The 141,944-nt window shown below is 38.8% G+C and overlaps 13 protein-coding genes across 17 annotated transcripts in view; 7 read left to right on the plus strand and 6 right to left on the minus strand.

Moving 5' to 3' along the window:
• The window catches only part of LOC140952965 (kinase suppressor of Ras 1-like), a 23,437-nt gene extending 10,205 nt beyond the window's left edge, over nt 1-13,232 (minus strand). The window contains exons 1-10 of one of the 2 annotated variants that reach the window (XM_073402430.1): nt 13,013-13,232; nt 9,419-9,604; nt 6,635-6,778; nt 5,495-5,639; nt 4,627-4,947; nt 2,993-3,154; nt 2,165-2,243; nt 1,670-1,756; nt 828-922; nt 1-99 (exon numbers count right to left, since the gene is read on the minus strand). The exon at nt 1-99 is cut by the window's left edge and continues 261 nt beyond it. In XM_073402430.1, the coding sequence (XP_073258531.1) occupies nt 1-99; nt 828-922; nt 1,670-1,756; nt 2,165-2,243; nt 2,993-3,154; nt 4,627-4,947; nt 5,495-5,639; nt 6,635-6,778; nt 9,419-9,604; nt 13,013-13,183 (1,489 nt within the window). In that variant the 5' untranslated portion in view covers nt 13,184-13,232. The remainder of the gene's footprint in view (nt 100-827; nt 923-1,669; nt 1,757-2,164; nt 2,244-2,992; nt 3,155-4,626; nt 4,948-5,494; nt 5,640-6,634; nt 6,779-9,418; nt 9,605-13,012) is intronic. The other variant, XM_073402431.1, reaches the window with a different exon arrangement.
• An 8,611-nt stretch (nt 13,233-21,843) lies between these two features.
• Nucleotides 21,844-26,165, plus strand: LOC140953193 (uncharacterized). Its single transcript, XM_073402693.1, has 3 exons — nt 21,844-22,167; nt 24,681-24,827; nt 25,536-26,165. Exons 1-3 carry the CDS (start codon nt 21,898-21,900, stop codon nt 26,163-26,165), a joined length of 1,047 nt encoding a protein of 348 aa, XP_073258794.1. The 5' UTR covers nt 21,844-21,897.
• Nucleotides 26,166-32,057: 5,892 nt separating this feature from the next.
• On the plus strand, nt 32,058-44,009 carry LOC140953194 (uncharacterized). Its single transcript, XM_073402694.1, has 11 exons — nt 32,058-32,096; nt 32,310-32,456; nt 33,509-33,635; nt 34,528-34,754; nt 35,989-36,135; nt 38,349-38,475; nt 38,874-38,909; nt 39,637-39,672; nt 39,900-40,099; nt 42,049-42,198; nt 43,554-44,009. Exons 1-11 carry the CDS (start codon nt 32,058-32,060, stop codon nt 43,782-43,784), a joined length of 1,467 nt encoding a protein of 488 aa, XP_073258795.1. The 3' UTR covers nt 43,785-44,009.
• Nucleotides 44,010-46,558: 2,549 nt separating this feature from the next.
• LOC140952992 (melatonin receptor type 1B-like) lies at nt 46,559-47,907 on the plus strand. The gene has a single exon (XM_073402463.1). It carries the CDS (start codon nt 46,902-46,904, stop codon nt 47,847-47,849), a length of 948 nt encoding a protein of 315 aa, XP_073258564.1. The 5' UTR covers nt 46,559-46,901; the 3' UTR covers nt 47,850-47,907.
• A 6,096-nt stretch (nt 47,908-54,003) lies between these two features.
• LOC140953003 (large ribosomal subunit protein uL23-like) lies at nt 54,004-57,717 on the plus strand. Its single transcript, XM_073402475.1, has 4 exons — nt 54,004-54,090; nt 55,581-55,953; nt 57,142-57,211; nt 57,658-57,717. Exons 1-4 carry the CDS (start codon nt 54,072-54,074, stop codon nt 57,670-57,672), a joined length of 477 nt encoding a protein of 158 aa, XP_073258576.1. The 5' UTR covers nt 54,004-54,071; the 3' UTR covers nt 57,673-57,717.
• Nucleotides 57,718-60,062: 2,345 nt separating this feature from the next.
• LOC140953001 (tropomyosin-2-like) lies at nt 60,063-62,329 on the minus strand. The gene has a single exon (XM_073402473.1). The coding sequence runs from the start codon at nt 62,237-62,239 to the stop codon at nt 61,511-61,513; it is 729 nt and encodes a 242-aa protein (XP_073258574.1). The 5' UTR covers nt 62,240-62,329; the 3' UTR covers nt 60,063-61,510.
• Nucleotides 62,330-62,637: 308 nt separating this feature from the next.
• Nucleotides 62,638-68,642, plus strand: LOC140952977 (uncharacterized). 2 transcript variants are annotated; one of them, XM_073402444.1, is made up of 7 exons: nt 62,638-63,301; nt 64,808-64,933; nt 65,041-65,223; nt 66,194-66,504; nt 67,118-67,271; nt 67,392-67,442; nt 68,307-68,642. In XM_073402444.1, exons 1-7 carry the CDS (start codon nt 62,888-62,890, stop codon nt 68,370-68,372), a joined length of 1,305 nt encoding a protein of 434 aa, XP_073258545.1. In that variant the 5' UTR covers nt 62,638-62,887; the 3' UTR covers nt 68,373-68,642. The 2 variants fall into 2 exon arrangements, with proteins under 2 accessions (XP_073258545.1, XP_073258546.1); XM_073402445.1 differs by having other exon boundaries at nt 67,417-67,442.
• Nucleotides 68,643-69,137: 495 nt separating this feature from the next.
• Nucleotides 69,138-71,153, plus strand: LOC140953196 (putative transferase CAF17 homolog, mitochondrial). The gene is made up of 2 exons (XM_073402695.1): nt 69,138-69,849; nt 70,743-71,153. The coding sequence occupies exons 1-2, from the start codon at nt 69,138-69,140 to the stop codon at nt 71,069-71,071; spliced, it is 1,041 nt and encodes a 346-aa protein (XP_073258796.1). The 3' UTR covers nt 71,072-71,153.
• Nucleotides 71,154-71,278: 125 nt separating this feature from the next.
• LOC140953000 (SKA complex subunit 2-like) lies at nt 71,279-78,053 on the minus strand. The gene is made up of 10 exons (XM_073402472.1): nt 78,006-78,053; nt 77,178-77,267; nt 76,117-76,212; nt 75,491-75,571; nt 75,237-75,297; nt 75,049-75,138; nt 74,794-74,912; nt 74,150-74,193; nt 73,865-73,940; nt 71,279-72,648 (listed from the first exon to the last, which is right to left on the minus strand). The coding sequence occupies exons 1-10, from the start codon at nt 78,045-78,047 to the stop codon at nt 72,589-72,591; spliced, it is 759 nt and encodes a 252-aa protein (XP_073258573.1). The 5' UTR covers nt 78,048-78,053; the 3' UTR covers nt 71,279-72,588.
• A 1,141-nt stretch (nt 78,054-79,194) lies between these two features.
• On the minus strand, nt 79,195-112,294 carry LOC140953002 (uncharacterized). The gene is made up of 6 exons (XM_073402474.1): nt 112,161-112,294; nt 85,990-86,112; nt 82,139-82,279; nt 81,203-81,304; nt 80,764-80,907; nt 79,195-80,362 (listed from the first exon to the last, which is right to left on the minus strand). Exons 2-6 carry the CDS (start codon nt 86,092-86,094, stop codon nt 80,240-80,242), a joined length of 615 nt encoding a protein of 204 aa, XP_073258575.1. The 5' UTR covers nt 86,095-86,112; nt 112,161-112,294; the 3' UTR covers nt 79,195-80,239.
• LOC140953006 (uncharacterized) lies at nt 87,709-115,559 on the plus strand. 3 transcript variants are annotated; one of them, XM_073402479.1, is made up of 4 exons: nt 87,709-87,803; nt 109,238-109,326; nt 110,796-110,939; nt 115,291-115,558. In XM_073402479.1, exons 2-4 carry the CDS (start codon nt 109,240-109,242, stop codon nt 115,405-115,407), a joined length of 348 nt encoding a protein of 115 aa, XP_073258580.1. In that variant the 5' UTR covers nt 87,709-87,803; nt 109,238-109,239; the 3' UTR covers nt 115,408-115,558. The 3 variants fall into 3 exon arrangements, with proteins under 3 accessions (XP_073258580.1, XP_073258579.1, XP_073258578.1); XM_073402478.1 differs by lacking the exon at nt 87,709-87,803 and adding an exon at nt 92,034-92,175; XM_073402477.1 differs by lacking the exon at nt 87,709-87,803 and adding an exon at nt 102,447-102,476 and having other exon boundaries at nt 115,291-115,559.
• Nucleotides 115,560-115,871: 312 nt separating this feature from the next.
• On the minus strand, nt 115,872-121,538 carry LOC140952973 (U6 small nuclear RNA (adenine-(43)-N(6))-methyltransferase-like). The gene is made up of 7 exons (XM_073402440.1): nt 121,160-121,538; nt 120,447-120,587; nt 119,812-120,070; nt 119,040-119,109; nt 118,432-118,521; nt 117,858-118,025; nt 115,872-116,766 (listed from the first exon to the last, which is right to left on the minus strand). The coding sequence occupies exons 1-7, from the start codon at nt 121,488-121,490 to the stop codon at nt 116,227-116,229; spliced, it is 1,599 nt and encodes a 532-aa protein (XP_073258541.1). The 5' UTR covers nt 121,491-121,538; the 3' UTR covers nt 115,872-116,226.
• A 12,128-nt stretch (nt 121,539-133,666) lies between these two features.
• On the minus strand, nt 133,667-139,667 carry LOC140953197 (D-alanine--D-alanine ligase-like). Its single transcript, XM_073402696.1, has 6 exons — nt 139,647-139,667; nt 138,967-139,274; nt 137,081-137,223; nt 135,814-135,970; nt 134,718-134,872; nt 133,667-133,965 (listed from the first exon to the last, which is right to left on the minus strand). Exons 1-6 carry the CDS (start codon nt 139,665-139,667, stop codon nt 133,667-133,669), a joined length of 1,083 nt encoding a protein of 360 aa, XP_073258797.1.
• Between the last annotated feature and the right edge of the window lie 2,277 nt (nt 139,668-141,944).

Here is a 141,944-nt window from a genome sequence, read left to right on the forward strand (position 1 = left end):
TTTGAAGAATTGTGGTTAGGGGTTCTGAGTTTGTTCTTTTCATGGCAGGACGCCTTATTGGTAATGACCGATAGTCAAAGCCTGAACGATAGTCAAAAGCTGCAAAAGAGATTAAGATGGAATCCATCAGAAAATTAAGTAATTTTAATTTTCAGTGGACAAAAATCTTGTACCAGAGTGAACATCTCCTATGGGGCCAGTTAGGCTATCATGAAATCCAGTTCATTAATGTGGAGACCAAGGTGACAAACCATCAAGAGCCTGTCTTATCCAAGTGTAATACAAAGACAACGCTATAAGTCACACACAAGTTTAGTAGTTACAGAACAGTGTATAATATTTTAAAGTTAACTTAAACACAAACTGCATGCAAAACAGATTGTTAAATTTATTTTAGCTTCTCACTGAAAATGCACGTTGACTCCATGTATCAACACAGTTATTTGATGAAGTAGACTGTAAAACAGTCTTTGCTTTCCTTGACAGTGTTAGGGCCTGTTTACATGGAAGTTGGGGACCCACGTAGGTGAGGTAACCAGCTTGGGTGAGGTAACCTGCCTGTCCATACAATAACTCATTTTAATTTGATCAAAGTTTACATGATAGGTGGGGTGACCATTTTGAGAGATTATAGGGACAGGTGGGTGGGTTACCTCACCTACATGTACCTGGGGTCCCCTACCTTCATGTAAACAGACCCTTAGTAAAATAATGAACATGAAGGTTCCTCAACATACCCCTCAAACCAACTACAGTGGCTGCACGTATATGTAAATATCTACAGCTGTACATTATCAACTAATTTGATTAAAACAAATTTTTGGTACCTCGACGGATTTGGTCTTTGAAGAACTCACCACATCCCTTGGGGAGCCCACATGAAGCAGGAGTAAGCTTTGAACATTTTTTGTGAAACTTCATCCTATGAAATAAAGTGTACAAAGAGACAACAATATAGACACATTATATGCGTTTGATTTTGGACTAAAACTTTTTAACCTGGGTTTATTTTCAATAATAATATTTCCTTTGTCTCCTGGGGAGCACTTATATAGATTTAATATGTTTTGTTGTCAAAGATCTGTATCAAAAAACTGTTATCTGGAAAGACCTGACAAATAACAGACTGTTCATGTAAGATAAAGGTGAAAGCACATGCAAGCCAAAGGCCCACACAGCCAGAGCTTATTTCCAGTTTCTGCAGCATGAAGCAAGCCTAGGAGTATTGCTACTCCCCCCTGGATGGGATGCTAGTCCATCGCAGGGTTAACCCCCAGCAGTATGTCGCCGGTACCCATTTATACACCAGGGTGAAGAGAGACAAAGTGGAGTAAAGTTCCTCGTCTACGGAAACATTGTACCGGGCGAGGCTTGAACCCCGGACCTCCTCATCTAGAGTTTGAGGTGTTAACCGCTCAGCCACATAACCCTCCACAAAAAACGGTTCATGTCATCACCACTTAAAATACTATTTTTATCTTCTAATCACAGGTCAATGCAATTCCTGTATTTAGCTGCTAGCCATGCTAACTTTTCAGCCACTGCCTAGCCACCCTCTTCATTTTCTTTGTTTTTCATTATTTTGCTAAAATAATTTTCTTCCTTTTTTTTTGTTTAGTTTCTGTGCCAACTTCTGGGAGCAAAGGATAAATAGGTGAAACAGACTTACTTGCATTCTTTGCACTTGACGCCAACAAGCAGGATTTTATGACAAAAATCACACGACAATTTCACCATGAAGGTTTTCTGGGAAAATCTAAATAAAATTGATTAATTTAGTGGCAAACTGACCTTGTACATTAATTTTGCACTGTTCAAATTTTTAGTCCCTTTTATTATTATTAGAAACAGAAAACAAGCAAGATTAAAACAGATTCTGAAGTTATTAACACAAGTCGAGAGAATTTAGTCTTGTCTAGGCATTTGTGGTGTGATAGAAAACACTATTAATGGTGCTCTTTCTTGGGACACAACAGACTAGTAACAAGTAAATGACTGCTAGGGAAGGGTTTTTGCTAATAGCTCCTCTCCTTGTATGTTATGGCCTGTGGTGATGTAAAAAAGACAACCCACTGAATCTACAGTACTTGTAGTTCTACTACTAAAGTGTACATTGTACATTATCTACATGAAGGAGAAAGTACAGAAAGAATGCAACGCATACCTGTGTTTTATCGTATGTCCCAAACCATAGTGCGCAACAGGAGTAATGGACCTTGCAGGAGATGCTATCCCATGTAGACCTTAGAACCAGAGATTAACAATTTTTTAGACTAGGAAATGCATCCTGCACTTAGACATGATGACTGCACTTATCAAATACCGGACATTATCATTTTAAAGGAGATTGAAACTAAAGGTACCATAAACCCTCTATGAACTCACCCCCTCTCTAATAAGCCCCCTTTTTTCATGAGAACAATGTTCCTCAGCCTCCCCTCTCTTTTAATTCCCCCTCCTCACCCCCATTATTCTTAAATGATAGGCTGCATTAATAATCACAACTGTAACACTTCACGTAGAATGATCTGGCATTAGATCTGGTTTATTCATGTACTGGAAGTTTGGATTTGTTTTGATCTTCGGCTGAATGAACTCCAACTTCATGTGCCCGAGCTTTTTCACTCCGCATACTAGTTCTTTAATGGTGAATTGATACCACCATCTTTACAAAATTCAGTGAGCCCCCTCTTAAAATTAATGTGCTTGAAAAAAATAAGCCCCCTCCCCCTCTTGGAAGGTTTTATAGCGGATTTATGGTATGCCTGACAAGGTTTCTGGTACTGAATAACCTGGTGAGCTGGCCAGACCAAAAAAATACAGTGTAATGTGACCTTTCTAAAAAGGAAACTTCTTTACATTCCTCAAAAAATTAAGGTAGTAGCCTACAATCCATCCTTTATTTTGTAAGTGAAAAGGGATGATTGCAATATATGTTATTTGGTTCCTTTAATTTAATCACTTGCTTGAATGATTTTTTTTTTTTACTTACTTGAATGATGATCGGACTCTGAATCAGACTGGGAGAAGTCACCACTTGTGCTCTTGGGAATTTCTATAGTCATGCCAGGAATTGCTGGTTCTAGCTTTCCTCTTCCTTGCTTCTTCCCAACAGTTGAACTTGCATGTTTACTTGTAATAATTATTCTGTTTCCTGTGAAGAAAATCCCAGAATACTGTATTATCTCATTATTGTATTGCAGCCTTTCAAAAAATCCAGCAGCCAGCCAAAACCACCACTACCTTCTTTGTGTTTTTGGCCATGCCTCCATCTGCTGGGCTATGTCTCTGAGTTTTTAAACGAAGGCAAAATCTAGACTGTGAATAAGGCAGCCCCACATCACTTCCTGATGATGGGGACATTTAGCACAAGAGTTCAAGTCTACATTCAATCTCAAACTTTCCATTAATTTGATGATGTAAATTTCTTTTTACATAGGTAATTTGTTAGTCAAGACGTTCTAGATGTGCAAAAAATGTTGATTTGTTTAAATGCGTTTTCTGTTGGGGGATGATCAAAAAAATTTGAGTTCTGTTTTCAATTGGTGTTAGCAAAACTCAAATGCTTGATTCTTTTAAAGCAAAGATTAATTATTATTTTTTCCCATGAAGAACAAAGGAAGTAATCCTGCAAAAAGGCAGTAAGTGACTGGCCATTGGCTTAAGTGGGAAACGTGGGGGGGTGGGGAGTGAATTTGACATGAGAATGAATTTAAAATCATAGAAGACCTTTTCCCATGCAAACCCGTGGAAAAAATATTATTCCAGGTCAAACCAGCACAATAATATTTATTTATTTCCCATGGCCACTCTTATACATGGGCATGGGTAGGCTGTAGATCAGATGCCAAAATGTTCAAAACTCAAGCGGAACCCCAAGTGAATGGTTTCACATTTTGATGTCATTTTGATGACCTGTTAGAGTACAGACCATGGAAAATTACATCTATGGTCCATTTCCGTTTTTACAATAACATTGACAGAATTTAATGACAATTTCCGGTGAAGTCTCTTGGAAAATAGAATGAGAGAGAAAAGTATAAAAAAAGAATAATCGTACCATCATCAGATGATTTTGGTGGACTACACTCTCATAGACCATAGCTCTCCACCAATCAGCCCAATAAAAAATGCTCTGTTATTGTAAAAAGCTGGAATTTACCAGTATACATGTACCATAAAGTTCTGAAAGTAACTACCCTAACCTCGTTACTTATGGATTGAGCAGCCTTGTTCTATTGCAGCTACTTTCAGGTAGTTAAAACGTGTACCATACATGGGCCATTCAAAGTTACAGTAATATCATATTGTGACAAATGTGAAAACAACCAAAATTTTTATTTGGAGAAACTTATTTGGTGTTATTGTTTTAAATCAGAATAACTCGAAAGACTTGTTTGATTTCGGTATGAGTTTTCAGAGAGTCTTTAGTTGAATAGGAATGTCAAGGATCATCATAACCATTAAAAATAAACCTTGGATCAGTTTGAAATGGCTTGCTTGCTATATCTATCATTTCCTTTCTTTCTTGCAAAAAGGAGAAAACACTCGTGGGGTTGCTAATTTTGGAGAGTTGTTACTTTTGGAACTTAACGGTTTACAAACTAAAACATAACATTGTCATACCTAAATTCACCTCATCAGACACACTTCTCTTGAGTGGCAAGACCAGGCCATCGGAACGGGTAGTGAACAGGAAAGGTAGAGCAATACGCTGCTTAGGACTTACAACAGATTCATTATCACTGGTAGACAGTGTTGAAAGCCTGGATCCCCCAGTGGAGTCACCATCTGGGACTGACAGTACATCATTGTCCAATGTGACAGATGAGCGGGAAGATCGCTCTGATGGAGAGGTGGAGTGGCCCCTCTCTCTTGTCTTACCAGTGTCCCAAGAGGTCCAGTAGATGTCAGAGGTGCTGTCTTTGTGACCCTGTCTTAGACGTTCTATAATGGAATAAGGCCAATGCAGCCGTACAGTTAGCATTAGGTAAATGATAACAATGATTACGATGAGGTTACTTAACAATGCACAGTGGTGGGTATACTTAGAATGTACAAACAGTACAATCACGTATTCATTCACTGGCTGAAACTTAGTTAAAACCTTATCTGCTTTAAAGTACCACCAACAACAATAAAGATTGATGTACTACCATTACAGTTTAAGTACCACAAAATTATAGTAAAAGTACATGCACAGTTCTGTAACATTCAAATCTTTTGTTTTTGTCTTAATTAATTCCAGAGCCAACTTTTATCTACTGGGGGGCTTATATATGGAGAGGCAATTTACTGGATGGGTTTTTGCGTTACAAGTTTACGGGGATTATATTTGGAAGGGCTCATACATGGAGGGGCTTATTTTCGGAATTGTGTGGTAACTTGCTCCTCCCTACTTTACATCATGTTGAAATGTGTAAATTGTACGGGAGATTCCTGCATTGTACTCCACCATTTACACTGTACTCACAAAATTTTGTGTATTATGTACCTGAGTAGACCTTAAGATGTTTCAAAGCTGCAATCAACTTCCTACTTTCTTCCTGGCCATCTTCATAGTTCTCAAGCACTGCCCTTACTTTCTCATCAGGTAGGGTCAAAAGTGCTTCCAGTGTACTACATATTTCTTCTAATTTCTGAAGACAAAAATGAGCAAAAATTAAATAATGGGAAAAATTAAAGCCCTGATGATTGCTTCAAAAAATAAAAAAGTGTAGTTATGCAAACAAAAGAAATACAATTAAATGTGTATTTAGCAGTCACCATCGGGATTTGCCAACTGATTCACTAAGTCTAAGCACTGGTATACACAAAATGTATCTGTAATACTACACACCCCAAATCTGGCCAATTTGAGAAGTGCTGGGCTAACTTTCCCTATCATTTCTGGAAAATTTAATTCATGCATGTGAAAGCAAATGCTTTCGAAGCAAAATTGTGGTCTATTTCAGTGATCTGAAAGATGAAGAAAGCTTAGTGAGATGAACAAGAAAACTCTCAGTGTGATTGTTCCCCATTTTTAACAACAGCCAGAAGAGAAGGCAAGTATCTGGGAGAAGCCCTCTCCAAAAGAGGAAGGGAACTAGCAACAAACACCACTTTCACATGGCTTCAACACCAGGCCCTGGCTGTATAAAGGCTGGATAGCACTATCAGCCAGATAAATCACTACCCATCAGATAAGACAGTGTAAAGAAAACTAATGCATTATCCACAGATAGAGATTATTTTATCCAAAGGATAGTTTTATCCACATTTGAACAGGCGAGAAGACAGTATTCTCACAATATGCCACCTTCAATTTAGCCTGAGAAAACAACTCACATTAAGTGATGCCAGCAGTGGTTTCCCCACGAAATGACCTCTGAGAAACGAGTGCATAAATCTATTACTGATGACGCATAATTACTCAGATCTGGGTAGTGCTTATGACAGGTTGGAAATTTGCCTTATCCCAGAAGTACCACCACGATCTGACTAGTGATGTGTCATCGGTATGAAATTTCTGCACTCGTTTCTCAGATGTCATTTTGTGAGGAACCAACCGGTAGCATTGCAAAATATCGGCATTTTTCTCAGGCTACCTTTACTTATCTCAACAGAACATGTTGAGCATAATAATTTACTGTACCTTAATAGCTTCTTCATTGATCCCTACAACTTGAAGCCATCGCTCCAGTTCAGGGTACTCTCGTAGCTTCGTACACTGTTTCCAGTCTTCACCGCACCTTTGCTTAGCTACCAGTTGCCTTGAAAACAATTTGACAAGCTTCCCCTTAAATCAATATAAACAAAACGAAAAATTAAGCACTTTTATAGATTAATCATACAATGTCACGTAACCACAGGTGAACATGCAACAGGACAAGTACAAAGTAATTTTTGAGCACACAAGGGCACTAAGTAAAGCATGTACACATGTACAGTCTTCATTTGACTGGAAATATATTGGGTGAATGTCAGCTGTAAAATGTGATCTGCAGCTATAATAAATAGGGGTGGCAAATGGTAAAATCCGAGACTCGCAGAGACGCCGAGATCCTAGTTAGAAATCCGAGCCCAAGATCTTTTTGGTGAAAACTCTCGAGACTTAAAAAAGTAAAAACAAACCATGAAAACACGAGACTTCGAGACTTATCAAAAACCCTTCCGAGATTTTGAGATCCTGCCAAAATTTTCTGAGACCCACATTTTTCGAGGTACCATTCGCCACCCCTATAAATCTACATCTAGACAATGCAAGTCAGTGAAGTGAATAAAATGGATGCATGCAGAGAATAAATTGCATAAAACTGAATTCATACACACAGAAAAAATTTAATAATAATTATGCACATACACGTTTACTATGAAATGCATTTTAGTAATAATTGACATTATTATGTATAAAATAGCTGTTTTATATTAATCTTTTGAATGTATTTCATTGTGCTTTTATGTCAATGGACCAGGTAATTTCAAGTGGATTTAAATAAAGGATAGAGAATGCACTCAAATTCCATTTTAAAAGCTAAGTGATCACAAAAAAAGGCAGTGATTTCATACCTAAGTAATTTTGTGTCTGCTACATTCTATTAAAATGCAAATTTTACTCTGAAAAAATAACCTAATTTAACTCATTGGCACAGTTTCAACAGCACTCAAATGTCAACTTTATTTTCACACTGGTTTAAATTTTTCCTTTGTTTCAAATGCATTATCACACATTACCAAAGGACAACAACACACTAAATATCTGGAGGTCAGAATTCTCAGAGAAATTGTCCAAAGACTTTATTGAGTATGCATTATTAATTTGGAAATACCAAGCAATCTATTATTAATTCATTTCTTCTGTAATAAGGTGGCAAGTATGATCGGTTCTTATAAATAAGTACTTAGAACATTTTTCCAATAAAATTTGTTAAGTTGGTAGCAGACAGTAATTTTGAGTATGACTTTTCTTGGACATAGTTGGTTCCTGATTATGACTTTTCTTTCAAATTTTGCAGTTCATGACATCAATATTTTTGTGACTGCTGGTTACATTTTTTCTCCTCTGTGCCTGTGAGACAGACGACTTATTTTCCTCAGAATGCGGAGAACACAAATCGAGATACAGTAATACAGTTGAACCTCTCTACAATGGCCACCTTGGGGACAGAATAAAATGGCTGCCGTAGAGAGGTGGCCATTGTAGAGAGGTGGCAATTGTGGAGAGGTGACCATTAGTAGGGGTTCGACTGTACAGTGGTGAAACTTGCAAAATAAGTCAACTGCAAAACTATTTAATATACATTTTTCAATCATACCAAGTTTGTACATCGTGCTTCTGCTATGCTGAACTTTATTCTTTTATTGAGTTCAACAAAAGCATGGGTAGAAGCAGGACGTCTGAATCAAATTTTTAAATTTGGTTCTACAGATCAATTAAATTTGACAAGGCATGCTTTTCTACACGACTTTGGCACAGCAGAGATTCAAACAACCTGCGTATGCCACGTTGAGCAAAATTCATAAATTCTGGAAATGTGATTTTGGAAATATATACTTTTGTGTTTTATTTACCACTGACTCGATACTCATTGGTGTACATTCACAATAAAGTTTGAATCTGGTACAACATCTGACTTGAAGTTGTGCCCCCATCATGCTTATGTTGAACCCTATTACAATAATTGCAATTATTCCATTTGGCACCCCAAAAGCATGACGTATGAACAGGGTCTTAGGTTGTTAATTCTAAATTAAGATGTAGAACAGGGAAGCCTGGAGGCGGCTTTCCATTATAAATTTTCTAACTTTTAGGTCTTTTCCAAGAATTTAAGACTCTTCCCAACTACCAAGCATACAGCCAATGCATCTATTTCTTGTTGAAGATGTCTCTTATGTGAAAGAATTACCCGTTAATGATATTGATTCAAGGTCTGTAAAGGGAAAGACGGCACGCGAAATGCCAATAAGAAAGTACAACCTCGATCTCGAATCTTTACAAAGTGTAAACAAACTATCTATCAAAGCGAAAAGTATGTTTTTAGGACGAGGTTTTATCAATTTTGGGCTTTCGCTTATGGAAAGCTAAGAATATCGTGTGACGATCCCTTGTTGGTTAACGTAAACATCAATAAAATTTTCAGCATTAACGACAATTGTCAATACTCGGTCACGTCGCAACCGCCAGTTAACAGCACAACACTAATAGCTTTTAAAGTGCGTTTTAAAAATGGGAAGAGCGAAAAATTCTAAGTCAAACTCCGCGACAGACAATCAAAAGCAAAAGGATTTGTATCGAAAGTAGCCAAATTTTGCCAATCTTGCATCAATATATCCCATAGGGGTTAGTAGTCGAGTTGACCGCTGAACAAACCCGGAGGACATCAAGCTCCCAACTGTTCCTAAAGAGTTAAAATTGAGAAGTTTAAGCGATATTATTTACCTCAGAGGTGCGAATTTCTTGCTGTATCAAGTCGTTGTTTCTCGGAAACTGAGTTCGTAAGCTGTTCAAACTCGAGGCAGTTGTATCTATCATGCCTTGCACGAGTTGAATTTGCTGGATGGCTTCCGAAACCGCCAGACCATTCGACGACATCTTCACCGTTCTAAGTCTCTTGATAGCCCGCAGCTTATGTTTGCAAATAGGGAACAAATAAAACACGAAATATTAGTAGGTTACACCGACATCTGCGCGGAAATAGAACCATCTTCCGCTTTGGAAAATTAGTTCTTTTCCAACATAGTAATTCTTCATCGAAAATCTGGATTGCGTTCCATCAAAATCGACCAAGGTCAGTATGAGATTGGGCCCTAGACACGTGATATTTACAAAGATGAGGGAGGGGAGGGTGGCCCCTTTTTTCAAAGCTGTGTAAGACGGAAACTAGAATTAACTTTAATCAAACAGATGCTTAAAAACTTTAATTTATTTCAAGGAAAAGCCCTGAATGCGTTTAAAAGTATCTGGGTGGCCAAAATTCGTTGCATGACGATTATACTCTATCTGGCCTTGTGACGGTGAGCTGAGTTCAAGGCCGAGTTCAAGTGACGAGTTCCGACATGCTTTCGAAACATTTTACACAATGAATGTCCGTCCGGAGGAGATGGGCTAACAGGTAATGTTGTTATAAATAGACATCACAAATCTAAAATTAAATATACATGGTTAGTAAACATACTTCGTGTGACAATATCACCCGGCCTAAGAGAGCATAGTCCCATTTTCTTACATCAGCATACCAAAGAGTGATGCTATAGTAACCTTCGGCCTTCACTCACGAGACTACGGACAACTTCAAAACAATTTTAGATATAAGGGGTGTGAAAAAAATGAGGGATTTTTCATTTTGAAAAACAGGCGATGGCAAAAACAATACTGAACAATATTCTCGTCAGATTCATTAATTATTCCGACCTGTACTTTCATCACGAGGATCTGGGAATGAGATGGGTCACTTATTCTATGTTTTCTTCGCATTCCTCCACGAGACACGTGGTCAAAAAATAGCCAGAATAACTCGCAACCAAATGTTAAATAACATACTTAAACTTAAAGTGCTTCCTGATGAATAGCTTAATTTTTTATAAAGAAAAATTCCAATTAAGTGATGCTTAACCGCTTGTTTCGACCGCTAGATGTGGATAACTCGTCTTGTAAGAATGCAGACTGCGTAGCTAGCGATATTGTTGGCGCGCACGAACAAAAAACAACTGCTACGAGGGAATGGGGCCGAGAGCACTCTGAAAACTCCCAGTGTGCAGCCTAGTATACGTAAGAATTAATGTGACAGGATGATTTTATGCTATGATCCAAGTTATTTCTTCATTTAATTTTTTTTGGTTTAGGTAATTACACAATTTTCATGTGGTGTGGACGGATGATGGAAGGAGCTGATTACCGGCTCCTGACGAACGCCGTGAAGGCATCAGGGGCACCCAACGAGAATATATTTCAAAACCACTTAAACATAGCATTGTTGAACGTAATTTAGTATTTAAACGGTAGATATAGGCATATTTTTATCCCCTAAAAGTTTTTCATCTGTTCGGATTTCCTAGCTAAAAGTCTAGTGATCCGAAAATTTTAGGGATCAAAACTTACCTTTTCGAAAATTTCAGCCAGAAAAAAGGCTCCCGAAAATTCTAGGTGACCTTTCTAGGGTAAAAATCGGTTAAAAATGAGCAGTTATATCATTTTTTAGATGTTCGAAAATCTTAAAAGAGGCAGGCAAGCAAGAAATTTTACAACAAATGTTCCGAAAATTCTAGATCTTAAATCGTCTTCCGAACAGATACTTTCCGAAAATTGACGTTGGGTGCCCCTGAGGCATGGACATGCCTTATTGACCTTGTCATTGCGGTTCAGTTCAAAATGGCGATTACGCGAACAAAAACACTCGCGCACCCAACGAAAATGCCTGCAATGGAGGCTAACAGACGTGCTATCACGCAACAACAGGAACCATAATCGATTATTGCTCCTTAACAAGCAAAATGTTGTTGATCCGGATAGAGCACGGATTTTACTACCCAGGGTGCTCCACGCTCGCTCACAAGCGGAACTTCCGGCTTTATCAAATGGAGTAGACTAGAAAATGAAAAGAGCTATATACCGTTTTTGCGTGCTTTTCTTTAATTGCTTATATTTGAGGCCCTATTTAGAAGCCTTCCCTGTTTTCAATAATCTTGAAACTTCCTAGCTTTATTTGTGGATTGATCTCTGGATTGTCAAGTTTATAAAAAAAATTATCAAGCGTTTTTTTGAATACGACGTGCAAAAATTGTAACAAAAGCAGCTGAATGCAAGTTAATAAAGTTCTTCTTACTCGCGATCGCCCAGAGCAATTCCCCTCATTTTAAGTAGGCAGTTGTTTTCAATGGAATTAAACCTCTATGAGATGAAGCCGCGTTTCCAAAGCTTATCATTTTCTTAAAATATTAGCTAATTGTGTCGATGGCACTGCCATATATTTCACTGTTTTTATGATTCTTAAAACTTCGTTTCAAAATATTTCCAAAACGCTCCCATAGAATTTGTTCAAACTTTGCCATGGCGACTCCGATTGCAATAAAAACCGGATCATAAGAAATTTTCATTTTCATATAATATAGTTGTAGTAACCTTTTCCCTATATCTTTACTCATGCCGATGTAATTAAGACTGAAACTTTGGAGGTATCCTCCCTAAAAAATCCAGTCGAGCCACCTTAAGTTTTCTTTCTTTCTCGGCATGGATGTGTTCACTGCGTATGCATATTATATTTGTATAATTTGAATGTACTATTTGATGTTTCAGCTCCAGCCGCCGGAAACGCTATTAGTTTGATATGCTTGTTTGTCCATTTTATTTGAATTTGTTTAGCTTTTAAAGCGATTAATGGACTGCGGAAGGAGTAATTCTTTTCTGCTTCTATGACAGTTTTTATTTTTTATCGTACGATCCAGAGTTGATGAAAATTCGTCGTTTGTCATTTAACGCCAGTCATATTACTGACAGTTGGTAACAGCTTGCGTGATATCGAAAAACACTCAGCAGATGATCATGACAAAAGAACTACTGAAAAGATAATCATTATTTGTTGCTATTTCTGCATGCGGTCAGCGTAGACGCAGTGGCGTGCAGTTGACCGTTAAGAAGTGCATTTGAGTGCCCATCACGAGACGAATAAGGGTACTCTTAACAACGGAACTGACATTTCCTGTGTTATACTGGACGAAAACTTTCGTAAAATTTTATTTTTAACCCAAACAACTGTTGTGAACGGATTCAAAATAAGCCAATATTTCATAGTAAAAACACGAAACTCGAACATTTTCTGAGACACTAACATCGCTTTTTATAAGTTATACGTAAAATACTTCAACTGAAAATAAATGAACGGGGACAATCGATTCCAACAGAGCAGCTGCCGGTAGAAAGCATCAACCTTTGGATCGTTAAAACCCTGGTTGAACAATATAATACAACAGCAAAATGCACACACACCAACGAAATTTGGTTACAGGTATTACTAATTTTGTATTATCTAGTGCCTACCTCCGATGCTGGGTATGATAATCGGCGTCTCCTTTTTGCTTCCTCGAGATCGTCCAAAATGCTATCCATACTTCGGTTTACACTCTCAGCCGCTTGAGAGGAGCTGAGTCGATACCTACCCCTTTGCCGGCGACCCGGTACAAGTCGATGAAATACACTGAGAGCCTCCATGGTTGAACGTAAGCTCGATCGAACGATCTCGATCTAATTGTCTTCAACACTTAACAGTGTTTGGGTTTTAACGATAGCTCCCTAGTGGTCCTTGCTATTTTCTCTTCACCTCAGTCCCCGCATTGGGATAAATTTGGACATCCTTTGCGTCGTGAAAGATGGACCGATTTCTGCTTTTGCTAACGACGATATCAATGAAAACGTAATGAAAGGTGAGTACAAGTTGACAACTTCTACAGCCCGACTGCACTCATCGCATAAATTTCAGCCAAATGCTCGAATATGAGTATGCACTTCTGCCAATCTCAAAACCAATTAGACTTGAGGGGAGTTAAATTTCAGCACTGAAAAAAACTTGTTAAGCGAACTGAAAATGGAGCCTCACGGTATCAATTGATCAATAAACAGCTAACCTAGGTCCTCTCGCTGCTGACTTTGAGCAATATATTGCTATTAGTAACAGCCACCTAATTTGCACATTGAATTAAGCAACAATCTCGATGGATATAAATACTTTGCGGAAAACGATTGAGTTAGGTCTGCTGGCAGGTGCACGGAAAGCGACAAAGAAACAATGATCGCGGGATAATTTACATGCACAAATAACTGTTTTATGACAGGAAATATACGGAAAAGTCCGCTTAATTATTTTAAGTTTTAATGTTCAAGATTGTTTCGGCAAATAAAATCGAGAAAGCATCATGTAAATGCGATGCAAGAGAGTGCCTTTGCGTAATTATTTAATTTTATGCACGCCCTTGTGTTAAAAGATCAGATCTCATTAACAAATAAGATTCCTTATCACATTCAGTTAGGTAGTAACGCAAATCTCTAATTAGTGACAAAAACAATACAAAAACAAACACGCTTAAAATACGCATGCGCAGAGTTTTTCGCTGATTTTTCCTTTTCGCCGACCGCGACCCCACTATTCTGCCAGGCAGAAGAGAGAAACGGAGGTGAGAATCGATGATAGCCGGAGTGGGCACGTTGGGGACTGACACGAGCTATTGCTTCCCTCGTTTCTTCATGCTCAATTCAGGATAATATCTATTCCGATTTGTTCCCAGCGACGTTGATATTCATGCTAATGTTGTCTTCGTTTCAATTAATGATTTTTCGCCGCTTAATGCTAAAAATAAACACGTTTAACAAATTACTAGCTGAAAGGAATTTGGACAGTCATGTATTATGAAAAGGCGCCCTACGTTGGGCTTTAAACAGTGTCAAAAAGCTTTTCATCTGAATGATAACCAGTTAATAATGATTATATCTCAGTGTCGTATCTAGGGAAGGGGCCCGGGAGGCGCCGGCCCCCTTATCTCAGGGTCTAAATGACCCGCCCCCCGCTTATCTCAAGGTCTGGATCCGGCATTCAGCGTTGGAGGGAGGAAAGGCGAGAAAAATAATCCGCGAACTACTGGAAGACACTAGCGAGAAGAAAGGGACAAGATGAGTGATGCGCGCAAAACAGGAGGACACTCGAAGAAAGAGAAGCAGCCTTCTCTATTCTTGCGCAAGTTTTCTCTTTCTCAATGCGGTACATTTCTACTGAACCGGCTCCGCAAGCTTGTCCACTCTGAAATGTTAACGCGGAAAAGTGCCATATGCCGGTTCATAGGTGGTTTTTTCCCTCTAAATATATACATTAATAAACATTCAAACAAAATGGCAAGATTTGCTGGTTGTCTACGGGAGGACATATCTAATGAGACACATCAGTCTGGTCCGGACTTCGAGAACATGGATGACGCTGTGTCTCTATACCGAAAATTTCAGGGGACACTTTTTCAATAATCGTAATATCTTGGTAATGAAATCTGAAAAAACTCACAACCTCTGAAAATCGTAGTAAAAATAATGGAAATCTCTGTATATCTTGAATGAATAGAATAGTTATCCAGAAAACAGCTTTGGCCGTTGTCGAACTTTAGAAATTTCTAGACAATATTTGCTCTTTCGAACAGTTATTTTATAGCAGTCAAAGGCAGTACCATTATTTCTCGGTCATTTCGAGACCCTGAGTATTAGTCCGGCCCCGAGAATCAAACCCACGACCTCCCACTCTGCAGTCAAGCGCTCCTACCGACTGAGCTAATCCTGCTAAACAAGTGCATTTAATCTGGACATACAGCGACATGGACATCACCAACGAAAGGAACTGTGATATACACTCTAGCAAAGGTTTTAGTTCGCAAAAGGTTGTTGTAGTCCCGGACGAGGGCACTACCACTACCATTAGTGTGACGGTGAACGGAGCCACCTGTCTTCTACAAGCACAGATCACTGGAACTGTTGTTCTAAGAAATTTTTTAACAGCTCATAATCAAAAATACTGCTGTCGAACTTGTATCATGCGGCCACCTTTAATATACCACGCGCTCTTATTACTTGACAAAGTGCTAGAAACGTTTGTCTAAACTCTACGGAGTAGTCTTATAAGCGCTTAGAGTTATAGTATATACTAATAAAAGAGGGTTTAGAGTCGTAGCCCATTCCAGGCGTTCAAATAGAAGAGTGCAGCGTTGAGATGGTGGGGAGCGCGTTCAGAGTCGTACGCGGGGAAAACGAAGGGAGAGAGATTAGGGGAGACTGGAGCTTTTCCCTCCCTACTCGTCTCCCCTCGTTTTTTTCCTAGTTTATACTACTGCATGAGGAATTTCTTCAATTTGATTGGCTAAGAGCAGTGGTATTTCAGCTTAATTTGAAATACCTACACGTGAAAATTAGAAATCCTTCGAGGGTAGTAGTATAAACAAATAATAGCATGATTTGCACGTGATATTAGGCATAAAATACCACTTGATATTCCAAAATTGTCTCAAATATAACTCGTGCTATTTATGCCTAATATCGCTACAAATCATGCTATTACCTATACTAATTTTTCGCCCACGGTCTACTGTCTGAAAGCCCTGGAACAGGCAATTAGGGTCACGATTACGGCAAACCACAAACGTCAGATTCAAATTGAACAATTCTCAAAATACAGCAGATGAAAACAGCTCAAAACAATTCTTTAAGATAAAACTGGCGTTACTCTGCTGATTTTCGTGTAGTTATAGTGATTAATAGACGAGAACTAAAGTGAAAACTGGGTCACGTGAGAGAAATTCACGGGTGTCGATGCCGCAAACATGACCCTAATTTTCTCTCTTTGAATATGGCTGATCCGCCTGGATTAGCGAAAGATGCCCGCAGATCATTTTAATAAAGTAGGAAAGTATGAAGTGTAGGTTCCTTCGGGTTATCATCTCTGTTACTCAACTTCGTGACAAGGCGGCCATGTTTGCGGACAAAACAAGGTTTATTTTCGCGAAATTTGTATGAAAAAAAAGGTTTTTTTCCCAGCGGAGGGAAACGCTTTTGTTTTTGTTCACAAGCATGGCCCCAGCGTGACGTCAGCAATCGTCTGTAACTAACGGTCACTCATGAAGGGATATCACGCCAACTTTATTCCGTTTGAAAAAGGAGGACTGAATATTCTATGAGGTCTTGTGGTGAAAACTTCGCGGAGTAACGGCGATACACCTGGCCTCGGTTGTTCAAAGGCTGGATAGCGCTATCCACCGGATGAATCTCTGAACCAGTGGACAGTGCAATTAGTTTCCCCAACTGACTTATCCACTGGATAGTGATCATTTATCTGGTGGATATAGATAGCGCTATCCAACGTTTGAACAACCGTGGCCTGGCCTTTTCATTTACATGTGTAGTTAGGTATGTCGGAACTGTAAAGAAGGAAGCTTTTCTTATTCAACGAAATATAAACTTGAAGTGGCAGGCTGTATACAACAGATCAGCTAACTTCCATTCTTGTCTACTTTTAGGGTGGTCATGCGTGCATAATTGACGGTCAACGTTTATTAAGCATAGTGCTCCATTCTTTTTTCAAAAGTCACATTCTGGGTACTTTTTTTCCTTGCGTGATCGTGCTCTACTAGCTTTAATGGGCGTTTTTCGCCGAAATATCCAGCCCCCGGGCGATTGAGATAATTGGTAAACTAGCTGTTGTTAGAATGGCCTGCCTTACGCTTTTACACGTCTATCGCTCATTCTGATTGACCTACGCACGCTTACGTGCGCACAGGTTCTATCAGGTTGACGCGCGGAGAAAAGCTGGACTCTTATACGTCAAGCTGGACAAAAATCATCAGCAAAGTAAATAAACTGTAATGGTTATGAATCTCTAAGATTTCTTTCTTGCATGTTTTTGTTATCTTTTTTTGGGACCAGATAGGCTGTTCCAGGCGTTGGTATAGCCTGCGGTCAAGCTCTCTGGGCAGCACTGGGGTCGCGGAGTTGTTGTTTGCCTTCAGAACCTATTAATTTTTTGACGTTTTCGTTGCCATCGCGTCGATGGATCGTAAAGTCCCTAATGACGCGAAATGAAGAGTAGGAGTGGGGAAGACGAGAGCGAGAAAAGAGAGAACACGTCTTATATCTTTCGCCCTCTCTCCTTAACCTCTTGCAGTTGTTCACTCCTCTTTGCGCCTTCCCTATTTCTAAAAAACGCCTGAGACATGCTATGGACTGCAGCACCGTTGATTTTTGCCGGCATTCATAACCAGTCTCTTACTATGTCATCAGGAAGTGCGTTTCTTTAAAAGAGAGTTTTCTCATGACGTCAAGTCCGCCATATTGGTGTTCCAAAACAATGAAACTGCGGCCAATGTTGGTATCTCAAGCCAGTCCTGTGGGAGTTGAACCTTCGAACACGAGAAGAAAATCTGTAACTCACTCATTGTTGTTGTTGTCGTTGTCGCTATAGTAGCAGATATGAGAGTAACTAGTGCAATGCCGCGAGAATCATGCTTTGAAAACACGCGGTTTTGCGCCGTCAAAATTGGAATGATGGGCCAATACAAGGAAAACTGGTACACCTTCCTAAAGAGATATAAAGGAATATGAGTAACCAAAAAGGGCTGCGTGTTCATGTAGGCGTGTGTGTGTGAAGATGAAAGTAGAATAGGAATGTTGGTATCAAATCTTATCCACGTGGACTCTGCTTTAAAATTGACGAGGGAGCGCCTCATACGGTATAGAACGTTTTCACTCACGTTACCAGAATTTATGCTATTCATTGGAACAAAAGGAAGCGTTTGCATAAGAAAAGAATTCAACTCCCACAGGATTGGTTTGGGACACCAACATGGCCAGCGTTTCATTGTTTTGGGACACCAATACGGCCGCCGTGACGTCATGTGAAAACGCTCTATAAATTTGCATAGCTGCTGGCCAAGTGAGTGGAAAGGCCCTTAATTTTCAATAGAATTCTAGCAGCATTTCAACTTACTTAATAAGGCTCGCTCTTGATTTCTATACGCTTTAATACTTGACTAAGGGCACAAGGTGCGAGTTTCTATGGGACGATAAATTTTCCGGCGCCTGTTAAAGCTATCGTGACTGTGCAAAGAAATTAAAATTCGAAGCGATAGTAAGTGAAATTTGCAAGTCTATAATAAAAATTTTCTATTGCATCACCGAATTCGGTTTTTGAGATTAAGACAGCTTTTTCGTTTACCAGGGCATTGAGAAATACTCAAATGCAATGTGTAAACGCATGCGAAATTCAAAATTCAATTTTTGTAATTTTTATTGTTTTAAGGCGAAAGGTTCATCCAAAAAGGTGATTATGTATTTCATGTACAAAAAGGTCACAATTGGCTTCTGGCCAAAAATACTCCTATTCCGCGGCAGGACTTACTTATACTGACTCTCTTTACGTTTACGTCAAAAATAAAGCCGGAAAAGGCTTTTCCTTAATTCGTTGACGAAAAAGTATATTTACACACAATAACTTAGGCACCTTCAACACTTATCCGGACATTTATGAAACTTACATCTAGCCGGATTTTTGAAATCTCCAAAATAGCCATTACAAAAATTAAGAGTGCAAGCATTGCTTTTTTTTCTTTTCTCCTCCTTTCTTTCTCCTCGCTCTTTCTTTTTCTTCTTTCCTTTTCCTTTGTTACTGTAATTTTAGAGCCTTTTGAGGCCTTTTCACGCAATAAATTGTTAGGTTGGGAGAAAATTTGGCGGGGGGGGGGTCTTAAAATGTTTTGAAGGGAAGGGGTGGGGGGGTGGTTAAAAATTTCTGAAGGCAGGAAGGGGGATGCCAATTTTTTTAGGTGCCACTGAGATTAAGTGATTGTAACTTTATTGATAAACCACTACATAAGTCGGAAGTTCCTTATTTTCTAGTTCAATAGTGAAGGATGTTTTTATTATAAATGTACTAAGCTTAAGCTGTCCTTTACTTTGTGCAATAACCAGCTCTATCTACATAATTATTACCAGCTTTACTTTTGTCCTACGTTTATTAATAACGTCACAGATTGTTTCTATTCTCATTACCATCATCATTATTGCCATTATTATCATTATCATCATCATCATCATCATCATCATTATCATTATTAAAATTAACCCACCTTTCTCACTTTCAAAGCTTGTAAAGTTATGTTTAAGTCTTCAGCCTCTATGCTCGCAAGATTTAAATCAGCTTTCAAAGTTCAGAAGGAATGAAATGATTAGTAATATTTGGTATATGTTGGTCTTACACTTGACTTGTAAAAACTCATTTTTCATAGTCCTTACCATTCCCTGGTAATGGAAAATAAACTTGAACCAGTAAGGTAAATTTTGACCCCATGCATGACAAATTTCAAATTCATTTTTTTCTCTTATCGATGGAATGTTCGAACTCGTAATTTGACCTTAATCATTAAAAGTAGTGGATTAACTTCCATCTCCTCTTTAGGAGAGATTTGTATTTCACTGAATGTAAAGTAAAATGGGCCTTCTCTTCAGAGGTAGGCTGATCATGACTTGCAATTTCCTTTTCTTTTCATGCTTAACTGATGAGGTCGTTCCAGTTGTAAGGCTTTTCATCTGCCTTTTCATTGGCTTTTTTTGTTTGTTTTCTTTTTACTTGGGTATGTTCTTTGCTAGTCTAGGTCCCAAATAGACCTTTTTACCGATACGGTTGCTATGTTGAATTAATTGGATTTAAGGAGTATTATGGGATGCCCAGGGAGGTGGGCATAAGCACGATCCGATATACTCGCATCAGTATTTACTCGCGCTTTTCGGGCCAATTTTTCTTTAAATGTTCCTAGAAAAAGATTGTAGTGGGAAAAAAATATCGTTGTGCCGTGTTTGGATGTACTGTCGTAATTTGCAATAACCATCCCACTTTGTAATACCTGTCGCAATTTGTAATAAACCGTGTCGCACTGTGCAATAAAAAAGCTGTCGCAATTTGTAATAACTGTCCATCGCACTTTGTAATAAACTAAGCTGTCGCAAATTGTAATAATTCCATCGCACTTTGTAATAATTTTTTGAGAGTGATTCAACTTACTTCGTCAACATTAATATAATGCCAAAATATGAATGGTACTTCGTAAACAAAGACGATGACGTCTGCAAGCATTCAAACCATTTATGTAAATAACTTTATTCACGGTCCTAAACATTTTTTTAAAAATTAATGTTGATTAGTTATCTGACGTACGAAATTCTGTATTCTTAATCCTTGCTATTATACTAGATGGTTTGCATGCAATGGTTACCTGGGGGGCGTACCCCCTTATATGGCCAATACGGGATGTGCCGCTGGACAGAGCGTTGTCAGAGTGGTGTCAGAGTACAGAATCTAGACACACTAGACACGAACCAGCCATTATTAAAAGGCATTTAATTTCCACAAATCGTAACATCCATCCGACATCATTCAAATAAGGACACCAGAAAAGCTTTCCTTTTTAGATCTTATAACAGGTCGACACAACACCGTTCTTGTCTAAGGCGCAATCTTAAAAGAAGAAATAGTGGCTTCTAGATTTTGGCCAACTTAATCAGACGAGACTTGTAAAAATTCAAAATGTAATTTACTGCAAGTAAACAAAAACGTCACCAGTGGCAAACCGTCGAACCACCACAAAATCCAATAGTCGCTGTCCAATACCTTCGTATGTAACCGTTTTTATAAAACTCACTTGGGCTGATACACTGAGCCGGCTGCTGGCTATTTGGTCCTTTCTTCTCTCTTGATTTGGTCCCATATAGGAACAAAAGGAGTATCACTCCATCTTAAAACAATTTTTTTCTATGGAGCCCTCTAAAGCAAATACCGTGGGGATAGTAAAAAATTCTCCTTCCCTGTGTACAACTCGTAAGACCTTGCAATTCTCCCGAGCGTGTTCAGAATTATTTTTTTCCACAAAATGGAAAGGATAACAAACTAAACCATCCATTATTACTTGAGTTACCCTATCTAAGGATCAAACCAAAGACACAAAGCCAACAAGGTAAAAAACGATACCCTATTTAAGGTTCGAGAAAAATGTAACTATATTGGGGAATAACTACCAGGAAAGTCTCCATTTACAGGTCGCAAAGTGCACGTAAAATTGTTCATTCAGAAGTTATTCACCACTACAGTATACTTAATTCTTGACTGTGAACTAAAGATTTTACGGACAATTCTTATGTTATTACGTGATAATTATTTACATAAAATACATTCGTGATACCACCTGCATTGCATTCAGATTATTTTTTTATTTGAGGAAAAATAGAAACAAAAGAATATTGGTCTTGCGTAATGATTTTGAAACAGAGAGAAAGGAAAAAAACACGGAATAAATGTTAGGTGTATCCTTAAAGTACATAGTCATTCTGTTAACAAGCGACGGCGTGAAGTTGCAATGGCGGTTTTACAAGTTTACCTATTGTCGTTATTTGTTGTTTGTATAACAAGCAGTTATATGTTTTCTAACGCTATCATCATAAACAATGGAGCCTACAATGTTTCTTACCATTTCAATGAATCAGCAGATACTTTAGAATTTTTAGTGGAAGCAAGCGCCACAGGATGGGTCGGGTTTGGCTTTTCTTTAAATGCAAGCGTAACCGGAATGGTGGGCTATGATGTTGCCGTAGGAGGGGTGTTGAGTAATGGAACTGGTTATCTGCGGGTAAGTGAAGAATTTTGCTCTCTTTAAACTACTTGCCAAAGTGAAAATGTCTTAGTTTTGACGATTTCCGTCGATTTTCCCATGATGGACGGCATTTAAAATGTGACGACTTTTGAAAAGTGAGTGAACCGAGGGACTAATATTCAGGTTTTTTCAGAGTTTTTGGCCATTTGGGGAAAACTGCCCAAATTTACATTTCTTGTTTAACGTGTTGCTTATAAGGTATCTTTCTAAATGAATTGAAAACCTTGAAAAGTCGCCTTTATCTCGGAAAAAAAAACATACTTTTCATGATTACTTTTTTTCAGTTTTATAGTGAAATTGCCTGTCATGAAGGAAATGTGTTCATCAACTTCCCGCTGTGGTGCTAACCACAGAGAATATTTTTTGAGGAACTTGTACTTTACCGTTCGATCTGCAACTCTGATAACCATTTTTACAGTTCATATCATAAATTATTCAAAACTGAGCTCACGGCCCGTCGGTGCACGGAAAGTTTCTTTATTACTATTTGCAGTAACCCGGCTCTCAGTCGATAACACACCAATACTCAAACTAAAGAGACATATTTTTGTGAAATGGGAGTGACTAGTTGAGCAACTTGCTTGCTCAGAGAAGAGGTAGCGAGGTTTTCATCACATTTCAGCTTCTTCTTCACTGAAAGTTTTACATACTCTCTCACTGAAGCTTCCCCTCCCTCAACACTTCACAACAGTATCGAGTTTATGAGAGGCATATATTTACACTACAATTGAACATGAAGATATACAACAAATAGTTCCAAAATATGAGAACGCAAAAACGACTACACAATCAGGCAAACAATGAAACAAACTTAATAATATACCACTTTTTTTTTAAACTTGCGTGAGAGTCATTATTTCGTGGTTCATTAACCTGAAACACGAAATCAACGAACGTCGTACAATCATTTCTTCCACTGGAGTAATTTCCATCCTGTTACAGATGACTAATATGAGTATTGAATGCTTTACCACAGCAAGACGGATATTTCACAGTTTCTCAGTGAGCGCGCTTTGAGAAGGTAGATAGCCAACGAGGCTATCTAATAAGCCGAACAGATGACGGTTTCTTCCCGTAGGGCATGATATTTCGGCTCATAAAACATAGCTGCTCTGAAGTTTTAATATCTCTTGGTTTTTAATAATGCCAAGAACATCATAAATGTGCTTATAAATTTCCATTTTCCAATACACTAGCTCTAAAAAATCACTGAAACCAGTAATTCCGTGCATTATTGTTATCACTCAACTCTCGATGCCCAAAAGCATAACTGTTTATAGGTAACCATGGGAACTACGATTGTTTGAACCAAGTCATCGTGAAACGTGCAGCCGGTTAAGACCCTGATTATGAATGCATGGGCTTACGAATTTCCGGACTATAATTAAAATCACTCGCGAATGTGAGAGTATTATCCCTGGATAACACACAGGTGTTCGTGCGTTTAAAAAAAACTATGGGCCCAAAAATATCATATCACGCATAAAATATGTTAAACCTTGCATTGTCAACCATTTTGGCCTTTTTCCTAGACGCACAACCGAGGGTTTATGGCTTAGTGTATGTTAAGCAGACCCGCTGGTTTTTTAGGACAATGTAAAATTTAGTTTGTTTTTAGGCATTTGATCGGCTCGTTAGTTCAACCTTTCAAAGAAAAAGAAAATAAATAAATTATCGCAGTTCTCTTTTGGGACCACGACGCCAATGTCCCAATATCGTGATCGAGACTGTAGTATACTTCAATATCACACAGGTTTTCCTGTTTTTTGTGGCGATTCCGGAAACTTTAAAAAAACAACAACAAACAAAACAAACAAACAAAAAAAACCAGTACGTTTAAAACTACAAAAAAGGTTACTCAAGTGAAATCCCATATAGTGCGACCTCCACATCTTTTTGCTAAGTGTAAAAACACTCAGTCCTTTTTCAAAATTTTAAACTCCACTGATCTGTCGGGTCAATATCTCATGCTACTTCATGGGCTATTTATCACGTGACCATGTTTAGAGACATACACTACTGCATGTATAAGAATTCGAGAACGGTACTGGTATCCGAGTACCAAACCTTCTACTCGGACATTAAGTGAATACTGGTTCTCTGTGTGAACACTTTCTTTGTTAGTTCCGAGGCAATCCATTGCTTTGCATACCGGTACCCAAAACTTCCTGCTACGCACACCTCTCAAAATAGCATCACACAGGAAATAGAGGGACGTTACATGTCCCGAGACCATTTTTTGGCAGTATCCAGGTACTGGTACTCGGGCACCTAATGTGAACTGCACCTTCTTGGGTTTGGCAATTAGACCACGGGTACGAGGCCTCCACCAGCAAATGAGCTAGGACTTTCGCGTATGGATCTCCTTCAATAACTTTCAGTGTGCTGTTTTTTATAGACGTTGCAGTCTCCTTTAACTAACGCGTTACTAAATAACTGTCTGTCTTTACAGGGTCTCTTATAATCCGCATATTTTTGCCTCCAATTAGGATTATTTCACCAATGGCACTGAACAACCTCCGGAGGATTCTCAACAAGATTGGGTGTTGATCAACTCAAATGAACAGAGCGGTGTAACAACGTTAAAATTTTACCGCAAGCGAAATACAAGTGACTCAAACGATATTGCTATTGAGGTAAGATTTACTTTGTAAGAAGCAGCAACGGCTAGAACGCCTGAAATAAGGTGCCAATTCCTGGGTGGATACATTCAAACGTTTTATTCCGCAATACCCTTTGGCGTCTTTCCTTCCCCCTCCCCCGGATAAATAAATATATAAATGAATAAATAAATAAATAACTAAAGCACTTTATTTGAGTACCAATGTATTTAGCACGAAAGTACTAATTCGGGACACTATTTTTACGTCTCCAAGTTGGGGCAGTACCATGCACCATTTTACGTACATGGTCATCCAAGCCACGCAAAGGTCTAGCCGCTTGCAGTACATGCAAAGGAAGCACCTTCATTTCTCAGTCATTTTAAGACCCTGAGTATTGGCCCGCCCCCGAGAATTGACCCGGCGACCTCCCGCTCTGTAGTCAAGCGCTCTACCGACTGAGCTTATCCTGCCGCAGAGAGCGAGAGTGAGTCGATACCTTTCCGGTTTTCAACAGGTTTTTAAAATCATTTCAAATCATTCCCAGCCAATGAGAAATATGCTGAATTTTGTTCTTGCGATGACCAGTTAACGTAGTAATCGAAAAAGATGACAAATTCCTCTTTGTTTCTTTCAATGCGAGGAAACACGCAGAACGGCTGAGAAAGAAGAAAATATCATTCTGCTGACCCATATTATGGACTCAAAGTGTTTACTCTGAGTCATGTTTATTGTGGATTTCAGCAAGGGGTGCAAGTTTACATTGTTTGGGCTTACAAGTCGACCGATGATGTGGATCCGGAGAGTGGGATGTTTAGTCGACACACTGAAAGAGGAGTGGAAGGTCCTGTAACACTCATCCCGACGATCACTTCAACGATGGCTGAAATGCCTACAACAACAATAGCGTCAATGACAACATCAGAAATGCCTAGGATGGCCGCCATGACTACATCAGCAGTGATAGAAGTGGGTCCTCCTACAATGGTGGAAATGACCACTTCTGCAATGGAAGGAATGACAACATCAGTATTGACAGAAGTAAGCACATCTACCTTGGTCGAAATGACTACAACAACAATGGCGTCAATGACAACATCAGAAATGCCTGCCATGGTTACAACAACAGAAACAGAAGTGAGTACACCAGTATTGCCTGCGATGACCACATCAACAATGGCCGCCATGACTACATCAGCAGTGATAGAAGTGGGTCCATCTACAATGGTGGAAATGACCACACCTGCAATGGCAGAAATGACTACATCAACAATGGGGGCGATGTCTGCATCACCGTTGGCTTCATCAAACACTCGTGCCATGAAAATTGATCCAACGACAGCTACAGCTGCCGTAGCAAGTGAGTCATTGTGATGTCATAAAATAAAAGCAATGTTCTATGACGTCTTCTAATGATGATAATAATAACAGAGATTATTATGACCTTTAGAGTTATCCCTGGCCTATTCAGGACCACACTCACATGGACGATTAAGAATAACATAACTATTATATATGTATATTTTAATCTCGATATACTTATATAAGGGTTGACACTACAGCTGCCCCCGCCCTGTATATTAGTCGGTTAATAGTATGCTTGGTCTTTGTGTAGCTCATTGAAGTATACCGATTCATAATGAAGATCATCGCTCACACATATTCCATACAACGGGTGAGATAAAAACAGGAAACGTATGGTTCAATGCACTGATTCAGTTCGATTTACACAGCTTTGATCAAAACATTCTCCGAGAGTTTCGAGAATAGTTTATTCTAAACCATAAGAAGAGATTTCATTAGAAGCTGGAATTTTTCGCTATTTCTCTTTCACTTTTTACACAGAGTTCATTTTATTTGCCGGAAAGAAAGCCTTAGAAATTCAAAGGTTTGATCAATTCACACTCGCGCGATCTAGTCGTTTCTTAAACAATAGAAGGACATCTGTCGATGAATTTCTGTAATTGTCCATCGTTCTGCTAGTGATAAGCTAGCCGTTGATTCACTCGTCTTGCTTCTTTGTGGACTGAGTCTTATTCCCCCAAAGAGAGAGAAAGAGTGTCTGAAAAATGGTTCAATTAAAGATTTGTGAACTCGTGTCTCGCAAACTCTCCAAGTGTTTACATATAATAATAATAATAATAATAATAATAATAATAATAATAATAATAATAATAATAATAATAATAATAATAACTTCATTAATCTCCTTAAAAAGGCTTTTCAGCTTAATTTACAATGTCCAATATCTAAAACTTAGTTTTCCAAAAATACCCTTAAAAAATGCTGTTTTAGACTGAAACTCGTCTGGGAGACTATTCCACAGCCTTTGGCCTCTGAAGGTAAACGCGCGCTGACCTGCAGCCGTCCTACAGAGTGGTATATGTAGGCGGTCCCTATTCCTAGTGTTGCAGTTGTGCACTTCCGATCTGGTTTTAAACTTCTGACAAAGATATGGAGGTGCAAGTCCATTTAAGCATTTAAATACCATGGTAGCATCCCTAACCTCAAGTTGTTTAACAATTGGCAGCCACTGTAACTGCTTAAGAATAGGTGTAACATGATCAAATTTCCTCGTTCCAGAAACTATCCGGGCTGCAAAATTTTGCACTGTCTGTAATAGCTCGATGTTTTTCTTGGTGGTATTAGCCCATACTGATGAACAGTACAATAATTTACTGAATACGAGAGAATTAATTATAGTAATCAACGTACGCCTATCAAACAGGTATTTTACGCGATTTATTTGACAAAGGCTACCTATACATTTCGAAGTTAATTGAGTTATATGTTCGTCGTACGTTAAATTACAGTCCATTGTAACCCCCAGGTTTTTCGCAGACTTAGATGATGTAATCTCCTTGCTGAGTAGTGTAATGCTTAGATCATCTGCTATCTTCATCAGCAAATGCGGAGTCCCCAGAACCAGAAGTTTTGTTTTTTCCGGGTTAATGAGTAGACTGTTTTTACAACACCATGTGGCTATGTTCCTAAGATCTTCTGTCAGCTGAGCTGCGGCTAAGGTGGCATCACGTACAGGAAATGAGAGGTATAACTGTGAGTCATCAACATAGCACTCTAACGACCCTACCTTAGGTACAGATGGTAGATCGTTGATGTAGATATTAAACAATGCGGGGCCCAAAATTGATCCTTGTGGTACACCATACGAGACTAGGCGGGGTTCAGATGTTTCGCAACCGATTCTCACCGACTGTTTTCTTCCGGTCAAGTAGCTTCTAAACCATTCTATTGCTTCTTTAGAGGTACCCATTGTACGTAGCTTCTTTAACAAGGACATGTGATCAATGCTGTCAAATGCCTTGGAAAGATCTAATAACACCAAGGCAGTGACTTGCTTGCGGTCCATTGCCTCCAAGGCTAGATCTGACATCAAAATATTGAGTGTCTCTGTCGAATGTCGTTTCTTATTCCCACTCTGGTGTCCACTGAGACAGTTTCTCCTTATTGCATATTCGGTGAATTGATTTAAGGCTACTCGTTCACATATCTTAGATAGGGCAGGTAACAACGACACAGGTCTATTCCCGTTGGCTACTTCCGGATCTCCACCATCCTTTAGAATTGGAACAATTTCAGATTCTTTCCATGGTGAGGGAAATACAGATGTCAAAAGTGAACTGTTTATGATCTCTGTCAAAATCGGGAGGATGGCCGGTAGAGCATCTTTCACCACTGCCATGTGTACATATGTACAGTTATACGCGCTTGGTCCACAAGTTTCAGAACTTTCAAATATGTCACTGATAACACGTAACGCAAAAGAGTACCGAAGTCTGACTGTACAATAAATGTCACAAAATCTACCTAAGCGGTCCCTTGGGGATTTTCTGTTTTACGTCATCCTAACCATCTTGTACTTGCGGGCATGAACAATAGACACGTCGTCATTACCCAACGATTCCATGCAGCCCTGTTCAAGCAAATCATGATTTTTTCTGGCATACTGACTGTATATTTCAGCTGTAAGTACTTTCCTTAATATACGCGCGAGCTACAAGACTGCCTCCTCGGGATTTCACCTTCTGGGCGAATCCCTGCGAGGGCAATTATTTTTTTTTTACGTTTTTATATGATAAGAAACAAAAGACCCCAGATGAGGGTCAAGAATACCCCAAGAATACCCCAAGCAACACCACAAACTCCGAACAAAACAGCACTAGAGTCAGACATTTAGTCCAGACCAGTTGTCCTTTTTAAAAACTTTTATTTTCTTCACAGCTAGTTCCCCTGTAGCCACAGCTTCACCTGGCCAACCTCAGCATTTTGCAAACTTTCGTTCCTTCAACACTGGCAATTATAATGTTTCCTGGATATTCAACAGCAGCATGGACAGTCTACACGTTATGGCAGAAGTGAGAGCCACAGGCTGGGTTGGATTTGGTGTCGCAACTAAAGCTCCCAACAACATGACCTATTATGATGTAGCTGTTGGTGGAGTCGTCAATGGATCAGGTTATTTAACGGTAAATTAATTGTTTAAACTGACTTTGATGAGAATGTCTAGCCCTTTACTCTCATGCCGCAGGGTTGGTCGGGAGTTGGACGTGTACGAACAGTTAAAAAAATCTGGACTAAGAGAAGTGTAACTGAGTCCAGTGGAATTTCGATATGAAACCCTATATTTACAAGTACGTCCTCGGTATAACGAACGATATTTTTCGCCTCTGCAGTAATAGTAAAATATAGGGAAACCTTTTGACTCCAAATGGAAAAGACCCTCGATATAACGAAAACCCGTTACAAAGAACATATTTTTGGAGTCCCTTGGCCTTAATAGGAATCTTTAGCATCAGTTTTTTGAATGGGAAACCGCAAACTGCGCTTTGCAGTTTTACGTTGCCCAGATCAAAATTTTAGCAAGGCGTTCATTGTTTAGTAGGGGTATAGAATGGTTCCTCGAAAAACGTGGCTCTCTAAAAATTTTCGCCCGATCTTGAAATCTCGGGAAGAGTTTTTGGTGGGTCTCGAAGTCTCGTTTTCAGGTGATTTTGCGTCTCGGAGTCTCGAATTTTGAAACGGGGTCTCGCAGTCTCGCATTTACCATTCTATACCCCTTTTAGTCCCAAAATGTTATTTTTCGTCAAGTCGAAGTGCATAATAATAATAATAATAATAATAATAATAATAATAATAATAATAATAATAATAATAATAATAAAGCCTTTATTTAAAGAGGGTAGCACTTAATAGCCAAAGGCTAATAAACTTGTGGCCCTCATAAAATACACAACTATTTACAATCTAATAAATATAGTAAGCTAAAATATATAAACAATTAAAATAAAACAGGATTCGAATTTTATAAAAATAAGAAATTATTAAATAATAAAATGATGCAAACATTGTTGTTCCTTAAAAATCTTGGCAAACATGTTCTTTTTAAAACATGCTACAGAATCTAGTTTCCTAATTTCAATTGGTGTACTATTCCACAGTCTTGTTGCCGAAACAGCGAAAGAGCGTCCTCCCTCTGTTTCTCTTCGATATTTAGGACAAACAGCATTAATGCTTGAATATCTAGTGTTGCGGGAGTGCCGCTTATTATTCAAAATTAAGTGTTCATTTAGATAATTCGGCAAATACCCATTAATTCGCTTATACATTATTATGCATTTATCTATCTTATGTTGCTCATAAAACGGAATCCAACCTAGCTTGTTAAACAAAGCAACTGATAGTGTCATGCGATCGGCATAAGAAATAACGCGTGCCGCACGTTTTTGCAATCTTAAGACCCTATAAACCGACTCTTTATCACAATTTGCCCAAACAACGTTAGCGTAAGACATAACAGGGCGAATAATGCTATTATATATTGAAGTCGCTGTTTAAGAGGTAGACAGGCTCGAATCTTACGCAGTATTGCGATTCTAGAGGCCAACTTTTTACATACTTTCTCAATATGTTCATCAAATGACAATTTGCTGTCAATTTCTACGCCTAATAAGGTAGCACAATCCACATTACTGAGCTGTTTTCCGTTTACGAAAACATCTATGTCACTTCCATTTATGTTAGCCACACATCTTTTTCCAGTGATCGTGAGTACTTAAGTCTTGTCTTCATTTAGTGGGAGCTTATTCGCTGAAGCCCATCATTGAATTTCAGAGACAGACTTATTTAGTGATGAACTTAAGGTGGCTAAGTTTTTCACATCCGCAAAAGCGGTGACAGTCGTATCGTCTGCGTAAAGGTCCAACTGAGCACTTGTATACAAGGGCAGATCGTTGATAAACAAAATGAAGAATAAAGGACCTAAAATACTGGCCTGAGGGACTCCATGCAACATCAAAGCTTCGCTTGACTCACTCCCATTTACACGGACCACTTGCTTCCTATCCAACAAATAAGAGTGACACCAGGCAAGCTCCCGGTTCAAGGACTATACCGTACAGTTCCAACTTGCGCAACAATAGCTTATGGTCCACCATGTCGAAAGCCTTTCGATAATCAACCAGGACCATGCCGCATACATGATTATTATCTAGGCCGAACAAAAGCTCGTCAACTAACTTGATTAGAGCAGTCTCGGTACTGTACATCCTACGAAACCCAGACTGTCTAGAATACAGCAAGTTATTATCCATAAGGAAAGCATATAGAGAGTTGTGCATATGACGTTCGATTACTTTTGACACCACCGGTAGCACAGAAATTGGGCGATAATTAGAACGATCACTGGCCGCACCTTGTTTGAATAGAGGTGTCACATTAGCAGTTTTCCAACGAGTAGGAAACTTTCCTGTGGAAAACGACATGTTGATAAGCCTTGCTATGCTTGGAGCTAAAATAGGAGCGGCAATACGCAAGAACCTGGCGCTGATTTTATCAATACCTGCAGCCTTATGAGGACTGATCCCCTTTATAATCTGAAGCACCTGAGCATTGGTTATGTCTGGAACAGAGAAAACCACATCCGGATCTTACCGCGCAAAAAACATGAAAAAATTATTGATTTGAGTTAAAAAATCTAACTAGCACATCACAGGCGGATTTAGAAAGCTTCTTCGAGCCTTTAAACGTGATGATTTGGAGGCAAAAACTCTTGCCGTAAGTCACTTATCGCTGGAAGTCCTACCTGTCGTTCAAACGTACTATAAACAAAAGCGACCGCAAGACCGTGGTCACGTGACATTCTCAAATTTGCGGTTTCCAATGAAAAACCTGATGCTAAAGCTCTCTAATATATCTAGGTTCCACTGTAATTGAAACGTCACTGTTGTGGCGGAAGAGGTGGGGGACATGTCTGAACAGTTAAAATGGACCAAGAGACGTAAAAAAGTAACGTATCATAAAGAATACTAGAGTAATACCTCCATGCATGAAAAGGCATACTTTAAAAGAGGTATTCAGTTGGTCTATACCTCTATACCCCCGTTGAATAACTCAGCTGGGAAATAAGATTAAAAATGACTCAACTGGGCAAAACAAAGACTTACAATTGACAGTCTACTAAAGTGAGATACGGTTTGTTCCTTTTGTATTTTCCATTAGGATTATTTAACGCGTGGCGTTGGAGCACCTCCAGAAGATACTAAGCAGGACTGGGTGCTGACTTACTCCGGAGAAGATAATGGTATAACAACCTTACAGTTCTATCGCAAACTAAACACCAGCGATGCAAACGACACAGTTATTCAGGTACCGGCAAATTCTATCTAATTGGTTGCCCTGAACCCAGCAGTCATATCACGAGTAGGTTGAATGTGATTTTACGGGTGAGCGTAGTCTAGCTAGAATACCGGATTTGTGATGACCGAGCGCGGACGTCATAATCAGAGTCAAAGTGAATTGAGTATGGTCGACCAGTTGGTATACACTTATTCGATTGTGGAGATTTTGCTAAAAACGGCGGCCCTTGAAGCTAGACGTGCCGTTTTCTGGTCACTGTCTGGTCAAAACAAATCATAGGTGGCCCAAAACGCTTTTTTCGGATCAACTGCACATGGACGTTTTTGTCTTTGTTCTCAATCGAGTTAGACGAAATTGAGCTCATTGTGGATTGGTTTCAAAGATCTCTTGTCCCTGCACAAGTTAGATTTCAAAGTTGTCTAAGACCGTTAAAACTGATGACGTCATAAGCGGTACAAAAGACGTGGATTCGCACAGGCGGTTTAGAGGTGGATGTGTGAATGTTGTGATTTTAGTAGACTCCTGTTATTGGCCCTGACACTAAACGAGAGTACTCGGGGGTTAACTATCGTAGTAGTAATAGCCCAATTTCTATGGGCTTTTAGGGATAACTCGCCTACCCGGAACAACTTTCCGCCGTCACGCGTGACCAGTAATTGTGCCAATTTGAACGGTATTATCCAATTTCTGAGCTTAATTATAAACATCTGAAAAATTAAAGTTATCTTCGGTCTGCGAATATGATATTTTCGCTTTTTTTCGTGAATTTACGTGTTTTCCATAGAGAACTTGAAGATTATTTCAAATCTTGGACCGTTACAAAGAATGTCACGCATGACCAAACACGTCAGCAACGCTGGTAAAGTATACCCGAATGAGAGGGTAACCTTACCACAAGAGTAGCCCTCTCTCCTTGTAAACAGTCCCTTAGTGTTGCTGTAATGTTAGGTATTTGTTTTATGGTAATATCAAAAGCGCTATTAAGTAAAGGCGAATAACTGCGGGCTTAAATTCTTAACATGCTTACTTCAAAAGTTCTTTGCATTTTTCATTATTTCCAGCAAGGAGAGCCTATATTTCTTATATGGGCTTATCACAGTACGAGTGACGTTCAAACAGGCCAGTTTATGAAGCACAGTTACAGAGGTGTCATGCAAGTTACATTTATTCCCGCTCCTACTACTGCAGGTGAGTTACCTCTAAGTAAAAGCCTGTTCTTTTACTACCACCGCCACCACGCTAGCACATCAACCGCATCATTATGAAAGTGCCAGCATTGCCATCGACATCAGTGAACAATAGGTATTAAACGTGTTGTCACCGTTTGATAAGAATCTAAGTGCTGTTTGACAACAACAAAGGCACCCCAAGCTCGGAATATGAGCGTTGGCACTGGTCCGAAAATTTTCAAAGTACAAAGTTTTGTACGGAGAAAAAAGTTTGTTTAAAAACCTAAAAATATGAATAAATCTTAATGAATCTTTATTTGTAAACAGTCGAATCTCCCGTAAGCGACCACCCAAAATGAAATGACTGAGTGGTCCCTTACGGGAGGTGGTCGTTTACAAGAATCGAACTACAGGGCGCCTCTTCCAAGAAGAGGTCCAGGCACATCTACTTTATGGAAGATAATTTATTGCATCTTATATCTAAGTTACGAAATCTGTAGTTCCGTGTTGTCACTAAAGTTTTTCGTATGTTCTAAGTAGTATAGGGCACAGAGCGAACATAGAGATCAGAGAATGCGTCAAGTGGTCCCTTACTTCAGGTTAAATACAATGGAAAATTATTACCCTTCGGCCCCCAAAAGTGGTCGCGGTCGCTTACAGGAGGTAGTCGTTTACTAGAGGTTCCAACTGTAAGGCTTTGACTGGAAAACTGATGGTATTTTGGATTGACGGTCGTTTATGGGAGGTGGTTGCACGTGGAGGTTCGACTGTATTCCCCTTAAGAATCTTTATGTCTAAAGATTGGCAACAAGCTAACGTTCAAATTTCATGCTTTGGCAAACTGTGTCAATGCAGGTGAGTTTTTAAATGTGTCCTCGACAAAAAAATCTCTCATAATTTCCCAACTTCAGCGCCTACGACGCCTACACCTGTGCAGTTTGTAAACATGGCTTCCTTCGACAATGGCAACTACAACGTCTCTTGGATGTTTAATAGCAGCATGAACACGCTTCACTTTACGGTAGAAGTGAGAGCCACAGGCTGGGTAGGATTTGGTGTCGCAACTCAAGCTCCCAACAACATGACCTATTATGATGTAGCTGTTGGTGGAGTCGTCAATGGATCAGGTTATTTAACGGTAAATTAATTGTTTAAACTGACTTTGATGAGAATGTCTAGCCCTTTACTCTCATGCCGCGGGGTTGGTCGGGAGTTGGACGTGTACGAACAGTTAAAAAAATCTGGACTAAGGGAAGTCTAACTGAGTCCAGTGGAATTTCGATATGAAACCCTATATTTACAAGAACGTCCTCGGTATAACGAACGATATTCTTCGCCTCTGCAGTAATAGTAAAATATAGGGAAACCTTTGGACTACAAATGGAAAACACCCTCGATATAACGAAAACCCGTTACAAAGAACATATTTTTGGAGTCCCTTGGCCTTAATAGGGATCTTTAGCATCAGGTTTTGAATGAGAAACCGCAAACCGCAAACCGCAAACTGCGCTTTGCAGTTTTACGTTGCCCAGATCAAAATTTTAGCAAGGCGTTCATTGTTTAGTAGGGGTATAGAATGGTTTCCCGAAAAACGTGGCTCTCTAAAAATTTTGGCCTGATCTTGAAATCTCGGGAAGAGTTTTTGGTGGGTCTCGAAGTCTCGTTTTCAGGTGATTTTGCGTCTCGGAGTCTCGAATTTTGAAACGGGGTCTCGCAGTCTCGCCTTTACCATTCTATACCCCTTTTAGTCCCGAAATGTTATTTTTCGTCAAGTCGAAGTGCATCAATTTTATCACACAAAAAACATGAAAAAATTATTGATTTGAGTTCAAAAATCTGACTAGTACATCACAGGGGGTTTTAGAAAGCTTTTTAGAGCCTTTAAACGTGATGATTTGGTGGCAGAACCCTTGCCGTAAGTCACTTATCGCTGGAAGCTCTACCTGTCGTTCAAACGTACTATAAACAAAAGCGAGCGCAAGACCGTGGTCACGTGACATTCTCAAGTTTGCGGTTTCCAATGAAAAACCTGATGCTAAAGGTCCGTAATATATCTAGGTTCCACTGTAATTGAAACGTCAGAATAGGCCTTCACTGTTGTGGCGGAAGAGGTGAGGGACATGTATGAACAGTTAAAATGGACCAAGAGACGTGAAAAAGTAATGTATCACATAGAATACTAGAGTAATACCTCCATGCATGAAAAGGTACACTTTAAAAGAGGTATTCAGTTGGTGTATACCTCTATACCCCAGTTGAATAACTCAGCTGGGAAATAAGATTAAAAATGACTCAACTGGGCAAAACAAAGACTTACAGTTGACAGTCTACTAAAGTGAGATACGGTTTGTTCCTTTTGTATTTACCATTAGGATTATTTAACGCGTGGCGTTGGAGCACCTCCAGAAGATACTAAGCAAGACTGGGTGCTGACTTACTCCAGAGAAGATAATGGTATAACAACCTTACAGTTCTATCGCAAACTTAACACAAGCGATGCAAACGACACAGTTATTCAGGTACAAATTCGATCTAATCGGTTGCCCTGAACCCAGTAGTCATATCACGAGTAGGTTGAATGTGATTTTACGGGTGAGTGTAGTCTAGCTAGAATACCGGATTTGTGATGACCGAGCGCGGAAGTTATCATCAGAGTCAAAGGGAATTGAGTTTGGTCGACCAGTTGGTATACACTTAATTCGATTGTGGAGATTTTGTTGAAAACCGCGGCCCTTGAAGCTAGACGTGCCGTTTTCTGGTCACTGTCTGGTCAAAACAAATCAAAGGTGCTCAAAACGCTTTTTTCTTATCAACTTTAAATGGACGGGTTTGTCTTTATTCTCAATCGAGTTAGACGAAATTGAGCTCATTGTGGATTGGTTTCAAAGATCTCTTGCCCCTGCACAAGTTAGATTTCAAAGTTGTCTAAGACCGTTAAAACTGATGTCGTCATAAGTGGTACAAAGGACGTGGATCCGCACAGGCGGTTCAGAGGTGGATGTGTGAATGTTGTGATTTTAGTAGACTGCTATTGGCCCTAACACTAAACGAGAGTACTCAGGGGTTAACTATCGTAGTAGTACACCTTTTGTTGTTCATTACGAGAAAATACGCAATCATTTGCGTGAAATGGCCACCAATAGTGCGAAGATACATTCATTAGCGCGAAAATACGAACATTTGCACATAAATCAGATTCAATTACGAATTTTACATTTTATTCAACATTCAATAACACTTTTGGGCATTCATATGCGTCATTGGGCATACAAAAGAGAGTAATATACTTTCATTAATGCCAACATCAAAGTCATTAACACCATCTTGAAAGTCAATAGGGACAAATAAAGTGCAAACACTATTCATTAAATGACTCTGTTTGTAATTCAATAGCATTCCTGGAGAACCTTAAGATGGATAAGACAAACATTAATGCGCTTGTACAATCAATTGAGTGTTCTTTACATTTAATATACAAAAATCGATTTTCAATTAAACAATAGAAATTCGAACAAATTTGGCCTGAATTTCAGTCCGTTAAATGTTTATCCCTCAAAAACCTCGCTATTTAGGTTTGCATGAAATGGTACCCCTTAGCACATTTAGCTGCCATGTTTCTGCGCAGAGCTTCAAGCACTGCAGTTGTTGTTTCCAAACTCCGCTAGTGGGATTGCTAGGGCATTCCTGTGATACATCTTTAAATTTCCGGACTCGAGATGTCGGCCTTTGGTGTCGCTTTCAGACAACTTAAATCTTTTTCAACGAAGTCGAGGGGGGGGGGGGGGGGGAGGGGAGCATAAGCTGTGTACGTATGGGGCGGATAGCCGAATCTAGGTGGGCTGGCACTCCGTCATACGGAAAGACCACCGACTTATCCAATATCGCGATCCATTTTTTCCTCGCCCGTGCCAGAAAGTCACCGAAATTAAAAAACCGACGCAGTATTCATTGCTCTAGCAGCTGCCGAGGAAAACATTTGATAGGTAATATGTATTGCCAAGGTCATAGTCAAGTTTCGCCCTCGTTGGCCACACACTTGGCGATACGCCCTCCACTCCATGTCGCGCCCCACCATGACTTCTGGCCTTCTAGGGTAAATGTCAGCCTCAGCCGTCGACGAACACACAGTGGCGAAGTACGGCGTGATTCTTTAAACAAATTCAGGCCAATTTTGGGGGGAATTGGTTTTGTTTAATTGAAAATATATTTTTGTATATCAAATGTAAATAACGCTCAATTGATTGTACAAGCGCATTAATGTTTGTCTTATCCATTCTGAAGCTGTCCAGGAATGTTATTGAATTACAAACAGTGTCATAAAAATGTTAATGAATAGCCTTTGCACTTAAATACTTGTCTATTGTCCCTAATGATTTTCAAGATAATGTTAATAACTCGAATGTTGGTGTAAATGAAAGTATATTTTTCTCTTTTGTATGTCGAGTGACGCAAATAAAAAGCCCAAAAATGTTATTGAATGTTGATTACGTAAAATGCAAAAATCGTTATTGAATCTGATTTATGCGCAAATGTTCGCTTTTTCGCGCTAATGAATGTATCTTAGCGCTGTTGGTCGCCGTTTTACGCAAATGAATGCGTATTTTCTCGTAATGAACAGAAAAAGGTGTAATAGCGAAATTTCTATGGGCTTTTAAGTACAACCAAATAACTGCGGGCTTTAAGTCTTAACACACTCACTTTATAATTTCTTGAAATTTTGTATCATTTTCAGCAAGGAGTACCTATTTTTCTTATATGGGCTTATCACAAAACGAGTGACGTTCAAACAGGCCAGTTTATGAAGCACAGTTACAGAGGTGTCATGCAAATTACACTTATTCCCCCTCCTACTACTCCAGGTGAGTTTCCTAAGTAAAGGCCTATTTTTTACCACCACCACCATGATGTTGATAATGATGATGATGACGATGTACATGATGGTGATGATTATGATGGTGGTGGTGGTGGTGATGATGATGATGACCTTTATTGACGCGTCGGTATTATACACAGCTTAGGGGTATTAAAAATCCCATCTGGGACAAAACGCTGCGAAGGAGGGGGTTATCAAGTGGACTTTAGCGAATTGTGACCGCTCAATAAAGGTTTTTCTGTAAATCCTCCTTTAATATTCGCCACCTATCACATATCATCTCTTCTCTGTATGATAATTTTAATCCTCAAACCTTAGTTTTGTTTCGCCGATAACAAGCATTGCATTAAATTCTATGTAATAAAACTTTTTTTTTTAATTCAGGTACGCCCACTAATCCAACGGCCCAACCGACACCAAGTGAGTTCATAAAGTTATTCGTTATGAGACATATAAATATTATTTTCCTTTTCTGTTGATGATAGTGTGGAACCCGGTTAGGAAGTTGGGTTGGGCCATGAAACATTAGTCATATTAGAGGAGTAGCGTGATACTATGATACTACACCTTTCCTCTTCTCTATACTGATTTCATTGTCAAAATAATCCTTTAATACGGTTTTTTTTTTTTCAATCTGTCTTTGCAGCAGTGTTTCTCTTATCCTTTGACAATAATCGATTCCTTGTTCTGACAAATGGAAAGCGCCCTTAGTGACAAAATTTGTTTAGTCACGTAATATTTGGGACACTGGACTGAAAAATTGGCCCAAAACGAAAATGGTGATTATATTGATAATGTCGATGATGATGTTGATGACGATGTACATGATGGTGATGATTATGATGGTGGTGGTGGTGGTGGTGGTGATGATGATGATGACCTTTATTGACGTGTCGGTTTCTACACACCTTAGGAGAAAAATCCCATCTGGGACAAAACCCTGTGAAGGAGAGGTAATCAAGTGGACTTAAGCGAATTATGACCGCCAACAAAGGTTCAACTGTAAATCTTCCATTAATCTTTTCCACCCATCAAGTATCATCTTTTCTCTGTATGATAATTTTATTGCTTAAACTTTAGTTTTGTTTCGCCGATGCCAAGCATTGCATTAAATACCGTGTAATAAAACTTTTTTTTTTAAATTCAGGTACGCCCACTAATCCAACGGCCCAACCGACACCAAGTGAGTTCATGAAGTTATTCGTTATGAGACATATAAATATTATTTTCCTTTTCTGTTGATGATAGTGTGGAACCCAGTTAGGAAGTTGGATCGGGCCATGAAACATTGGTCATATTAGAGGAGTTGGGTGATATTATGATACCACACCTTTCCTCTTCTCTATACTGATTTCATTGTCAAAATAATCCTCTAATACGCTATTTCTATTTTTCCATCTGCCTTTACAGCAATGTTTCCCTTATCCTTTGACGATAATCGATTCCTCGTATTTTGGAGATTTGACGATCAAAAGGACAGTATTTTCTTTCACTTAAGAGTAAAGACAACTGGCTGGATCGGATTTGGATTCGCCGAGACAGAACCAAGAAACATGATGAACTACGACGTAATTGTCGGTGGATATAGCAATGGTCAAGGATACTTGAACGTAAGTTTTACTCACACGTCTTCTGATTACATCTACACTTCACTCGTTCACTTTGAGAAAAAATATTATGGAGGCTAATATCTCTTTTCAAAAACCTTCCTCAACACATCCCCGCGCCTGTGCGAAGGTGGCTTTGTTTCACAAGAAAAAGGGATCCTATAAAGCGGCCTAAAACAAAGGAAATACAAGGTGAGAAAGAGAAGTAAAAAATTCGGGTGCTCCCAACAGGAGTCGAAGCTATGATCTTCTAGTTACTAGTCTAGATGCTCTACCACTCATGAGCTACAGCAGAGTCGAAGGAACTAAGGCCACTGTACATTAGGAGTCCAACCTATGATCTTCTGGTTACTAGTCTAGATGCTCTACCACTCATGAGCTACCTCAGACTCGAAGGAACTAAGGCCACTGTACACAAGGAGTCCAACCTATGATCTTCTGGTTACTAGTCTAGATGCTCTACCACTCATGGGCTACCGGAGACTTGTGGGAGCTAAGACCACTGACCGAAAGGCTTGACTGGCAAAAGGTTGACAGTCAGCGTAAATATCACACAGCAGTCATGGTATAGAAATCAATAAATGGTTTTGCCCCAGACTATTTGAGCAATATGTTTACTAATCGTGACAGTGTCAGCTTTTTCTCCAAGAGACACTCAGGGAGCAAGCTGGCTATTCCTCAGCCCCGTACAAACTACTTTTATCGCTTTGGCTACAGGGGTGCGATGCTGCGGAATATATACCCTCCCAATGTAGTTGCGACAAGCAGATACACTGCACAGTTTTTTAAATGCGGGTTGCATTGACCAATTTTTATCTCATGGTTAAGTTTTTGTTTAATAGGCACCGCTCTCAAGGGAAGAAGACGTATATACATACATATTCATTTCTTCTTTATTAATTACAGAGTCATGCACACAAAATACAAAGTAGCTACATAAAGTTATTAATAAGTTATAGTTATATTAATATTTATTTATCTTACTTTGTAAGTAAATATGTTATCCTACTTTTTAAGTCCTGATGAGATACCGCGGGGAAATAACTAGGTTCTTGTGACAAACATCCTGCATACTATGAAATCAAGCTCAATCGATAGAGCATCGCGTCCGGTCATCCCAAGGGTCATAGTTCGATTCACGGTCAAGCCTGAAATGTTTTGTCAGTTTTTTTTTTCAACCGCTTAGCTTGTCCATTCAACTGCAAGAATCATGTTCACTTTCATCTTTATCGGCAGTTCAAGATATAATTCATTTTGGATCATTATACGTTTCCGGGAAACTGTCCACCTACCCCTCCCCTAAGCCAACATTTTGCTCTAAGTGAGAAGTAAGTGTTAATGTTGGCTTAGGGGAGGGGTATTCGGGGAGTTACAAAGAAACGTATAATCATTTTCATATATTTCAGTTCACCCTGCAAACTGCTAGGAATGGAATGTCGATATGTGCTTATGTCTGTGCGCAATGAGCTAAACTGCTTGCTATAGGTTTGAACCTTAAGATCCCCTTGATCTTGTTAAGAAAAAGAACACAAACAGCGCTGAAAAACATATTCAACTTACTCATTTTTATAAACTTGACGTTTCGTATGCTACTCAACATACATTTTCAAAAATACCGTCACAATTTTGAAAACTATACTTAAATAACAGCGGAAAGGGACTGGGACCGAGATCAAGCACAAAACTTAAAAGTTAATCTTTAAAAAGAAACAGCTAATTAATGAAGCATCAGCGTAGCTTTCTACTGACGTTTACATTGAAAGCTGGCTTCAGTTCTTGTATAAGCAATGTTTCCTAATATCTGACAGCCAAGGACAGCCTAGTCGAGGGTGAGGAGAAACAATCGTTCAAATAACCAACCTCAATTCTTAGCCGGAAAAAAGATACCCATAACAAAAAACTTGAGTTAGATATATATATATCTAAGCTAAGGCAAATGTAAATTTTTTCAGGATTACTTTACAAGGGGGCAAATACAGCCAACCCTTGACGCTAGCCCGGATTACCAACTCCTCAATGCATCTGAAGTTGGTGGATACACTGAACTGATGTTTGAAAGACGACGTGATACAGGTGATAACGACAACGATCTCACTTTTATGGTAAGTAGCTCACCTTTTCTATAGTAATCGTAATTAATAACTCTGGAATGGCGAGACGCGCAGAAAATTATGTCTCTTTTGAAAATGATTCTGCCCTCTTAGAGCCGGAGCGTTTAAAAAAATCAAAGCCTTCCTCCTCTTATTTAGCGTTTACCGAGGGGAATTTGACGAAAGTGAGAGAGTGGATGCAAAATCATATTCCCCTGATTCCGGGTTGTTCAAACCTGGGTCAAAATAACCCAGGGTAAGTGCAAGATTTTTTAATTCAAATATGAAAGAGAAAACAGCTAATTCAGTTTAATTCTATTTGTCTACAATTTGATGATTGAATGGTATAAAAATAATAGAGAAAATTATCTAAAAAAAACTTTGAACAAAAGATGAAGAAACCTGGGTTAAAATTTAACCCTATATTAGCGCTAATATCGGCCTTCGAACAACTGGACCCCACGATTATCATGTTATATCCTGGCCCCGGTTCCTGGAATGCCCTGATTAGTGTTAATTCAGGATTAATCGCTAATCGGAGGATAGCATAATCGGCTTTCCAGGAACTGGGGCCAGGAATCCCTTTTTAAGAAATTTAAACGTGGATTAAACGCTAATCGAAGGATACTTAAATCGGCTTTCCAGGAACCGGGGCCTGGTCACTAGTGGATAGACACAGTTTTAATTTCCCTGCTCCCATCCCCTCACCGCTTGCAAAAGCGAAAAGAGGAAAATTTTGCTTTAGCCCGCGAGCAAGCTCTCCGGGATCAGCGCTCTGGCGGCGGCACGAAAAAGGAGAGCGCCCCAGAGAGCTTCCTCGCAGGTTAACTTTGCATGGTATTTGCTGCCTCGTCCCCAAGTCTCCCTACTTGTTGCTAGGAGACTAGTGATTTGTCTATTATGGGAAAAATGAATTTCCCAAGGTGACACCCTGTGCCGCTCCCTGTTTTCCTTGCCATAGCAAAGCCTGGGATCGAGTTAGTTTTGAAGAAAATCGTCATGGTAAATTCCTAAAAAGAAACGTAACAACTAAGCAATAACCATAAAGAACATATAAGCCACTGTAACATTACTAATTTCTGCCCTTATAGTAAGGGTGAAATCTCCAGCTCTTTCTGTTTCTTTCTCGTTATTTATTTCAAACAAGGAACATGCCCAGCGGTATAACGAGTTAAATTTCTTACAATCCATTCAGTTTCCAAGCGGTTTCGTTACATGATGAACTCGCGACAACTGTTTGGCTGGAAGTCTTTCTCATTTGCACTAACCCGCCAAGAACGAATAGTAAATGATGCCAAACCAAGACTCTCTTTACTCTGAATAACTTAGCTATTTTTAAATACTTCTGTGTTTAAATTAAATTGCAGCCTGGTGGCCAATTTTATTTCGTTTGGGCCTATCACACCGGAGACGTCACCGATATCAGCAATTTTCAAAAACATTCGAGGTCGGGCGTTAGTCCTGAGAAGTATACCGTGGTTTCAGCTCAGCAACCTATTCCGACAGAAGCTGCTGCACCCTCTCTGCAGTATTCAAGCATTTGTGGACTCTTTTCTCTCTTGGTAGCAATGATAAATGCTTTATCTCTGAGCAGCTGAGTGGGAAAGAGAACTAAAATAATTCTTAAAAACAAGATCATCTTTTAATCGAGAACAATAAGATAGTCAATGCTACACACTTAAGGGACATCAAAATTTGCTACCTCCACTTTGTGTTGCGTTTGAAGGCTAGCACCTGTACTAATTAATAGAATCGGTATCTCAAGAAACCTTTCACAACTTTCCCTGCCGACAGACAAACAATAATTACAATTGGCCGTGTCATTAGACAAAAAAACTTAACATATTATAAAGATACTACAACTTGTAAGAAAATCGTCACTGTAATTTTCTTTCTAGTTTAACGGTCTTTCATTTCATTACGTTCCTTAGACATGTATAGTATTTCGAAATAAATTGAACATCACTTCTTCACCTATGTCAAAGAATGAACGTATTGTTTTTAAAAGTACTTCACATTCTACTGGGTTGTCCATCTAGTTCCCAGGGTTCTCTCTTACTCGTCCTTGCGAAGGGAGGGACAAGTTAGAGAGAACCATGGGAACGAGTTTGCAATTGTAATTGCAATTTGTTTACCCACGGAGCACTTAGGAGTTCTTAAGAACACGTTGAAACGTGTCCGTGTGTTCCAGATCGAATTGGAATTTGGACTGTTAGTTTTTAAGGAGAGGGGAAAACCGGAGTACCCGGAGAAAAATGGAGAAAGGAGAGAACCAACAACAAACTCAACCCACAAATGGCGTCGACGTCAGGATTCGAACCCGGACCACATTAGCATTTTGTAACCTGCGAAAACAGCCGTCTCTCCTCACTACTCGCCGCTAGGGACGCTAGCGACAGAAATTTGTTTGATTCTTATGTGTCTCCTGGTCGATTACGATAAAGTTTTGTGTTCTTCTGCGAATGAGCACCAGCAAAACTCAAATGCTTCTTCTAAAGAAATGAATATATTCCACGAATATTGACTGTTTTGTAGTAAATTCATCGCGTTAACATTTGACGTTTGTAACCGTTTGCCTGTCGTTCATAATTAATAGCTAAAACAATATAACTACTACGTCGACTGATCAGAGCTCCTGACCAGATTCCGGACAGATTTTACGTCATAAGTAGAGAATGGCCCTTATGCATGTTTACGTCAGACGAGCAAATTTCACCACCAAGCCACAATCGTCAAGTTGCGAAGTTTTGGATAAATATATTCCCATTAAGGAAGTAGAGGTGAATAGAATAAACCCAGCACATCAAGTGCAAATGCGAAGAATTTTTCCTTCAGACGAGGCGCGGTGGTGAAATTTGCTCCTACGAGGTAATCATGCATAAGGGGCATTTCTGTCACTGAGGCGTAGACGTCCCTCCTGGCGAGAGACCGCTGTAGTGCCGAGCAAGCGTAAACAACCACGCAGACGATTTTGCATGAACAAGCCTAGAAATGCTTTGTTGTTTACCAATTTACCTTCGATCAGTACACAGTCTGGTTTCTTTAAAAATGGTGCGTTTTTCGTTTCGTTTTGCTAACATGCTAAATTATGGTGTACAATTTCCGTATAACCCCATACATTTATTACTATTCGTGTGAAATAGTATGAAATTGCTGCATGCGTAATAATTTATAGCATTACTTTGGTCTTGTGCAATGGGCCCCATTTTCGCTAAAAACTCTTCTTGAAGAAAGCTCTCCTGCACAAGCCAAACAGTTACCGGTTATAGGCTTCTTCGTATTAGAAGATCATGAAAGCAGCGCGAAAGACGCTGGCCTCCAATATTTTTGTGCCCAATCATAAGCCCCATTTACACTACAGAAAAAAATGGGTCCGGACCCATAAAAAAGTTGGTATGAACAAGATATTTTTGCCGTGTAAACCTTACGTACCATGTGTTCATGAAATGGATCCGGACTCGCTTTTTTCTGGTTTTGGGGCCATAGGCGGCTATGACCCCAAAACCGAAAAAAAAAACGAGTCCGGACCCCTTTTGCTGTTCGAAAGCGCCGTGTAAACGCATCTTCGTTTGGTTAAGAGTAGCATCCCAGGAGCTCTCTCGCCCGTTCTTGAAAAGCTTTCGCCGCCGTTTTTCCTGACCGCCCCTGGGCCTCAGAGAATGAAATTTTATGAATGCTATCATAGAGATATTTATGTATCTCAGTCTTAAGCGTTCTATTTTAGACATGTCTATTTCCCTACAAATTTCACGCGTCAAGCCTGAATAACTAACTTTTTTACTTATGTTATATTTTACATTTCCAAGATGTTCGCTATGAAGACTCTGCGATTTTTTAGACAACAGAAGGTGTTGATAGCGATTTCACAAAGCTCAAGAGACGTATTGTGTGTCCAATCCACTGCGTTTAGAAACTATTTAGACCTAACGCTAAAAATGGAAAGAAAAAAAGCAGTTTGGTCATTAATAGCTTTCAGGTCTTACAGTGTCTTGAATAACTACAACGATAACTGAGTGTATCTACGCTCTAAAGCCCTCCTACAGAACAAATCAAGTTGCTGTTCCTTGCCTAGTTAGAAACAAGGGCACCGGGAATTCAAAGGATAGAGTGAAAAATAATCATAGTCGCACCCGCTATTACACAATTGGTGGGAGGTAAATTCGTCTCCTTCATAGTTTTTGAGAAAAAAAATATGACGACATACAAACTTGATTAATTCGAATTACTTCGAAACTAGGTAACGTTTCTTGTCATTGTGGAATTAAGAATTGCATTCATGCAATATGCAGACAAATACTTGATCGCATTGTTTTTCGACTTACAGATGCGTAAGGAAATCTTGTATTACTGTACACTGATGCAGGCTCGACAATGAATTTGTTCCATTAAATATCAACTCGTGAAACAGAGTATAGAAATCATAGCAAAGTAAGAGGTTATTTTTTGGCGTAAACAAGCTTCGCGCAATAGGAGATGGGAGAATGAGACTCTTCGTTCCAGTTACACGCTGTGTAGTCATAGCAATCAATCCCCAGAGCCAATAAGGAGCAGTATTAACCTGCCATGAAATAAGTACACCTGCTGCTAATGCATGTATCACCTGTTAATTGGTTAAATGGCGTAAAACAGTGTTCAAAACTACGTGCAAATTACTGTTTGCTACATTTTAAACGAGTTACGAAGCCAAAGCTAAAAAGGCAGCTCAAATCGCCGAAATGGCGGCCCTGAAATCAACTGGGCCGCTTTATCTCAGCCTTGAGGAGTCGATTCCATTTTTGACTATTCTTACAATTATCGGTGTAACCTCTACTGCAACTAATTTGCTAATTGTCGGTACAATTTGCAAGAACTCACAGCGAAAGAATTACGACTTGTTCACGTTACATGCCAGTCTGGTGGATTTATTGACGACGTTAGTGGTGATCCCGTTTTGGATTCTTTCCGCGATTCATAGTCAAGTTGATTTCGTGGGGGATATCTACTGCAAAATAAGCGCAACCGTAAGTTTGATGGAGTTAGTGGCACCAGTAATGTTCCTGACACTTATCGCGGCTAGTAGGCACTGCTCAATTGTCGACAGGAAAGCGTATCCAAGAATCTTCAGCGATTCTAGAACCAGAATGATGGTTTTGATTGTATGGCTGTTTGCAGTGACTATTTGTATTCCACCTCATTTTACATGGCCAATTTCTCCAGAAGTCCTGTGTCTTCCCGATTTAATCAGCAATTTGTGGTACACAACAGCGGTACTGGCTTTTTGCCTGCTATTACCACTTAGTGCTGCATTCTACTCTCACGTTTACGACATTTTTCTCTTCCAGCCAGAACGCATTAAGAGGAACGAATCTATGAAAAAGCAATGCGAGAGATTCGCACTCCGAGGAGGCGAGAAAACCACTCAAAAAGCATACTTCTGCATTCTCATAGTTCACACCATTTGTTGGGCGCCGTATACGTGCGTGGCAATGGCCCAGGCTCTGAACAGTGGGGTCGTGTTTTATTTAGGTAATATCCCGCTTCACTTTATAGCGATGGTTGTGGGATTAACGGCAACTTCTTTAAAAGGAGTCGTTTCCTGCTTTGAGGTCCCGCATTTAAAAGAAATGATCAAGAGACAATTTGGGTGTTCCGAACGAGAGGAAAATACTTCACGGGAAGTTTAAACAAAACGTTACTCGTTTCCTATGAATTTTCAGTTACATTTAGTAACTTCAAATTTAGTACTAAATGTTTTCCATGAAAGGACACTTCCGGGAAAATTTCTGCCATATTGTGTATACTATATATATCCTTAATTCTTTTCTGATTTGAACAAAAAATCGTTAACAAGTCAGTATTTTATATTCACTGTAAAAAATGGCTTTAGTTCACAGAGTAAAGAAGCGAATTCCTACTTTGATAGACGTGAACGCTCATACAGCTACGGTTTAATGACCAATATGAATATCACTACTATTCTGAATTATACAGATTGGAATGATTATTTCTAATTACAGTTAAGCTAATTAATATTGCAACATTTGCGACAAACCCGCAAAGCAGGTATCGCAAGGCTATGCTTTAATTACCATCATTTCGGTACGATTAATTTGTTGTTTCATTAACTGAAATGTGGGCTGAACCGTTGAGTTTACCCAAAGTTAATTGGTTACCCTAGTAAATCGGAGAATTTAACCCTGAATATGACAGTTTAGGACAGAATTGTCGGTTCTTAAACACTGGACAAATTAAGGCTCAGTTCTCCTGAGATTCAATCACTTCCAAGTGAAAAATATAAACTTCGCATAATTTGGGATATACCAAAAACAAACCACCTACGTAAAAAAATAATTCCCATATGAAGAGCGAATAGTTTGTTTCTTTTTTTTCTTTTTTGATGGACGAAGAAAACCTGTTTTGAACTGCTTGCAAGCTCTAAACTCTACTTGTCTAAAAAGTTAGGAAAACATAAACTGAACTAACGTTTAGAAATAACAATAAGAAAAATAACAAGGGATCGGACTTAGCAAAATTATCCAATGCGACTAAACTAATACCTTATAATTACTTTACCGTACAAAACAAAATGGTCATAATAAGCGGCTGAAAATAACAATGTTACACAGAAGCAAAAGAATGTACAATAAAACAAATGCTTTAATGCGTAGGCCACGTTTTGTTCAAGCGGTTTCCATTGTTAAGAAGCAAATTAACATTTTTCAGAGAAAAGTATTGGACCTGAGTATCCAAATTCGCAGGTTAACGCAGAAAGTTTGCCTCGAAACCCTATTGGAACGTCTTTCGTTGCATTCGCTTGCGTATAGCTGGAGAAAATCGTCAGCGCGCGCATTGAGGCAGAGGTGTTGCGAATCCGCGCGAAGAATGGGGAAGAGACACTTGGATCGGCGCTCGCATTTAGCGGCTAGTTAGCCAAGACTTTCACGGGCGCGGACAAATATATTAAAATTCTAACATGACTCCGAGGCTTGAGGGACAAAACTGCAAAATCTTTCGACTCCACTGTCTCGCAATTCCCAGGAGAGACTTGGGCACAACGAAAACCAAACCAAACATAGAAATATGACCAGAAAGCCTCAGAGTCATGTTAGAATTTTAATATATCAAACGTGGGCAATTCCGCCAGCTACGTAGACTATCGTTACATGCATCGCCATTCTCGTCAGCAAATAAATAATGTATCGAACAACTTATCGGCGTCTTTACCTACGTTTTACCGTCCTGTTGGAGTAGTTTTAACTTGAAACATTAAAAATTCAGCAGAGGTAATCCAACGTGAAAATAGATTAGAATACTAGGATAGTTCAAGGACGGTCAGTCAGATGGACTGAGGGTGTCTGGAGGTATTACATAAAACTGTAGCTAACTAGCCTGACTAATAGCAAGTCAGTGCACCGAAAATTCACTCTTCAAGCTTTTTTCGAAACAACTACTCAATGTTCAGAGTTACAGCCAATGAAAAATGAAAACTGAGAGATATACGAGTCTTCGGTTCCTAAATTGTAGTTACAGAGCTTCTATCTTAACGTTAATGATAACTTATTTCGTCGAAAAAAATTCGTGTTAATGTATAAGACATTGCCAATCGTGTGTGTAAAATGGTTGGGTTTTGATTGCGATATCAAAATGAAGACGAACTAGTTACTTTAATAATCCACACATTAGTAAGAACAGTTGCAACTAATAAGACATTTCTGAGTTGCCTCAGGCCTCTGTTTCAAAGCGAGGCTAAGTGCAAAGCTATTGATATGAACATGATTTTTTAAAAGTAAAATAAAAAAATAAAATAAAACTCATTTTCACAAGAAAGCGTTTGCACTTAGCCTCGTTTTGAAAGAGTAAGATTTGGTAACTCGGAAATGGCCTATCAAAGAAAACGTACCGTTAAAAGACTCAAGGCAGATAATTCACAAAAGCCTTTTATAACGTATAACGTAAATAGAGGATATTACACGGTGGCGAGAAGATATGAATTTTATGTTCGAGTGGCAAGAACAATATCTCACGAGTGAGCGAAGCGAACGAGTGAGATATTGTTCTTGCCACGAGAACATAAAATTCATATCTTCGAGCCAACGTGTAATGTTCTTTTTATTATATGGAGAAACCAATTCAACAAAAGCAAAAGGCGGGAATCGTGACGTCATTGAACGATACGACACTCACAAAGGTGACATACGGAAAATACGCCACTCGGGTCCCGGATGAAGTGGCGTATGGAATCTACGAGTGGTTTAGTTCCCAGTAAAACACTCTCCTCCATATAATAAAAGAATTTATGTCTCTCTTCGTGTGGTCTGATTGGCTTGCTCAGAGGCGCATGCAGACGCCCGGGGCATTTATTTAATTTTAGGGGTCCAAGAGGGGGCGTTTAATAGATAGGAGGCGTTTATTCTGATAACTGTAAAAAGCTCAACAAAACTTAAATGCATCGGTGATAATATCGAGAGAGTTAAAAAATGGCAGAATATCCAGTTTATCAATCTATACGTCTAGGCCGTCTAGAAATCTATACCACTCTTTAATCTTGACATCGATGTCGGGGCCATCGTTTTGTATTCGTTAGTGTGACTTTGAACTTAACATTGAACAAGAAACAACACGCAAACCCTGTTAATCAAGCAAGAAACTAAATAAATTGGATGATTTTGCTCCTTTTTGCTAATTCCTAGTAGTTTGGAGTAGTTGTCATTGAGGCGTGTATTAGAGAGGGGCGTCGAACATAAACTTGAAAATGTAGAGGGGGCATAGTAGATGAGAGGCATTTGTTTGAGAGAGGGCGTCTATTACATCATTTACTGTATATCTAAGTTGGGGCAACAAACAACATTGGATTGGAAGGTTTTGCTTCGAGAACCTTTTTTTCCACCCCTTCATGTCTTGTTTCATGAGCGAAAACTGAAGTTTCTTTCTGCTGACATACGGTAATAACCAAACGATACTTGACGACATTCATTCAGTCCTAGCGGTATGTAGGATGTTTGTCACATGAAACTAGTTTAGTGGCCTTGGCTTGTCTAAATTAGGGCATAAAACAACTTTGTTTTAAGGCCTTTCACGTTTTGTTTAGTGACCGAAAAACTTTAGTTTCTTTTTCCCGACATACGGTAATTAATAACCAAACAAAACTTGGCGACATTCTTTTTATTTCTTATGTCTTCATTCGTGCAATGCCTCACTCAGTGGATTCTGCGATAGCGTTCATTCTCGAAAGCGGTGATTATTTTCTCGTCCGCCTTACATGCAAATGCCAAGTCTTACAAGCAAATGTTGCTACTGGGAAAACGAATGCTCTAAAGACGCTCAGTTGGTCTGTTCATCTTGCCCTTTCGATAAGTTTCCCATTCTATCCAAAGCTCTCAGACCCTAAGCCAATCTACTTTCGATCTCCTTACTATTTCACCGCCTCGGACTCCACCTATTAAAATCAAGACCCACCTTAAGGCTAAACCTTAATTTGGAAGACTGGGAAACTAATTAAAAATGGTACGACCAACAGAGCGAACGAATTGCAAACCTCTGCATCAGTTATTATGCACAGGCAAGTAACGTCAGACGAATACAACAAACACCCTGAATCCCTGGCACCACTGCAAAGATCTTGCCTTGTTCCGGAATGACTTAATTAAGTCTTCTTTGAACAAACCGAGAAAGAATTAACGACTGTCACAGAAGACTTAACTACTACAACACGCAACAAATTACAACAACGATTTGGCAAATTTAAACAACTTATACCGACTACCTTACTTAGTACTATAAAGAAAGAGGAATATTTCTTCAGGTCCATTAGACGAGACTGAAACACATCAAGTACTTTCCTATGGACTTAAACAAGTAAACGATTACTAACTGACACTATTCTCTTTTGAGGTCAGCATTGAGGCAGTTCTGTCTCGTCAAGTTTTCTGTTATCAACAAAAGAAAATTTGAGCCTTGTAAGCGTAAGGTAAAGATTTTACGACAGTTTGAAAATTTCACAGTTTACAGAGATTTGTATTGAAAACTACTCAAACGTGAATGGATGGCAAGAGTTGTTTTTTTTTCTCATATAAATCCTTTTAATTTATTGGCGGCTGTTGGAATCGCCACTTTTGAAATTATACTGTGAAAATTTAGAAGTTTCCTACAGAATTTTTATATCCTCATTTAGTTTTGGCTAAATTATTTTTTTTTTCTTATTCCCATGTCATTAGTTAGACTAGTAGGTGGGGGTGAGAAGGAAGAGTTTTATTTTTGGGGGGAGGGGGGTAGATTTGGAAACCCCTAACTTTACCAAGTACCTTTATTCAGGACTACATTCAACCTGACCTTCACATAACACCTACTTATTAGGGGATTCAACCCATTTACTATATAATTTGATCAATTAATAATGTTAGTTATATAAGACTTTTCATTTGGTATTAATAATTGAGATCCTTTACTCAATTTGTAAAATGTCTTAAGATTTAGTGTATATTATTATGACCTACATTATGTACTTCCAAAGGAATGGTTAAGTTGTCTTATGTAATAAAAAACAGCATTTCATGCACTAAACATTCTGACAAGAGGAGCCCACAATCCTCATTTCCAGGGTGTTATTACGTATGCAAATAAAACACGTATGTGGCCAGCTTCATTTAAACTTCCACTAAGAGTGAATGGAATGCACAAAATGTAATCTGATCAGGCGGGTTTAGACCTCCTATCCCTCATAATTTGATCAAGCGTGTTTTAACCATCTATCCCTTGAAAATAATGCAAAGCACAGCATTGGTGCGAGAACATTTTAGCCTTCAATCGTTCTCACCCCTTCCTTCCCCCCCCCCCCCCCCCCACTGCCCACTGCCCACTCTGTAACCTTTGGTTATTACCTAAGTTATCAAGGTAAGGTATTCTGTAAAACTATTGTAAGTGACAATTTTGGTCCAAAAAGATAAATTGCTCAAAAACTGCTGATATTACATGTAGGTGATTACATGTACCAGAGAATACTACGACAATGAGCATAACGTGTGCATATTATCCAATGACAAAACTCATTTCAGGCTCAATTTCCCTATCTGAGCATAACTTGCAGGCCCTCTTCAGTGCTCAAACTGGCTCAATGTCAAGTTTTTGCTAGTATTGGACACAAGTTTTTCAGTCAATGTTTAGAATCCCCTGCACTTCAAACTTTATCTGCTACGTAAAGAAGAAAGAAACAGCTGGAAAAAATAAACAAATAAAAAAGAACAAATAATACTTTTCTGAAACTGCCTGATTGATAGGGCACGCAAGAGTTTGTCAGAGTGGCCATTTGCTTTTACCATTGCCCTTTATATACTATGATACTTTTTTCTTTCTCCATGTTCGTTAATGGCATGCAAGCCTGCAGTCTGGCTGACAGAAATTGAGGTGAGAAATATTAAAACCCTAAACATGGCTTCTCGAAAGTCCTCATTTTTTATTTTATACACAGTATGGTTCAGATAATGGCTAAATTCTCCAAATTGATTCCTTAGCATTTTTATAAACCATATGTCGGGTTTTCCTAGAGAAAATCACCAACATACCGATTAAATTCGAAAGGGTTCATACAAATAACCTTTAAATTTCCCGCCGGCCATGATGCACTCAAACTCAAACGCGTGAAGGAGTCTATTCTATTCTACAGCTACTCCATTTACAATTAATATAGACATATATCAATCCACATACCGTCTGCATCTTAAATCTTGTCTTGAGTAGATATAGCAGAGGTAGAAATGGTAAAAGCAGGGAGGAAATTTTTGGGAAGAAATTTATAAATATATTACGGTCGAAAATGCCAGGCGCGCATTTTGTGCCAGGACGCACAGCTCAGCCCTGAATTCATAGCGGTCCACCCCGCTCATTATTCTCCCTCTTTACCGAAAATACACATGGCGCCCAAGGATAAGGGTAAGATAAGGGAATGCTTCTAAAAGATTTTTTATTTAATAGTGTGATATCACTAAAAGTTAACACTTAAAAAAGGTTGTTTGATAAATAAAGAATGACTTTCTTGTGTGACTTAGTCAGTAACGTGTTAAAGGCACGCAGTAAAAGCGCGACAATGTTGGTCGTTCTTTTCCACGTGCAAGCTTCCTTGGCAATCTGCTGTCTTTAAAACAGTAGCCAGGAACGTTTCTACTGTGTGTGAAGGATTTCTGTCCGTTGATTGGAACATAATTTTCACAACTGTTAACGGTTGAATCAAAGAGGACTTCATATAGGTTGGTCGTTGAGGTAAAATACCTCTGAGATAATTCCAAGCCCTTATTTTAACTGGACGTCGGTATCTAAGCTTACTTAATTTACTTGCCTTTCTCGGAACATCTTGAATTCCCTCTACCCAGCGTCTTTTTACGTCATTTGGATGTTGTTTGGTACCGTGGAACCTCGATATCATGAAGCGAAGGGCCAAGGGACTGGCAATTTTTTGTGGGTTTAAAAAGGTTTCGATATATATATTGACGTTCTTTTTCATACATTTTACTATTACTTGGGTCAAAAAAAAGGACTTGGTTATACAGAGGTTTGTTATATCAAGGTTCCACTGTAGGACAGTGCAGTGATCAGATGAGAACCCTGAGGCTGCCTACTCAAAATTTTAAGGATTAGCAATACTAGATAAACACTGCACAAATTTAGGCCTTTGCCCCCTTCTTCTCTGGTTATCCTGCTTACTTTTGTTAAACCTTTTTACTGGGGTGATGGAAAAACCAGTGGGCGAGTTTTCTAGGGAAGAAGGGGAGCTGACATAAGGTCGAATTGAATTGATTGTTATTATAATTAATCTTGGTGAAAAAATGAAAGATTGTAAATTTTGAGCTCGGTGAACAATTGTGAAGATGAAATAATCAGCATGCCAAGAGTGTGGGACAAAGAATAAATCTGAGTCCCCAACAGGATTCGAACCTATGACCTCCCAAACACCGAGTGGGCGCTCTATCCACTGAGCTATGAGAACTCATGGAGCATGAGGTTGAAAGTTGTTTTAAGTACCATGATGTGTTTCGTCATTATTGTTTATTGCTCTAATGAATGAATGAATGAATGAACTTTATTTAAGTGTCAGGGTATTTAGCTATGTATTAGCTAATTGTGGACACTAAAAGAACATTCAAAGTACAAATAATAATGATAATAATAATAATAATAATTGATTAATTGAAACAGATCCTACAAGTCTTAAAAATCTATTTTAAGATTTATAATCATTTTAAAAACAGAGAAGGTTCATAATAAAAATCTATTCAAGAAAAATTCTTATTGTTTGTGATACTGGGAATAGCATATGGTGAACTACAGTGGGATTATGTAAATGTAAGTTGCTAAACAAATTGCTGCTACTCAAAGAATCCCTAATCTAGGAATTCTAATAAACCTTGTTTATTTCTTGTCTCTAGGAAAGTCAAAAGCTGGGGCCTCAGGAAAAGCCAGTGAGACTTCTAAAGCCCAAAAGGCTAAGAAGTCTGTCCTGAAGGGTGTTCAGCGTGCACCAAAGAGGAAGGTGCGCACAAATGTTCATTTTTACCGTCCTAAAACTTTGAGCCTTCGAAGAGCTCCCAAGTATCCTCGGCATTCTGCTCCCAGGACCAACAAACTAGATCACTATGCAATTATTAAGCATCCTTTGACAACAGAGTCAGCCATGAAGAAGATTGAAGACAATAACACACTTGTGTTTATTGTTGATGTGAGAGCTAACAAGCCACAGATCAAGGCCTCTGTGAAGAAGTTGTATGATATTGATGCCTCCAAGGTCAACACCCTTATAAGGTACCTAAAATCATGCAACACGTCTTTCTCAATTATTATTTCTCTTATGTTATCAACGTTTATGCTATAAACAAATTGTTTGAAGTTCAGTAGTTCAGTTTTTGTTAACAGCAAGATTTTCTTTCCTCCTTTAAAGCAAAGGTAAAGTTGTTGGAGCATCTGGAGCTTAGCTATCATTGCACAGATAATTTTCTCTAAGAAAGATGTTATTGCAAATTTTTCTCTTTCTGATTGCCACCTAGCCTACAACAAAGCACTCTGTCCACCAGTTAACAGAGTCCCTCCTTTAACCCTTTAAGCCCCAATATCCACATACAAATTCTTCAAACTGATCTCTATATATTTCCTTAAAGAATGTGTTGAGAATTTGATAAAAGATCAGAGCATTTTCTCTTAGATGATCATTTTATTAACTCTCATAACCTAATCTCTTGACAATCTATGGATATTGTTAGGAGAAAATTGATGTTGGTCACCATTGGGACTTAAAGGGTTAATGTCACACAGGCCTAGCAAGACTCCAAAGCCCTTTCACTCCTAACACTACCTTTGTATGATGTGAGTTGACATTGCATGCTCAGTATTAGATCGGTTTTCCTCAAATTTTGCATTGAAAGAATAGTGAATGATCTGCACATCAAAGACGAAGAGTCTTACCCCCCCTTCTACACAAGTCTTCTAGTACGACCCCTACAACTCTATGACCTCTTTGACTGAATGATTTTGTACAACAACCAATACATTAAGCCAAGGGGTATACTAAAAAAAAAATATACATGGCCTCATATATGTAGCCGATTTTTTGAAAACCAAGTACAGTACCTAACAAAATTTTCAGTCATGCGAGTGAAAAGGTGTCAAAGGGCATATTTCTTAAGCCCGAGAAGCTCCAAAATCACAGTAACGAAAGGAAAGGAAAGGAGAAAAAGAAAGAGCGAGGAGAAGGAAAGGAGGAGATGAAAAAAAAAGCAATGGTTGCACTCTTAGTTTTTATAATGGCTACTTTGGAGATAGTTTTTGGCTGAAAAAAACTGTTCGATGCAAAAGGTCCACTTGGTGATAATAATATCCAAAATCTGGCTAGATATACATAGTCTTATTTTGGACATTTCCTACTTTTTTTTGTGTAAGTGCCAAGTATTTGTAGACCTTTGGAATCTCATACTGACTGGCATTTTTTTGCTTTAGACCTGATGGACAGAAGAAAGCTTATGTCAGGCTGGCACCCGATTATGACGCCTTGGATGTTGCAAATAAGGTTTGTGATAAAAGTTTATGTAATTCTTTCCACACAGTTTTGTCATGTTAAAGTGATTTGTCGGTCTTACTTATCATAATTACAGTTTATCACCATGAGTTTTGTAGTTGCATAGAGGCAAAAGGAACTTCAAACAGTATATTTATCTTTCTTCCATCAAATAGGGAATTTTTTGGGCCAAAATCCCTTTCATTATAATTGTGGCTTCTTAAACCAGGGGTCAATTAAATAAAACTTTTACACGTGTAATTTACAAGTGTAGCCATTGTTTTAGAATCTAAGAACAATAACTACACTTGTAAAGTACATGTGTAAAAGTTTTATTAAATTGACCCCAGATCACTAAAGTGTAATGCTCTGTTACTTGTTGTTAAGTACATTAACAGTCAAATAATATAATGATTTAATAACTGTACTTACTCTGTTTATGTTTTTTTAATTCGCAGATTGGGATCATCTAAGCTGGCCAAATGAAAATGAAACAATAAAACTTGATTGTTATTTAATTATTGAAGGTTTTGTGCATTATTAATGATGTTTTAAGCAGACTACCATACAATGATCCACTACAACCACCGCCACAACAACAATATATATACAAGCAAAAGGACAATTAACCTGCAATGAAATTAAATAGCCTAAAGGCTATTGGCTTTGGTAATAACTACCGATAGGAAGCAAATCAAAAAGACTAGGAAGCCAAATTACATGATGTAAATTTCAGTACTAGGGCCAAAAGACATACATGCAAAATGGATATACATTGAACACAAACACACACAACAAAATAGTAGAAACTGCATAAAATTATTGAAAAAATATCCGCCATCTTTACTATCTGACTGCTGACTGCTAACTTTCCATATGATTATTTATGCACCAGTTTTTTGGGGCTGTTGGAAAGCTTCTGTCAGACACTTGTGGTGGCGTGGGGGTGTGGGAGGGGAGGGGTTGTTGATATGTTCATGGTAGGCAGGTATATCACTTTCCTCAACTGTTTTTACCACCCAGTACTTTTAGAGCCAGCCTTGAATGTGCTTGAATCATTGCAGGTCCCATTTTACAGATTGTAAAGTGCCTTCATCAAGTGAAATAATGACCTCCTAGTTTCCATCTCCCAAGTATAAGCAGTTACTGTAAACTGTCTTTACTCGACACTCAAAATAATTTAGTTACTGTAAACTGTCTGTATTTGACACTCAGAATTAGTTCTTACGCAAAAATGGCCACAATCTGTCATCATTGTTGTATTTCAGTCGCACAATAGTGTATTTTCTGGTGTGGATGATTTTCATAGGGAAAGCGTATTTTTTTTGTCACACTCTATGCATTTGGGTGAAGGTTTGCCGAGCAACTGGAACCCTTAGCCTAAATGTGCACAAGGCCATACAGCTTAAAAGCTTCATTTTACAGCCATATTATAAACTATTAAGAAACTAAAAGTCCCTATCCTATACCACACTAATTATTGACCACAAACTCCAGTTACTTATCTGTACTAATCAATTTCTTACCAATTTCTGTCATCTATCCCAGGGTTAACTGTCTCAAAACCATCCCAGGATAGCTTAGGTACAAAGGTAAAGGGGTATTTGCCTAGTCCCTAGGGCTCATTACTGCGCGTAGCCTATGCTTTTCAGGTGACGTGGAGTGAGCAAGTTTTTTATTGTCCTGGTCATTCGTCTTGGGTACATCACCGAAATGCATTGATCAAGAAGGTGTGAGAAGATGCTCTACAGGGATGAGGGAAGAGGGATATGCCCTCTCCCCCATATGAGTATCACTCAAAATGTATCTCTTGGGATCACATCATCTTGCATTAAAACTTAGCTGTATTTAACAAATTTACATTTCAACTGCTCATAACTGCTTGGGTTGAACCACTTTACCTATAAAACCAGTTGTGATGTCATATTTTAATGGTCCTAGCCGGTAGCTAATTTTGACACTGAACAAGTGCTTGGCAAGAGATCTTTCCAGGCAGATCCAACAAATGTGATTCAGTTAGCAGGCCAGAGAAAAATGCAGTCATGTCTACTAGCAGAAAATTCTATTAACAAACTTGTTCTACCACACACTTGTATCCCCTTAAAAAGTAATGATCAAATAATAATATTATTATTTTACAGTCCTCTAGCCTGCATTGCTTGAGATAAAATCTATTGATGTGTTTACTTTAGCAAGCAATGGCACATATTTTCTTGAACATTCTATTCCTCAAGGCTGGGCTCATCGAAAAATTGAGTGGAGCCTTGAGCTGTGAATGTATAAAAACTTGGGTGCCGTAATACTTCCCCGCTGAATATCCTTATAGATAGGGTCTCTTCTAAAAGGTTCTGACCAATCTACTTTTCAGAAGAGTTACGATATGCGTAGTTCCTTGATGCCATTGAAAGTTCTTTGCATACTGTGGATAGTGTAGTACATACACTGAACAAAAAGGTCAGACCATGTATGTGAATGGTCACTTACAAGAGGTTAAAATGGAAAATTATAAAACCAGCACAAAATTTGTTTACAAGAGGTTCTAATAATAGGCCTTTTCTTTGCCAAATTTGGTGCTTTGCACTGGTGGCTGCACTGACTTGGAGGTTCTACTGTATTCCTTTAAATGAGTAGATGTGGGACGTGTTTATAGTAGAGATCACCAGTAGTCAGTATGAACAACCACCAACACAAGGTATTTTTGGTTGTTGCTTATCGATGGTGTGATCGTTTGGTATTTTCCATTTTACTGACATAGGCATGTTGCTAACTAGACAGTATCCCAAAAATATATCCTTCCCTTTAAAAGTTAAGCCTAATGTAAACAGGTGTACTAATGGGTAGTATCAATAACAACACATAAAACTGAAGGATTGAAAATGCCATGACATACTGCCAGTAACATTGTTTATTGAACACTTCCATGCAATTCAAGTAACATCTGAAAACACACTGACAAAGACCATAAATTCTGGAAGGCCAAAACAGTGCTTGGTATTTTATGATAAAGGGTGAAGGGCTGAGGCAATTTGCCTTCTACCTAAATTTTTGAAAAAAAGTAAAAATTAATAAGACATGCAACTGTCCTGGATGAGAGAAATTTGAGAGCTGCTTGTCCTTGGACAAGCCTGGACTCGAGGTTTTTCAAGCCTGGGGTCAATTTAATAAAATGTTTGCTAGTGTAGTTATTGTTTTCAGCCTCCAAAACAATGGGTACACTTGTAAATGTTTTATTAAATTGACCCCTGAGTAAGTATTACCATCTAAAGTAGGTGACTGTTCCAGCCTAAACACCTACCAGGGAGCAAAATAAGGAGAGTGGTGGTTGTCGACTTTTGTTAGAGACATTTGCAAGGGTATGGCTATGCCCACAGTTACCATTTTTTTCTGCTTGATATGAGTGGGAGAAAGGAAGGGAAGCAAAGATTAAAAGATTAATGTGAATACTAAGAACCTATAAGAAACTCTGCTGTACAGTAACTTCATCCTGTAACTTAGTCACAAAGCATCTGTAATAATAATATGAAAATTTGATTGGCAACATTATAAATTTGACCTTGGGTCACTTAAACCTCATATTTCGGAGTGTCATTAATGGCTGAAGATTTCCTGGTGATTAGAGACATAAGCCCAACATGTTTTAGTAAAACACAAAATTAATCCATGAGGAGTTTATCTTAAACCCTCTTAGGTGAAATCACTGGCTACTTTTCCCAGGTGTTTCTTGGTGTTGTTGAAACTATAGTGCTGGTTGGCAGTTATGATGCTGGAATTGTTCATAGTCTTTTCATTCCATCATGTGCATGCCATTTTGGTGGATGCACCATCTGTAACATCAAGAAACTAAACACCTACCCTCCAGCACCTACTTAAAAATATTAATGATGGCTTTGTTTTTTCCACAAAACCTTGCCAACTAATAAAGGAGCCTGAAAGCCGTTTTTGTCTCATCAAGCAAAGCTCCTCCCCAACAAAAAAGGAGCCCAATAGCACCACATAATAAGGCAACCTTGGATGCTTAAAACGAAGACAAAAAACTTGAAAATTTCAGAAGGTTAATGATGAGGTCATTTTTGGAAATTCCGACTGAACATTCATACAGCACTGACTCGCAGGTTTCACCCCACTCAGGGGTGGGAACAGGGTGGTACGTCAGCACTTTGTAAATAAAAATGATACACAAATGTCAAGTAACTTTCTATTTGAAATCATGGCTTACAACCATAAAGTTTTAAGGTGACTGATACTAGACGTGTATTATTCAGTACCTTTGAAAAACGTTCCTCAATAATAATTATTAAGTGTCAGAAATCTTCATTCGAGTTCTTCTATGGCGGCGAACTCATTTTCAAGTTTAAGTTTCTTTTCTTGCCAGTTTTCTATTTCAGCTGTCAACTCATTTATTCGTCGAAGACTACCATTTGCCTTTCTGTCGATCTCCTCACACTCTTTGACCTTCTTGCTCAACTCATCTTCCAACAATTGCAACTTCTGCTCATAGTCTTGTTCTCTCTCGTTCGCCATGGCGTCTTCCATTTGCATCTTGTGAAGATTCTCTCCAGCGGTCTTTATCATCTTTTCTAGCTCAGGTATTCGATGCAGAGCTGTATCCCTACGAATTTCGGTACGAGAAAGCTCGTTCTCCATAACGGTCAGTTTTCTCTGCGCGTCGTTCAAACGCAACTGAGCGTTTTCGGCGGAAGATTGGGCATCTTGTACTTTAGTTTCGATGGTCCTAAGCTGTTCATCCGTTTCTACTTCAGCATAGCTCAGCTCTTTCCCTCTTTCACCTTCAACCTCAGCCTTCTCTTTCAACTCTTTTAAGGTCTTTTCTTTACCTTCTGTTTCAGACAACACCTCCTTAAGTTTTAATTGCAGTAACTGAATTCGTCTCTTGTACCCAGCAGCTTCATTCTCCTTCGCAAAGGCCTCCAGTTTCACCTCTTTTAGCTTGAATGTCGCATCTGACTCCCTCTCTTTCGCTTCCTCTGTCTTGTCCTTCACTGCAAGCATTTTCTGTATCACGTTCTCGACTTGCGACATGATTTACGCTTAGCTGTTTCTTCGTCTTTTCGCCAACAAAACAACCGTAATCACACCCTGTTCACAGCACCAGACAATGCTCCAAAGAGCATGACCCGCACGGGGAGACCACTGACAACTTGCAGTTTCACACCCCTCCCCTTATTCTTTCCAGATTTTTCCAGAAAAAAAAAATATATATATATATAACAATGAATTTGTTTCAAACTCTAACTACTCTAAAGTTATTAAAAATAATTTTATTTTTCCTCTTCTTTTTTTGCATAAGAGAAAGTCTCAATCGAGTTCCAGGGCCCCACTGCCTCTTAGCTGAAGAGCCTGAGACGAGATAATGATCGTGAAATGTGATTGGCTGAAAATTTTGGAGAGACGAAATTCGAACAGTTCGGTGGAAGCGACAGATCATTCGGCAGTCACATCTTTTGTGTTCCTACAACTGTTTTCAGTTCACATAATTCCACCATGAAATCAGTGGAAGTCTGAAATACTATTGTATTTTTTTTAACTGTAACGAGGGCAGGAAAGGGAGCTGTTGTAACTTTTGGGTCCGAAACAAACCTTTGTCTTCTTGTAGTAAACAAGGACCCGTACCGGGCTGAGCCTGCCAAGGCTGTACTCTACATAATTATTGGAAAACTGAGCGTCAGAATGGGAAGAAAAAGAAAACGAGGACAGTCAAAGCATGATTGGGGAATTCCAACGTCAAGGAAACAGAAAAAGAAGAGAAAAATTCGAGGAAAGATTTTTAATCGTGGAGTAAAAGCAGAAAAGCAGGGCGCTTATTTGATAAATTCCATGATGGAAAATATTTCTCTGGAAACATCGACCTTGCCACGTGAAAGACATCAACAAGATTCAACTCCTCCCTGCTGCATCAATATTCCTGCAAAACAAGTTTCGAAGAAACCGAGGCTCTGTGGAGTAAGCAGCTTCTTTATTCGCCTGAAGAGTTTTTCAGGCATTTTTCAGCGTCCAACCCGTTTCAGTTCAGTCCGAAATGTTTTCCTTTTATTGGATTGGTTGAGACAAATCTTTGGGTGTGGATTGCAGACACTAGGAAAGGTTAGTTGAACGTGATCATCGTCACCATTAATTGTTCTCGTCATGTTCTCCTACAAATATGATGTTAAACAAAACAATGTATTAAGTTTAACTGCAGTAGTAAAGATGTTCCCTGCTAGCCGCGGGAGGGGGGGGGGGGGGGGTGGAGAGGCCTCTGCTAGCAGTGAAAGTTGTCTTCTGTCTCCAGGGCCGGGTTCTTCAAAGCGGGGTTAAGATAACCCAGGGTTAGTGCGAAATTTTAATTTAGATATAAAAGCTTGCAAAGCAAATTCCCTTTGGTCTGCAATTTGGTGATTGGATGCTCTTAAAATAATAGGAAAAATTATCGGGGAAAATGCCGTTTAAACGAAAGAAATAAAACCAGGGTTAAAATTCGAACAACTGGGCCCAGCTGTTTGAAGGCTGATTAGCGCTAACCAAGGGTTAAATTTTTTACCCTGGGCCCAGTTGTTCGAACGCCAGTTAGCGCTAACCCAGGCTTCTTTTTCTTTTCATCGAAAGCACTCTTTTGGATAATTTTCTATATTTTTTTAGAGTATCCAATCATCAAATTGTAGGCAAAGAGAATTAAACTGAATTTGTTTTTTAAGCTCTCATATCTGAGTTCAAATTTCCCACTAACCTTGGGTTATCTTAACCCAGCTTCGAACAACCCAGCCCAGGTTCCTTTTTCCTTTGTTCAAAAGAATTTTCCCAGATTATTTTCTCTATTCTTTTTAGGCCAGCCAATCATCAAACTGTAGACAAAAAGAATAAAACTGATTTTGCTTTTTAGGCTTTGAAATCTGAATTTTGCACTAACCCTGGGTTATCTTAACCCTGCTTTGAACAACCTGGCCCTGGGCTCTGGATGACAAAACATGAGAGTTACCTGTACCCTTAGTGGCTGAATATTTTGATCGTCTTCCTTGTCATGTCTCTTAAATGATAGGTGATTTTGAGTAAGAATAATATAAAATGTACCATTCAATTCCAAAACCACTAATCCCCCCGGGAATTTGACTGGAGTTTCCATACAGTGGGGAATTTGACCCAAAATGAGGCCCACCCAGTTGGGCATAATTTGACTTTTATCTCAAAACATTGGTCAGCATGGGAAGAAAAAGGATAATTTAATTAGTAATTCTTTCTTCATTCAGCATGTGCACCAGATTCACGGGTTCATTGCCACTGTATTCACTGTCTTGTAATGAACAAAATGCTGTAAGACAGTTTTCAGAGACTTGAAATAATTGGTTGTGTGTGGGTGGGGAATTCGACCATCTAAACTGCCAACATGATATGAGGGTGTTTAACCAAAATTTTTCGAAAAAGTCAAATGCGCGGGGATTTGCCGGGGGTGGGGGCATGGATGTTTTGGAATTAACTGGTACATAACACTAGGCTGAAAACCCATTCAATATCCCCCACTGCATGAGGAATAAAAGGCCAGAAATGAACATTTTAATGATATGCATGTATTGGTCTAACTAACTGTTGTGTTGTTTGTTATTGTTTATTGTGCAGATTCTTTTATCGAAAAAGAATATAACCATTAAAGATGGTGGAAACAACTCTCAACAAGTTATGAAGAGGATAACTGACCTAGAGGAAGAAGTAACATTTCTCAAATCTGAAATTGCCAAAATTATGGTAGGGTAACCTTTGATTTTTAACTACTACCTGTAACAATGATCACAGTGCTCATTTATCCCATTTAAAATGCAGTCTGATAATGGCATTTTCCTTATTTCTCTTAGAAGACAAGCTGCCCATGTGGAAATAATGCTGTTGAGTGTTCAACAACTAAAGAGGGATACATGGTACATAGTCTTTCCAAAGTGATAGCTCCTCCACCACCCCCTCCTCCTCCTGCTCCTCCTCCTCCTCCTCCTGTTCTGCCTCCACCTGCTCCTCCACTGGCATTTCTCAAGAGAAAACAGGTAATGCAGGTGCATGACTATAACAATAGTGCAGTAAAATTATGGTGGCCTACCATAAACTGCTGCTTTAAAGGCCTTAGCCTGCGAATACAGCTGTTTCTCCTATTCTCCTATTTCTCCTTGCCGCTAAGGACGTTTCACCAAGAGGAATGTCTGCAACTGAGCTCTGATTAGTTGACATAGTAGTCATATTGTTTTACCTATTGTTTATGAATGACAGATGTCAAAGACAAAATACTACAAAGGTCAAATGTAAATGTGGTGAATCTACTACAAAACATTCAATATTCCTGGAATATATTCTTCTTTAGAAAAAGCATCTGAGTTTTGCTGGAACTTGTTTGCAAAAGATCACAAAACGTTGACCATAATCGACCAGGAGAAACATAAAATCAAACAAGTTTACATTATTTGGAACCCCATGACTACAGGATTTATGATGTAAACATTGATTTACATTATCAGTATGAAATTTCTGTCGCTGAGTCACAGACGTTCCTCCTGGCAAAACATCCCTAGTGGCGAGGTGAGGAGAAACAACTGTATTCGCAGGCTAAAAGCCCTGGGCTTAAACATCTTTTGGGAGGGCTTACAAACAGACTGAGGGGTTTATTTCCGAGGGGGGTTTAACCCTTATAACAGAATAGGAAAGGCTCTTCAAAACAAGCTATATCAATGCTTGTCAAAATAAGTACTTTTGTATTAACTGTTTTTTTTTTTTAATGAAGCTTCAAAAAATATAATCGAAGTCATTTCAATACAAGCTAGAGGGGGCAAATATAGGAGGGGGGGGGGGGGGGGTTAATCGGATGTATTTTATCATTTACAGGTAGATGGGCGTACTGCCTATAAGCTTGGGGGACTTTTAAGAAGCAGTTTATGGTAGTCCACTACATGTAATGTATTAAAAAGTAACATCGTAATGATAAATATGTTTAATTTTATCTTAAGTTTATCGTTTTTTTTACAGAGTGGATCAAAGGGTGTGGACTCTAGTGATACTAAGAAGAAGCCAACAACTGCTTTAGTGACTTTGGAAGATTTGAAAAAAGTCAAGTTGAGAAAAGTTTCACCAAAGAAAAACAGATTAAGGGTCAAAGAAAATATTGAATCCAATACTGGGACTGATGTAAGTTTGAAGATTCAGCCCCAGAAACCAGAACTTAGGAAAATTAATCAAAGAAAGGATTTACCACAGTGTGTCATCAGTTTGAGGGAGATAAAGAAGGTCACTTTAAAAAAGAGAACGGCAGAAAGTGAAATTGATAAAGTCAAGTTGCGGTAAGCTTCAATATTGTATCTTGATCAGTGGCACATACATATATAACAGGGTGTAAAAAAGTTACTGGTACAGCTTGTCCTTTGGGCAAGCCGAAGCCAGCATTTACCAGCAATAGTTGCAGTTGTAGTAGCCTTATTACAGTCAAGCCTGGTCAAGCATAATAATAAAAATATTCAAAAGTGAATTTGTTAGTAGTTGTAGATATTTCAGATTCATCTCACCCACAGTAAATTAAATTTCTGCCAGCTCAGTTTTCTTGAATTTGATGTAAATTTCTTCAATAAGCAATTTTGTCCCTTCAAAGATTTTTCAGTCGGACAGAATACAGAGAAATCATCATAAAAAATTCACTGCCCATTATGCATGCAGGAATGCAGATTTGAATTTGATATTGGCTCAGTTTCAACAACTAGCAGATTTGTTTTCTCATTTTCTTATTAGGTGATTCATTAATGACACCTAAGGGGTCATGCGCAACCTGGCAGGACTGTAATAAATTTACATGAAGTCTTATAAAACAGATGTGTCTGTCACATGTTGGTGAGAGACATCCAGCTTGAAACTTATGTCTGTTTTTAGGGATTCTCTGAAGAGTTTCCATTTATTTTACAGAACACCTGAGGAAATGATCATTACAAGAAGTAAGCTACGAAAAGTGAACATTACTCGAAGCCCTGGGGGAACTCCTTTGGTTTCTAATAGAAATAAGGAAAATGGAACTGGTCTAACACCAATGATGACAAAAGCACTGCAGAGGAAATTCCAGGTAAATACGATTCCATTTGAGAATCCATTGATTTATTGGTAATCATCAGGATGATTCAGAGCTTATTTTATTGAGATGATGCACGAATAGTTTTTTAATAGTAATGTTTCTGATTTATAGCAGGCTCATCCTTATTCTTCACCAGATTCACCAACAGCAAGAAGAAGCAAGGTACATACTTGAGTTGTAAAGTGTAAAATGTTACATCTCAATTCACACATATTTACTAACAATAGCAGTGGCGAATCCAGGGGAGAGCCCCCCTTATTTTTGACCAAATGGAGGCCTGAAGGGCAGGAAAATTTTTTGACACTGTCCCCCCCCCCCCACCCCCCTCCTTATCTGAAGGTCTGGATCTGCCACTGCTACATGTACCTTTAGCTGTTTCTTATTAAAAGTCCAGTGATGTGTTCAAAGTGGAAATGAGATTTTAAGATGCTTATTATGTGTACTAATAGCTATCATATGTTGTTAAAATTCTTTCCATAATATAATTATTTTGTTATTTAGTTTTACTTAATACATGTATTGGTATTTTGAGCCACAACAATTTGCTGACTGTCCCCTTTGAATTTGATCAAGTTCAACCTAATGTGTCTCACTGTTGGGAGTGTTTTTCCTGAAAGCCCATTGGTAATGCCCCGCCTAAAATACCATAACTGAGAACAAAAGTCTCTCATTAAGGAAGTCTGGGGACCCACTCCCTTCAGAGGATTAACCCATTTACCCCTGAACGCCCTTAACCACTCTTGCAGATCCACGGCCCTTGCACTGCTTGTGACCCTATCAGTTTTATTCATCATAGGGAACTTTGACATGTTGTAGGATAAAGAGATCTTAATTTTGCATTAAAATGATCCTAAAATAGAGAGAAAGAAAACAGGCCAAGAAAAGTGAATGAAGATAGGGGAGGGGATAGAGAAAGTGAAAGGTACCAATCAGTAGGTTCCATACAGCTAATAATAGTCGTCATGTATAATTAGCAGTTATTATTATTATATTAATTGTTGATAAATGAATTTTATTTCTTTTCAGAGTTTTTCTCCAATGGCTGACTTTTCACCAAATACTCCAAGTCCTTTATTAATAAATAAATTTTAATTCTATGGAGAAGACAAGAAGTGATCAAAATCACAATTTTTATTCTCAGTGAAGTAATCAATTTTTAGTTTAATGGCTTTAAAAGTTCACATTTCAGGGTTTTTTATCAGGGTCTAATTTTTCTAGTCTTTGTAATATTCTTTTTCAATATTATTCTCTTTCAATCTGAGTATGATGTACCGTTTCATAAGTATATAGACCTATCAGATGACTATATAGCAGAATATTGTATACGTATACCAAACTAATAAATATTTTTCAAGGTCCCAATATTTTTATTGCCCCATGTACCTGTACGCAGTCAGATCAAACTGATCCCATGCACTGTACAACTTACTCCCCAAGTTGTACAGTTGCTCGAACTCTCCAACATCATATGTATAAGAATAATTACAATTACAGAAATGAAAAAATTAAATGAGATTTGAAATTAAAATTTCTTTCATACGCTCATGTTTATAATGCAAATATGAGAACTTTGATGCAATTAAACAACTTGAGTGCCTAAACAGCCATAAAAGTGGTGCAATGGAAAGCCTGGTTTAATAGCATGGTCCCTGTTCCGCCTGATTGGGACTGTCTTGCTATGATTCCTGCTTATCCTGTTCTGAGTCCATTCCCCAAACCTCTAAAACTGTTGTGTGTCTTTCATTTTTTTTGAGTTGGTTATTTGGGGGGGTGGGGGAGGGGGTAACACTGAAGACTTCAACTGAAGACTATTTTGTTCTCGCCCGAGGGAAGCTGAAACCGAGCCCAAGATCTAAGATGGCGGCGCTCGCACGTAACTTAAGGATAAATCAGTTTTTGAAAGTTTTTCAATCTTGTAGCGGTCGACTGCTCGTAACCCAGGCTTCAGAAAAATGCTTTGCAGACATCAAGTGCTCCCCACTGCGAAAAAGAGGTCTATTAAAACTGAAAGGAAGAGATACCATTAAGTTTTTGCAAGGACTTGTGACCAATGATGTAGAGACGTTCCAACTGGAAGCGGAAAGAAAAGCAATGTATGCTTTTTTCTTAAATTCTAGTGGTCGAGCATTGTACGATGTCTTCCTCTACAAACATCGCGGTACCGAGGAATCGCCGGCATTTTTCCTCGAGTGTGATGTGGGTGCAATTTCAGACCTGATGAAGCATTTGAAGATGTTCAAATTACGCTCTAAAGTGGATATTTCTCGTGCGGAAGATTGCGAGCCTTGGGTGATTTTTTCCCCTTCCGGTGCTGTAGATTTGCAACACCCATCAGCTCGTTCAGATATGCTGGTACTTGAAGAAGACCCCAGGGTAAAACTGCTGGGATTTCGAATGGTGCTGCCAAAGGGTTCTAGCCCCTGCGTGTGTTTTGACGATATGTATGAAACTGGAGATACTTTTGATTATGACGTACATAGAGCCAAGCTTGGAGTTTGTGAAGGGGTGGATGAAATACCACCAGGAAATGCGATGCCTCTGGAGTATAACATAGGATATTTAAACGGAGGTAAGGTGCACACCATGTGTCCAAAGCATTGCAGTCCCCCCCCCCCCACCTTAACATACTTGCATCTCCAACTATCCCTGTAGGGGGTAGTCTGGTTATCAGGTCTTCCTTAGGGGTTAGGGGAGGAGATTTGAGCAGGAAGGGGGAAGAGAAAAAGAAACTTTGTTTCCCTTTACTCTCTCTCCTTTTCACATCTCTCATCGCCCTTTCTCCCAGAAATGTCTGATCCTCAGGCCATGGGTTTTGATCTGACAGCCCCTTAAAGTCATTAAATGACAAAAGGTAATTAGGGATAGGGTTACTGGAGGTTGATGTTTTCCCCAGGAAAAGGTATTTAGGGGTTTGGATTTGGGACCTAAGTTGAGCCCCAGGAATGGGGGAAGGAGTGTAGGCAAACTCAGGGCACCTGGACATTAATAGGAAAGCCAAAGTGAAATTCGTAAATTGTAGAAGACAGCTTCATGTAAAATTATTGCTTCCAAAGAGGATGGCTCTTTATGTCAATATTTCCTGGGCATAAATTTTAAATAAATGTGTAATAGTTTCGAAAGAAACTCTGGTTTTTCATTAGCGGAGGAAGAAAGTAATAAAACACCAAGTGTTTTAAAAACAGGCGTTTGAATTTTTTTATAGTGGTAAAATGTTGACTTTGCATTGTCAACTCAATTGATAAAACCATGTTTCTGTCCCGCGCATTCCCTGTCGCCATCCTGGGGCTTATTATAGACAGGTGCATAAATGAGTGTAAAAAGTCTTTAGTAGGTAGTCTTTTTGGAAGTAGGAGAAAGGACTAATATAGTGTATGAGGAACCTTGATCTTAGTTAGGCTGAAGTTTTGTAATGAGATTTAGTTGTATGATGTTAATGAGGCTTATTACCTATAATTCTTGCAGTGTCTTTTCACAAGGGATGCTACTTAGGCCAAGAATTGATCGCAAGAACACACCATACTGGTGTTGTAAGAAAGCGAACAGTACCATTAAAACTAATGGATCCCAAAGCAGAGTCAAGTCATTTTGAGTCAGGTGCTCGGGTAAGCACATCTGAAGGGAAGGCTGCTGGCAAGCTTTGCATGGTTTATGGACAGTATGGGACAGGGCTCATGAGACTGGAGATGTTAAAGAAAGAAGAGAAATTTTATGTTAAGGATAAAGAGGGCAAGGATATAGAGCTTGTGGCATCAACTCCTCAGTGGTGGCCATGCAAAAGACATGAAACATAACATGTACTCTCCACAAGGAACCAATAATTTACATCACCTGTCAGTGAATGAAGTTCTCTGATATGGGATGGTTGGAAAATTCCCTGGCTGTCACTAAGAGCTGGCATGGGAGCCCGATATTTCCCCTTGCTACTATCAGCATGACCCTTTGACTGCTTACATGGAAAACAAGATGAAAATGGAACTCAAAAGACCTTCCTAGCTGTTTAATTCCCTGCTTGCTGATCGCATATACCCAGGAACTGTTAGTGACAGTCCTACACTATTAAAACTCATTACTTATGTCACAATACTGTAGTGTTGAAGGATATTTACAGTGTCTGCAATTTGGCATCCTTAAGTGTTGGCCACTTAAGGGTTGACAAGACAAACAAACAGTTCCTCAAGACTAGTAGATGAAGTCTCACTTGAAGTGCTGCATTTTTACACAGGGCATTACTCCTTCACGTCTATAACTAAAGTTACACCAATCTTATTCTTTATACTGTCAAATGATGAATCAATTATTGACTCATTTACAGTATAAAGATGATGTCTGCTTGTCTGTTTTAGTAAAATAATGTGAATGTTCCATTTCTGGACAGATAGAATAGCTTTAGTTGAAGTCAGTGTTCTTGTAGGATGGTATCCAAAAAGGTTAAAACAAAACCCTCCAAATCCATAACTGACTTGCAGTACTATTTTTGAAAAAAAGGATGTCAGAGTAGTCCAAGACCTGTAGAAATTATTTTTGATGTTAACCCAAAGGAAACTAACAACTTCTAAGGAATTCTGTTGATACAATATTTACTCTCTTCTGCTCTTCAAAGTAGAGATCAAGCAGCCTTAACTGAAACTGCCTTTCTACACTTCAGAACCTTGGCATAACAAAATTCCTAAGTATTGGGATTATGTTAAGTTTTACAGGGTTACATTGTATTAGAATCCTGTTCCATACTTACCTGGTGTCAAGTATATATTTTTATATATTTATTATCATTATTTTTTTCTCTTGCTTATGTCACTTTACTGCTAGTAATACAAAGTCATGAAAATCTCCCCAATTTTGGAAAAAGGAGCCCCACATTGCTTTGGGTCCATAAGAAATGCATGTCATTTCTGTGGTCCTCATCCTCTAGAGGTCTAAGCTACCAAGCCCAAAGTGTCCCCCCTAGATTTTAGTTACAGGTGTGGTAGATATTGGCCAGTGCACCAATCCCCCTCTCCTCCCTGGCTCTTTTTCTATCTGCCAAAAGAGAAGGAGAATGACAAAGTGACTTTACGATAACTTAAATGTTTGCTGCAAAGAATTGAGCTCTCCTTTATGGCAGCAAGTTAGATACCCAGCTACTCTAGCTAATAGTTGGGATTGTAGGTAGATCTGACAGAAATACAGTTACAGTCATTTGGGCTTACAAGCCTAAATACCCTTAAGAAAAAAATAAAATGACCTGATTCACCTATAATAGTGAATGGCCAGTAAAATTATTCAAAGATGAAAAGCTTTCTAAAAATGAACACCAAAATATCATTGACTATCATGCCATCTTTACAGCCCCCTTGTTGTTTATCTCGATGACTTTCAATGCTCTGAGAACCTGAAAAATAAAACCAGCAGAGACAAAAAATAACGCTATGATCATTACTTTTCATTACATGTACCTCCAGGCCAAAAGGCCTTTGACGACAATAATATTGTTGATCTCATTGTAAAAAAGTTTGTCACAAATAGTTGAATTTTGCTGCATGCCAAGCCCATTTTGGCCACAGTGTTAAATAATTATCTTTAATGATTTTGAAACTCTGATTTTCCCATAGTAAAGGTTAAGGATTTAATGTGCCTTCTAATGATTCATATCTCACTGAGGAAGAATTCAGCTGTATGGCCAAGTGATCAGAGTGGTCAGTGGACTTGCAATATGGTAGTCTGGCACTGACCTTTAGCTGGATAATTTTTACTCCTGGTCACCCTAGCCAAATGGTTTGCAAACCTCTAGCTACACAGCAAGCAGTGGTTTCTCCAGGCCAGACTTAACATCCAGTCAAGAGAAACCACTGCACTCAGGGTAACCTCTAGCTGCCAGCTGTGTTTCTCAGAACCTTCTGGTCCCAGGTGTTCAAAAGGTGGCTAGCACTATCCGATGGATAAATCTCTATCCAATGGATAAGGCAGCGGATAAGTATTTGGGAAACCAGTTAGGAAACCAATAATAATAATAATTATTGGTTTCCTAAATACTTATCTGCTGGATAGTGATTTATCCAGTGGATAGCACTATCCAGCGTTTGAACAACTGGGGCCTGATGTTAACTTACACATTTTTAGAAGGGCCACATGAAAAATACTGGGTCACACATAATACACTTATTAAATAAACACATATTAGAGTAAGAAGAGACGACCATTTTAACAAAACCAAGTGCGCATGAATACAACCAGTATTCACACAGTCATATTAATTTTGGTATAAATGGCATATCTACACATAACAGGCGTAGCATGCAATCCCTACCGATCTGTATCATAGCTGAATAAAAATAGGCAAAAAAGTATCATTCTCAAATTGATTCTCACATAATGATAAGCTTTGACGTATCATTAATTGTTTGCCAAAGATATAAAAATGTGCTGTAAATTAAATCACCAAATACTCACCCCACGTAAGGAACTGGAAGGAGGAGGAAGGGGTCTCAAAGACCAAAAAGATGGTAATTTCTAGAGGGTTAGACGGTCATGGGGAGGTATCAGTGGTTATTTTCTGGAACTTTGCATTAATTTCTATTCATTCAGCAAGCCAGGCAGAAAAAGATTACCTTTAATTTTGCTTCTCCAGTTGCACCAGTTACCTTGAGCCCCATTTTTGTCATTTCTTTAGGAGTGAGACTAGAACTAATTATTCAAAATGGAGAAAAAATCAGTCAATTTGTTTGGTGAGAAATATAAAATATTAATATTAATATTGTAAATAATACGAATAATATATTCAGTACTGTAACTTGGAAATCAATGTGTGTAATGATGTTAAACGTTCATTGTAAAAACTATCATATTTAGTAACAGTGCTGTGTTGACCAAAACACACACAGCAATACATGTACCTGTTTTTGTTTTTCTTAAAATGTTGAAAAAGGACCTCGTAAACCTAAAATAGTAAAATTGCAAATCTCTATAAGTACATGACAGAATAATCAACCCTTGATTTAATGAATTTATAGCATGAATATTTCTTGTTTTGGGGGGTCATTAATGAGAATTTAGAGGTGTCTTGTTTCAAGCAAAGTTAAAGTTAACCTTTTTGGCGATTGTAAAAAAATTGCAAAATTAAAGACCGGAAAATAAGAATCCCCATGAAATTTAAACACGCGAATTTTAATACCCATATAAAATTCAATCACAGAAAAAAATAATCTACATTTAATAACAACACCATGATAATTATGTATCAACAAATTCACAAATTATTTAGTGATTTGCCTGGCAAGTTTCATTCTGTATCTTCTGTTGTGAAAAAACATTAATTTATAAACTAAGATTTCGCATGAAGTATAGAATCTCGCTATAATCTTCATGTTCCAGTTTATCTAAAAGCTCAGACTTTTCAAAAAATAAAATGAAGTTGAGAACGCTTTAATCGCAAAAATAAAACCCCGCAAAATACTGCCTCTCCAAAATCACAAAATTAAGTACCAATAAGATACTCCAGTTTGGCATATGAAACCATTCATCAGCTAGATACCTATACCTTGTTGACATCTGCCAGTTTCACTCGGCCTCGCACAAGGTCTGACACTGACAGAAATTCTTTTTCATCTATTGCAATAAATTCCTTTCTTCCTCTTGAAACAGGTTTTGTAACAGTTTCTGAAACAAAATGATTCGTGTATATTAACAAAGTTATTGAGTGTTAAGATTTTAAAAACTGATAGATGCATCAATTGTATTTTACATTAATTTGTATCTCTTGCATGTACATGGTTTTGTATAAAAACTGCAGTACCTAGTTGAGGTTGTTTTCCTCTAGTTTGATCAACGGATGTATTGTTCTCTTTGTCTTCATCATGGACACTCTGTTCTGAACTTGTTGTGTCTATTTAAACAACATGAAATCTTAAATTGATCAAAGACAAATGGCAAAGACTACAAGACTTGGTACATCATATCAGTTTGATTTCTGCATTTACATACCTATTCTTAAACGTGTTTCTAGTGCTCTCAAAAACTGCTCATCAGCGTTTGAATCTAAAACCTGATAAGGCAAAAGAGTAAGAAAGAGTTAAAAAATTTATACCTTTTTCTAGAAATTGAAATTTAAAGTATTGTACTAGTTACAATAATATTGAGTCACTGTGTTACTGTTTCTCAGTTATGAAATAATTTTGTATCAATGAACCTTTGAAAATCTTTTATAATAGATGACATGTTAGACTAAGTAAACCTACTGAGAGTCCAGCACACTTTTGCAATTGACGTAAAAGATCCTGGCAAGCCAGCATTTGATCCGTAAGAACGTCTTTGATTTCCTATTAAAACAATCACAATATAAATTACAAGCATGCACTTATTTAACCCAAAATTTTAAGATTTGGGTGAAGACAAGATGAGTGATGACAAGATGAGTGTAACTATTTGGTGTCATTGACAATCATTGACTCTAAAAATAAAAATGTAAATTAATTTTTATAAACAAAATTTTATACTTTGACAAACTTAGAATAATTTCAAAATACAAACATACCATTTTATTGCTACAAAACAAATAAAAATATTATTAACAGAGGGCACTATATATCGGGGTATAAACTTAAATATGTCACCCAGCTGTTACTGTCTCTGAATGTACAGAAGTGGTCAACTTTTTTTACTAAACTTTGCCAGGTTACACCACTGTACTAACAATCACGAGACTTAATATGAAGAAGTTATATTTCTTTCATAATTTTCTTTCGATTGATATATGACATACATGGAGAGAGGTCGTCCCCCTTTGACCTATTTTTCAAAAGAGCGTCTACTAATTCTATTAGGATTATTTCAGTCAAATGCACCCTGTATTCAAAGACTGTACCTCCTGTTTAGAGCAAATGCAGGATGCTTCTTCAGAAAGGCTCTTAAATCGTTGTTTGGCTTGATTTATCCTCTTCAACAGTTTGATGGGATTCAGCTGAATAATATATTAAAACCATTAAATCTTAATACCTTTAAAGGAAATGAATCAGTTGCTTCCTGCAACCAATACCTCAAAAAAAGGATTGACTGAAGTAGATTACAAAATATTTTGAAATAAATGTGTCATCATATTCATCAAATCAATTAGATTATGATATCTTTGAAAGGGATATCAATGTAAGATGAGGCTTCAATAATGTTTAAATGGATTAATTTCATAAGGTTAGAACAGCTTGATTCTCAGAAGATCTTAGGCACAAGGAAGTGTGATCCAGGTACCCCCAGTTTATCTGAGAACTAGGTTAATCCTTGATCTTTAATTAACCCAAAATTTTCAGTGCATGAAAACTGTAGCCCAGCCTTAGTTCTGTGGGCAGTATATAATTCAGATCATCCACACAGCACAGGATCTTTCATCAGACTGACATTTTCCCTGTACTGTTTGATTGTTATTGGTGTGCTTGTTTTTTATTGTTGTTGTTGTTGTTGTTTTTTTGTTTGACTGCACATTTTTTCTAAGTATATTCTGCAAAATTGTATCTTTAATCATTAATGTTTAATCACAGTTACACTGTACATCCTCAACTACATAAATGCAGGGCTTAGAGTACTGGCTGGTCAATTGACAATGTCAAGCCAGAGTGGGGTCTTGACAGGCCAAAAGCTCCACTCGCTGGTCACATGGAAAGATGATGCAAACTCTTATTCTTTAGTAAATACCCAAATCCTCACCTGTAAATCTTAGATATTTTTGTCTCTCTGTAAAACTTATGCAATCACATTCATTAAGATCATATTACAAAAGGATTAGTTCACTTTTGTTCCAATTTTTTGACCGGTCAGAAAATGAATCTTGACTAAGCAAAAATTTGTCTGGCCAGTCATCATGTCCGGCCACCATCTGAAAATTAGTTTGAGCTCTGTAAATGTAATTGATTACAGGTTATATCATCAACATACTTCATCTTGACAACTTTCTGAAAACTGCTGAGAGAACTCTGTCTCCAGTCTGAGGGAGATGTAGTTCAGGTCTGACTCAGCCTTCTGAAACTGTGTAATTCAGAGAAAGACAACCAATACAAATTGATGATGTAGGTGATGGAAGTGTCTTGTTTAACATAATTAAAAACATGTGCAAGAATGGATGCTTGAAAATGACAGAGTAATGAGAATAATTCAAATAATGTAGGACAACTGTTTAAGCAAAATTCGGGTTATGTTGTATGTGTTGAAACTGAAAAATTAATAAGTATAACAAAGCATAGATGACAGTGGATAAACAACAGAACATAAAACCTTCAAATTTTGAAGATTTCTGATTCAGAAATAAAGCAAAATTTGCTACATTCAGCTTGTCCATTTCTTGCAATACTACAATACATTGATTACAGCAGAATGTTTTAATTTAGATTCAGAGATGCAGCAAAATTTGCTACATTCAGCTTGTACATTTCTTGGGATGATACAATACATTGATTACAACAGAATGTTTTAATTAACAGTTCAAATTATTGTTACTTTTGCATAAATTCCAGCAAGGAAAAGAATTTCCGGGAGGAAAGACTCCAGTGCAACCATAAGGATCCATATGTATATTAGGGCACGTTTACTTTTCAACTTAAATTTTTTTGTATTTGGCGCCAAAAACTGTCTCAAGCAAAAACAACTTTTTGTATTTGTATTAACAGAACACAGAGGAACAGAAAGCGAATTGACAGTATAATGAGCATAAAATTTGTGTTTCAAGAGGGATCGAGTGGAAGTAAGAGAAAAAAAAGCTGATATTACCAAGGCTTCAAGCTTGTCTACCGCAGGCTCCATGTCAACCATTTGCAATTCAACCACCCGTTGTGTACGACACACGAAAAATACTACTTGGACCCAGGACCTATCACCGTTTTGACGAGACCTTCCGTTTAGCTTTTCAGGGAGGGTTGATTAAAGAAAAAATTTCCTGCGAAAAGGCCCATTATTAGATGGCACCCACCCCCTTAGGAAAGTAATTTACTGGCAATCGTGGTGCTCCGCTACAGTTGATTAGCTCTGAGTTTCCATTAGTAGTGAGTTTAGAACGGATAAGTCTTCTGATTTCAAGTCGTCAAGACGCAGTGGCCACGGAAGAAAGTGTGCGACGGTCCTAATGTTTAAACCTGAAATATGGGTTCCTTATTATATTTTAATTTCAAATCCAGCCACTTCTGTTGCGTCTACTTAAGTTTAAAGGGTTACTTCAGAGGATTATACCAAAACTTGTTTTTGACAAGAAAATATTCTGCGGCAAAAATAGCAAGATTTCTCAAGATCTTTAGAAAACTAGCCGTTCATGTGTGGTAGCCCTACTGCCTGTAACAGTTCCCCTGTAATCAAATTGTGTAAATACTTCGTCATGATTGCGTCACTTTCACATGTTCGTCATTCGTTAATGACGTCATTATGTCCTCTGTTATCTAGATCCTGATGGTGAAGCTAAGCTGACTGAACCAATCAAAATTCGAAGCAAATACCTTTTGCCAAGCGTCTCTTTCACTTTGTGGTTGGGCCAGTCAATGTTGGCCCTTACAACATCGCCCTCTGTAAAGTCAGCCGATTTGCGACTCTTATGTTCCCCTAGCCTGTTCCAGGCGTTCAGATAGGTACAGCTTAACTCGCTGCCCACTTACCGCCGCGCTCTACCGTATCTGGACGCCTGGAACAGGCTAACGTTCCCCATAATGAAATTTCTTTTCTCCACATTTCTTTTCTTGCACAAGTATTGTTTCCGATTTCTCTTGGAACTAACAATTGTACCTTGAGAGACTAAAAACAAAACTAAAGCAAAATTTTGTGAGAAAACAAATTGCATTATTGGGAACTTGAATGTCGCAGATTTTCCTTTCCAGAATGCCTTCCCGAGAATGCTTCGAACTTCGCTGCTCCAGGTAATCACGCGCGTCGTCTCGCAATACGCTTCGAACTAAAGCGCCTGTTGCAGAAGTGTTTCCGGCTTCAACGAGTTCGAGGAAATCACAATAGTTTTCGTTCTCAGACTTGTTCGTTTCTTTTATTTCTAATACTTATATTATAATATTAATTTCATAAACATTGTACAATGGACGAACGCTTGAGTGACTTGTATTATATACAAAACGAAATGCAGTGCATGTTGTAAGTCCAAAATACTGAATACGGAAAATAACCTACACCAGGAGCCTTCCGAGCGAGGGCACAAGAAAGCCTAGACTAGCTTGCTTGCGTGTAAGCTTCCAGAAGCTATACTACAACTCCTCTCTTGCTGCTATTATATTAGTGGAAAATACTTTACTCTTTCACCGCGATTACCCAGTTCGATAAAAATGGTCAATCTTCCTCGCTAGAATATTCCCATACAATTCTATATTTGTTGTTTAATATCAACAAAAATCTATCTATCTATCGAGTTAGCTTTCGCAAAGACTTACTGGGGACACACCGTTCAGCTATTAGGGAGCTTAAGCAACGACGACGGTGACGGCAACGAGAACGGCAAAAAAGCAATAGGTTTATATTGGCAAAACAACAACTTTGCACGTGCATCACGCCTTTTTGTACATTTCTTAGCCGTCGTTGCTTCGACTACAACGTGAAAGTGCCTAATTTCACGTTCTGTCGAAGACGGGAAAATAAGACAACAACTCTCCTTTTCTTTTCCTCAACTTTGGTACAATCCATTAGAATTCAACTCTAAAACAATTTACCAACTTTTCCGTGTCCCCAGTAACAGTCCCAGAAGTCTTTGCGAAAGTAAACCCGACCCAGTTCCGTTCTCGTTCAAGATGGCTGGGACGTCGTCTTTGGTATCCGCATGATTACTGAGTCTTCTCAAATATGGCTTGGCTTTTAAAGTCCTCACGCCTGTACACGTTCTACAGGCATCCCCTTCAGCGGGAAAATTCACTTGTAAAATAATAAATTAATTGTGACTCAGTCTTCCATTCTTTATAGAGCTGGGAAAGCCGAAGGTGTATCTCTTTGACAGTCATTGTCCTTCCCAGTCTTCCTCAGTGTCAGTATGCCTTCTTAAACCTTTGTAGCGCTTTGACACATTCGCGATTTTCACATATTAACGGGTGTTCACTACACGGGCAATCTGAATTTACTTTACAGAGACGCTTGAACACTCCAGGGCACTGAAACAAAACAAACGCACACGAGTGAGCCAAACCATGATAAAAAAGGTTTTCCCACTCCTTACTCTATACATATTTCATACATAAGATACTGACGAGGAAGGTTTCTTTGAAGATCAATAGATTTTATTTTTAGGGATTGTTTCCAGTAGTTACTGTTCCGGTCATAATGTCGTTTTTTTTTCCTTTATACTAAGCCGACACGGAAAAATGAAAGTCTCGTGAATAGTTTTGTAGGTTAACTCCCGTTGATAGCAGTGTCGCTTGAAATTCTAACTAAAGCAAACATAAATCAGTTGATAGCCAGGACTGACTTTTGTAAAACTATCTTTTATTTATTCCTCCAAAGTCGAACTACCTGGCCTTAAACAAGTGTCAATATGTTGTGATATTCAACTTACTGGTTGAAGTGACATGATATGATGAGGACTTTGTCTCTCGCATCTGTTTTCACTATTGCAGGTAAGCGTCTCTTTGGCATTATGGTGGTTCACGCATACACATTCTGAGTCTTTACTACAGTTCCGGCCCTCAACTATAAAGCACTAAAAGAAATGTTAACCAGCCTTTCATTAAATACAATCAGTTGTGTAAAATGTGTCTCCATATCTACTGGCCCTAGCTTTTTTTAAGTTCACTACGACTGCATTAAAAAAAAGGAAAAGAGGAAGAAAAACTACCCCCCCCCCCCCCCCGCCCCCGAAGAGAAAAATTTAATTAGCTCCGTGCGAGGTTGGGAAAAAACACATCCGAGCTACGAGAGATTCATAAACGGGGCGCGGTGTCATTCAATAATTTGCTTTTGCGGCGTCACTCCACCACACCCTCACCTTGGCTTACCTTTTTTGCCTTTACACATTCGCGATCTTCACAGATTAAAGGTTTTTCGCTGCATGGACAATCGTCATGTACTTCACAGGTTCTCTTGAACACCCCGTGGCACTGAGAAAAAGAGCACTGTTGGTTAGATAAAGGCAAGGCAATTCAGTGTTACCTTAATTGATGTTCTCACCAGCTGCTTAGCACTGTGGCAATGGCTCATATCACTTCCTTGATATCAAACGGTAATTTGAAATTATTGTACGGCCCTTTGATTTCATGTATGATACTACCACTTCAAAGAGGACAGACGGCAAATTGTTGTTGCTCGAAATATCTAAAAGTCGTAACTGTTCATCAGTAGGATGCCTAAAATGTGTGCAATTCCACAATTGGTTTCGTAACCATTAAATCCTGTACCAGTTGTAGAACATGTTAGGAGAAGCCACCCACATTGTGAGCACAGTTACGTAAATATGAGTTCCCTTCTGTAAGCAGCCTCTAGCATATAGCAAATATAGACCATTTCTAATTCCCCCTAACATAATCCACCCCCATCGGAAAGTACAGGCTCTTTCTTCATTAGGCATCGTATTGATATAAAATACCCGGACGAGGGGATCGAAACTGTAGGTACGGTAGTTAAGGAGAACACCGGGCGGTTTTAAATTTGTTTCAACTCCTTCTTATACACTGGGTGTACCGGCCGAGCACCCTGTAGGATCAGAATCATAGATGATCCAGTGCGCCAGCCACTGAGAACCACTTTTTGTTGATCAAAATAGTTAAGTTTAGTTTACCTTACTTTATTGGGTAATACACAGTTTATCAAAAGCGATAAATACTCAATGAAGTATAAGGGAAAGTCACGAAGGGGGCACTCAGACCCATGCGACGCGCCCACCCAAAGGAATACAAGTTAATATAAACACAAAACAGACATATTTAAACACGCACCGGTTGCTTTCTTATGATATCATCAAGAAACACTGATCTCTTGCATTTTTTCTGCCAGTTACAGATCAGCGTTCCATTATGGCGGTTCACGCAAGCACATTCATCGTCCTCCATACAGCGCCGACCCTTGACTCTAGCGCACTGAAAATTAAAAAATAAAGGAGCAACTTTGACAATAGATCTTCCTCCACTATATTTTCTATAGAGACACTAAAAATCGTGATGTATTACTTCATTTAATTATTTTCTTTTTAGTACGCCTCTGTAATAATATTTATTTTTTCATCTAACGACTTTACTTGGCCCCTCATAAACATCGGTGTACATCTGTAAACATCCGTTAGAAGGGATGAAATGCATATCGGAAGTCACTTCTTAATATAAAGAAAGTTTATAATTTGCGCTTTAGTCCCACTGTAAATAGGTTAATTGGGAGGGATCATCTTCCCTAATTCTCGACAATGCCAACGCCCAGTTTAAAGGCTAACGAAAGGCCCTCTCTCCTCAGAAGAGGCCACTTTGTGTCGTGGGGGGGAGGCTATGCTATTCTTGTTGGGTACCCAGCGGTAGCCTATGCAGAGCAGAGAGCGAAAGGCCTAAGCTTAAGCCACATAAAGGGCATAATATTAGTAGACTGTTACTTAAACCAGTTGTAGTGACAGCTATGAATACAACCATTATACATGTGTAATATAACTGCTTAAGTGACACGTCTTTTGAACAATGAATCTTAGTATAGCTTACGCCTGTGTGGGCTGAAGCACTTATGCTATTCATTCACCGGATGCAAAAATACCAAAGTACCTTCTCTCAAATATCTGCATGGCACTTCAGGACGCTCTTGGGGGGTTATAATGGTTTTAATACCGAAACAAGCGATGAAAAGAGAAAGAAGGTTAGGTTGTGCCAAGTTATTTGAGTATTGACAAGGTACGATATTCATTCGACCCAAGGTGAAAAAGAGCTAAGCTGAAGGACACTGTCGGTGTTCTCTTCTTCTGTTTACAGGAAAAAGCCACGCAAATGATTTTGCGGCAAGAGGGAATGTTTTGCAGCTGGCCTAATAATATATTTCTTTCTTGTTAACGGGGGAGCAGTTCACATAGAACCACCTCTCCATCACAGTCTAAACTGTGGCCAACGATCGATGGACCACATCTTAGGCACTTTCAAGCAAGCAAACGCAGTCCCAGGTTAATACCTGTAATTCGCATTTGCTTTCACATTACACTGATAATTGAGCATCATTAATATTACTTCCAAACAGGAAATGCAATTCAGCCATAACTATTCCCACTTGCAAATGAAAGTTTTTTAGCTCCTCTGCAGGCAATTGTGTTGAAAAATGTCCAGAGCTTTTTCTAGGCATCCCGTCGTCTTATAAACCTATATGACCTTTTTTCAAACGTTGGACAGTGTTATCCGATGGATAAGTATAACGGAAACCAATTGCGTTATCCACTGAATAGATTTTTATCCGGTGGATAGCGCTGTTCAGTGTTTGAACAATCAGGGTCAGAAGTTAAAATTACTCCCCAGAAAGCGGCACATCTCGAACCACACTGACTGACCCCACCTCGCCACCCCCTCCCCCATCTCTTTTCGAGCCCTCAATACAACGCAGAAATACAAAGATTCGATGAACTGGCTAAAAAATGGATCAAAACTGAACTGTAAGGAGATCTGCTAGAAATTGGAGGCTGGAGAAACTGGTTAGAAAGTCTCTTTGTTTAATGCTGAAGAAGGTGGTATGTTAAGAGCTCCGCGCTAACAGAATCTGTCATTGATCACCTTGGACACGTAATCCTTTCCTCTTAATTAAAATCGTCCTCTCTCGAAAGCACGACAATTCCGCTATAAAAAGAAGTTCGATAATATAAAAAAAAACTTGAGCATATTAACTACACTACAGTGAAGTGTTCCTCAAAATATTATGTGCATGGCTTATGCTTGTCCATTGTTATGCCACAATAAGGGTGGGGGTCTAACATCGATAGATACAAAAACTGAAAGCCAGCATGAATGTCTTAAATGTGCACTTGTACCACTGGAAAGAAATGGTCCTTCACTTTCATTTAAAAATTTACCACTGTAGGATCTCGACGTGCACAGAATTCTTAAGTTAGACGTACCACGAGCTTTGCTTCGAAGGTTACATTTAAATGTCGTCCTTTCTGAGTGGTACGCTTTAATGAATATATGTTCATGAGGAAAAAAGAGAGGAAGTCCGAACTGCAAGTGCAATCTTAATAATCACAGAATTGTCGAATAATATTACGTCACAAGCGGAAGTTAAGGTCCATCAAACACTCGAGAGATTTTTTGTCTCATCTGCTATACACAGAAACTTTAGTCGAGTTCTTTTGAATCTCGTGTCTCGGCTGCTCCACGCTTTGATTTTAAACCGCATTTGCCAACGTTTAAAAATTTGAAAAAGTATTCCTTCTCTTGTTTAATATTTTACGCCGTCAATCCACGGCTTAGACATACGGGTGACCTGTCCACCAGCATTAATTTAACCACAGGTTTACATTGTACTACCTTCCCATACAAGGAGCACCTTTTTACAAGTATAAATGACAAGTAACATTAGTGGGGAATCATTTTTTTTTCCAATTACCATCCCTCACCAGATATTTATGACCTATTCTTTTTTTCTCTGGCGGTAGGCTAGAAAATCAAAACCCCCTTCTTAAAAAATGTTAAGTTACCGTGAACGTAGGCTGGCCAAAGAAAGATCGGAACTTGAAAAACCTGTTCTGTTCCTCAAAAAACGATTTAAAAAACGTGACCTCTCTCCTTAAAACCTCCGGTAGCACAAGTAGAATTAATGCTCAAGTTGATTATATAATTTGGCACTTGCACAGAATTTCGGATTTCCTCGGCAGACACGGAAGTTCCAACTCTATTCTAATGGGCACCTAAACTAGACCCTAATAACCAGTAAGACTGGCTGAAGCTGAAACACTAAAACGGCTCTTTTACTGAGTTATGGAAAGCTGTATAAAAATGTGACGTATGAATAAGTGTTCTTTGATGGAAGAAAAAAAGTGTCTTTTCTTATTTTCTCTCTACTGAAAGTCAGTGTAAAGTAGCATTTAGCTAGGCAATATCGTGGAAGAATTATTCATACTGTTGGTATGATCAACACACAGAACACAAAAGTTCCTGATTCCCTTCAAACGCTCATTTGAAATTGACAAAAGATGGGTGTACCCGCTGAGCCATGACTTCAATAGACTAAGGTCAAAGTTAAAAAAACGTGACTTTGCTTCTTAAGTACTGTTATAGGAAAATCAAGACAAAATTGGCCGGTTTCTGGTAAAAACGACCGAAAGGGTATTTCAAAACGCTTTGAAGTCTTTCCTGGGCACAGAAGTATAAAACCAACAAACTTCTTAATTTTATTCATGTTGACCTTTTAGAAGAATGGCCTCTTCATCAATTTTTTTCTATCAGCTTTTGAGGAAGTATAAAGAGCAGTTGTGTTTTATTGATTGTAATTCAGAAGCGAAGATAAACGAGACAGAAACAGAGTAGAGTAGTCTTTTGTGAAGCAACAATAAGCTCTCTACGAAGAGCGTAAGTTTCCAAAATTAATACACGATACGACCAACAGTTAAACGAGAATGTGAGCCGCGGGCAAGCATATAGAAACTTAACAGGCAGTCGGCAAGAAACGAGCAACTTTCGAGCAGATATTTTGCGAAAAAGAAAAGCAAAAGGAAATTGTTATGTTATTACGACAGTGTATTTATATGTTTTTAGTGAAGAAAATACGTCAAACTTAGTAAATTTAAGTCGCTATTATAATCATAAAATAAATTGATAAATAAGTGAAAGCAACTTACGTGAACTTGCTGTCCGTGTCGACTGTTATTTCGAGCTGGTCTGCCCTCATTCAAGACAACCAGGGTGAAAAGCATCAGGCAAAATAGAGTTTTCGACGTCTTCATGGCAGACCTTTTTCTAAACTGAAACAAAAGGTACGGGCAGTATTTATTAATTGCCCGAGACAACACCCTATTTTGACCCTCATCATTGTCGCAATTGACATATTTGAATTTACTTAGAATACAACTTTACTCCCGATGGCAGGGATAAGCCACAAATATACAGAGGGTCAAGCTCTTTAACTCCTTAGCGGTGACAGGTGTAATCTGACATTCTTTGTGAACACCTCATATGGAAAAAATAACGCTGGAAATGGGGCAAGATCGCAGGGAATACATTGGCAAGTGTCATTAACTTGCAAAGGCACAGTTAAGGGTTTTGCTCTCTTACGTGGTCAGCAAGGGTAAATTGCATGACTTAAGGCTTTTCTGTTAGGTGCAAAGTGGATTTCAAGTGGTATTCAATCAATATTTGGCATAACAAGATCATTAAGGATGACGACCGTCGGCTTGTTGTCAACGGAAATTGCGAACACGAGCGGTTCAAAGCAACGACACGCGTTTTTCAATCAGCATGTTCTCACTCTGGACCTTTGCTGAAAGGAGATGAGACGTGTTGGCATTTAGTTTTTTTTTTAGTTAGCATGCAAGGATTTCGCACTATTGACGTACTTGTCAACATTCGGGCATTATCACGAAATCGTGACAACAAGTTATGAAAAGGTGCATAGCGCTGGGGTTTAGCCGTTGAAATGTAAACTTCATTAAAAGACTTGCCCTCAAGAAGTTTAGAAAAAAACAGTAACATTTTGCAAAAACTGTCAGCCCCTGATTAAACATTCTTTAAAAAAAGAGTTGTGTTAATTGAAGCGTCCACCCGAAAAAACACCCCCATTGAACTGAAAGACTGTTTTTTCTATAAACAAATCCACACTTTTCTTAGGCCAATCGGATTCTCTTCGGGTAAATATTTGGTTTTTTATATATTTTTTTTCGCAATAGGTGAGAATCGCGAGATCTAAGGCAAACATTTCCTCTTCTGAACATTTGCCTAGGAGATCTTATAGATCAACGTAAACAGAAGAAGTCTAGCAGATATGCTTTAAAAGTTCAGTCTCTCTCTTCTTCCAAGATAGTCAATATACAGTTGGTTGCCTTGAAACGTTGTACAGTGCGTAATATTTTTGTACTGATACACTGATACTGGGTCAAATAGTGTATGAAGTGTTAAACTGTTCATAAAATTTAATTTAGTGTCAATACAGGACTGTCTGAGTCTTAATGTGACATCTTTGATTACATCAATATTTTTCTGTGATAAAAACTGATAAAGCCGACCAGCCGGAATGTTTTTCTTGCATTCATTTGTTCGTTGTTGTTGTTTGTCTCAAGTTTACAAGTTTTTCTTTCAAAATCATCGAACTGATAAAAAAGAAGAATCCTAGCGATAACTGAAGAATGACAGAAAAGAAATCTTAAATGCTTCAAGATTAGCATTCTCTAAATTTGCTCCCTTACAAGTCATGGACCTATTGTCGTAATCGTCTCTGTACATTCCGCACCTAAATTGCATTAAACGGAAATAATAATAATAATGATAATGATACACCCGTAGTAACACGGACCGGACTTAAAACTAAGTTTTCCCCGTTTCTCGGCATTTAACATAGTGCACTTTGTGTTCCGCCCTGAGAAATCTTTCCAAACCGAGCGATTTCCGTACAATAACCGCTAAAACGGAAACCACTTCTCGACTCAAACGGCCAGAAAAGGTAAAGAGCTTAATATCTCAAAAAACTGTCGTGCCTTTCAACTCTTTAAAGTGGCCAAATAATCCTTGTCAACTCATTTGTCTTAACAAAACCATTTTTTCATGTAAAAAGAACGCATCTAAACTTAGTAAATGAGCAGTTTTGATAGCTTTTGAATCGTTAAGAGCGTTTTTAATCTTCCGGTTCAACATTATGTATCCCGCATGCATGTGCAGTTGGACTAAATTCAATTAATGGCACCTGTATCGTTGTCTGAAGACATCTTTGACTTCACATGGAATAGATACTAGTTTTAAACCATTAAAGAACTCAGGAACAATCAACTCAATACATAGCCGGCCCGGGGTCCGTTTCTCGAAAGTCCCGGTAACTTTTCGGGCCTGAAATCAAATATTCAAATCGAAGTATAATGAATAAGAGCGCGGGTCCTGGCTAGCAAACTACTCCATTTTGTTTCATTAACTGACAGTTTTATCACGCTAGATGCAAAACTATTGAAACCTCGATCTTGCATGTAAACAACAGCAGCTTTACGGGACTTTCGAGAAACGGACCTCAGGAAGCAGTCAGTTAATTAACCTCGGAAATCGAGTTCTTTGACTTTTATACTTCACCCGACTCGTAAAAAGTTAGTCACCCGCCTTTTTCTTCAGTTTCAAATGCTTTAGAATTGACGATATTTTGTGTGTGCGTATATTCTTCATTTCTAGTCTCGGGTTGTTTCTCTTGATACAGATAAGACATATTTTTTTGTTTACTTTGGCTGCTTCAAACTGTAAAAAGGAAAAACAAGTCGTCACCGAAGAAGGTACTGAAAAGATAATCGGGAAATAAGTAGACGATGACGACAGAGTTTTTTTCCTTTTGTTTTCTTTTGACTTAAATAATATTTTCCCTCTGTTTAAACCTAAGTTTATACAATGTGATTATTTTAATCGCCTGACCCCTCTTAATTTCAAATAGATGTGCCCAAAGTTTACAGATAGGTTGTATTTTCTTGTGTTAGTCTGAAAAACTGGGAAATATTAAATTATCCGAGAATTGGGTAAAATAGCCGAGATCGGCTCGTGACAAAGTTTACTTGTCTTCGCCCGTATTATCTTTCTCCGTCGCGTCAGCCAGAGATCATCCGTGTTGAATACACTTCCTGAGCTTTTGTTTGCGGTATATATGGTCATGCTTTAATATTCTCGAATCAGCTGTGAATAAAATCTTCACTCGAATATGCCTATCTATTAACACATGACCATATACAATTCGGTGCTACCTTAGGCGATACTCATAGCGTTGCTTTACTCTATGTATCACTCGTTGTTTTATGAAACTCTGGAGTTTTTGATTGGCTTAGCGACTCGAGAAAATTAACCAATAAGTCGTCTTTTCGTCGCTTTTACAAAACAAAGTCAGGAAGAGTAATCAATATTTTTGACTTGTCCTTGTTTAATGGCTGTAAGTATATATTCCAATACCGCTTGTCATAGCCAACGAGGCGCGTATCTACCATTCCCCTATGTCTAACGTGTGCTTATGAAATGATTATTAGTTACAACTCTTATAGAATGCTGGCTTGGCAAAACGTGTACTCGTTCTGTTTGAGTTGAGAGCCTCAGTCATTACAAGGTACATGAACTGTCCTTATGTGTGTGTTGTTTGCGTCCATTGTGAAAACCACATCTTACATGCTCCTGAGATAAGATTATACTTCGACGGAACGCATATTCTCTTCACCGAAAAAGCAGTTCTACTGCAAATTGCTTCCGGCACTGAAAACCTATATCTAATGTTTGCAAGCCCCGCACGCCGTTGCGTGTTCCGCAAAAGGATTGCTTTCGTTGCCTTTCCCGGAATATGTTGAGGTATTAAATTTGAGAAGCAGGAAGAGGGAAAATATATAACTTATTCTTTTTAAAACCGCAGCCCAAGTGTTTGTCATTAAACCTTCTCTGGACAAAAGAAAAATGTCTGCAAAACAAGTGACCCGCTTCCGTAGGAATTTGTGCTTGCTGAGAGCACAGAATAGTATTTTTGGCCGAAAAATAACTAAGATCTTTTGTGGAAAACAGGACAAAGACATGCAATTTTTTTTATATTTTTCTCAAAGAAAAAGGCGGTTTCACACAGGTGGGCAAGCTAGCATTTTTGTCTTTGTTTAGAGTTGAAGGCAGAGTTGAAGTATTCATTTTTTTTCTGGTTGCTATGCTGAGACGACACACAACAAAGAACGACAGGCGGACAAATATCAAGAGAGTGTATCATAACACGTTAGCAGTTTATAATAAACCTTTTACTGCCCAGACGTTAAGTCACAGTCTAATTCAGGACAAGGACATTTTTGATAATAAAACTTTTGCTAAAAAAATTGTAGCTCGCGGAACTGAGTATTACCACACGATAGTGGCTTGTTTACAGCGTCAAAAGGGAAAGCTAAATTTCAGACCTCAATAATGGCTTTTATAAGGAAATTTAGATCAAAAAGCACCTTTACTACCACTAATTCCGTTTAATTAATACTTGGATACTAAGGGCGGATCCAGAACATTCAGAAAGAGGGAGGCGAGGTTTATGCAAGGTGCCAGGTATTGATACTATTTATTGATAAAAGAATAATTGATAAAAGCTTGAATTCTGTGAGCTTCTGTGTCCACAAATTATGGTTTTGGAAGATAGACTTTTGGAAAGTTCTTTAGAAAATAAACAATATTTCAGACAAAAACGAGGAGGGCCGTGGCTCCTTCGGGCCCCTGTCTAAATCCGCCCAAGGATGAGCAAACAAGATCTGCAAAACGCCTATAAGTTATTATATCGGCACCAACGGTTTTTGATACCAAATTATGTCGATGCCATTTGCAAGAATGCACTAGAACCGATTTTGCCACGACATTGTTAGAGCCGAGAGGATTATTTCACTCAGTACTAGTTAACAGTGATGAAAACTAGTGGTAATATGTTTCAGTTTGATTATAATGAAGTTCAAAGATCTAGTAATTAAGTCAAGTTTTTCAGGACTTCCGAAATATCATTTGCACAAATAAATTGTTTACCCGACGCTCGCAGAGGAAGGAAGATTTAGAGAGAAAGATTTTCGCGCATAATGTTAAACATGCTTTCAAATTAATATAATACTGCGCTTTTCAAATGGTAGCATGCAATGCTACTATCAGCTAAGATAAGATCCTATCGGAAAAATTATTAAAATGACATTATGAATGTACGCCGAATAATATGGGTGTTTCAAACAGTGTCTTGGATTGGCGAGGTAAACTTATTAAAAGTATTATTTTAGTTTTGTTCATTATTAGTTAGTTTAGTTAAACTTTCTCCCCGAACACGAGCGAGTTTTCTATTATTTTCTGAAATCTAACGGTAAAAAGAGGAATAAAAAAGGGAAAGCTGTTATCTATGCAAAAAATATATAGTCTATAATGATATTTCATCCAAAAGTAGGTATTGAGCGAAAATTCACCAACCTTTCAAATAACCTCCCTGGGTACAAAAATAGCCTTCCTCTCTCCTTCAACGACCTTTGCCTTTTCTCTGACAATACTGTCGAACATTGGTTTTCTGGCCGCTCAGGTTCTTCGTTTGACTGACGTAATAGCTAATCTGGCCGGTCCCCGCAATATTCCCTCATTTATTCATGTGGGCAGACGCTTTCACGCCGAAATAAGAATTTCTGCAATGCCCCCGAAACAATGCCACTCCCTTGTAGTTTAGCGAGAGCCAAAGGGACGATTTTATTGAAGGTCACCTGGCTATCAATAATGAGCTAAATATTTCAGTGATTTGTAACTCAGTCACAGAAAAAGAAAGAGGACATAGCGGAAATAAGTGAATGGCAGCTAATGGCATTGTGTATTCATAATTAAAGCACCACATATTACGACGAACTGAGTACCTTTCATCGTGCCAAGTTAAGATAAGCTGTGCATGTCTACCTGATAACGTGTTTTTGGTGAGGAATTCACGGTACGAATGTTCTAGATTAGGAAAAGGAGCTGTGGTTGGCGCCACCACGAGTATGAAAGTTATGTTCGCATTGACAAACACGTTTTTGGTGGCAAAGAGGTATCTTGGACTTCGTCCCGGCCTACATCCTATAAAATGTTTCAAATTAAAGCAAATTTGTTCATAAACATTGCCGTTTCCTTTCCACGAGGGAGGTTTTGATCTTTATTTCTTTTGAATAATACCACAAGATGCCTGTGGTTTAGTACAAAGGTACCCCGTCGATACAATTTTTTTGCTCTCACAAGTTTCACTGTTAGTAGCGGCTGCATTGACGTGTTGTTTATGGATTGTAAGATAGAGAGTGAAACATTACAGAAATAACTGAATTGTCTCCTGCTCCGCTCTGAATGTTCGTGTATAAAAGGTATTGTGCGACTCACGTTGAAACAGTAGCAATTAATTTATAATATTGAGGCAGATGTAAAGGGGGACACGGTTGGCCACTTGCAAAGCACGGCAACTACAAACTGGTGCAGGTGCAGTTCCAAAACTTCGTCGTTTTCGTTTTTATTTTTTTTGGTCGTTTAACTTATGGCTTACTGTTTTGTTTAACGGCTGCTTTTTCTGCGACACAAGCCGATCAACAAAAGTGCTGTCTTTTGGCTGCCCAGCAGCTGATAAAATCTTTTCCTTTTACTCGGAGAAATGAAAACTTGAGATTACTTCAGCCCACTCATTGCTCTTTTCAGTCTGATACGACGATTAATTGTTCGACGCTTTTTTTGACAAACGTTTAACTGAAAGGAAATTCGTCAATATCGTTTTTCTTCATGGCAGAGTTAGTTTTTTCCTGTTCCTGTAAAACGCCATTTTTGAATTCCATTACTTTAAAAGAGCTCTTAGTGCTTTTAAGTAGCTGGTTGGTGTTTACGCCGGAATTTTATGTCGTTAAGTTCTGCCAACTCTATTATCGACGTGATTAACTGGTTTCGCATGCACACAAATGTTATTGTCGGTATAAACGCGCAGATTTATACGCATAAATATCAAACGACTTTTAAGTGTTTGAGTACTGGTGTACGCGTAGCTGGTACACCCGGACGGTAGTTATCAAAGTCGGCATGTCGAGTAGGTACACAAATCGTAGTTGGGCGACTTCTCCGCTATAGGTTAACATTTCAACCTATTTTTTAAATATTAGTTAACTATTTCCACTCTCATAAGTGACCAAAGACAAGACTCAACAAAATTTCCCAATTTCATTTTGCGAAATGCTGTAAAAAATTTAAAACAAAAATAAAAATGAAAAACTGAAAAAAGTGCCAGGTGAAAATACTACTGAAGTGAATTCATATGAATGGTAACACCCTTGCTAGTGCTTCGTGCTGACAGACTAAAAAAGTCTGAAACACCGTTTAAAAATCCATCATTCATTCGGATCCCAGATCTCGACTCTATCAGTTAAATAGAACTTTGATTTCTCAACTTACAGTTAAACTGATATTTTAAATCAATTCTCAGCAATTGGTTAAACACCATCAAGGGCCTCTAATTTTTTTTAGATTAGGATGTAGTTAGATGTCAATGATGGACAGTGGTTATCCAGACTGAAATGCTTTCCAAGCGAGTAACGCGATATCGATCCACTCCATTTTAAGACCTTTATATACGTTAAGTGAGAGCAAATAATTTCTACTTAGACTGACTACATTGTATAGTGATCTGTACGCCCTCTTGTCTTAGACTTACCTTACTTATAAACAGAACTGTGGCCAACACGACAGCTGACTCAGGCTACTATGGTCACTGTGCACTGATATCAACTTATTTGTATATATCACTTAAAATGCTCTATATTTCCTAAGTATTCTCTCTCTTTGTTCTCCAATATTGTATCGCTCATGTTTTCGAGAGTGCGGTAAAAAACTTGACGCTTGACTTGGCTTGACTGATCATGAGACAAGCAAATATAAACTTAATACTATATATTCTCAGCGCAATATTCAGTAAAAAACAAACACTTATGTCAGAGAAGAAACGAGGCCTATATATATACTAGGGAAGACAAATATCTCTGTTAAGTAATCAAGAATTTTCTTCAATGGTTACAAATGATAAATGTATATAAAATACATATTTTTGAATTGTTAGTGACCGACAAGTGATATCAAATAGGACATGTTTTAACTTACAGCTTATTCAATTTTAGGTCTGTATAATCGATCCAATTTTCACAGTGGGTGATATTCTACCGTTAATCCAAGTTATATTCAGACGAAAATTAAACCTTCCACTAGTAACCCGATTTTGGGGTTAAGTGAAGAGAAATAAGCCTACAGTTATTGCCTGCAGAACTGCCCAAGAATACTTGTGTGGTACATCATCAACTTAGAGTCTTCAAAGGTAAAATACAAAAGTGCTTCTTAACGCTTCTAACATTCCGCAGCACTACAACGATGTTTTATCCAGCCCACCCCTCAGAGTTTTAATGCTACCTTATTCTTTGGGCTGCTTGGAAATTCTTCCCTTACGGCAGTTTCTTGTGCCGGGTTAACGCCATTGAAAGATTCGCTGTGTGAACTGCTCGAGTATGTTTAATCCTGTTTTCGTTTATTCTGCTTACAATGAGGGGATGTTTTTGTCTGAGAGCTTAAAACTATTTTTTTCAATTGCAAAGTCGTCAGTAGAAAATATGACAAACACGCTGGTGGATTTGTACTCAAACGATCACAGGTGTTGGACTCCTGATAGGGAGTAGACACTTGAGCCATAGTAAACTTTCGACAATGTCTTGCTGCTGGGATATAAATGGCTAAATTGGCTTCTTTTGTTCCGATCAAGGTTAAATCCATAAAATACCCTTTTAGTCTTCGTTGTTTTAGAGATTGTCTCGTTTGATTTCGCCCCTTGAACACAGAATAACTCAAAAGGACTGCTACATGCAAAGAGACTAAGCACATACAGCCGAGTCAGTTACAAAACTTGCAAAGGACAGCAAAATGAAAAAAATAGATTTCTCTAATCACGCCAATCCTATGAAGTCGACCCATTGCGTACTGTAGACGCCTGATAGTGTATGCTGATCACACCTGATTAGACACTTGAGATTCACTAAACTTTAAAAAATGTTTTGCTTTCAAGGACTTCGAGTTTGCACTGGTCAAGGTTAAGTCCATAGAACGTGTTGTATATAAGTTATATTTCCGCTGATGTTGGTGTTGTTGTTATTTTGGACGGCCTAGTTTATTTGATTTTACACCCTGATCACACTAATCGCTTGATAAACTAAGCCACGACCAACTCAAATAGGAATGGGTTGAACAGAGACAACGCCTTCATTTCTTACTCCGGCGCAAACTGTTCGATAGCGATGAATGATCTCAGTTTTCAAGAAAAAAAATGATCATCCATCCACTAATGGCTAATGTCACTGCTACAGTATTTACTTGTTTTGATCCAGTTTCATTAGCTTCGTAGCCCTTGCCTTGCAAATGAAAGGTGCTTTCAGACAATCAATGATCATTCTCATAATCAATACGTTGATTAGAAGTTTAATCGTACCAGTTTGAATTCTTGAAAAAAGCGGTGTGACCATTCAGATGAAACTTGTCTACGGCAGTATTCATTATTGCATGGTAGTTTATGATTCGGCAGCATTACAAAACGAGATTCGTCTTCTGAAATTTTGTACTTCGAGTACTTTTTGGCACTGGGCTTGCCGCTATTAATAATCTAACACTCATCATTTTGAAGGTTCTTGAAAACAGTCTGAAGACGAATTTATGATCCTAGTTCCACTCAACGCCATATAATCCGCAAGAGAAGAAACTATATTACACAGCTTGAACTTAAAAGTTTTAGTTATGGTCAGTTCTTTTTCACAAAACAAAGATCGTGATTCTCAAAGAAAACCACCTTGCGCAAATATTCTTTTTTTTTTTTCTATTCTCACAGCATGTATAGATTTCCACGATGATAGGCGTGGCTGGGCGAACATTCTTGTATGTGGGAGGTCATAATTAAGACGCATCTTGTCCTGCGCTCAACACCAGCTTGATTTGTAGCACTGAATGTAAGTCAGACTATCTTGAAATGCGGATGAAGTACATAATGATATGCATATATAACGGCGCCCTTCATAGCGGAATGTCATCCGAGCATGAAAGCCTAACACTGAAATTCACGCTTGACCTGTAACGCACGTGTTAGTTTACGCGCTCAATATCTGTCGCGAACGCAAAAAGCAACTCCTGACGTTAAAACTACTCTTGCGGTTTTGCATCGGTCCAATACTAATAAACAAAGCAAACACAAGCACGCAATCCGAGGCCTGTTTACATACATAGGAGGCAAAGAAACTATAAAGGAGTAGGGTTTGAAGGCACGGGAAATCCTTTGCGATCTGTTAGCCCCAGACTTCATAAGTTTTAACATAAGTTTTGTTTAACGCTGAGTGACCGTTTATTTAGAATGGCTGCACCAGGAATATTGAAGTCACTTCCCACATCTATTAGGGATGCTGCCATCGTTAACCTTTTAAAACGTCAGCCAAATACAAATTATTTTAAATTAGCATATTTTTTTTAGCTCAGAGTTAAAGATTGATTCATTTCTCTAAATTTTAATCTGTAATGTGAAATCTATGCAATGGCCACCACAGAAAATTCGAATTTATACATAGCTATATCGTATATATGTTGATCTAACTCTATAAAAACACAAACTATCATCTCGTCAAGTAGTCTGAGGTATATAGGCCAGAAGTGGCTTTAACAGTTATGAGTGCTTAATACGCCAAAAATGGCATTTCGCACATCCTTTTTAATTGCATATATAGTGCTTTCCATTTGTCAGAACTGGCCTGCCGGACCATTGCCCGACCAGTCGGTTTGATTATGAAATACTCTTTTTCCAAGAGTTTTTGCTGAACAACCATTTCCTTGGTGCATACTACTTAGGATTTGACTGATCTGGCTGGAGAGATTTGATTAAAATGGAAATTCTCATTGCGTTGGGAATGGTTTGGCCGGCCAGTTCTGACAAATGGTAAGCGCCCTAATACTAATTTTTTAGTTTTTTTTTAAGGAAATTTTACCTATAATTTTATGTTGTTTTTTTGTTAGTGCGTATTGGATCATATTTAAATGCTATTTTGCAACTTATAAACAATAAAATATTATTAATTATTATTATTATTATTGTCCTTGGTTTTGCCTGAGTCATAGTTCATAATGCTTAAAATCATATAACCATGGCCCAGTTATTCAGAAGCCGATTACCACTAACCTGGGATTAAATTTTATCCGGGTTTCTGTTTCTTTTCTTTGAAAGCATTTTCTCAGATAATTTTCTCTATTCTTTTTAGAGCATCCAGTCATCAAATAGGGCATTTAATTTGCACTTACGATGGCGTCAAAAAGAATCCTTTTCGTTTTTCCTTTCATATTTAAATTTTGTAATCCCAGTGAGGTTTATATAACAAAAGCCCTAATTAGCACAAGAAAGCAAAACCCTGAAGGAATCTGGTCGTAGTAGTAAAATGATGTCATAGTGCAAATGGCCTATTGTAGACAAAATGTAGCAAATTAACCTGAATTTGCTTTTGACGCTTTCATTTCTAAATTCACATTTCGCACAAACCCTGGGTTATCTTGAAACCAATTTTGAACAACCCGGCCCATATCTATAACTCCTGCAGTATAGAGACAGTCGCAAAAGAGAGAGAGAGAGAACTGGGCACGCGACAGAGACAGCGCTCATTACTTTCAAGCGCCACAGGCTATTTAAAGACATGCTATGCGTTAAATTTCCTACTTTCTGTGGACGAAATCCCAGGGAGGTGTGTGTGACTACTCTCAGCTTAAATTGGATCAGCTTATTTAAAAGTGGAAAAGAATTGTTCGACTCGCGGAAAACCAGAGAGCACATAATAAAGTAAGGAACTCGAGCAATATCCGCTTATGTCTCCTGTGAAAAGGTGATGTTTACACCACTAAATGTTCTCCCAAAATAATCGATACGGGTTTCACGAAAAGTCTGCAGTGATTCATATTGTTCATGCATTTAGGTTTATGTTTATGTGCAAATTGTATTTATATATTAAAAAAATGTCGCGACCTATGGGATTCAATAGGGAAAATGAAACCTCCTCAGCAGTACTTTCAGTTGTTTAGTTCCAAGGCAGGTTTAACTTTTGCAATTGAGTCTGGAAGTCAAGAAATCCTATGGTGCTAGTCTTTTGTGAGTACTTTTATAGTACTGATGTAGTTCTAACTTTTGTAATTGAGTACTTGGATCAAGTTTTAGGGTGTTAGTATCCAAATTAAACATCTTCAGCAGTTCTTTTGCATTGGTCGCTTTTTGTGATTAACTTTGACTCTGGGCTTTCTTGAAGGTAAACATGCAGGCTTTCAGTTTTTGGTTGATTTTGACACTTTTTTTTAATATTCTATTTTTGGGTTTTTTTTCCCTCGACACAAATGTGCCTTTACTAGTTCAAGCGCTTATATTTACATTTAAGTCCCTGGAATGCGTGTCTTTCTTTCTACAGATGTATAGTTTGGAATCTAGGTTCCATCTACTTTTACACCCAACGTTGGTTTACAGGTTCTATATTTCTCATTTTGTATACCAGCGGCAACGAAAATCATTTAATTCCTGATAAAACAGGACTGAGTTTTGAGCCGTTTCAAAATTATCCAAACTTAAAGTTCAGTCAGGAAAGTAATAATATCAACAATTACACGCATTCACTAACCCCGTCTAAAGTCGGCACTTGACTCACGGCCTTCGGCTACAGTAAACTGATAAATTATCAGATGAAGATCAGAAAAAACGTTTTGATGAAGTAACATTATTTGTTTGGAACTTATAGTTATTGTTATTTTGTAAATAAATTAGACTTTACCCGATCATTCGATGAGAAGATGCAAGACTGAAACTTATTCCGTCAGTGTTAGGTGATTATAACTCCTTGCCAAGCAGATGATGTTCAAGACTCTACTAAACTAATCAACCCTTAAAAAGGCGATAGAAGCGCGGTGGGGTTGCTGTTTGGAAGTTTAAATCATAATCCCCCTCTTCCGTTTGTTTGCAATCCACTTTCGAGCTAAAGACATACCTTCTTCAAAAATAGAACACTTATAGAAAAACCCCTCAACAAATGAGTTTCCTTTAAAATGATATTTAAAACCTGATAATAATTCATTGAGGAAATACTTAAAGGATGTGCGTGAAGCTGATAAAACATGGCTGAATTTTCCTTCCGATCAGTCTTCGCGAAACTGCATGTGAACCACACCCAAGCATTACGTAGGAATGCTTCTTCTTCCTTATTTCCCTCAAGCCTCGGTGAAAAACTTGGCTAAGCAGATCGAATGACTTGTTTATTAAACAGTACTCCTAAAGTCAGGAGCAAAACAAGGAGAGGTATTTCTTATAAATGTCAATAGTGGACATTTCGCATCAAGAGTCCTTCTAGAAACACCAAGGGACAATCAAAATTGCTTACCCCAAATCATGGGCACCCAACGTCAATTTTCGGAAAATATCTGTTCGGAAGACGATTTGAGATCTAGAATTTTCGGAACATTTTTTTTAAATTTCTTGTTTGCCTGCCTCTCCTAGGATTTTCGAACATCTAAAAAATGGTGTAATTACCCATTTTTGACGGATTTTTACCATGAAAAGGTCACCTAGAATTTTCGGAAGCCTTTTTTCTGGCTGAAATTTTCGAAACGATAAGTTCTGATACCTACAATTTTCGGATCACTAGACTTTCAGCTAGGAAATCCGAACAGATGAAAACTTTTTAGGGGATAAAAATATGCCTATATCTACCGTTTAACTACTAAAATACGTTTAACAATGCTATGTTTAAGTGGTTTTGTACTATATTCTTGTTGGTTACCCCCGGCAAATGTTCGACAGCCAAACAGTATGTCTTGTTTAATCATGAGATCAGCGTGTCCTCTAGAGGTGGTCTATTTGTATATTTTAAAGATCAATGATGAATTGAACAAATATGTCACCTTGATGGGTGGGGTAAAAAGATCGAAACCTGCGTCAGCGGTACTTAACCTTTTATACACTGAATCTTTGAAGACCCTGCAGGACTTACCTAAAACTTCTTCACAGCAAGCTCAATTAACGGAAAACTACACTTAAGAAGTCTGCAGAAAATACACCACTTCTGACGACTAATGAATATAATAGACTTTAGCGTAGTTACGAGCCAATCACAGTAAAGGATCTTTGGTCTGCACTAGCTGAGTCTCATGTCAGTGTTACCTCTACTTGTCCTGCTGCCAAAGTTATATAAGATTTCGGTTTCTGTGATGTCTAGCCACAATCAAAATACATGTCGCTCGCTGACGTTTAAAACAAGAATATTACTGACCTTTGAATCTTCCTTTTCATTACCCTTAAAATGTACGCATTTTTAGCGATTCCTCTTGTATTTTTAGTCCTTTTTGTACCAATAATTCAGCTACTTGACATTACACTTTGGCCTTTACCTGCAGGTAGCAATTCCAGTCCAAAACAATTGCAGTCCCCTACAAAGTAAGCTGGTTAAAATTAGATGTTTAAGATGTCATCCCGTTTCCCCTGTAAAATGCGGCTTTTTTACGGTAATCTACACTGTAAGATTCGTGTAAAACAACTGTATAACGGTAAAACTCCTCAGATTATGAGATGAACAAAGACAATGAAGGGACCTTGCATTGTAGTAAGAAGGTAGCAACCATTCCGTCATAAACGTAATTGTTCACATATGTGTTTAACTTACAAGAGAGACAAAGAGAGAAAGTTGTCAAACTTTGACCAAAATCCCTTAAAAATGTACATTGACATTTTTCAACGTTTGATATGAGATTCCGCGCTTTAGAACGCTGATAGCGAAGTGAACGTAATGTAAACTAAATCTGGTTCAGATGTGAAAATTGAGTCGTTTCGCTGTTATCAAAGAGCTCCCTTTTTCAATTCACATTGTGCGGTTTGACAATAAAATGGTTAGGCGGAACTTTTCTATTTAAAAACAAATTCTGTCTAAGACACTCTGGTACGTTTTATGCCCGTTTGATCTTAGCCTTGAGCCAAGCCAAGTATAGCCTTGCTTTCCAGAGCGATTGCATAATTCAGTAAAAGGTACAGAACTATTCTAATAAAGGTTTAACTACTGACATAAACGTTCTGAGGCAAAAGTCATGCGACTAGCTCTGGTACATTAACTTACGATAGTATAAACTTAAAATATTACCAGCTTTGACACATCACTGAAAGACAAGTTTTAGATTAAGAGCTAAAGTATGCATGCTTATGTTTTTAACCGTATTTTAATTTTGTTTTTCCTAGTATATATTTTATAACATTCAGAGCAGCCACAGGGAGGAAGTGTTTGACCCGAGGCGTGGGAGGCGTGGTCTGTCCCGCTGACGCAGGGATCGCTTTCATAACCACTCTTGTAAAATGAGAGAGAAAATCAGCTCTGAGAGAGAAAAGCAGGGATTTAGACCACTTAAACCACTAATTATTCCTGACTTATGACATCCTGTTATAAGGCCATCGTCTTCCTCTCCTTTTTACAATGAGAATTTTCTAATCTCGGTCTTAAGAACGGGGGTAGGTGATTATAATTTGCAATCTCTGTAGCGGTTACCCGTTCAAGGCGACAATTAGTAGGGAAGGCGTAAAGAATAGTGAGCATGAAACGAGACGTTAGAGAGGGAGGAGGGAGGGGGGGGGGGGGGATAAAGGCTTTCCCTTCTCTTTCCTTCTTTTTCTTCTCCGTTTTAAGTGTCCCCACTCCCCCCATTTCTCACCACTTTCCACTATTTGAACGTCTCGAACAGGCTGCAGCTAGCGGATACGATTTAGGATGAGAACACCCCCACTTTTTTGAGCAAAACTAAAGCTTTGTAGACACAAATAAACGACTCTTGAGTAAGCAAACTGAATAATTGACTTAGCGTCTTCTTGGGTGGGGAATGCACTTCTTAGTTTAATGATTACGCTTAGTACCTAATCACACGATATTTGCGTCATTCTTTGGGCACAGACTTTAAGCATCGTCTGAGACCCTAAATCGGTAACATTCTGAAACCTAACATTTCTTGACCCACAAATCTTGTTTCGGGAACCCTGTCTGGTGGTCTTCACCTTTCAGTTATATACATTGGTTTTTGCATTGATACAGGAGTGTACAGTTGCTTTAGCAAATAACGTCACGTATAATTGTTTACTGGCGGCTGCATGGAAAATTTAAAACATGATGCAGTTACATCCAATAAGCTGAGATATACTCTGTTTAATTGGATACTGGACTTTGTAACTTTTTTTAGTAAAAACAAATTTAACTTGTTCACGCGCGGCACAGATTTTGTTGATTTTTTCGTACTTCTTTCTCCCTTCTTTCCCATATTTTCCTCTGATCTTATTTGTACCACTCAACGCTTGATAAGCCACAAAGTAATATGGCCTTCAAGGTCGCTTTAACGAACAATGTAGTCAGAAACTTGCGGCAAATTTAGCAACAAACAATACGCTCAATTTCGCCCTCCCTGACAGTCTTGATTAAACTATAATGACCTTCGCTAATGTCAAGCCGACGGTAGCAGATCGATTTCTGGCTCAGTTGGGGGCCTTGCCGCCTATGATATATGTGCGTTTTCGGCGTCGAAACTCAGAATAGAGGAACCCTTGTTAGTCAGATGTTGAGTCTTGCAGGTGAGTGAACGAATGATGGCACGCGTCGCGTGCAGTTAGTCACGAGAGCCTTAGTGTGTTTAAAGTCAGCTGTAAAGTCTACGGTCCAGTAGTCTTTGAAATTACTTTTTCCTCTTTCTACTTATTTTCTCTCCCTCTGAAAAACGCAAGCAAACAAAGGGTAATCTATAAAAACAAGTATATCTAGACATTTTTTACTCACGCGTTATTCATTTCCCCTCAAGAATTAGCGTTTCAATGTATCGTTCACAAGTTAGTGTACTATGATGCAATTAATTGATTTGTTATAGTTATGGTTAATTTACACACCTATTGAAAAACTAATGTTCTATTAGTTACAGAACAAACGTGATGGTATTAAAATTACATAACTTGGTATAAATAACACCTGCCAAAACAGGTCATTTAAAAAAGAAAAAGAACAAAGACAAAAATGCAATGCTTCGTTCTCATCAGCGACGCCTAAATGGCGTTTACAGGAAGTACTAAAGCATTATTTTGTCGCGGTAATTTTGGGTGAGGCGATCGTTGCATTATGCCAATATTTTTTGCTACTCCTTAGTGGCGCGCATAGTTTTCCCTTTTAGTTATTCGGTTGATTTAAGACCTTGTTGTGACTAGCCGATAAAGGATTAGCCTTGAGTAGCTCGTGGGATGAGCAGAGAACATTCCCCGCGACGGCAACGAGAACTTTAAAAACGCAATAGACTATGAGCAAAACAACAACTTTGCACGCGCATTTCGCTTTTTCGTACATTTCTTTGCCGCGACCACGACTGGGGACGTGAAAATGCCTGATTTCATGTTTTACGGAGGACGTAAACAAGCAACGACAAAACGTTCTTTCTTTTCCTGAAGGAGAGCTCGCATTCATTTGCCAAAGTGAGTGAGTTGGAATAATCCTGATGAAGATTGAAAACCCGCGAATTCACTTTTACAGCTACGTTTTCCCTTGCCTTCGCTGTCCTTGCATCGTAAGCCCCCTATCATTGCGAGTAGTCTTTCTTTTCACTTTCTACCGTTAACTGAAACTAATCCACATTAAGAAACTCCGTATTGAGATCAACTGATAACTAATCGAGAACTGGTCAGAACCAGTTTCACTGATAGCCGAGAAAGGCTAAATTTTCTGGATAACGTTCCATTCGTCTAAGATATTCGGAGTTGTTCTTCAAAGTTAATTACCTACGATTTTCGGAGGTGTGTTTTTCACCTGATTTTTTTTAATCAAGATATTGCGATTTTGTTACAAAAAACACTGTCTCCTAAAAATTTAAGTATTAAGGCAAAAAGTCACCTAGGATTTTCTAATGAAATGAGTACGGCTACTACTCCTTCGACCAGACCCATCAGAATAGATAACAGAATGAGACGAAAAAGCCACCTACAACTAACGAGACGATTAAAGTTCCCCTAAGACATCCAAAGTTAGATAGTTTTTTGGGCAACTCCTATTTAATCAAACAGGCTTGTAAAGCATAGCTAGAGAAAACCATTTGAGACACTCCTGACGTATTTGGAGACATTCCGTCGTTGGATGGATGCCCCTGAGTTCAGACAAGGGTGAAGATTCACTACTGTGTTTTCATTAGTTACGTAACAACACCCACATACTGTTTTAAAAAACTTTAATAACTTCTCCTTTGGAGAAATGAGTGTAACCAGTTCCGTTCCTATCTTTCGCAATATAAATAATAGGATCAGTGGTACGGTAGGCACAATTTTGCGTTCATTTGAAGTAAGACGGTCCTGTAAGGTGCATGGGTTTTTAGCGCGCACTTACAGTTATTACAAAGCAATACAAATTTGAAAAATGCAACAGATGTTAACGTTATGACATGCAATTTCCGCTTCTTACGTTCTTTTAATGTGCTGATCTGGCGATAAAACTGGCCACATTCGAACAATTATTAAACGAAATGTTTAGAATAGGCACCCATCAGCGAAAATTAAAGTTAATTAGGAACAGATCAGAGGTAAGCAACGTTCCATAATAATATTTCAACCTGTGTGTCACAGACAAAAGCTCTCACTTCCACTCGAATTTGCAGCCTCAGTCTAAAACTCGAAAAAAAAAATCCAAACCTCGTACTGGGCACCATTACTCAGCTGCATTGAAATAGCCGTACTTAACAAGAGAGAATAAAACTCACTTACACTTAAATAATTCAAAAAGAAGAAGCACTTTGCACAGTACAACAAACAGACTGCGGAATGAGATAAGCTTACGTAATGTTCGTTTCCACTCGAGCAGTGGTCATTTCACTGCGGACCCGAATTTATTTCACTGAAATCAAGTTTGTGACTGGAGTTCATCGACAATATCATGAATAAACTTGTAACCATTGAAACGGATGGTCAAAGTTATTACTAAAAAGAATGGTCCAGCAAAGACTGTGGCAAACTCATAACAACCATAACAACGTGTATTACTTTTTTCAATATTTCGGCTTGCCAAACTAGCCTTCTTCATATAGCTGAGTGCCATAATCCGAATATTCTTTTAATTGAATGGTTATAATTTGATAAAAACGAAAAGTTAAAACAGAAACTGACACATGTGAAGCAATTAGACCAATTTGTAAACTTTTACACGGTAATCAAATCCTAAACACACCCTGCATATCCGTTTTTGTTTAATATGGAGTTGAGATTATGCTAATGTTTAAAGAATTCATTGATTACGGATGGCTTACGGATAAAACTTAACATATGTTTTCGTAATAAGTCATGTCCATGGGAGCGTGTGATACCATACACGCACCTCAATATTTATAACGTGTCGTTTTCTTAAGAAATTGTTGCCATTCATTTTCTTCCGCCATCATGTTCTAGTTAACCCTGTCTCTCCCAGAATTGCAGAAGTGACCAAAGCCCAAAACCCGACAAACATTTCAAATATGCTGAGCACATAGTACTATGTCATGACACAAATCACAAAAACAAGTTTTCTCGCCTCTTCCAAATCCATAAAATGCCTCTGTTGGCCCTTTTTGGTCCTTTTACAGACCCAAATGACAGATTTCCCTACTCTTTCATAAACTTCAACTAAAGAAATTTCTACCCTTTCATATACCTGAAGCCTGACAAAGGTACCCCTTTCAGGCGGAGCCTCCCTACAAAGGGAGTGCCCCCCCCCCCCCCCGGGCATAGGATTTTGCCCGCAACCTTGAATAGTAGAATCACCTAAAAAAGACTCCATCCGTTTCACACTCGGATAAGGTTCGAAATTCCATCTTTGATGTGTACATTACTGCAACTTAAGACGCTTCAACCTGTTTGGCTAGAAAATCCTTCAATAAGAACGACCAAGACCAGGTTTTATGAGCCCGCGAGACTGCGGAGCACCCCAGCCAAACCCTTGTTTTCACTAAAACCGCTGGACGCCACAACCTGGTTGATTGGTGATTGGCTGGGAATACAATAGGGATTGTGACATAACAATGCCCCTACCCCTGAAAACAATGGAAGTGCAGATTAAAGGGAACCAATGAAATAAGAGGTTTAGAAGTGTGCAGGTCAACCGCAGTAAGGACAATTGACAGGAACACTATCAGACGTAAATCAAGTCTAGAAACAAAGACGAAAGACAGCGTTCTTTGACATTTGTGAAAAGCAAATTCAATTCAACCTCGAGCACTCTATGTTTTTAGCTGCCACTTGACGAAAAATGTCGTTTGACGTGAATTCATTCGTTACAAGTAAGAAAGAAGTTATCGTTTTCTTAAAAACTCTCGGAAACAATTCTGGATGGTAGTCCTTAAATCGTCCACTCGCTTTGACGCGATCTTTCTGTCTCCCACACTCCCCTCGAGAATAATCAAGCACGTTGACCAAAGGTTTTCAACCATTTCCCTTTACGAAATTCATTTCTTTGAACGATCTTATATTGGATGTGTTATTGTGCGCCAATTTCATAACTAGCTCAGTTGCGAAAACCAGTTTTAGAAGACTAGAGGTTTGCTATTATTCTCTCATTGACGTTACTGAATGGACGATTGAGGTCCCCCTCTCTCTTCCTCCTTTTAGGCTAGCTTAAGTCAATGGAGCCAGAGAGAGGGAAAGGGCTGAAGGTAGCTTTGAAAAGTTGAATGAGGAATAAATACCTCATTTACTTCATAGTAAAGAAAGAAACGACAAAAAATAACATTCAATGTCGAGCAACAGTCGAGGAATTGACGCAGGTATTGGGAAAATTTTAGGTCCATTTTCGACCTCTAGAAATATTTGGAATGAAGAATAAACCAACTACTGAATTCATCTTTCGTATGATATCGGAGGAGCTCTTCGTTCTCCATAATTTTCCATCCAATAATTGTTTTCTATTATATAATATAATGGCCATTTTCAGGTCCTGACCCTGGAGTAATTTACCCTGCGAGCAGAGGCTACTTGTTCGCGATATGTTCTTGGGTATGCTTTCTCACTTAAGTACCTACCGCACAAAGACACCCTTTGCTCTTGGGGGAGAAGAAATTCAGACTCGTTCCACAAGTCGTCGCCCATATTCGGACTCGATAGTTAATCCTGTCGTAAGTTGTCACAAAGTGTCAAAACCCATGCCCTAAAGGGTGGCACTAATTTATCCATATATTTCATTCCTGTATTTATCCTACGCTAAAAAGATTGAAAGCACATTAACGAGCTTGATAGCCGTTGCACATGCCGTGGTGCAGGTTATACTTACTAATAAATGGTCTGCTATAGAACGAATTGAACGCGAAGTTGGCTGGGTAAATCGTTTCGTCTTTCTCGCTCATCTTTGAAATCTTTTGAGGAATCCGCAAAATAAGCGGAAAGGTTCTAGCGCGATAAGAAACGTTTTAGGAGGTCAAAAGCGTGTTAATACACGAGACGTTGACATGTTACCCGACTCGTGACTGCAAAAAGTCGTTTATTTATATGAGATAACAGAACTATGCACTTGTGAGAGGAAATATTTTTTACGACTTTCAGTCATCGGTATCCTCTCTTAAGCTTACTTTTAGTTACATGGTTTAGGAAGCCAATTATAACAACAGTCTTTCCACAGGACCTTTGAGAAAAAGCACCTTTGAGCTACTTTCATCTCTAATACCACTTTATTAGGAGCATCGAGTGGGTGTCTAATTGGTAAGGGGCGGGATCTAACTAACCAAAACATGTTTAGAAATAGATTACGTATCTGCATGTATCGAGTGACGCTTTGAGAACTGTTTCTACAGATCAACGATTGCAGAATGTGCTAAATCAAATACAACGTGATAAACAAATGGTTACCTTATCAGTTATAACCAGTTCAAATTTAGAACATCTTGGAAATCCACTAAGCAAAGAAATGAAGAAAAAGACAAATTTAACCAATCACAAAGCTAAGCATTTAATCTACCCGAGTGATCTACTTGGGGCAATCGATGTTACTGAAAGTTCTTCTCCACCTTAGCCTCAGGGTAGCTACGATAACAATGCAGGTTGAAATGGGATAATGACAATATTTAACCTAGTATATCTTACTTTTTTGAAACACTAAGGGTCGATTATTTAAACGAAGTCTAACTTAAGCCGCGGTTTAACAAATCTTTGGACATGAATATCTCTTCCTTAGTGGGCTATTTTAAGACGATAAATACTTTTCTTGTCTACTCTGTATGCTTGCACAAAACTGTTCACAATAAATGGTGTTCAGATAAAACCGTTGGGCAAATAGAAAATGGCTTAGAACGCGGTTTTGTTAAACACTTGCTAAACTACGTTTAAATAACTGGCCCTAAATTTCTTACCGTTGTTTAAACTTTGAACTTGAGAGTTTCTTCCCTCTAATAAGAGTGAAGTAATCGGTTTAATTTCATTACGTAATATACTTGTGAATGACCTGTAAACGGAAGTACTGATTGTGCCATAGCATGCATGGCAGACCGTGACAAACGCTGTATGAGCCAGTCCAGGAGAACAGGGAGGACTCCCTATAATGGCTCACGGCGAGGTTCCGCCTGAAAGAGGAACCTTTTGCACACTTGAGGCATATGAAAAATAGGGATTTCACTAGTTAAAGTATATGAAAGGGTTAAGAAATCTCTCATTTCGGTCTGTAAAAAGGCCCAAAAGGGGTAACAGATGCATTTTACGGCTGTAAAAAAGTCAAGAAAACGTTCTGGTTTTGTGGTTCATTCATAAGGTATTCTTAAGACATTGCATTTACAGCAATGGATGGAAATTTCTAAGCTAGGTATGTGAAAGGGGTACCATTGGTCAAGACGAATTATACGGAGCCCTACCCCCCGTGTAAAACTTTATTGAGTAGCTACCCCGGGGGTGTACCGTAACCCCCCCCCCCCCCCTTAATATACTGAGTTTTACTCTTAATACGTGTCAGGAACAACCAAATGTATATCAGCAAGAGAAAAGTACTGCACAGCCCACCAATATAGAGGACCATTTCAAACAAATAAAGCACAAATCATTACGAATTAGCCTAATAACAGCCTAATGTTCTAGAGAGAGAACCCCAGAGAGATACAGTCACGTGCGCTACCACTAATACACGGTTACATAAGATTGCTCTATATTTAGAGCAACCGGCTAATTTGATAATACATTTTAAAGAGCGTACATTATTCGTACGTACATTGAGCAGTTGCTTAATTTACGTTACTTAGGAGATAAAGTCCCCTCAGTGTGCAAGAGTCCATTTATTTGCGTTTCCTGCTGATCTCGCCTATGACATAAGTTGCGACCTTCTTTAATACAGTTGCTAACTTAAATTCTGTTTAAATACCGTTTAGTGATGGAGAGCCTGAAATTTCTGTCTGTGCTGCTGATTTCAGTCCTAGTGTTGATCAGCGACGCAAAACCAACCCACCATCGGCCACATGTAAGACTTTTTTTCATTTTTATAATGTTTACACCGTACTCAGTGTTCAAGACTAGAAGACTGACTTAACGAAACGAATGCAAAAGGCGATATCTTTTGCCAGTATCAAGACGCAGTCCAAAAAATAAGTGAGGCAGAAGAGATCACGAAGAAACAAAAAATAATTAAACGGTCTGATAAATCCTATTATGCCTGTGCCTGACTCTGGCATTTCTAATCAAACTAAGGTTAACAAAGATGTCGGTGAATTCATCTTGCTCCAAGGCAACAAATGAATTTCACTACACTGGTGTTTCGTTTGCCCTTTTGCTGTTTCGTTTAGTCTGTAAATTATAGGGATCAAAACTTACCTTTTCGAAATTTTCGACCAGTAAAAAAGCTCCCGAAAATTCTAGGTGACCTTTTGAGGGTAAAAATCCGTAAAAAATGGGCAATTATACCATTTTTTTATGTTCGAAAATCCTAGGAGAGGCAGGCAAGGAAAAGATTTTTCAACAAATGTTCCGAAAATTCTAGATCTCAAATCGTCCTCCGAACAGATATTTTCCGAAAATTGACGTTGGGTGCCCCTGTGTGTTTGCCGAGGTCAAAAACGCCAACGAAAACATATAATCTAGGATAATTTTGTTATCACTTATTTGTACTCTTAATCGCAAGGCTAAAAGGTTAAAAGAAAAAAAAAATAGAATGTTCTCGATTTAGTAAGTCATCTTTAGGGTAAAAGACCGTCCGCTAAAATTACATTTTATAGGTTTTAGGTGACTACCGAAGGAAACGGTTTTAACTATACCATGCATGTAAAATAGAAATGTTATTGGGGTTCCTTCTATAGATGTGAATGTTTGGTAACATCTGCTATAATCAAAAAATAAGGTTTCCGCGACCACCTCGGTAAACCAAGAACAGGTGTTCTGGCATATCCCCACCACCTAGTGGCCTACGCCATTTTATACGTTACCGTGTATCAATCCCGGCTGGGTTCGTAGAAGGTACCCAAGGTATCAAATGACTGGAGTGTGTTTTTTTTTTTTAAAATTGTTTTTGTAGAGCAAAGAATACACGTGCAGATATTCATCTAAATTTCTTTTAAGCACAGACAATTTATTGATGTGCCATTTGCCGCCTCTAAACATTGTCTCATGCACGTGCCAAAGTATTAAACTACTTTGTGGTTATGAAATTGCGGCACGTGCCAAGTCACGTTTATCGACTTTTTTTTTAGAATGGCACATAAAAAATATATCAAATTTCAACCTCTTTTCAACCGAATGTGAGAATGTGTCAAGTGCCGTTTGCAGCTTCGTCACTCTCTCCCCAGTAGAAATCCCCATTAGTGAATAAAAAAGTAATAATTAATCATTATATTTAAAAAAAAAAAGAAACAGAAGCCTCCTTGTGGAGAAGAGAGGCAGATGGATGAGATCTGTTATTATTTCTTGATAACTATCGTTTGTTCTTTATCATTTTAGTGCGCAAAGCTTCGTGGCAGTGTTTGTGTGCGAGACGAAGACTGTGCATGCTCAAGGAATCTCTTCTCTGCATCTCTGATCTGTAACTACGAATCGAAGTGCCAGACTGAAAGCATATACGACAAAATCCAGAGGAGAATGCCAGTAAGTTGCTTTACAAAGTGACGGGATTGAAGCAAAAGAAATTTTAAAATATCGACCCTTGCCCTCTCCGAGGGGTGGCCTAAGTCAAAATTCGACAAAATTTTCATTTCGTAAAATGCTGAAAAGCAAATAAAACTAAGTGAAAATATTGCTAAAGAGGTTTCATTTGAATGATAGCACCACGGGATTTCGTTCGCAGACTCAAAAATGAACTACTATTAAATAGTGCCATGTGAAAATACTTCTGAAGAGGTGTCATTTGAATGGTAACACCACAGGATTTTGTCCACAGACTCAAAAGTTAGAACGTTAATCAAAATAAATAGTACCATGATGTGAAACTACTTTACACGCAGACTCAAAGTTAGAATTTCATACTAAATAAAAAGCACCTTGTGAAAATACTATTGAAGAGGTTTCATTTGAATAGTCCACAACATAGGATTTCATCCACAGACTCAAACAGCATTACTTGGCTCAGTCATTCACTCAAGGGCTTTCTTCCATCGACATAGGAGGGAAGCCACTGATTTTGTATAATTTAATGATCAAAATCCACAGACTAAACAGTAAGAGCCATCTTGTACTGACATCCTTTAGAAAACCACTTCAAGACCTTAATGCTTAAGAGCATTAATGTTTGATCGAAGGAATTTCGTCAACAAACTTGACAAGGATCCTTTTTTCCGAAACGTAATAGACAACACACAGGAAAGTGCAACGTTTTTGTACTTTTAAACCGGTTATCAGACTTGAGGGTTTCACTTGTAATAACACATAAAGTTAGAAACACCATGTGCAGCAAAATAGGCAAGCAACTAGAGAACGAAATTGTATGAAAGTGTATATTTATAAATGGACACAATTTAGGTCTCAAGTCCTTCCCCTAGCAGGTTAGGTCGTACTTTTGAAAAACTACTATAAAGCGAAAAAAACAAATGCTGAAAACAATGAGACAAAGTTTTGATTGGTTAGCTGCAGCAGCTGATGAATTCAAGGAATCAATACATTGAAAAATCGACGCTGAGAGAATACTGTCAAGAACACTAAAACTTTCACCAGCCACTCACTGAACACTGTCTAGAGGCTAAACGCTGTGAAAATTCGAAAATCCCCTGTGCATTAGCCACGCATAGAAAAAAGTTTTAACTGCACAAAGAAACTCGCACTATTGCTATTATCGCGCATAAATAACGAAAACCAGTAGAGCAGACTACTTACAGTGAACACTGAGAAGCTTATGCAGGTGATCTTAGCTTGATACGATGTTCAAGAGTGTTTAGAACTGGAATGGCTCCTTTGACGATTCAGCGCCTTTACATTAAGCTTTATAGTTTTAAAACGCCATGCTGAGTAATTGGATCAACTCTATTTGCTTCTCGTGCTAAGCTTGTGGTCTACGTTCCTAACGTTCGTACGACGGATAAGTGTTCTACACACGTATTGTTTAGTAGGGTTCCAATGTTTTTCCAGACTACATGTGTTGATGGTATTACCAAGCTGACTTAAGTTGCGAACTCTTTCAAAATCTGTATCTCTAGAAAATTATCAGCCTCACACCGGTTTTTGTCAATCAACTTACGTATTTACTGAATCTATCCCACCCTCTTTTTTGTCCAAAAATCCTTATAGATGTATGTTTGATTTACTGAAATTTTTATAACGATTTTTTTCTACGCACACGTATTGTTTTATAGGGTTCCAGTGTTTTTCCGGAGTACATGTGTTGATGGTATTACCGTGTTGACTTGAGTTGCGAACTCTTTCAAAATCTGTATCTCTAGAAAACTATGTACTTACACTGGTTTTTATCAATCAAATTACGCATTTACTGAAATTATCCCACTAAAAATCCTTATAGATGTATGTTTGATTCACTGAAATATTTAAAATGATTTTTTTTCTACATTGTAATACCGTGTTAGTACGTATCTCTAATTGTATTACCATATTGACTGAAGTTATCCCCCTCAATCTAAAACCAACATCCTTGTACCACAGTTATTTAAGTCGAATGTTTAAGAAACCCGTTAGACTCTTTTGTTACATGTTTTTGTTAGCTTTTTTTAATCTGACCGTGCACAACGTTCAATAGCATTCCTATCATTCTAGACTTACTGACCAACAGAAACTTCGCATTAATTTATTCAGTCACAATTTGTGAACAAAAAACAAAGGATTGTGCACGTTCAGGGAGCTTCCAACTTTGATGTTTGCCGCGGGCTTTCATAACCAGCCTCCTCTACTAACAATGCTGTACAGTCATCTTAAATATGATAACCGTATTTACCGAGATTATCTCACTCTCTTAAAGCCAACATCCTTCACTGGTCACTTGAAAAGCGACGGAATAACGCTGACAACACACGATCTATTAAATCGTTAAATAACCAAAAGTTAAGTATGGTTTTAAAAACTTGACCCGGATGTTCAGCGGTCAATTTGAAGGACGGATAAAAATTGAACTTTTTTTGTACGGCTTTACAGGGGTTTAAGGAGATTATTTCTATTACGTATTAACAATTACAATAAGGTCAAGAATGTATCCCCTCTGCGCATGTTGTCGAACCTGTGGATCGAAGTTATATGTTTAATCCAAAGACGGAAGACTCACTGGAGAAAGGATTTGGGGAATTTTACAGAGTATAAAACCATTGACGACTTTCACGTTTTAGTCGATAATTTATTGTCAAAACGAATCTAACATGTTATCAACCGTAAGATTATTATCCAAAGATCCTTTTCAATTTTTTCTTCTGCCGTGTAAATTGAAATGCGAAAAAACGCTATTAAACCATGGCCTTCCGGAGGGGGTGGGGAGGGGAACTTTCTATACCCCGCCCGAAAGGGGTACCTTTTTCAGGCTTCCGTCATATATATGAAAGGGTAGGGCTTTTACTAACTGAAGTACACCTGTCATTTTTAGTCTGTAAGAAAGCCCAGAAGGTTTTACAGGTGCATTTTAAACGTTCTGGTTTAGTGGTTTATTCTTATTTTGAAAACGGTGCATTTACAGCGGTTAAAACTCGGATGCAAAGTTCTAAATAAGGTATATGAAAGGGGTACCATTTGTCAATAGAAGGTATACGAAAGGAGGGGTTGGGGTTGGTAAGTGGTTGGACCTCGGGACGGACCCTCCCAGAATAAAACTTTGTTGAATACCCCCTCCCCCCACCCCCTGAGGCTGGCCTTAATGTTGTTGGCAGTTGTTCAGTCTGTTGTAAAAAGGACGTGCCGCAGCCGTCGATAGGAATGTGCTAATGGAAACGGATAAGTTACGTTAGAGTAACCACACTTTAAACGTAAAGCCACTCCTTTCGTTTTTTTTTTTTTTTAGCGAAGGAAATATCAAGAATCCTTGAAGTTTCCGTTATCTTGAATTGCTTAACCTTGACTGTAATTCATGTGTACTATTTTAGTCTTGGTCACCAATGTGTCATAGGGTGATCTAGAATGCACTTGAACGACCAAAATAACTGCTTAAAGAAGGGAAAACAACACGAACAAAACAGGGAAGCTCAATCTGGTCAAGGCGGGCAAAATTGGATAAGATTCAAATGGACTGATTTGGGCTGAACTCAAACTTGAAAAACGTTTACTTTAAGTTCAATAAACGTGCGAAATGTAATGCTTTTCATTTGTAAAGTGATTACCATTTTGTCAATTAAAGATATTTGCCGTGCTAATAGGAAGTTAAAGCCATTAATTAACGAATTAACACAATTAATTAACAATTAATTAATTAACACAATTAACAATAACAATAACATCGTGACCTAGACAGGGTTCTACTTTGTGGTATTTTAAAAAATGTTAAACATGGAACCAATTACTTTCCTTGAAGTCAAACAGGAACGTCAACAAAGTTTAAACACTTTTGGACTCAAAAGCGTATAATGGTTTTAAAGTCCTCCACTGAATTGCATATTTGTCTAAAACCCAGGCTGTTACACTCGCTTACATAGTACAGGAGAAGTGTAAAGTCTGGCACGATTGGCATTTAGCCCAATTCCCAAAACCTGGAAGGGACGACACTCATTAAAAATAACCAAAATCAATTCAAGTCAAGAGGAGATAATTGAAAGTGAAAGCATGCCAAGTATAGAGCCAAGCTAGATTGGTTTCCTTTAGGGGTTGTTGAATACCAGTTTTCCGACGATAATCCCCGTCTCTTCCTTAAGGGGTACCTCCCTCCATCTCGAGTGTAAAGGATCACTGTAAACGGTCTCTTAGAGTTAATGAGTTCGTAAATTCTAGTGTGGACAGCGAAAACGTATACGACGGGCTGGTGTGACATGGCCTCATTTTGTTACTGTAAAAAACTTATCTAGACCTATACGTTTTGTTTCAGTGTTTCCGTGTGTACAAGTCTACATGCAAGACAGACGCCGATTGTCGCCCTTGCAACGAAGCTCAGTTAATATGTGAAGACAGCGAATGCGTCAGAGAAAAAGTCATGTTCGCTTAAAACACAAAGATGGGCCACTTGCGAAAGAAACACACTTTACACTGATTCATATCCAACATATTCCGTGGATGATTCCCTTCCGGTTGGAGAATGGCCGTGGCAAACAAATTGATTGAAAACAGCACAGTTTGCTCAGCGGTCAACTATTAAACTCAGAAGACACCTTTTTAGCGAATGGACAGTATCTTTCGATGCGCATATAAGACAGAAGAGAGTTGATTTATCATGTAACCCCTATAAATTTATTGACAGTTACCGTATATTTTTGTACATTGTTTTAGTAGTTACCTCTCTAGATGTGTAGCCACTATGCGTAAGTCACAACCATAGCACGTAAGCTGGCAATGAATTTGCAGTAGAAATAACAACATGACCCCACAGGTCATGGTAGAATACAAACTTTTACAACCACATGTACTTCATCAAGTGCCTATTTTTCGTTACATGTTTGCTATCGTCACTAGTTTTAATTACCTAACGTTAACTAAACCCGGAGTGGGGAGGTCGGGGGTTGCGCATCAGAACGGATATCTTATGTCTGAGTTAGTAACGCTCCTCCGAATTTAATCCAGTGACCTTTGATTCAAGCAGAAACTAAGAACGTAAGCTTTCAACTAAAATGAAAGTTACAGAAGGCAACAATACGTGCGTTAGTGCGCTAAAAAAAGTTTTTTAGTCACCAGCTGGCTGGCTAAAAAAAATAGACCTTAGCATTTCGTAGATCGAAATGAAATGGAGCCAAAATCAAATCGAAAATCAAATCGAAATAAAAAGAAATCTTGAGTGTTAAACGTAAAGCCAATTTAACGTTAAAATACTCTAAAACCCTCTGACAAGTTTATTCTGAAAGTACTGATATAACTGATATAAATCGTTTTTGTCCTGTCCGTCAACCCACGTCATTTCCAACACAACACAATCAGGCGGCAGCTCACTACTTATCTCAGCACCAGCCCCAACTCGAACCACGAACGACAAGAGAGATCTGGGGAGAGTACTGCCTTGTTGAGTATCATTACTTTGTGATGGATCTTCGCGCGATTTGAATTCTTCGACTTGAGAAACGTCAGAATTTGTTAACGTCTCATTGGCTTTTAAGCTTTCCGTACCTGTGCTTTTTTCTCCTGAAGTATCTTGGGAGTTGATGTCATGAAGAGTAGTATCTTCTGCTGTTTCTTTTGCGGCTAACTCTTCATCATGAGTCTGACAGTCTCCATGGTTTTCTTGTCCAACTTTTTTTCTAAGCAGTTCCCGCCGTTTTCTCCGCTGATGAGCCCAAGTTTTGTCTGAGGCACGACAATGGAAGGTCAATACCCCAGCTGATTTGTCTGTTTCATCATGCGCTTTAGTCACAGCAACCTTAACGATAGAATGCAACATAAAATATTCAACTGAGTATTCTAAAGTACGAAATACAAGCTAAATTATTAAAGAAAAGTATGCGCAGCTTTCCCACATGCGAATGATGAAGCGAACGATCCCACTTATAAGGATCACGAGACCTGCCACAGAGAAAACTAAAGGAGTGTTCTAACAAGTTGGACTTAAATATGTACGACGTAATATGGGATGACTAGACTCATACAAGCCTGTTCAAGGCTCCCAGTTTTTTCATGCACTGATTGTTCTTTTGGCTTGTCCTTGTTGACTGATAGCCTGGGACACGCTAGGCTCTTAATCGCGCAGTTGTATCAAGCCATAACTCAAAGAGAACAAATTTGCATGATTCATCCCACTAATTATCATAGAGTTTCATAGTTGCTACGAGCCCCCAGGCGAGCAGTACACTTATCTTTGGGTTCTCCGTGGTTCCTTAGGTGTCCTGTTGCTATCAAGGCGTAAAATCAGATTTATGTTTGTCAGAATAATTTTTAGCACGTATGTCCTGCATTGCCAATCCAAGACCAAGAGGTTTGTCTAATTGCGCTACGTTTCTCACATTTTAGCGCGCGCAAACAGATTCACAGTAATTTTCGTGAGAGTGAAGAATGATCATCGCAGTAAATTTTCCAATTTAAGCAATTGGAAAGAAGAAGCCTGAAAATTTTTTTTTTTTTCAGGCTTCTTCTTTCCAATTGCTTAAACTGGAAAATTTACTGCGATGATCATTCTTCACTCTCATCTACAACCGCAGTTCAAAAATGAATTATTTCATATACTTCACAGTAATTTTCGTATGGGTAAAAACAAAAACTGGCCAATAAAGACCCAAATCACAGAAAAATTCGTCATTGTAAGACTCCCAAGTACTCCTTTATCCCACAACTATTCATTGGCCCAATTAAAGGGTCTGCAATTAGAAAAATGTGTATGTCAGTTCATCGTCTCTCAGATGATGTTCTACTGCCCTGCGTCTGCTCGCAACATTATACCTAGAATTTTTAACCTCTAGTTAAAATGAATAACGTCCAATTTTGTGCAGGGATTACCAGATACAGGAAGGTACTTACCTTTAACTCATACAGTGTCTTCCTGACATAATCTACTGTTGCCTTCACCCTGTCTGTTAGTTTAAGCTCCTTGTCGCATCCTGTTTCTGTGGCTGTAACTTCGTTGGGAATAATCAGCTGAAGAGGCTTTGCCTTTTTTGCTTTTTTACGGCGTTTTGAAGGAGATTCCTGAAGGAGAGGAAACGGCATAGAGGGTAAGTTATTTTAATCACAGAATCTGGGAACTTTGGCTTGTGGAATCCAGATCCTAGGCTTTGACATCTGGAGAAAGCTAAAAAAAATCCAGTATCTCTCAATCAATTGGAATCTGGAATCTAAGTTCCACTGACAAAAAATCTGAAATCCAGTAAGGGAAATCCAGAATCCAAGACTGTCTTGGATTCCCTTACATGACGTGAATATACATGTGCACAAGACATGCAACTAGTCCAAGCACAGATAAACATGCTGGAAGCAAAATAAGATAACTTCCAACTGGTGGTACAAAACAAAGGGATAAGACAAAGGATAGGACAAACTATTCTTTTGATTCACAGTCACCAATAGTAAATGTCCTACCAAAATCCTACCATACCTGCATGACCACATCAGGTAAAAATGACCAGGCCACACCCCAGCGCATTGTGTGCCCCTGGCAAAACTCAGTGGTTGTTATAGTCTTTATCTGGGGGAGAAAGAAACTGACAGTTGACAGGTTGGAAACAAAAAAAGTATTTGAAATAAGAAAGCGTCTTTCTTTTGTATACAAACAAATATATAATCATATGCAGGATTTTTAAAGCCAATGGCTAACCACATACAGGAAAAAGAAGTGAGTAGGGAGTAAGTCTCATTTGTCCTTCTTAACCTGCAATTGATTTACTCTGGCAAGGCAAAAGTAATCATAACATAAACCATTCAGTACTTGCCAGACAGTTTTGCCAGTATCTCTTTTAAGAATGCATTTCAGTCTTCCTGATAATTATAATTGCTCTATCACTGAGCTTTCTTAATTCCACCTGATAGGGAATGGGACTGCTGCTGCCTGTTGTCTAGACTCCCATTCCAAACCCCCTCCCACTCCTCACCCTCCCCACCCCCCCACCCCCCAAAAAATTGAAAGGTAGATTTTTTGAGCCTGTGCTACATGTGCCACCATGATCTTGTTTTGGTGCAGATATGTATCATAATTACTGTACTTACATCATTTTCTTTGAGAAAAGCAAGGATAGGGGCTACACTTGACTTCTTGCCAAGCATTGTAGTGTACCAGCTAAAAATTAACGAAAAAAGTCTAATTTAGTTTTTGAATCACAGACCACTGATTGATCATTATGCACAAAACACAATTAACACGTCAAAGATAGGTCTTTTTTCATATTTGAATTAATGGCAAATAAATGAAAATAAATGTTGAATTGTTCCTCTGCTAGCAAAGGCCTGGGGGAAGGGGTGTACTTTAGGAATTTCTGGGTGGGGATGTGCAGCTGGGAACCTGGGACCCTTAACCTATCCCAGAGCTAGTTCAGCTGAATTTTGCTACCCTATACTAGAGTAAACTCCCCAAGTCCCCCTTATCCTAGAGTTTTCCAGAAACTACGAGGTCACTAGCACAGTCTAGCCAAAACAAAACCTTATACCACAATCCCTAGTCTAGATAAAATCTTCAACCAACTGATCAGTTTCCCTAAAAATGATACCCTATTCTAGACCCAAATGCTCTGATTTATATACCCTATACTAGAGTAAACTGCTTGAAAACCATACCCTTCACGGCGGCACATACCAATCTATATAGCCCACATATGGCAGTACCCCCCCCCCCCCCCGCCCCCAGAGCAGAGGTCTCTCACAGCAAGAAAACAGCAGGGAATTGAATTATTATCGACTTAAGTACAGAAACTCTTGTTAGAAATAAATATTGTAGTAATCTGGTTACATGTGCATGCAAAATTACAGCCATGGGTCACAATACCTGATTTGCTCTTTCATAACGAGGCTGTCTTTGATAATTTCTTTAACAAATTCCACCTCACCCCCTCCAGCAACAGTTTCAGTTTCTGTTCCAGTGCACACACCGCTAGGCTGAGGACGTTTGATGCTGCGTGTTATCCCATGAGAAGCCTCAAACTCATTCTTAAAGAATGGTGGATTGCACATGCAGAAATCAAATTCTTTGTTGTCTTCCTCTTCAGTGGGTTTCTTGAGATAGTTGTCATTGGTTACCTGTTTCACTAAATGAAATGAGATTTTTAGCTGGTCTGAAAAATGCTAGAATTATTACTTTTCTGTATGGGCATTGTTGTTTTCCCAGTGCAAAGGTGATATTGTTGATATATTATTTTTTGCCATAAGATTGAGACTGACCAGCAAAAACATAGCAAAATAGCGCTCAAAAATGGTTGTTAAAGAGTGACCATGGTTTTCCAAATGACACAAAACTTTTCAGGACAATCTGGTTGAAATGGAGGATGCTATGTCTTCCAGAAATTTTTCACAAGGATGAGCTGTATTATCTAATTTTTCACACTCCAGTTAATCAATGTATCATGGATAGTAATCTTTAAAACTAGTCAGCAAAATCTACAATGCGCATGAATGCTTTCTTACCTTTAATGTTATTTTCCAAGCCATTGCTTTTCACATTGTCTACAGCATATGAAACTGACAAGTCATCTACCTCAGTTGCCAAGAAATGCCAGTTGTTGAGTTTAGCACCTAACAGTGGATAGATGCAGGAGGCACCTGATCCTAGTACAAAATAACACGAAATGGCAAAATTAAAAACAAAAAACATATCTGGAAAAACGGTTGGGTTATTAAGGCAAGAAGGGCTTTATTTTTCACCTCATAGTCTATTAAATTAATGTGACAAATGCCGAACAAAGGCCCAGCAAAAAAGATTAAGGGTGGGGGGGGGGTGGGGTTTCAGTGAACTGAGGGAGGAAAATGTGAAGATTGGTCAGAGATTTTGTTTGCAGTTAATAAAAGCAACAAAAAATAATTTAAGAAATTGATCCACCACAACTCAGTTCTGCTTATGATACATCAAAAAATTACCATTTTCACTGCACTCGTTGCTGATCGCAGACATTTATTATTATTGCGTGACACTTCCTGAGCTACAAATAACAGCAATGAATGCTAGCGGTTACACAGGCTATGAATGCAATCAAAACCCACCCACAAAATACAGCCATCAAAAAAGTTTACTTGTCTTAAAGAAAAACTGTGAATAAAATGATCGGTTTCCCTTTCTATTGTTTCGGAAACGGTTTAATCGCGTTTTATTAGGAGACTAAACGAGAAATTCGGGATCTTACCAATGTCAAACCCACGTACAATTGCGTGACAGTGATCTTCTGAAAGGCATGAGAGAAGATCTTCGATCCACAAGACGTAGTTAAGCCGAAGAGGCACTGTGGGGATAAGTCGATCTAATGGGATGCTGATTTTGATCTTGAAGTCATGCTCGAGCAAAGCGCAAGTTAAAGCTCGCAGCGCCTCAGGATTTTTAAAATTCAAAGTGAATCGTCCGGGTTTAGTTTCCTTCGTATGCTTCCTAAAGTAGTCGAATTTTTCACCAAGCACTTTGAAGTCTGGTGGAGCGTTTCTGTAGATATTTCTCGGGTGCATGAGGTCATTAAAGCCCATGATGTTCGCATGAGTCAAAGCAAACCATGGAAGCTTTGGTTGCGGCCATGTTGGACGTGAAAGCTGGCATGTAGTGTCCAGACCTCTTACGCGGTTTTCCAACTAGAGGTTAAATTTTAATCCGGGTTCCTTTTTTTCTTTTATTCCAAGCATTTTCTCGGATAGCCTGAATTTCATCCGATGGCTTCGAGTCGTTTTCTCCTCTCAGCAACGTTACTGAGGGAGTAATAACGACTCCAAGTAATCGGATGAAATTCAGGTTATTTCTCGGATAATAATAATAAAGGTAACGATAACGATAATGATGATAATAATGACAATGATGATAACGATAATAATAATAATAATAATAATAATAATAATAAAAATAATGATAATAATAATAAATACATTCGATGCGTTTGAAGTGAATTTTTTAACTATATATAAAATAGATAATGTTCAGAAAATTTGGGTTGAAAATAAAGAAAGCTGTGGAACAGGAAAATAAATATATTGGCCCTTCAGCGTTCACGTGGTATGATATTAGCCTCCAATTAGGGGTATGACCGATTAAGTAGCTTAAAGTGTTTTCATGAAGAATAAAAGTCCACTTAGTGCTGAAAATGAGTTTATTAATTACTTAAACAATGGCTTCTGACAAAGTGTTGGTTAAAAAGCAATTGCGTTCATAGACAACTGCCACTCCGCCCTTAAGTGGTAAACAAGCAAAAAATTCCCTTCAACTGACCACCGATCAAGTTGGTTAGGATGTTTAAGTTTAGTGTGCCGCCAGTACTAAACACATATACCAGTAGTAACTGTTATATAAAGCAGAGTCACTGCATGATGCCTTGTAAAAAGGGGCACCCAACATCAATTTTCGGAAAATATCTGTTCGGAAGACGATTTGAGATCTAGAATTTTCGGAACATTTGTTGTAAAATTTCTTGCTTGCCTGCCTCTCCTAGGATTTTCGAACACATAAAAAATGGTATAATCGCCCATTTTTAACGGACTTTTACCCTAAAAAGGTCACCTAGAATTTTCGGGAGCCTTTTTTCTGGCTGCAATTTTCGAAAAGGTAAGTTTTGATCCCTATAATTTTCGGATCATCAGACTTTCAGCTAGGAAATCCGAACAGATGAAAAATTTTTAGGAGATGAAAATATGTCTATACCTACCGTTTAAATACTAAAATACGTTCATTAATGCTATGTTTAAGTGGTTTTGAGTTATATTATCGCAGTGAGTGGCCCTGTTGCAAATTACTTCCTTACGTCTTTTGGGCTTCACGCCTTCCGAGTCTCACAAGTTTAATTTATGACAAGAAGTGACTGTCTACTGACATTGATATTACCTTTCTTCCGTGTTTCTCCTGTTATAGGTCAAAAGTGGGCACTGAATTAGCTACAGCCGGCAAGTTGTGATGGTTAAGTATAAATAAACCCATTCTGTCTATCTTTTCTGGCAAAACAGAATTCGCCATTCTTAATAAAACAACCTTCGACGAATGAAATACTTTTAAGATCAGCTGTGATCAACACAGAGTTGCATTAGTATATATATATAGCAGGATATAGTATATTGTAGTATATAGTAAAGTATAGTCTATATTAGTATATGTATAGCTCCTCACCTGTCTTTAACTTCTTCAGGCTAGTTAAGGGCTGCCCTTACCCGTTAATTTGCTCTTTTTTGGACGTGGTACAGTAAAAAGCGTTTCAGTTTTCCCGCCTTCGTTGCCAACCTCTGACGTATCCCAGATACTTGTTACGCTACTTCTAATTTAAGGGCCATAAATTAAACAATGTCTCTAAAATCACGTGCACGAATGTGCGGCATTTTGTCTGATCGATATTATTAATCGTTGTAGTGAGTGTCTTTGCATTTGAGAAGAGAACGTGGTGTCATCAAAAGACCCCTCAAAAGTAGAGTGCCTTTTTTCCTGATATCATCAGCATTGAACAACGATGAGTCTATCCCGTAAGTCCAAGGTGATTGCGATAGGCGTCTTATTAATAGTCGCAATACTTGCAGTAGTGACATTTTTGGCCGTATACTATACCTTACCATCATCAACTAACTTAACAGAAGTCAAACTGGAGAGAAACGAAACTCTGACATATCGAGTGGTTCAAAACGTAGAGGTGAATCTGGGAGAAAAGCAGAAAGGTAAAGTTACTTAATGGTTGTTGAAAAGCTCTACACAGTTGTCTCAAACGTTTGATTCGGCCCCTGCATCCCAGCCTGCAAGACAAGTACGATACTTAGCTACCCAGACTGTGTAAGAGTAAATAACAGAACAAAAGTAATGCATGAGAGAAGAATTCAACGAATTTTCTCTCCCAGTGTTATTGCGAAGCATTCCCAAATTGTGCCGACCTTTTGCGACTGACGAAATATAATTCTCGTCCAGAGAAACGAATACTTCGGAGGAAGACTTTGTAATGGTTAATGTACTAACTGGGTTTTACACAATTTTCCTAATTTTTTTTACTGAAAAGGATAAAATTGCCATTTAAATGCACATTAGTGCGACCCTTCCGCTTAATGCCGATTGCAAATTAAACATTTTTAAGTGGTGCAAAAGTCTGAAGGTAGTTCGAACGCGTTAGCGACTTCCGTGTTTGTGTTATGTCTCCATCCCTGGCTTGAATCTTTGTTTGACGTCACTGGTAATCTTCAGTTCGGTATCACCAAATGCTGCCCAGGGCGGATTCTATTCATGTTTGTAAACTTTCTGAATGCGCAATACTTTAATTTGAACTTAGTTAGGTCTTATTGGCAGTTGACATTGAAAGTTAAACACGTGTTGGCGTTATTCAAATACCATAACTAGTTGGAGTTTTGAAAACGATTTTGCGTTTAAGTCGCTATGGGTTCCATGTCCATCATTTCTATGGTTCAAAGCTTTTCTTCAATATAAACAAAAACTAGGAATAGGGGCCAAGATGATGGGTTGGCCTTTCTCTGGTCAATTCGCTAGTTTAATTTGTTCAGAAAACCGGCATCTCTAAAAAAAATCCTGCGGAATAAACAGAGCAATTTAATTGAGACAAAGATATTATATTTTTTGATATTTCTTTCAGCGCGTAGTTTCCGTAAACAACACATACATTAACCATTATAAGAGGGCGCTCATATCGTTAATGGTGCCTCTTGAAAACCGCAAGGAAAGAATAAAACCGTGAACTTGCAATTGACAAAAACCGAAGACAAGTTGACAAATGAAAAAGGCCAAATTCACAAACCCCTTTCGGTTTTAAGAAAAAAAACACATCTTAGCCTCATTCTTTGGTTAAATCCGTATTTTAAAGAGGTTTTACTAACTTTCACCAGTGCGATCTAAACTAACTGTTAACTTTGTTCATGATGGTAGGAGCGAGTAAAGCAAAATATTAAGTGCTGCCAGGTAATAGAATTGCCTGCCGAGTAATTTCTGACATAAAAGTCTGAATTACAAACACAACTGCGCCTGAACTGTAGGACATAAAGTCTGCGATTCAGCACTAAATTATTGTATCAATTACACCAAAATATGAGAAACGCAAGTAAGGGAATGTTAAATGCATGTAAGCGCAGACTTCCCTTTAAACTCTACTGTCTAAGGGGAAAATGTTTTCAAGCTGAAGCTAGCTAAAATGCTCAATGAAGACTTTTTTCCCGTTGATTATGATTGGCTAGTATTATATATATTAGCATGGGATCTGGTAGTTAAATGTTATTGGCTAGTGACATTTTTTGCTTCATTTTCATTGGCTGTTTAACTGTGTGCTTTAGCATGTCCTATTACAAGCTGCTTGCAGTCGTATGGGTCAAATTTGATGACTTTTTTCCTATTAACAGTATTGCTTTTCTTTCCTGACTTATTATCATAAGGTACCCCTCCACGCAACAGTTGGAATCCGGGTCCTTAATAAAACGTCTGAGGGATACTGGTTCCTTATGAGATTCAACCTGTCACACGTGGGGGGAAATGTGGACATAGGTAGAGACGTCCAAATAAGGACAAACTACTTCGTGGTTCGACTTCAGCGACTAGATTCAAGGTGATTTTAAATATTTTGTAGCTCAAAAAGATGAAAAGAACGCGACTCTATGTGGGGTGAAGGGGTTTGAGCAATGTAATTATGTAAAGATAAATGGCTCGGGTTTTCGGTGAGTGTTAATTCACTTTTTTTAGCTATCATTGTATCACTAACCTTCCACCTTAAAGAACCCACACACTGCCTCCGAAAGAGTAGGGGACGTAGTTCCTGGTGTGGTGGTCTATCTCAAATTCACACTCACATACTCATTTCTTCCGTGTACTTGTGAACTGCTACATGAAGCAGCAGTGGCAGATCCAGAAGAAGTCTCCCTCCCCCCCCCCCCCCTTATTTTTAGAAAAAAATGATCATGAGGTCCGAAGGGCCGAAACCAACCAGTGTTGTAAATTATTCCTGAAAAACCCTTAGGGGAGTGGGTAATATGATATTTACAATCTTCATACGTCTATATTCTAGAACAGCAAAAAACGGAACTGGAAGATTAGTTAAACTTTATGGGAATTATTCCACCAGTGAAGAGCAATTGCGTCTTGTGTTTGGCATTCTTGAACAGTTACTCCCATCACTTAAGCGAGACCTGTACGAAGACGTGGATGGTATAAATGGGGCTGGATTCAACTCGATTCACCCTGAGGAGTCCCTTCTACTGCCACGCCCTGTAAAAATGCATCGAGAAGCAACCACTTCTGATAAGGATATCATCCGGATAAGTAATCATTTTAACAACTCAGATTTCACAAACACATCGTCAGAGGTTGATATAGATATGAATATGACTTACTCTGATTTTGCAACTGTCAACAAGAGCAGCGGAATGATACTTGAGAGTAGCTCTCATTTTTATACAGAGTTGAACTTAGGAGAATTTATTGACAACAACGGGGGTCTAAATGATACGATATCAACCATAATGAAAGTTAATTTGACAAGGCACCTGTGGCTCGTAGAAACAGAAAATTTCGATTTTTTGAAGATAAATCCAAATGTTTTTGTGAAGCTTAAAGTTTCAAAAGCGACCACTTTTTCACTCAACGAAACTGAAAAGTTCCCATATAATGCTACTAATTCAAGCGAAATCCCGACAAACTTTTCCGCGCCGATGCAACAGCACAACTCAACCAACTCGTCAATCACCTCTTTGAAACGCATTCGGAGAGCCAACGACGAGGACAATAAAATCATCCGTGAAATATGGGCAAAAACGGAGCCCTTGTACCTTGGAGCGGAGAAAACATTTGCGCTGTTTGTGAAAGAAGTTCTTGGATTCAAAGTGAAGGGAAGTGCTATATTCTCTGTAAAGTTCGGCAGTGAAGGTCTTAAAGAGGTAGGTGTCGCCTTCAAGCTATCAATCGGAGGTAAAAACCTGCCGGCCATACTGTCTATTAAGTACTCAAGATCTCAATTGCAAGGAAAGCCTGTATCTTCTGGACATCAGTGGCAAATAAAGATGGTGAGACTTTTTTAAAAACATCTATTTATTGTGTAATTCTTTGTCAGATGATTGGTTGTAATAACTTATACATTTCCATCTTTAGCTAAGCCCTTCGTCGGAGCAATAAGTGGTTGGGCTATACCGCTGTGGGCAGGATTTACAAACTTAAGCCTTCCCTAGTTTATAAATATGATTTGTTAGTAAGCGTCAGGCTCTATTAAAATTGAGAGATAATAAACCAAAATGATGAAGATATTCTCTCGTTATACCCTAACCATAAGGCCTGTTGACAGGCTAAATATGTATAAGTATTCATCTTTTTTGAAACATCAGAACAGGGGAAGAGCAGCTTAATTCTCTCACAGTACTGACAGGACTAACACAAAACTTACTGTTTAGTTTATTAAAAGAGTATATTTATCTTTTTTAGAGTGTTTCTGTTCCTGTACACGCCCTGAGACTTGGAGTGGACTTTGCCTTGAAAGTCAAAGTTAATATCAAGCTGAGTTTTCCTCCTTCTAAGAATTCACTTAATCCCGTCAAACTAACCGTGCAGGTATGTACAACTCGTTATAATAACATTGTTCCCCTACTCTGGTTTTCCACACATTGCACAAAATCAAGTTAAGGTGATAACCGTGATATGATAAAAAGGTTATTGGGTTGTTACGGGATGCTTAAGGATTGTTTAAGCTTTAAGTTGGTGGAAGATTTTTTTGTTGTTCCACTTTGGTCAGGTTTTTGTGCTTAGCGCCGGTGCTAGCACAATGGTGACGAACCTGGCGTTTCCGCAATTTTCTAGGCATCTGTATTATAAGGCAACTTGCTTATCATTCCTTAAGTTGAATTATCCTTTGCAAACATAACAGTGAACCTAGACTGTTCACAGTCCCAATTTTTTCGTTAGCGTCAAGATTGAGCCGTCACCGTCACTGGCAGCCATTTTGCAATTGGTATCGAATGTAACGAGGATGAGGTACCGGGGTTAATAGCGCAATGGCAGCTTCTGGTCTGCGTGGCAGGCGTTAAAAGGGAAAGGGGAAGGGTAAATCCGCGCGCGCGAGCGCGCGAGAGGCGCTTTCCCTTCCCCTTTTAACGCCTGCCACACAAGCTAGTTATATTCAAGTTAGACTTGGTCAAGATGGCCGCCTGCAGTGCTCGTTCTCGACTATCTTACGGAAAAATAGTCGACTGAGAACGGTCTACAGCAAACCCAGCCTAGAAGACATTTCTCCTTGCTAGAAAATTAAAACAATGAAAATGTAAACCTTTATTAACTATTCAATTTAGTTACAAGAGGTTTATTCTCTTGACAGATTGAGCCTTTCTCCGAAGTCACGGCAAGTATTGAAGGCTATATATCAGCCCACGCTATCCGTGCTGGTGCCTATGGAGAAGGCACATTAGTGCGAATTGGGCTCCCTGTGACCCTATCCTATTGTGACAAAACGTGGTGTGTAACCCTTTGTTTGCGTTTGAAAGCACTGGAACTAAATGCCGGAATTTTTTATCAGTGGTGGAACGTGTGGAAATGGGACTGGGGAGAGCGGCGTACAATTCATGACTTCGGAAAATGGGCTGCGTTACAAACGAACTTGAAGTTGTTTAATAAGTGTACTGCGCCACCTACCCCGAAGACAGACCCAAGTCCTAATCCTAATCCTGATCCCGACCCTAAACCCAACCCAGCTTCAACAACAGCAACCTCAACGACATCATCGATCGCACCAAGTATGGCATCATCTAACAGCTCAGTTACAAGAACAGAAACAACAACTAGCACAATAACGACTACATCTATACTGACATCGACGGTAACTGTTTGTACACCATCACCATCGTATATACTCACATTAGCAGAACGCCCAAACGCAACGATTTCTTCTCTAACAAATGCATCAAGTTCAGAGGCCTCAATATTTTCGTTAGAAGTAATTCCAGCAGTTACGAGTATGGAAGCTAAATTGTCTACGGCGGGTATGACTTCATTGACTTTGCAAGAAACAACACCACTGCCACAAACAAAGACTGCAACAGATGCAGAAACTATAACAGCAACAGCAGCAAATACATTAGCCACAGAAACTACAGCTGGAAGCAACCCACCTACTACCACACCAGGAACGAAAACAGCGGAGACTAAAACAGTTTCTTCGTCGACAGCCAGTGTGCCAAGAAGTTTGCTAAAAGTTACACCAACAACAGGTACAGAAGATACGCCCACAGCGAATATGTCAGCTGCAGAAACTTCAACTACAAAAACAAAAATAACGCCAACATCAGGAGATGCAACCTCCGCACAAGGTTTACCTGATCTCACAGTAAGTGCTCCGACAACAGTTACAGTGGTTCAGGTAACAAGGATGGATACTGCTAGGGCATCCGTCACAAATACAGCGACATCCACTCCTTTATCAAAAGTCAGTTATCCATCAACTGTAGTCACACCAAACAAACAAGTAACAACTACAAACACTGACGGAATCACACCGTCAACAGCTTCCGTCATTACAGCTATTACATCAACAGTGGCGTTAGAGGCTGCGAACACATCATCAACAACAACTCTGGACATTGGATCAACTAAATCGGCAACACCAACGGCAACTTCATCAACAAGGACTACAGCGATACTAACCATAACAGGCACAGCGGTAACTCCATCTACAGTACTAACTGCAACCACAGTTGGTTCTACAGCTACAGAAATTATTGCACCGGCACCAACTACGGCATCCCGTTCAGAAAACATGCTATCAATAGCCTCAGACTCTTTAGCTACAACGATCAGCTCGGAGGCATCGTCAGTGGATAAACCGGCTACATCAGGAAACGCTGATGCGTCTTCATCAGAACTTACCTTTATACTGACCACATCGGCTGCAGCTACTACACCAACACAAGAAGTTCCTATCCGGTTTCAAGTAGGGGTAATTGCAAAATAACATTTTCTGATGTGGTCTGGATCCAGACCGAGGAATCTGAGTAACTGGTCATGCTAATTGTAAATACTGAACTGTAAATTCATACATGCCGCGATAACGTATCGATTCGTCCATTCAATTTGTCACTGAGCTTCATATTATTTACTTGATGAATTTTTTAAGCAGGATCCCTAATCGGCTCCTGTTTCAAGTTAGTCTTTTCCAGGCTCTAAGATAGTGAGCCAAGCGGACCCTCCGCGGTACCTGATCAATCAATGAATCGATTTATTCATAAAATACTAACTCAGTCTCTTACTCTCTCATTTACTCACTCCACTTGATCGATCGATCAATCAATCAATCATTCAATCAATCTGTCTATCGATCACTCATTTAATCAATGAATTATTCAAGTATTTTATCACTTATTCAGCAGCCATTTATTCAAGTCCGCATAAAAGCGTTCTGAACCATCAAATCAAACAAACTTTCATCCGTAAGACCAGAATCCTTAACGATTGCACTGATTACGCTCTTAGAACCAAACGAACACAACAGGTTACATTCCAGAGAAAATGGATTTATTTCCTTCGATGTCTACGCGGAAGTCGAAAAGGCCAAAGTCTTCTGGGCCTAACTAAAGTACTCTAGACTGGATGCGGTTTATTAGTTGAGCTTCTTTTGCGGGGTCAAGAAACCAAGTTTGACTTGCTGGTGGCTTAACTGTAGAGAGAAAAAGACACAGATGATTGTTACACCTTTACAGTAAATACGGTAATTTCGTAAGTTAAAAAAAAAGAAACTTTAAAAATCGTATTGTAGCAGACGTAACTACTTTAAAACTAGTCTAAAATCAATACTGAACCTCATTGATACGGACACGGGGCCGTAGATGGTTCACATGAGCAGAGAACAATCCATATAGGACTGAAAATGCTGGTGCTCCGAAACGTTTATACAAATCAAATGTAATAACCCCGTGCTTAGTGTGAGGTCATATTTTCTAGATGCTAAGAACCGAAGCCTTTGCTTTATTCATATGCACCCTCGCCACTAGAGGGTCGTTTTATACTGGAGTGTAACAAGAGCTCATTATAGTTTTAACAATGACCTCTCACTCAGGTCGGTTGACCGGCTCATCATTGGCTAGACTTTCTAAAAGTCCTTTCATTATTTTTTTGTTCTTGGTTGGTTATATCATTTAAAAGGACTTTTCATACCTGTTTGGCGCTAATTCACCGGTCGAAAATTCCACCGCTGACGGCATAACAATTTCCCAATAGGGGAGTGACTGATACACAGCCTTCATTGTCAATCAGTTTTTACCGCGTAAATGTATACATGATTTAAATCCATTCAGGTGAAATAAGTCGACCTCACGACTTTTTCGCTCGCTCGGTGGCTGCCCGACCTCAGCGTTCGTTTCTAAGAACTTATGACAGGTCGACTAGTAACAAGTCTAATCATGGGCCTGACTATCAGGCTTCTCTGAGGGGAAGAGAGAAGCAAAAAATCGCTTCTCACCCAACCTCTAGCTAGTCAGAATGATGTTAGCTCAATATTTGTCACCCTTGAAAGGATTTTGATGCTAAAGGTGCTCAGTTCACCGTAACATAGCACATGGTTGTAGTTATGGAGTGGAAAGTAACGGATTTCAGCATATTCTGAATTGGTAAAACAAAAAAGGCACCTGGTTTGAGCCACGTTTGAGTCACGCACAATGCAGGTCACGTGATAATATTCTCGAGAATTGTTTCGTTCAGGCCCAGTCCACACGTATCCGGATATTTTTTAATCCGCTGTCGCAGCGTTTTGGGCATCCCCGCGTTTTGGGCATCCCCATTCCCATATCCCTAGCGTTTTGGGCATCCCCGGTGGGGGATGCCCAAAACGCTGGTCGGTTCGACTTTGCCTAAATTATTTCAGACTGGGGAAAAGTCAGGATTGTTAATCACGAATTTACGGCTGAATAGTGTAGATGCATGTTAGAATTATATCGTCTGACATTTTTCGCCGGGTTTATTGCGCAGAAAAAAAACCCCATAGGCAGTAAACGTTGGCTCAAAACATGACGAAACTGAAATTTACAACCGCATAACATCGCTTCGCTGTACAACGCTTCATTGTTTGCAAAGCTTCAATTTTATTTAATAGAACTGTTTACAAGCGAGCAATGCCGCAATCACGGGCAGCTACGATCGTATGATTCCAAACAGCCAAAAACAAGAATACTAAACAAAGCAATCAAATGACAAACATGAATAAAACTGCGTTTTGCGGTGTTGAATTCATAGTATGCATGACATTTGAGGCCTGTACAACTTAACCCCGCAGCGCTACTTGACACACAAAAGGTTGTCACACAATTTATACAGAGGCCTCTTGCACCTACGGGACAGAATAAATCTATTGTTGTTTTGAGATGTACATGTAGTAATGGCTTCTATTAAATCAATTCCGACCAAGTACCACACCTTGGAACAACCTTCACAGGGTGCAAAAGTATTATCGCGCCCGGCGTGTCCAGAGAAAGGAGCAGAGTGGCACTCTTCGAAGACCCTCGCTTTTCTCTTCCTCGGTGATAACAAGTCGTCGAAGTGCTGTGCCATCCTTCTCCTTGGCCACGTAGAACAAGGACTCTAATTTTCAGTCATACTCGAACTTTTTGGCAAATTTTCGCAGAGTCGTTTTTTGCTTTGTAAAGCCTTCCGGATAAGCCTTCTTTTTAAGATACTGGAAAAGATTTCTATATTTCGAGGAAGCCATCTCTAAAACGTTTTCGATTTTCCCGCGAAATCCAGCAGTTTTTTTGGAGGGGATGACCAAAACGCTAGGGATTTGGGCATCCCGGGAGGGTACCGGGGGATGCCCAAAACGCTGCAGTAATATGAGAAGGGGATGCCCAAAACGCTAGGGATTTGGGAATGGGGATGCCCAAAACGCGGGGATGCCCAAAACGCTGTGACACCGCAACTGTTTCTTTCCGGATACGGCTTCCGTTTACACGTATCTAGTGAATCCGGCATACGAATCAGCACCTTTTTAATCCGCTCTCTAGAGTGGAAAATTTTGAATGTGCCGTGAAATCCGGAATCGTGTGGACGCTTAATCCGGATATTTTTATCGGGTGACGTAACAATATCGAGCCCAGTTCTTTATCGTGAATATTGTATTCACGATGGCGACCTCGACGCTTGATCTGTTGCCAATTTTCCCAGAGGAGCCCCCCTGGGTACCAGAGTGAATCCCGATTCGGGTGGAAGGGCAAATTCGATTTAAATACGCATACGCGTAGAAAGTTTTGAAACCGGAAAAAAAAAAGTTGCGGATTCAAAAATATCAGGATACGTGTCTTATAATTCACGATTTTATTCACCTTTATATGTAGGCATAATTAAACTGAACTGAAGGGCCAAATTCCCCTAAAACCTACAAGTTAAAGAGATCCATGTACTAAAAAAGCCGTGTGTCGGAACCTACTTTTTTTAAGTCTGGTAAATAAAGTTTCTTGAATTTTTGGCAAGTTATTGACAATTTAGGCTTAGAAGGTTCTTAATTAGGTTCTTTCATTTCAATTAAGGGGATATTGTTATTGACTATCAACTGAGCAAAATAAACATAAATAAACTTGGGTTTGGTCCTTAACTATATAGTATTTATTCACAAAGAGCGATTTTACTTAACAGAATATTCTGACAATTTCCTGACCGTTTGACCACAAGCAAAAACAATAGAAGTAGTTCAAAAAGTGGTGTAAGTGCTCTAAGATACCGTAAATTCATATACTCCTCAGTAAATCTTCTCTTTCCGTAACAAAGCGTTCTGAACCATTAAATCAAACAAACTTTCATCGGTAAAACCAGAATTCCTGGCAACTACATTAAGAAAACTCTGAAAACCAAACGAACAGAACAGGTTACATTCCAGAAAAAATGGATTTCCTTCAAGGTCTACCCGGAAGTCGAAAAGGCCAAAGTCTTGCAGGTCTAACTCTAGAAAAGCTCGACGACTTTGTGACTGGATGCGGGTTATCAACTCAGCTTCCTTTGCGGGATCAAGAAACCAAGTCTTACTTTTTGGTGCCTTGCCTATGTAAAGATAGATAAAAAAAAGTAACAACTCTCAATGTAAAATCATCTCGATAGTTTACTATTATTTGATACCAATGACTGGCCCGACGGAGAACACAGACCTGTTTCTGTCTGTCGCCTAGATCTCTCCGCTGAGAGAAAAGCGATTGCTAGAAATATATCTAAGTTTATCTTACTAATTCCTTTAACCAATAGGCCATTTCGCACGATGACATGATTTTACTACTACGACCAGAACCCTTCAGGGTTTTGCTTTCTTGTGCTAATTAGGGCTTTTGTTATTCAAACCTCACTGGGATTACAAAATTTAAATATTAAAGGAAAACGAAAAGGATTATGGTCGTAGCAGTAAATAAAATGACGCCATCGTGCAAATGGCTTACAGTCGACTCTCTCTTAACGGACAGCTCTATAAGACGGACACCTCTGTAAAACGGACACCTAGAGTTGGTCCCTTCCTTTGTTTATTCCCTTTATTTGACTCTTTATAAGACGGACATCTCTCTAAGACAGACACTTAGTGCCGGTCCCAAAGGTGTCCGTCTTAGAGAGAGTTGACTGTATTGATTTGTTTGGGGGTTTACCGAGGTGTACATGTGACTGATGGTACATATTCTTTTCACTGATCATAACTTAGTGTTGGGCAATTAATGAATTAACAAGTGTTGATATGAATTTAATGGATCAAGCCAAGATTTATGATTTATTTTGAATTTGTTTATACGAATGAAGAGAAATGTGATACTCACAAATAGGTAATCCTTTTTCATCGCAGAGTAACTTATCCTGGGTTGTACGAATGCCATCCTTACGTACGTTGAATTCTATACACGACAAGGCCTGTATATCTCCAGTTTTTTCTGATTTGACTACAGCGCACCGAATCTCTCGTCCCTCTATGAATCTGTACAAAAACGGCACAAACATGCCTCAGTGCAAAGATGCACAGTGCATCTACAGCTATTTGGAGAAAGGTTGTCGGAAAAAAAGTGCTCGCGAGAATCCCGAAAGGTATTGTAGGTAGGTGATTTTGAGTTCACTGTCTCCAAAGGAATTTCAAAGAATATGGTTCTAGAGCCTATGGATGTATGTTTGCGAGTGCTAAAGGAAAGCAACAAAAGTAGGTTCGACAGCTACATTAGGGCCATTTATACGAGGAAAAATAAGACGCGTCTTACATAAGACGCGAACTTTCCATATAAACGGTATAAACGGCACATTTCGTCTAAAATAAGACGCGGCTTAGCTAAGACGCGTCTTATTAGATAAGACGTGCTCGTATAAATGGTACAGTTCGCGTCTTATTTAAGACGTCTTGTGTAAGACGCGTCTTATTTTTCCTCGTATAAATGGCCCTATTGTCGAGAACTGTAACTTTCGGGATTGCTGCGTGCAAATTTTTTCCGACAGCCTTTCTGGAGATAGCTGTTTAGCCAAAATGTTTGTATCCATGTCGCTTTATTTATTTATTTTCGATTTGTGCCTCCTTTTCTTACCGTACCTGTCAACGAGGTAAGCTTTGTCCAAACTCTTTAAAGGGGTAGCTGACTGCTACTCAGCCGGGATTTAAGAACATTGAGGGATGACGTTTACGTGCGTACGATGCTTTCCGCACTCTTCCTTTGAAATGGAGTTTCCCTTTTCAGTTAATCATTTGGGCCACTTTTCTGACAGTGAATTCTTTGCGGGGAAGAAACATTTTAGTGCTAAATGCCGAAACTTTGGCAGTGATAAGGATCAGCTACTGACTGTCACCCCAAATATTCTCTTCTTAATTAAAAGCTTAAATGTTTGGAATTGGGAATAGTTTTTAAAACGCGAAAAACAGATAAGACAAGAACCTACCTTTCAATAATTACTTGGTTCGAGAAAGTCAGCGCATGCTCAATTGCTGCATCTAAAGACTGCCGGTCCCTTACCAGTCGCACTGCTTTAGAATCCTCTCCTTTGCTTGCCTTGACAATACAGGGATACTTGATATGGGCAGTTGGTATTGGGTCTCCTGTGACCAAAAAAATAAATTATCACTTTCAATAATCTCACAGTACGCTACAAGGAAGCAGGTTCAAGGTTATTTATCACGATGACATTTTCCTACACACAGTTCTTACTCGCAAAATTGATAATCAATGCGGACAGGAATGAAAATTAAAAGTCACAATAGCTAGGATTTAACAGAAGGGGAAGAACAGATCCATCAAATATTACGGCGCTAGTGTGTATGACCTTATTTTTTGCTTAGTAGAATCTTTATATTACAGTGTCCTGATAAGGGAAGCAAATTTTTTTTTCGGATATCCGCATTGCCGTGATTCAGGACGTACAAAAAAGTGAAATTCACTTTCGGTGGGGTACAAAACCGTACCACTGAAAACAGGAGACAGGGAATGATTGTGACGTCTTTTTAGGACATTCTGTTTTACGGCAAGCAAATTTCCTAGTCGTTTCTTGTTTTCCGCGGAACAGAACATCCCGGAATGATGTCACAATGATTGCGCGGTTTTTATGTTTACCGGAAGTAAAATTTCCCGTTACACGGGAAAGAATAATCGATATCGAAAATTTTGCTGTCCTTATCAGGATACTGTGTAGATTTTATCAAGAGAACACCGGAAATCGTTGTCGCATTATGACAGTTGATCCTAGACTCTCTGGCCGGCGTAAAAACGTAGGCATCATACCGCAACTTATCATGGGCATTTCTTAGTTCACCGTTGCCTGACTTCGCAATGGCAAAAAACACGAATGACGGTCCATGGTCTTATTGTACCGTGGAACTGCGGGATAAAGTTTTTCCTCTTATTAACTGGTGATATTTCATAAAATTTTTAAGATACCATTTGTTTCGTGGACTTATCGCCGTAAACAGACATTCGCCATGCGATAAAGTTCACTAGTATTGTAGAGTTCGGTTAGAAGTCCGGAGAGCGTCCGGCTGGTTTGAGGCTCTCGTGTTCTTTGTGCTACGAACTATTCTGTAAACTTTAGTTCTATCAACTCGAAAAGAGGAGAGTGGATTGTGGAAGTGATACCCCAGACCTCGACTCAAGAGAATTTCTTTTTCTAAAACACTATCATATCTGTCCCATGTTAACCGTTAATAGACGTGTACCTTTGTTGAGAACTAATCCCTCGGCACAAGAGACATTGTTGTAGGCCAGCAAAACACCCCGTGTCTTTAGTTTGTCCATGCTAAGATAACGCGATTCTGCTGATCCACCTATGAGGGGAATATCCAGCGCTTCGAAAAGAGCCCTATAACAAGAAGAACAAGGGTTCAGCAACAATACGTCACCGACTAGGTCCAGCAGATGGGTCGAGCCAAGAGCCATAATGGCTCTTGGTCGAGCAGATGAAGAATGAAGGGGTCATTTTCTAAAGAAACTGTGGTGTTGCGTCAGGGGTCAGTGAAATGCTAGAAATTAGTTTTATCAACTGAGTTTATAAAGTCGATTGGCCACCGGGGGGTTGAGAAGCCCTGGAGGGGTTACCCCCTACAATGCCCTATAATGGCCCATACAGGGAGGCTCCTACCAAAAGGGTACCTTTTTCAGGCTTTAGGCTAATTAGGTATATCAGAAGGTAAGGATTTAACAAGTTGAAGTATACGAAAGGGAAGGGAAATCTGCCATTGCGGTCTGTGAAAGGGTAAAAAATTGATAACAGGCACATTTTATGGCTGTGAAAAAAGACAAGACACTTCCTGTTTCAGTGATTTATTTTTCATATTTCACGGTGTATATACAGCAGTTAAAATGGATGCCGCGTTCTAAACTGGTATGTGAAAGGGGTACCATTTGTCAAAAAAAAAAAAAAAACGTATACGAAAGGGGTACCTTTTCTGGTATATAAAAGAGTTAGGGGCTGGAGCCTCCACGTATAAAATTTTGTTGAGTATCTCCCTCCCCTGGGTTGAGAAGCTGACATTTCCAGCGCTAGCCGCCTTTTTCAGAGTGAATACGGGGTTTGCTGGCTGTGTGTTTTATATACCGGATGTTCGAGCTGTGCTATTGGCGAGAACACTACGGTAGCGTGAAGAGAGAAAATAGAAATTAGTTACATGAAAAGCGTTTGATTCCGTGGGGATAAAGAGGTCGAGCAAACAAAGTTTTGTGAGTGCACAAGGAACTGTAGCATAAACCAAAATTCAATTTTTCCATATGAATTGTATAATGAAACACTTCTTTCAACTTGGCTGACAATTTTTCATCTCGTGGACGCACGTTTATATGTTCACATTCATACAAAAATATACGCCTTGTGAAATTACGGCACAAGCTGCACAAGTTCAGTTTTCTTGTTCAATACCCATCTTGTGAAGGCAGCGTAGTGGGAGACGAGACTATGAGAGTAACAAGGCCTTTAATTATTCCTTTTACCTGCTTAGATTCTCCTGTTGCATTATGGCACATCAGCAAGACCGGTAGCTACCAGTGGTAGCTTCTCCTCCGCTTATCTAGTCGCACCCCGTTTCCCACTCAGTTATGAAATTTTTGTCCCCGGCAAAAATACTTAAAATCATCATCATCATCATTGTCGCGTCGTCGTCGTCATCATCATTATCATCATCATTATCACCATCATCATCATGAATAACAACCCAATGAGAATAACAGGACAGAGAGCAGGGAATCTTAGGGCGTTTACCGGGGTCTGTGAATTTCATTGAAGTTATTTTCAGAGGTTGTAATTAAAGTCTAATTCCTGAGACCATGGAGACGTCGGCACATTTTAATCGATTGTTTGAAACGTCATCAAGTCCACTTGCACCTGCATTAAAGGAAACAATGCAGAATATTTTAATGACGACTGTTTAAATTCTTTCTTGAAAAAACTGAATAAAAGTTTTCAGGCCTCTCCAGAAACAAACTTCCAATTAATTTCATGCCCTTGATTGATCTAGAAATATCTTTGGGGAAATGCTAAGCGCTAGACTGGGCGTTTTCTTCTCTGTCCTATTATTCTCTCTTGGAATAACATAAAAGCTATTATTCTCACCTGTAAGTTGTCATTCCTTTCAAGCATAGAAAGTGGAGCAGTGTCAGATCAGGTTTGACGACAGAGTTTATGTGCTGTAAGGCGGCTGTGATGTCCATCTTCTCCACATTGTTTCCTATTTCCTCTAATCTTTCCACGTCTACAATATCAGAGAGTTTTTTCGCAAATGACCAGGTGCCATCAGGTCGAACTAGCGCGTAGGTAAAGGAATACTTTCCAGATCCCGTGCCATCATCAAAGGAGCCTCCATAAAACATATCCAAGGAGAAGCTGTAGTCATCCGAGGGTGAACCCAAAACATGCAAAATCTAAAACAGTAACAAGAGAAGGAGCCGCTTTCTATAAAGATCCATACAAATGGCTCCAATTTATAAAGGAGATACCTGTGACTATTTTCGATTTTGTTATAGGCACTTGTTTACTTTAACTTTTTTAAAAGGGAACTGAATTATTACTCACACCACAGGCACAAAGGTCCGTGTTAATTAATCCCGCAAGGAACATATCACAATAACTCATACGCACCCTATTCAAAAATGATGGCAACACGACTTCAGTTTTCTTTCATATTTATAATATTTAGTCCTCTTTGCTTTGCCTGCACCGGCCAAATTTAAAAGTAGCTTTGATCGAAGCATGGAGGGTTATTTTGGAATAGCAGGGTGATGGTGTTTTATTACCTTCAAGGTTTCCTTCACCATTTTCTTCTGTTGTCAGTTGATTCAGAAGTCTAAATTCTGCAAATACAAATTATCCAGTATAATAAATGGTTACAGTAAATGCCGTCTCCGTAACTGTTTATACAAAAAAGAAATCAATTGCATGCCTTGAGGTTTTTACGCCCTATGCGATGGGGGCGTTTTAAAAAGCCTTGCAATTGTTATGGACCTTACTCTCTTGATTGGCCTTTGGAAGGATCGGCCCTTCCTTCCCCACACCACCACCCCCCCCCCCCCCGACCCCCCACTCTTATTGCTGGACTACATAAGTATGCGGCGGATCAAAATAAGGATCGAAGCGTTACAGGCTCTACTGAACCGATTGCATGGCAGCCTGAGAAAACAGCGCAGCCGACATTTGGAGACGTCACCGCTGCTTAGGCTGTTTTCTTAGGCTAGGCTAATCAATAGCGCATCAATAGTCTTTTCAGAACAAAGAATGCGAGTGAGGGTTTCGTTGGGACAATGAAAGAGGACAAAGTAGAAAATTCAATCGTTGCCCTTGAGTTCTACAATTTTGACTTTAATGCAGACAGAGTAAAACAGTACGGGCTGCTGTCCAGGAGACCGTAACTCGGATCATTTGGGGTCGACTTCAGCCATCTCGAAATGGGTGACCCTAAGCAGTGTCTCCTGGATCCATCGTGGTAATTTTTCAGATTTTTCTGCCGCTACAATCCCTGCAATCGCTGGAGAGTGGCTTCCTCATAATCGATGCGATAACCACGATCGCTGAAATTTATCTCAGTGACCGCTACGATATCGGTAGGTTGGTTTCCACTTCAGCGGTCGCAGCGATCGTAACGATCATAATCAGGCTTAGGTATCGACCAGAACCAGTTTTTATAGCAAAATGAACGCTAAGACCTAAAAATAGCCTGCAGGATGAATAAGACCGAAGATCGTAACAAAACTACACTATTATTGGTAAGTAAGTAACAACAATTCAACATACATACAGAAACCTGACATACCAATGTTTTGAAGTTTGATCGGTTGTAAGCTCGTAGCCCCCGCCTTGTAACTGAACCTAGAAAACAGAGTGAGCGTGCTTTGATACGTGTTTTATGAATATTCTGAATTGTTAATTATATTACGTAATGTGCATGTATTCAACCTGAATGGCCAGCGTGCGTTTTTCAGCCTTTTTTCGGTACTGGTTCACATGAGAACAATGATCGTGTGTGTAGTGCGAGGTCATAATTTTCTAGATGGCTAAGAAGCGAAGCCTTTGCCCGTTTCATAGGACAGTAGGTCATTGTGTGGTAACTAGGGTGTAACAAGAGGTCATTGTTTTTTTTAAATAATTTTCACCTCACCGAAGTGACCTGCTCATCATACTATAAGGCCTTCCTTAAGGCAAAAGTGAAGCCAAAAATCGTTCTCTCGCCTAACCCTTATTTAGGTTAGCTCATCATTTGTGACCCTCGATAGGATTTTTAAGCTTATCGTAACAGCACGCTCCCAACACCGTAACACAGCACGTGTATGCGCATATTCATAAGGTAATACAAAGAAAGACTCACTGTTTGAGTTATATGACAGTTATTTCTTTTTGCATTTATTTTCTTTTGGAAAGCACTTTCTTTGTGAAGAAAGACGTCATAATTACCATAACTGATAGGCTTGAAAAGATAAAAAAGGGGAAAAGGGAAAAGGTCAAGGACGCTCAAAATATTCGCAATCTTCTTTCTCATTCTCATAAGTCATATGTAATATTAAGCGTTGCTTATTTTTTAAAAGTGAATTATTATTTCACTTTATTCTGTTGATTAAGGCACAATTACAATACCACAAAAAAAACATTTCAATAAAGTGTTTACACATGACATCACGGAGGCCATGTTGGTGTTCCAAAACAATGAAACGGCGGCCATGTTGGTGTCCCAAACCAGTCCTGTGGGAGTTGAACTCTTTTCTTTCTTTTGTTCCAATAAAGTCGCATAGATGCTGGCAACGTGAGTGAAAACGCTCTATAAAGCCTGGTTTTCACTAGCGCATAAGCAAAAGCAGAAGCACGTATGTAAGTAAGTGAAAACTGGGTCGACATAAGCATAAGCATAAACACAAGGAAAACGGACAAGTTTGTTCATCTTGTGCTTATCCTTATGCTTATATCGTAGCTTTGACTACTGAAAACGGGATCGACATAAGCACAAGCATAAGCACAAGGCCGCGGACCAATCATAGGTCACTTTGACCCAGACCTCATGCGAACATATCAAAAGCAATATGGCGGACGAAACGTCCACTTGTTGA

The sequence above is a fragment of the Porites lutea genome, chromosome 11 (assembly GCF_958299795.1).
Source record: "Porites lutea chromosome 11, jaPorLute2.1, whole genome shotgun sequence".
Lineage (NCBI taxonomy): Eukaryota > Metazoa > Cnidaria > Anthozoa > Scleractinia > Poritidae > Porites > Porites lutea.

Bases quoted from the DNA above. Each gene is read 5' to 3' on its own strand.
- LOC140952992 (XM_073402463.1), top strand. From the start codon at position 46,902: ATGGCGGCCCTGAAATCAACTGGGCCGCTTTATCTCAGCCTTGAGGAG.
- LOC140953197 (XM_073402696.1), bottom strand. From the start codon at position 139,667: ATGGTGAAGGAAACCTTGAAG. The intron at 135,971-137,080 runs GTACACGTCTAT...TTTTGGTCACAG, and splicing joins GGGATTAGTTCTCAACAAAG to GAGACCCAATACCAACTGCC. The intron at 134,873-135,813 runs GTAGGTTCTTGT...GTTTTTGTACAG, and splicing joins AACCAAGTAATTATTGAAAG to ATTCATAGAGGGACGAGAGA.
- LOC140953003 (XM_073402475.1), top strand. The intron at 55,954-57,141 runs GTACCTAAAATC...TTTTTGCTTTAG, and splicing joins AAGGTCAACACCCTTATAAG to ACCTGATGGACAGAAGAAAG.
- LOC140953000 (XM_073402472.1), bottom strand. From the start codon at position 78,047: ATGGTTGACATGGAGCCTGCGGTAGACAAGCTTGAAGCCTTG. The intron at 74,194-74,793 runs GTATAGGTATCT...TTACTATTTTAG, and splicing joins AACTGGCAGATGTCAACAAG to GTTTACGAGGTCCTTTTTCA. The intron at 72,649-73,864 runs GTAATCTTTTTC...TTTATTTTTCAG, and splicing joins CTGGAGAAGCAAAATTAAAG to GTTCTCAGAGCATTGAAAGT.
- LOC140952973 (XM_073402440.1), bottom strand. From the start codon at position 121,490: ATGGGCTTTAATGACCTCATGCACCCGAGAAATATCTACAGAAACGCT. The intron at 120,071-120,446 runs GTAAGAAAGCAT...CATTTCATTTAG, and splicing joins CTTGGAAAATAACATTAAAG to TGAAACAGGTAACCAATGAC. The intron at 118,522-119,039 runs GTAAGTACAGTA...TTTCTCCCCCAG, and splicing joins CTTTTCTCAAAGAAAATGAT to ATAAAGACTATAACAACCAC.
- LOC140953006 (XM_073402477.1), top strand. The intron at 109,327-110,795 runs GTAAGACTTTTT...TTATCATTTTAG, and splicing joins CAACCCACCATCGGCCACAT to TGCGCAAAGCTTCGTGGCAG. The intron at 110,940-115,290 runs GTAAGTTGCTTT...GTTTTGTTTCAG, and splicing joins AAATCCAGAGGAGAATGCCA to TGTTTCCGTGTGTACAAGTC.
- LOC140953002 (XM_073402474.1), bottom strand. From the start codon at position 86,094: ATGAAGACGTCGAAAACTCTATTTTGCCTGATGCTTTTCACCCTGGTT. The intron at 82,280-85,989 runs GTAAGTTGCTTT...TTTAATTTTCAG, and splicing joins GACACGGACAGCAAGTTCAC to TGCGCTAGAGTCAAGGGTCG. The intron at 80,908-81,202 runs GTAAGCCAAGGT...CATTTCTTTTAG, and splicing joins AATGTGTAAAGGCAAAAAAG to TGCTTTATAGTTGAGGGCCG.
- LOC140953196 (XM_073402695.1), top strand. From the start codon at position 69,138: ATGGCGGCGCTCGCACGTAACTTAAGGATAAATCAGTTTTTGAAAGTT. The intron at 69,850-70,742 runs GTAAGGTGCACA...TAATTCTTGCAG, and splicing joins CATAGGATATTTAAACGGAG to TGTCTTTTCACAAGGGATGC.
- LOC140953001 (XM_073402473.1), bottom strand. From the start codon at position 62,239: ATGTCGCAAGTCGAGAACGTGATACAGAAAATGCTTGCAGTGAAGGAC.
- LOC140952977 (XM_073402444.1), top strand. From the start codon at position 62,888: ATGGGAAGAAAAAGAAAACGAGGACAGTCAAAGCATGATTGGGGAATT. The intron at 63,302-64,807 runs GTTAGTTGAACG...TTTATTGTGCAG, and splicing joins GATTGCAGACACTAGGAAAG to ATTCTTTTATCGAAAAAGAA. The intron at 67,272-67,391 runs GTAAATACGATT...TCTGATTTATAG, and splicing joins CACTGCAGAGGAAATTCCAG to CAGGCTCATCCTTATTCTTC.
- LOC140953193 (XM_073402693.1), top strand. From the start codon at position 21,898: ATGGCGGTTTTACAAGTTTACCTATTGTCGTTATTTGTTGTTTGTATA. The intron at 22,168-24,680 runs GTAAGTGAAGAA...GCCTCCAATTAG, and splicing joins ATGGAACTGGTTATCTGCGG to GATTATTTCACCAATGGCAC. The intron at 24,828-25,535 runs GTAAGATTTACT...TGTGGATTTCAG, and splicing joins CAAACGATATTGCTATTGAG to CAAGGGGTGCAAGTTTACAT.
- LOC140953194 (XM_073402694.1), top strand. From the start codon at position 32,058: ATGTCTGAACAGTTAAAATGGACCAAGAGACGTAAAAAA. The intron at 34,755-35,988 runs GTAAATTAATTG...ATTTACCATTAG, and splicing joins ATGGATCAGGTTATTTAACG to GATTATTTAACGCGTGGCGT. The intron at 39,673-39,899 runs GTGAGTTCATGA...CTGCCTTTACAG, and splicing joins AACGGCCCAACCGACACCAA to CAATGTTTCCCTTATCCTTT.